Source organism: Eutrigla gurnardus, assembly GCF_963514095.1.
Source record: "Eutrigla gurnardus genome assembly, chromosome: 18".
In the NCBI taxonomy this organism is placed as follows: domain Eukaryota; kingdom Metazoa; phylum Chordata; class Actinopteri; order Perciformes; family Triglidae; genus Eutrigla; species Eutrigla gurnardus.
Genome location: NC_139929.1, coordinates 10,290,842 through 10,395,207, shown reverse-complemented (window position 1 = coordinate 10,395,207; position 104,366 = coordinate 10,290,842). Strand labels below are relative to the sequence as shown.

General features: G+C 42.9%; 6 protein-coding genes across 6 annotated transcripts; all 6 read right to left on the bottom strand.

Moving 5' to 3' along the window:
• Window positions 1–6,849: 6,849 nt before the first annotated feature.
• Window positions 6,850–10,937, bottom strand: LOC311028864 (uncharacterized protein; the record flags this gene model as incomplete). The annotated part of the gene is made up of 2 exons (XM_084033659.1): window positions 10,913–10,937; window positions 6,850–9,404 (listed from the first exon to the last, which is right to left on the bottom strand). Exon 2 carries the CDS (start codon window positions 9,160–9,162, stop codon window positions 6,850–6,852), a length of 2,313 nt encoding a protein of 770 aa, XP_083889785.1. The 5' UTR covers window positions 9,163–9,404; window positions 10,913–10,937.
• A 1,581-nt stretch (window positions 10,938–12,518) lies between these two features.
• Window positions 12,519–13,309, bottom strand: LOC311028829 (U6 snRNA-associated Sm-like protein LSm5). The gene is made up of 4 exons (XM_084033627.1): window positions 13,206–13,309; window positions 13,049–13,076; window positions 12,897–12,969; window positions 12,519–12,756 (listed from the first exon to the last, which is right to left on the bottom strand). Exons 1-4 carry the CDS (start codon window positions 13,258–13,260, stop codon window positions 12,724–12,726), a joined length of 189 nt encoding a protein of 62 aa, XP_083889753.1. The 5' UTR covers window positions 13,261–13,309; the 3' UTR covers window positions 12,519–12,723.
• Window positions 13,310–19,659: 6,350 nt separating this feature from the next.
• On the bottom strand, window positions 19,660–29,092 carry LOC311029289 (caspase recruitment domain-containing protein 8-like). Its single transcript, XM_084034365.1, has 2 exons — window positions 28,912–29,092; window positions 19,660–23,613 (listed from the first exon to the last, which is right to left on the bottom strand). Exon 2 carries the CDS (start codon window positions 23,080–23,082, stop codon window positions 21,109–21,111), a length of 1,974 nt encoding a protein of 657 aa, XP_083890491.1. The 5' UTR covers window positions 23,083–23,613; window positions 28,912–29,092; the 3' UTR covers window positions 19,660–21,108.
• An 8,280-nt stretch (window positions 29,093–37,372) lies between these two features.
• LOC311028651 (U6 snRNA-associated Sm-like protein LSm5) lies at window positions 37,373–38,304 on the bottom strand. Its single transcript, XM_084033342.1, has 4 exons — window positions 38,165–38,304; window positions 38,008–38,035; window positions 37,856–37,928; window positions 37,373–37,715 (listed from the first exon to the last, which is right to left on the bottom strand). The coding sequence occupies exons 1-4, from the start codon at window positions 38,217–38,219 to the stop codon at window positions 37,683–37,685; spliced, it is 189 nt and encodes a 62-aa protein (XP_083889468.1). The 5' UTR covers window positions 38,220–38,304; the 3' UTR covers window positions 37,373–37,682.
• A 1,307-nt stretch (window positions 38,305–39,611) lies between these two features.
• Window positions 39,612–81,309, bottom strand: LOC311029290 (caspase recruitment domain-containing protein 8-like). Its single transcript, XM_084034366.1, has 2 exons — window positions 81,271–81,309; window positions 39,612–49,814 (listed from the first exon to the last, which is right to left on the bottom strand). The coding sequence occupies exon 2, from the start codon at window positions 49,548–49,550 to the stop codon at window positions 48,027–48,029; it is 1,524 nt and encodes a 507-aa protein (XP_083890492.1). The 5' UTR covers window positions 49,551–49,814; window positions 81,271–81,309; the 3' UTR covers window positions 39,612–48,026.
• A 10,135-nt stretch (window positions 81,310–91,444) lies between these two features.
• LOC311028712 (U6 snRNA-associated Sm-like protein LSm5) lies at window positions 91,445–92,312 on the bottom strand. Its single transcript, XM_084033424.1, has 4 exons — window positions 92,208–92,312; window positions 92,054–92,081; window positions 91,902–91,974; window positions 91,445–91,761 (listed from the first exon to the last, which is right to left on the bottom strand). The coding sequence occupies exons 1-4, from the start codon at window positions 92,260–92,262 to the stop codon at window positions 91,729–91,731; spliced, it is 189 nt and encodes a 62-aa protein (XP_083889550.1). The 5' UTR covers window positions 92,263–92,312; the 3' UTR covers window positions 91,445–91,728.
• Between the last annotated feature and the right edge of the window lie 12,054 nt (window positions 92,313–104,366).

Genomic DNA, 104,366 nt, shown 5'->3' with positions numbered 1-104,366 from the left:
TTCATGTGTCTATTTACCGGAGGGAATCCCCGCAACGAGTCCGAAGGTTTACGGTTCTCCGGACGGAGCAGAGGTCTGGGTTCGTGGTGCGTAATTGTGGGTTTGCGTGGCCGTGGGCTGCACGGTGTTTGCGTGAGCTACAAGCGCTCTTCACCCAGGTCTGAGGGCATGAGTCCTGACAATTCATCCCGGTTCGATTGGCTATGTACGGCCAGTATTTCGGGCGGCGCGTCTTAGAGTTTTGAGTCCAACGGAGAGTCTGCATGTGTGGATTCGCGGAGCCGCCCGCTGCCCGGTGTTGGTCTGTGGTCCAAGGGCTTTTCACCCAGCTCTGAGGGCACGAGGCCCGACTATTCGGCGGTGTTCATGTGTCTATTTACCGGAGGGAATCCCCACAACGCGTCCGAGGGTTTATGGTTCTCCGGACGGAGCAGTGGTCTGGGTTCGTGGTGCGTAATTGTGGGTTCGCGTAGCCGTGGGCTGCCCGGTGTTTGAGTGAGCTCCGAGGGCTTTTCAGACAGCCTGGGGGGTATAAGTGCCGACAGTTTGGCCCAGTTCGATTGCCTATTTACGGGCAGTATTTTGGGTGGCGCGTCTTAGAGTTTTGAGTCTGACTGAGCAAAGTAAAGTTCCGCTGCTGCTGAGAAACTAGTTCCTCAAAAAATGGATGATTCATGCGATGCGAGGTTAGTTTTGTTTCAAATATTATTCTATCAACACAGATATGTACATCGCCAGTCTAGTGTTTTAATTGATTTGCCTCGGGTGCACTGTGGAGTGGGCAAGACTGTTTTTAATGCCTGTCTAGCTAAGAACCGTTGACTTGTGTTAGCCATAGCATAAGCAAACTCGGCAACTAGAAGAACTGAATGACATTTTTTGAAAACGTATCCAGACGTCTCAAACACACCGGCTCACTTGGAAAATAGGTCTTATGTCCAAAATTCCGAACTATCCCATTAAGGAAAGGCGATAGGAGAACTCAAAAGGATTTAGGAAATGTCGACCGCGGTACCCAGCGAATCCGACCGGACTTTCACTAAGCTACGTCAATAGGCGAATTCGACTTGATGTAGCCGCCTGCAGCGCGCTATCTAACGTGATTCATTGTGGGTTGAAAGCGATGCATGATGGCTAGAATTGTGTCCGACTTAGCAGCCGACTCCAAAGACGTCACAGGGTCGCGACCATATCACGGGACCCAAAACATCGCGGGAACAAGTTTTTAAGAGCCGCTTCTTGCAGCACTTGGCAGCGCGGTCTACGACGGCTGCAACCGGCTTGTCCACACCTCCGCACATTAAGTGAGACATAGGCTACACTATCTTACTTTATGAACTATAGTGTATGGAAAAACACTGTAAGCATATATATATATATATATACACACACACACACACATGCAAGGCAACATGTGGAAGGCATTCTTTTTTTTCCAGTATATTTGTATTATCATTCTATGTTTGTATTAACCAGACCTCACATATAATAGGCCTACTCACAGCACAATGAACAGAACTTTAAATCAAGCCATGAGACAAAGCGACCAAATCATTTCACCACAAGGTGGCCGCCGAGTGCGGACCTGAACACACGTCATTGAACTGTTAACCAATGAGAACCACTCCGCTGTAGCGGAGGTGTGGACAAGCCGGTTGCAGCCGTCGTAGACCACGCTGCCAAGCGCTGCAAGAAGCGGCTCTTAAAAACTTGTTCCCGCGATGTTTTGGGTCACGTGATATGGTCGCGACCCTCTGACGTCTTTGGAGTCGGCTGCTAAAGGTGCGTGTCCACAGGGGCGATTTTAAACGCGTGTGGACGCGCCGCTTCCCAGGATTGCACGCTTGGTGGGCTGCCACTAGAGGATGATTGACAGGCGCTCTCCTTTAAACAACACATTTTTGCGAGCGTTCGCGAGCGTTCCCGAGGCGGCGAGTCGAGCCCGGCGCCTCTGATTAGCATAAAGTAGATTCGACTTCAACTTTAGGCGAATGAGGAGCGGCCAACTCGCGCGCCGTCTCTCGACATTCGCCGCGACGCTACCAGAATGCATTGCACAGCTTTTCACATAGACAATGAATGGGACGCGGGGAAACACCACTGCCTGTGGACACGCACCTTCAGTCGGACACAATTCTAGCCATCATGCATCGCTTTCAACCCACAATGAATCACGTTAGGTAGCACGCTGCATTTACTGTGGTCATGCTGAAGTGTCAATACCATGCGCGCCCGTGGGGGGGCATTATATTTTTTAATAAAAAATATAATATGGCTAGTGGAAACAGCTTGTAGTGATCACGTTGGTCCAGAGTACATTTGATCACTATAAGCGGTTGATTACTAAAACCGAATTGTTATTACAGTATTTCACTTATTTTTTTTATGGAGAACATCATCTAAATGCCAGTTGTATAGTTTTTCAATGAGAAAAATGTAACGAAGCGGTCGTCAGCGCGATCCTCTCGTCAGCTCCAAACTCACCCGTCTGCACCTCAATCACAGACCCCAGCTGGTTTTCCGCACAGCATTTACAGTAACTCACTGACACGTCTCAGATCAGTAGGCGCTGCTGCCGGTGTGTTTTTTAAAACGAACTAGGCTAGTAGCGCCGCAGATTTCTCATTCCCCACCTTGTTTGACTGAGAGTGTTTCGAGATGGTTTTCATGAATGAACAGGCAATATGTCGCTGTCAGACCGGATCGTTTGACGGGAGTGGGGTCGGCTAGCTAGCCATTTATGTTTCTCATACGCGCTAGCTTGAGAGTGACGGACGGAATTCTTTGCAGTCTTTGTGATATTTACTTCAGGAGTAGGCCGACCACTTGAAATTATAGCTTTCTTTTCCTCAAAAGGTCTCCGCGAAAACGGCACTGAACGCAAAGCCTGAATATAATTAATATTTTCAGCCATTTTGACCAGGCTACACAATGAATGAACCACTGACAGTTTCCCGCTGAACAATTCAAACAAGTCATTTTTGCGCATGCGCGTTGGCAGATAAGCTGCTTCACTGACAGCTTTTTGGCCATTCAAAACGCTCATCTACAGTAAGCACAGCCTTTAGCAGTAACTGTACTAGTCGGTGTCACAGTGCGCATGCGCGAAACAAGCTGTCAGTTTTCCAGCTTTTCGCAAGCAAAACGGGACAGATTAGGCACGGATTTAAGACCAAAACAGTAAAACTAAGGCATTGTATATTTGAACACACTGCCAGATTAATATTTTCAATTATTTTTATTGAAGGGCTTGGGCATGCACTGCATTTATAGCTTATTATGACCGCTCGCCCATGACACACACACATGCAAGGCAACATGTGGAAGGCATTTTTTCCAGTATATTTGTATTATCATTCTATGTTTGTATTAACCAGACCTCACATATAATAGGCCTACTCACAGGACAATGCACAGAACTTTAGATCAAGCCATGACATCAAAGCGACCAAAATAAAAAGTATAATTTCACCACAAGGTGGCCGCCGAGTGCGGACCTGAACACACGTCATTGAACTTTTAACCAATGAGAACCATTCCGCTGTAGCGGAGGTGTGGACAAGCCGGTTGCAGCCGGCGTAGACCGCGCTGCCAAGCGCTGCAAGAAGCGGCTCTTAAAAACTTGTTCCCGCGATGTTTTGGGTCACGTGATATGGTCGCGACCCTGTGACGTCTTTGCAGTCGGCTGCTAAGTCGGACACAATTCTAGCCATCATGCATCACTTTCAACCCACAGTCCATCACGTTAGGTAGCGCGCTGCAGGCGGCTACATCAAGTTGAATTCGCCTAATGAGAATGGGATCCGTTGACTTGACGTCCTTTGCCGGAGTTGGTGGGTGCAGTCGAATAGTCAAAAAATAAGGTCCTAACTCCTATTCCTAACTCCTATTCCTTCTCCTCTGGGGAAAACGTCACAGGGTTAAAGGGATAGTTCGGAATTTTGGACATAAGACCTATTTTCCAAGTGAGCCGGTGTGTTCGAGACGTAAGGAGACATTTTCAAGAAATTTCATTCAGTTCTTCTAGTTGCCGAGTTCGCTTATGCTATGGCTGGGTAACGCAAGTCAACGGTTCTTAGCTAGACAGGCATTAAAAACAGTCTTGCCCACTCCACAGTGCACCCGAGGCAAATCCATTGTAACGGCAGACTAGCGATGTACATATGTGTTGATAGAATGTTTGAAATAAAACCAACCATTTTATAAGGATTTATGTCTCAGCAGCAGCAGCAGCGTGTCATACTTCCTAGTAGGCTATGGCAGCGGCGGAGTAATATCACCTAGCGCTTATAAGTTACCGGTTCTATAATAGTTTGTTTACCTGCTGTCGTTGCTACAGACGCAGAGTAGCCTGCAGTGCTAGTTTCTTCAATCTCACAGAAATGGACACTTTTGGAGAATATACTGAAACTTTTGAAGACTCTGATGTGGAGACCGAGATGGCTGGAGCTGAGAACCGGGACCAAACAAACGGAGACTGGTGGTGCCAGGAGGGAATCCCCCGCAACGCGTCCGAGGGTTTACGGGTCTACGGACGGAGCAGAGGTCTGGGTTCGCGGTGCGTAATTGTGGGTTCGCGTGGGTTGTTTGAGTGAGCTCCGAGGGCTTTTCAGACAGCCTGGGGGGTATAAGTGCCGACAGTTTGGCCCGGTTCGATTGCTTATTTACGGGCAGTATTTTGGGGCGGCGCGTCTTAGAGTTTTGATTCTGACGGAGCAAAGTAAAGTTCCGCTGCTGCTGAGAAACTAGTTCCTCAAAAAATGGATGATTCATGCAATGCGAGGTTAGTTTTGTTTCAAATATTATTCTATCAACACAGATATGTACATCGCCAGTCTAGTGTTTTAATTGATTTGCCTCAGGTGCACTCTGGAGTGGGCAAGACTGTTTTTAATGCCTGTCTAGCTAAGAACCGTTGACTTGCGTTAGCCATAGCATAAGCAAACTCGGCAACTAGAAGAACTGAATGAAATTTTTTGAAAACGTATCCAGACGTCTCAAACACACCGGCTCACTTGGAAAATAGGTCTTATGTCCAAAATTCCGAACTATCCCTTTAAGGAAAGGCGAGAGAACTCAAAAGGATTTAGGAAATGTCGACCGCGGTACTCAGAGAATCCGACCGGACTTTCACTAAGCTACGTCAATAGGTAATTCATTGTGGGTTGAAAGCGATGCATGATGGCTAGAATTGTGTCCAACTTAGCAGCCGACTCCAAAGACGTCACAGGGTCGCGACCACATCACGTGACCCAAAACATCGCGGGAACAAGTTTTTAAGAGCCGCTTCTTGCAGCGCTTGGCAGTGCGGTCTACGACGGCTGCAACCGGCTTGTCCACACCTGTGTTTATAAAATCATGATATGGTCGCGACCCTGTGACGTCCTTGCAGTCGGCTGCTTCTAGCCATCATGCATCGCTTTCAACCCACAATACATCACGTTAGGTAGCGCGCTGCAGGCGGCTACATCAAGTAGAATTCGCCCATTGGCTGTCCCCACCACGTCAAGTCGAACACAGGTGCACTTCACGGACTTTTTTAAATTATTTTTTTAAATTTAACTTTATTAATAATTATATACATAACAAAAACTATCGCACCAGGGGAAACTTCAGGGACTTTGCACAAAGAATATGGTCTACCCAGTGGGGCTGGCTTTCTTCGTCGCTGATGAATTCGAGCCGAGGCATTTGAACTCCCCTTGTTGACGGAGGCTGAGGAATTTTCTCACGTGGGAAATACCACGTGATAATTCTAACCAACTAGGGCAACGTTGAGGGGAGTGTCTTATGTCCGCACTTAAGCCCTGATTATGCTTCCGCGTAGTGATCACGCGACGGCCACGCAACGGCCACGCAGTTGCTTGGAGACCGTGATGGTTCTGCGTTCAGGCCCTTGCGTTGGACGTAAGGGGGGTCCGCAAGGACGTAAGGGGTCCGCAAGCCCCCTTGCATTGTGTCAACGCGGAAGCATAACTTGGGCATATAACAGGGCTAACATGTAGAGACAAACAACCATTCACAATCACATTCACACCTACGGGCAATTTAGAGTTACCAATTAACCTATCTCCATCATGCATGTCTTTGGACTGTGGGAGGAAGCCGGGGAACCCGGAGAGAACCCACGCTTACACATGCAAACTCCACACAGAAGGAACCCGGGACCCTCTTGCTGTGAGGCGAGAGTGCTACCCACTACACCACCGTGCAGCCCCCGACCGAGACTCTTGTGACTTATATCATCGTTATTTGTTTACCGTCTGGCTTTCACCCACTTATATTAATAATAAAAATTATAACAATAATAATAGTCATTATAAACTATTAGTAAAAAGGCTCAGCATTGTGTTTTAGTCATTTTTGTTCTCATCTTTTCTTGAATGCTTAAACTCCTCAAGCCCATTTAGTATGTCAACTAATTGGTCAATATTTGATATGTCATATTTTGGTTCTCAAAATTCACCAAATTGATGCATTAAAATTAAATTATTAGGAAACGGTTTGATACAAGCTGCAGAACAAAATCGCAACCAAATAGAAGTATTTAATCTCCTAAATATCACATTAAAAGAGGCATCATCAGTAAACAGAAACTCATGTCAGCCAGCAGATGGCTCTCAACCTCTTCAAAGTTTCCTGTCATGTTCTGTACAAACAGATCGGGGAGATTCCCAGAAGCACTTGAACTAGTTCACACACCATCATCAACAGGAAATCCAATGACATTAGCTCAACAGTACACTAAAAAGATAAACACACTTTTATGAATAAACTGGGCAACAGTGTGCAGGATCTCTTGCTTAAAAAACCCTGTATGAACTGCAAGCATCGCCTGTTTGTTTAGCTTCACATCAACTCAAGATGTTCACAGAGGAAGGGGTCGGCCTCACAGAGGAACTCAATCATCTCTGAACTAGCAGCTTCGCCTTTCTTCCTCACCGTGTCGATAACAAAACGTGCTTTGTCTCTTTTGCTTTGCATCTCGTCCGCCGACTCCCTCTCAGAATCCGACATCACCCCTTTCTCAAACAGTTTGTCCAGCAGACTTTTGAGAACAGGTCCTGATATCCCATCGACGAAGCTGCTCCGTATGCCAAACAGCCTCTCGTTAGGCGGGAGATTCAGAGCGCTCGCCACACGGCACCTCTTGACACCTGTGAATGAAAGACAAACTCTTCTTTCCCAGACACTGTGGGAGCTGTTGGTGTCTCTCAAAATCAGCTTAATATGTTTCAGCGTTGTTTCGCAAATCACCTGGAATGACGGGAAGAAGTTGTCATAGTCGTCACAGTCAAACTCTGCTTCTGTGGGTTGAACTAAAACCGAGTCGTCTTCAGGACAAGTGGACAGAGTGTATTCCTGCTTGGGGTGTAGTTTACAGTGTGGGGACGTCTCTATGTAGCGCTCATCTCCATCTAACTTCTTCCTGAATCGCACCACGTCCCGGAGCACCACGTTCCTCGGTAGCAGCAACACATTGAGGAGGGATTCAGGATCAGGACCATCTGTAGGCCTGTAGAACAGGAGAACCAGCGCTCGGACCGGGTCAGGTGGTGAGTCTTCATCCTTGACATTACCGAAACCAGAAAACCCATTGATGTTTATGACAACGTGAGATTCTGTTACCTTGTGAGGACTGATAAACTCAAGGCCGTCATCGGTCACATGAGCGACTGACAGGAAATCACATCCGCCGGTGGAGCTGATCTCACAGTGTGGGAGATGAAGCCAGCACACAGACTGCTGCACACATTTGATGTCAAACAGGGGTCCTGCAGGCTTCTTGTGATGCTGGTCCAGTAGTCTCCTGTCCCAAGGGACAGTCCTGTAGACCACGTCCCCTCCTCCTTCCATGTGAAACACCAAGCCTGTCACACTGCACAGGTACAGGCCTGGGCAGGAGCACTGGAACAGGTAGGTTTCATCGTTTTCATCAGCAGCCATATCAGGTGTAAACTCCTCATATGTGGTTTTTAACAGCATGTCAGGTAAGCTTTCAGTTGATCTAAAGGTCTTGCTCTCTTCAGAGGTTGTTCGACTAAGTGAAGGCATGCTGTGAGAACGAGGCGGGCAGCGGGAATCTCTCCTGGGTGGATCTCCCAGCAGGGTGTTTGTGACTAAGTAGTTCATAGCTTTAACAGGTACATCCACTTCCAACAGGACATCACTACACGCCCCTGGATCTCCGTCAGACTGCACAGAACAGAGCTCAAATCCATCTGGTGGTATGCTCCCTTCAGGGCAGACAGTTGAATCCTGGATGATCGTGGGTTTGCCTTGTGGACATGGAGGTCCAGCAACAGCTGGAATAATGAATTGAGAGCAGATGGGTGTAGCAGAGTCTGAACCACCACTAGTGGAGAGTTGAAGGGTGGGAGGACCAGCTGTTGCATTCAGCTCCATTTCCAGGGTTTTATCAGACTCTGCTGCAGAGGAGAGGCTTGTTACCATTGCTCTTTCTGTGAGTGCACCAGGTGGAGGTTGATCTAACATGTAGGCAGGGCAATCAGTGGTCAAAGCATCAAAGGAATATTTCTTATATTTTTTCAGTTTTGGGAAGATGGGGCTCCTGGTTCGCTTCCGAGCAAGTGCAGAAGACATCTGTATGTCGGAATGCTGACCCGGGTCAAAATATGCTATGTTAGATGAACCAAACTGATGATGCTTTGTCTCAGACGGAAGACTACTAGTCCACTCATCGTCTGTCTCAGACAGAGCACTACCACGTGGCTCATAGTCCCTCTTAGACAGAGGACCACCAAGCAGCTCATCGTATGTCTCGGACGGAGGACGACCAAGCTGCTCATAGTTCCCCTCAGACAGAGGACAACCAACCCACTCATCGTCTGTGTCAGACAGAGCACCATCACACGGCTCATCGTATATATCGGACTGAAGAAGAAAAAACTGCTCAAAGTGCTCCTTAGACAGAGCCCCTGCTGTACCGGAGTTAAGAAGACACATATTCACATAGTTCCCCTCAGACTGAGGACTTCCAAACTGAGGCTGGCGAATTCGAGTTGGACGGCTTCGAAGGACTGGGGAGCGGGGCGAACTATCTCTGCAGATCCTGGACAGAGCTCTCCTGATCGCTCTGGCTGCCCTGCTGAAACACGATTCTTCTCTTTCTTCTCCTGTATGTCTCACAGCTGACGTCATTATAACGCGTTCTCAAGTGTCACAATCAGAATATCTGGAGCTGAATATCACTTGTTAGTCTTTTTGAGATGACGATAATGATGTTTTCTCTTGTTTTTAAGCTTCCTCTTCAGCCCCGGGAAATATGAACTTCACATTGCTTTTTTCATGTCTCATCTTTTTCTTTTCACATGTATGATTATCTTTTAATCTCTTGATGTTTTTAAATGACGCCCATCCTGTTGTTTCTCCGGCTCTGCACCCTGAAATAAAATGACAAAAAATGTAAATCTCTAATCTTTCAGTTCATTTATTCAACAGAATTTTTACAGATGTTTAACCACAAATGATAACCAGAATACATAATGCTGCAGGTAAATACTTTTACTCAACTTCTGTACAATTTTGAGGTACTTATATTTGCATTTGATGCATCTTTCTACTTCTCTACATCTATTTGATGACTTAAGTTCGTTGTTAATAAATCAATTCATACATTTTAATTCAATTGTTAAAACGAGCTCCATCTTTACCTGCTGCAACATCAAAATACAAATAAATCTTACATAAATATATAAATATAAATCTGAAAGGCAAAATCTCAACGTACTTATTTTGTATTTTGCTGCCAATACTACTTTTCCTTAATTACCATTTTGAATGTAGGACTTTTACTGAAGTAAAAGATTTGAATACTTCTTCATCACCGTTTTCTTTTCACTTTGCCCAAGACTAATAAAGAAGATAAGTTATATATATAGGTCCATTTAAAAAACGAACAACGACAAATGTTTTTATTTAAGTATAAGTTGTACAACTATGAGATAAAAAACAAATAAAGAAAATCTTGTGTTTTCAATCTGTAATTGTCATTTATTTGTAAAATGAAAAGACATTTTTCGTCATGTGTGACTCATGATGGACTTCTAATTTAACCTTTTTTTGTATAACAAATCTTCAATTAGGAATCTTACAAAAATATTTTCCTCACTCAAGATTAAGAAAGTAAAAGATTTGAATACTTCTTCATCACCGTTTTCTTTTCACTTTGCCCAAGACTAATAAAGAAGATAAGTTATAGTTTAGTCCATTTAAAAAACGACAAAATAAATGATAAACACAAAGTCTAATAATAGCTCAGTTCTGTTAAAAGGAAAAAAGTGAGAGGAAGCTTCAAAACCAACGCAGCCATGACAGGAAATGAATCTGGGTCAGAGAAGGTTAAAGAAGAAAAAAAAAAACAATCGACAAGCAATTAAATGGTAAAAATATATATAAAAAAAATTCAATTAATGCAGAATTATTCAAATTTCCACCCAATTAACAGCATTAATATCAAATATTCTAAATAAAAGGTCAACGGCAGGTTAATTTTATTTTAAAGTATAAAAGTATTAGCATAAAAATGTACTTTAAGTTCTAAAAGTAAAAAGATTTGTCAGAATGGTCCATTTCAGAATTATATATATATTACATTTGAATTATTGATGCATTCATGTGTTAATTTAATGTTGCAGCCGGTAAAGGTGGAGCTCAGCATCAATACACGTAAATCGTAATCTATATTATTACATCCAAATGTATTTGTTGATACAATTTGATGTGTGATTAATCTGAATCTGCAAAGTAACAAAATAGAAAACAAATGTAGTGGAGTAGAAGTATGAAGTAGCAGAAAAGGGAAATACTCAAGTAAAGTACAAATACTTCAAATTGTACTTAAGTTCAGCACTACATATATTTAGAATAAAAAAATATTTTGTATACTTACCGGTGAGCTGCACAATGAGTTCAACCTTCAACATTAAAAGAAAAAAAATTCAAATGTCAGAGATGGTTGGTGAGTCTGCGTTTTCTTCCTCTTCCTGATTTGTTTTTAACTGTTAAGAGCAAGCAAAGGGGCGCACCCAAGTCACAACTCTCCCACAAAGGTCAACAGATATACATAAAAAAAAAAAAGTAGAAATGCACCATGGATCTATCAGAACGATTTATCCTCTCGAGTTATTAAATACATTATTCTACTGCATGAATAATAAATTGTCAATCAAATATTTTTAAAAGCAGTGTTTATTTCTATGGTATGTCCTTTATTTCTTCATGGACATTTGTTTTTTCTCTGCCATTCTGCATAAGTCATTTAATAAGAAACAATGATTGTGGACATTTCATCAGTTGTTGATATGACCTTTAAGGTAAATGTTTTACCTTTAAAACGTTTTCACTAAAAGATGTTTTAAAGGTCCAATATTGTAAATTTACACAGTCCATATTCAGAAACTGTTCCTTTAAATGAGCCGTGAGTACAGATGTGATGTTACAAATATATAATATGAAGACCATTTTACAGTTTTAAATGTAAACATTTGAAACATCTTCAACTGGCGAGAAGTAAGCAAGGACCCAAACCATTGCTTAGCAACAAAGTTCCGTTGAAATGCACAAAAGCAGACTGTTTCAGACAGATGGTGAATCGGTATTTGGACAGACTGTATCAGAAAAGAGTTTTCCGAGCATTAAAGCATGTAAAAAATCTCTAGTTGCAACACAACAAGAAATACAACCTGGAAATGATCATGATATACAGTATATGCTTTAAGTTTTTCTGTTATTTATCTTTATTGTTCAACTTTATTGTCCTCATTCCTATATGTGTTATTTCTGTATGGTGATGAAAATCTCAAAAAGTCAAATTTGGGTAGTACAGTACTTGACCAAAGGTGATTCTGATTGTTTTGGTAGATAAACAATCAACACTACTTTGATGCACGCTCTTTAGTATTTTGCTTGATATTAGTACAGGCTAAGGGCTACACTTCCTGTGACTTATTAAACTGTTTCTGTTGAATTATTTTGGTATTTCCAGAGGGAAGATGTTGTTGGAAAAGCTTGCCATCTGCTTATCTTAAGACTTATTCTGGTGATTTTCTCCATTTTTCTGTCAATAAATCCCATGAAAAGATAAAACCCAATACAGAACGTATAAACTGAAAAATGACTACTTTTTTTCACATGGCTGTTTTTTTAGAAACATATTTACATCTCCAGTGGGAACAATGGGCATGGATCTGAGAGGCACGCACACACACACTTTGATGAAATGAATGATTTAATTTAGCTCTCTACCTCCAGATGGACTATTGCTTTTCTGGTCAACGGGAAGGACGTGGCCATCCATTTTGAGATCAGAGCAATTTCCAAACACTTTCGTTCTTTCTTTCTACACACAATAACTCTTTCGTTTTGTACAAATGTTTTTATTTAAGTACAAGTTGTACAACTCTGCGATAAAACAAACAAACAAAGAAAATCTTGTGTTTTCAAACTGCAATTGTCATTTATTTGTAAAATGAAAAACCATTTTTTTTTTGTCATGTGTGATTCATGATGGACTTCTGATTTAACCTTTTTTTTCTATAACAAATCTTCAATTAGGAATCTTACAAAAATATTTTCCTCACTCAAGATCATGAAGGAATGATCCAAAAATAACAATAATGATATAGTCAACTAAGGAACGCAACATAGGGAAGGCATAAATCCACAACACAAAACTCTCAGTCTTCAAAGACGATTCTCATCTCATACTTCAGGACCTTCTCCTCCAGGTATGAGCTGCAAAAAAAGAGAAAATATATGGATATAAATCCTACTGTGACAGTGAAAACAGTAACAGATGCCTTGAAGGTGTAGGGCACACTTGTGAGTCAATAAGGTGGATTTAATGATGCCAAACATGCAGCATATTTACATACCATGGTGATGTTATTGCCATTGAGGAGGATCTGGTCCAGTTTGGTTATCCTCCGCCCCTCTGGTGTGATTTCACTGAAACATATATTGAGTTCATTCAGCAGTTTGGTTGAAAAGTGACTGGACTCAATGCAAAAACAAGAGGTGCACTTACAATTCTGTCACATCTTCCAGGACCATATCTAACACAATGAGTTAAGGACAAAAACTGGAACAATGTTCAGAGAAAACAGTCAAATAATGCAGTTTGTCAAATACGAGAAAATACGTGGGTTTTTTCAGTCACATTGTAATTGATCTGGAAAGGATACTGACAAAGTCGTCAAAACCCAGCAGAGTCCCGACGATTTCTTTATCGGTTTTCATGACGATGTGAATTCGGGACCCGATACATTTGTCGACAAGCTCTAAAAGATGAAACACAAATTGAAATCCAGTGTTTTTTTTTTTTTTATTATTTTCTCTTTGCTCAATTGCACAGGAGTCCCTAATCATATGAAGTGATTAGTAGTCAGACAGAAAATACAACAGTCATTTTTTTAAATAATTGATTCTCATTTCATTTATTTTTCAGTCACATCCTGTCACGCCCCGTCGTGGTGTATAGTGGTTTGTCTGTCCTCCCAGTGTTTCTAGTCTCGTACTTCCTGTTTTATTTTGGTTACTCATTTGTTGTCTCGTTTCAGGTCCCTTAACTTCCTGCCCTCCTGTGTGATTGCCTACCCTGCCCTAATGTGCTGCACGATGGGTCTCGTTATCTCCCTTCCCCCCCCAGAGTATTTAGTCTGTGTGTGCTTTTCCTCTTGTTGCCAGTTCGTCTTGTCCCTTGTGTCAGCGTTCCAGCGATTTCTGTAGAGTTTTTTCTTGTGAGCCTTCCCAGTGTGACCGGTTTTTGCCTTTTTGACTTTGCCTTAGCCTGTTGGATTTTGTACCTTTGCCTTTGTGGACTGAACACCCGTGTACCGACCTCTGCTGTAATTAAAACCATTTTTCGGATTCATCTCGAGTCGAGCCTGCCTTCTTGGGTCCTACCTGTGTTCGTTACAGTACGAACTGGCCAAGAATGGACCCAGCGGGCTCAGGGACCCTGGTTGATGTTTTGCAAGCCCAGGCGAGCAAGATCCAAGACCAGGACCAGCAAATTTCTACCCTTCGGCATGAACTGAAGGAGATGACGAGCCATCAGGAGTTCCTGTTGGCCGGTTTTGGTAACCAGCTCAACAGCCTTATGGATCAGATGAGGGGGCTGCACAGTCCTGTGGCTCTCTCCACAGAGGCTGCTTCTTCTTCGGGGTCTGCCGCTGAACCTGCCGCTCCGGTTGTGTTGTCCACTCCCGCTCCTCTGCCTCTTCACCTCTCCCGGCCTGAACGCTTCTCCGGGGATTCAGGTGACTGCAAAGCCTTTCTCACCCAGTGTGATTTGCATTTTGAACTGCAGGCTGCAGCGTTCCCTACAGACCGCTCCAAGATCTCATACATCATCTCCCATCTTACGGGGAGAGCGGAGACCTGGGCCACTGCAGAATGGAGCAGAGGCTCTCCGGTGTGTAGTTCCTTGTCCGCCTTTACCACTTCACTGACTCAGATTTTCCAGAACATTGTTCCTGGGAGGGAGGCTGCTCGAGCTTTGGTGCGTCTCCGGCAAGGCAAAAGGCAGGTGTCAGACTACGCCATCGAGTTTCGCATTCTCGTGGCAGAGAGTGACTGGAATGAGGCCGCATTGTATGACGCCTTTTTGGGCGGTCTTTCAGACCCATAAAAAGGACTACCTGGTGCCTGTGGATTTACCAGCCGATTTGGATTCTCTCATTGCCCTGGCGGTGAAGATCGACAAGAGACTGTGTGAGAGACGGAAAGGCTACTATTCTGCCCCCACTTCGCCTCCGCTTCACTGGGGGCAGCGTTCCAGCCGTTCCTCGTCGTCCTCGGTCCCTTGGCGTGCTCTTTCTCCTGAGGGTCCGCCACCGGCTCCCCCTTCTGTTCACGAGGAGCCCATGCAGTTGGGTCGCACCCAGCTGACTCCTGCGGAGCGACAACGCCGGATGGTGGGGGGGCGATGTTTATACTGTGGACAAGCTGGCCATTTCATCGCTGCCTGCTCCCTGAGGAATGCTGGCCCTCCTGACAAGGTGAGACGAACTTCAGTTCCTTTAAAAACATCCAGACTGCTGCCTTCTGTGTGTCTCCAGTCTTCTGTGTCCTCCGTTAAGGTTCCGGCTCTGGTTGACTCAGGGTCGGATGCTAATTTAATGGATATTGGTCTCGTTAGTAGTCTTGGTCTGAGGATGCTGCCACTCGATCTGGCGCTCGAGGCCAGCGCCCTGGATGGACGGATCATATGTAAAGTTACTCACCGCACTCAACCTCTGAGACTCTTTTTCCCTGACTCCCACGCTGAGATGATCTGTTTGCATGTTTCCCAAGCCCCACAGCATCCCCTCATCCTGGGCTATCCTTGGCTCACCACGCACAATCCCCACATTAATTGGGCCTCTGGTCAAATTCTCTCCTGGGGAAAGGACTGCCGTCGTCATCGCCTTCCCCCGGCTCGGGTTCCAGTGAACGTCCTACCGGAGTCCTCCTCATCTGGTGATTCTCCAGAGGTTTCGATCTCCATGGTTTCCCAGGATCCCTCCACTACGGACCCGGAGTTTCCGGACTTCTCCAAGGTTCCATCTTGCTACCACGATCTCAAGGAGGTTTTTAGCAAGACCCGAGCCACCTCCTTACCTCCTCATCGGCCCTCTGATTGCCCCATCGACCTGCTGCCCGGATCCTCGCCCTCCAGGGGGGGTCTGTACTCCCTGTCTGCACCAGAAAAGGAGGCTATGAGGAAGTACATTGAGGAGTCCCTGGCTGCAGGAATCATCCGGCCTTCTCCTCGCCGGCAGGAGCTGGGTTTTTCTTCGTCGCCAAAAAAGACAAGACCCTGCGGCCCTGCATTGACTACAGGGCACTCAATGCCGTCACGATTCGCAACAGGTACCCCCTCCCCTTAATCTCAAGTGCATTTGAACTATTGCATAATGCTAAGGTTTTCTCAAAACTGGACTTAAGAAATGCTTACCATTTGGTTCGTATTAGGGAGGGGGACGAGTGGAAGACTGCATTTAATACTCCTAGTGGACATTACGAATATCTCGTCATGCCTTTTGGGTTGACCAATGCTCCAGCTGTGTTTCAGGGCCTAGTGAACGATGTCCTCCGTGACATGTTGAATGTGTTCGTGTTTGTCTACCTTGACGATATCCTGATCTTCTCTCCAGATGAGCAGTCCCATGTTGGTCATGTCAGGAGAGTGCTTCAGCGTCTTCTGGAGAATCAACTATTCGTAAAAGCAGAAAAGTGTGTGTTTCATGTACCTTCTTTGTCATTCCTGGGCTTCATTGTGGGACAGAACAAGGTGGAGATGGACCCTGAGAAGGTTAGTGGGGTGAGTGGATGGCCTACTCCTAACTCCCGGAAGGAGTTGCAACGGTTTTTGGGGTTTGCCAACTTTTATCGCAAGTTTATCAGAAATTTCAGTACTGTTGCTTCTCCCCTACATGTCCTAACCTCTCCCAAGCCAACTTTCCGGTGGAACCCCCAGGCCAAGGCGGTGTTTCAACACCTGAAGAGGAGCTTCACATCTGCCCCAGTGCTCACCATCCCTGATCCCAGTCTCCAGTTTGTGGTGGAGGTTGACGCTTCCGATGTGGGAATCGGCGCGGTGCTCTCCCAGCGTTCTCCCAAGGATAACAGGTTACACCCGTGTGCTTTTCTCTCCCGAAAACTATCCCCAGCAGAGAGGAACTATGATGTGGGGAACCGGGAGTTGCTGGCTGTCAAGGTTGCTCTGGAGGAATGGAGACACTGGCTAGAGGGGGCCAGCCTGCCGTTTCTTATCTGGACCGATCATAAGAACTTGGAGTATCTTAGGACGGCAAAGCGGCTCAACCCCAGGCAAGCAAGGTGGGCTCTCTTTTTCAACCGTTTTAATTTCACGCTGTCTTACCGGCCTGGTTCCAAGAACGTCAAGCCTGATGCGCTGTCCCGAGTATTCTCCCCGGAGATAGAAGAGTCTGATCCTGTCACTATTCTGCCCCCCTCTTGCGTCGTCGGTGCCTTTACATGGGCCATAGAGACGCAAGTGAGGGAGGCGCTCCGAGGTTGTGCCATCCCAGATGGTGTTCCCCCAAACCGCTTGTTTGTGCCAGTGTCTCTCCGCTCCCAGGTCATCCACTGGGGACATTCTTTCTCCTTCGCCTGCCACCCAGGGGTGAGAAGAACCCTTTCTGTGCTCCGTCAACGGTTCTGGTGGCCTTCTATGGAGAGGGAAGTAGCGGAGTATGTGGCTGCCTGTCCGGTATGTGCTCGCTGTAAGTCCTCCCGTCGTCCAGCCCCCGGTCTGCTCCATCCTCTTCCCGTGCCGCATCGACCCTGGTCAGACATCTCTGTGGATTTTGTCACGGGGCTGCCACCCTCTGAAGGTAACACCACTGTCCTCACAGTGGTGGATCGTTTTTCTAAGATGGCTCATTTTATTCCTATGTCTAAATTACCCTCGGCCAAGGAGACAGCCGAGGCCATGCTACATCACGTGTTCCGGATCCATGGTTTCCCCAGAGATGTGGTGTCTGATCGGGGCCCCCAATTCACAGCGCAGTTCTGGCAGCTTTCTGCACCCTTATTGGAGCATCTGTCAGCCTGTCATCGGGACATCATCCACAGTCTAATGGACAGACTGAGCGGCTGAACCAGGAGTTGGAGACAAGTCTTTGTTGTTTGGCTTCCCACAATCCTTCCTCATGGAGCAAACAACTAACCTGGGTTGAGTATGCTCATAACTCCTTGCCATGCTCCTCCTCGGGTCTCTCGCCTTTTCAGTGCACCTATGGCTACCAACCACCACTGTTCCCTGCACTGGAGAAGGAGGTCAACGTGCCTTCGGCCCAGGCTCTGGTTCGCCGGTGCCGTCGTACCTGGGCTCGGGCCAGGAACACACTGCTTCGCAGCTCCAACCGGTACAAGAAGGCAGCAGACCGTCGCAGGATGCCAGCCCCAGCCTACGGTGTCGGCCAGAAGGTGTAGTTATCAACCAAGGACCTCCCTCTCCGGGTGACCTCCAGGAAGTTGGCTCCCAGATTCGTCGGCCCCTTTTCCATTTCCAAGGTCCTCAATCCTGTGGCAGTGAAGCTCAAGTTGCCCAGCACCATGCGAGCCCACCCAGCCTTCCACGTAAGCCAGGTGAAACCGGTGAAGGAGAGCGCCTTGGTCCCTGCCGTCCGGCCCCCGCCTCCCCCCCGTCTCATCAATGGTGGCCAAGTTTACACGGTTCGGAAGCTCCTGGCAGTGCGCCCTCGTGGCCGGGGGTTTCAGTACCTGGTGGACTGGGAGGGGTACGGTCCCGAGGAGCGCTCCTGGGTACCTGCGAGGAATATCGTGGATCACACCCTCCTTGAGGACTTCCACCAAGCCCATCCTGATGATCCTGGGCCGTCTGGAGCCGGCCGTAGAGGGGGGGGGGGGGGTACTGTCACGCCCCGTCGTGGTGTATAGTGGTTTGTCTGTCCTCCCAGTGTTTCTAGTCTCGTACTTCCTGTTTTATTTTGGTTACTCATTTGTTGTCTCGTTTCAGGTCCCTTAACTTCCTGCCCTCCTGTGTGATTGCCTACCCTGCCCTGATGTGCTGCACCTGGGTCTCATTATCTCCCTCCCCCCCCCCAGAGTATTTAGTCTGTGTGTGCTTTTCCTCTTGTTGCCAGTTCGTCTTGTCCCTTGTGTCAGCGTTCCAGCGATTTCTGTAGAGTTTTTTTCTTGTGAGCCTTCCCAGTGTGACCGGTTTTTGCCTTTTTGACTTTGCCTTAGCCTGTTGGATTTTGTACCTTTGCCTTTGTGGACTGAACACCCGTGTACCGACCTCTGCTGTAATTAAAACCATTTTTCGGATTCATCTCGAGTCGAGCCTGCCTTCTTGGGTCCTACCTGTGTTCGTTACACATCCTACAAATGTGAGGATTTCATGTCTCCTTGTCATACATGATAGTAGACTTTTACTATATTTGGGTCACTGCAAGTTATACTTATTTTCATTTTAAATGAATCTGATGGATCTTCTTCAATGTAATCGACTAATTCTGTCTATAAAAGTTGGTCAGTTTATCTGACCAACAGCCCAAAATATAAGGATATTTAATCAGTTAACAAATATTGAGTGTTCCTTCAAACAAAGCCGTGGTGAAAAACGTACTTAAAGTATTAAAAGTAGAACCTGTGACTGTACTCGAGGTGGAGCTCATTTTTTACCAGTTCATTAATTTTTCATTATGGATCTATTTGCTGATTATACCGTCCATTAATTATTTTTCCTTATAACAAGACATTTGAGTAACGTTAAGGAAATTAACCTGTATGTAACTTATACAACAAAATAAAACTGCCAATCTGGTACGTTATGCTAATAGCACTCGTAAGACGGCTAACGTTAGTAACTAGCGGCTCTAATAATAGGCCTAAACAGGAGGACAGCAGCACTTAATTAAGGGGGAATCCTCGCGGCTCGTTTGGCTCATCAACGTTCTGTTTTCCCTAGTGATGGGCAAAGGGAAGCTTCGAAACAGTTTGAAGCGTTGTTTCAGTCTGTGTTGAAGCCTTGAAACGAATATGAAACCTGACTCTACAGTGGCATCTAGTGGGCACTTCTGTGAACTACATGCTCTGGCCAAAGAAAACTCCTAAATATGTGCCACTATGAAATGAGCCGGTCTTAGGTTTCCTTAAGTTAAGTAGAATACAGGTTGAATACAAATAAATGACACATTGTTATATGCAATACAATAATCAAAGATTTTTATTCAAAAATAATATTTGTTCAGCTCTTTTTGAGCTGAGTCCGTGTCTTTTTTTGGATGACACTTCCCCTGCTTTTGAAAAAATCCTTTCACAGGGTACACTTGTTGCAGGGACACTTAAAAATGTCTTAGTCAGTTGGTACAAATTAGGGAAGACAGCACGTCGCTCTTGCCAGTATTTCGAAGGATCTGCCCGTCTTGGAATAGCCGTTCCGAAACAGAGGCGTTCCTTCAATCACTGAACTACAGTCACGTGACATGGGCGTTTCAGAACCGCTTTTCGGCACAACATTTCGAAACGTTTCGATCCGGGACTTCAGAGACGCGCCGACACGCCCGTTTCGGAAGTTACATCACTAGTTTTCCCCCGTCGCCATGGCAAAGCGTCCCCTCGACAGTGCGTAGGCGTATAGCCCCGTTCACATACGTCGCTACTCGCCCGTCACTCGCTTTCTCGCTGAATTCTACTCGCTGGCAAAAAAAATTAATTGCCGCCGCCGGCTAGTTCAAGCGGCAACTCTCTGTGGAACTTTCTGTTGACGTCAACTGTCAATCATCTCTATTCTACATTCTGATTGGTACTCGCTTCACTCGCATCGCAGAAAGTTAAAGTTATTTTCTCTCCGTCCCCGCCCACATCACATCGCCTGTCCTGGACACATTCCTCTAGAACACATTCACATTCATTGACAGTTGTCGCTCAGAGATGGATGAGTGGAGACGTAGATAGATAGATAAGCTTTAGTCAAAACCAAAACACCAAGGAAGGCTGAGGAATAGTCACTTATATTAATAATAAAAATAACAATAATAATAGTCATAATAAACTAATAATAGTATAAAGACTCAGCACTGTGGTTTAGTCATTTTTGTTTTCATCTTTTCTTGAATGCTTAAACTCCTCAACCCCATTTAGTATGTCAACATTTGTATCAGTACCAGCAGTTTGTAAGAAATTGGTCAGTATTTGATATGTCATATTTTGGTTCTCAAAATTCACCAAATTGATGCATTAAAATGAAATTATTAGGAAACGGTTTGATACAAGCTGCAGAACAAAATCGCAACCAAATAGAAGTATTTAATCTTCTAAATGTCACATTAAAAGAGGCATCATCAGTAAACAGAAACTCATGTCAGCCAGCAGATGGCTCTCAACCTCTTCTAAGTTTCCTGTCATGTTCTGTACAAACAGATCAGGGAGATTCCCAGAAGCACTTGAACTAGTTCACACACCATCATCAACAGGAAATCCAATGACATTAGCTCAACAGTACACTAAAAAGATAAACACACTTTTATGAATAAACTGGGCAACAGTGTGCAGGATCTCTTGCTTAAAAAAACCCTGTATGAACTGCAAGCATCGCCTGTTTGTTTAGCTTCACATCAACTCAAGATGTTCACAGAGGAAGGGGTCGGCCTCACAGAGGAACTCAATCATCTCTGAACTAGCAGCTTCGCCTTTCTTCCTCACCGTGTCGATAACAAAACGTGCTTTGTCTCTTTTGCTTTGCATCTCGTCCGCCGACTCCCTCTCAGAATCCGACATCACCGCTTTCTCAAACAGTTTGTCCAGCAGACTTTTGAGAACAGGTCCTGATATCCCATCGACGAAGCTGCTCCGTATGCCAAACAGCCTCTCGTTAGGCGGGAGATTCAGAGCGCTCGCCACACGGCACCTCTTGACACCTGTGGATGAAAGACAAACTCTTCTTTCCCAGACACTGTGGGAGCTGTTGGTGTCTCTCAAAATCAGCTTAATATGTTTCAGCGTTGTTTCCCAAATCACCTGGAATGACGGGAAGAAGTTGTCATAGTCGTCACAGTCAAACTCTGCTTCTGTGGGTTGAACTAAAACCGAGTCGTCTTCAGGACAAGTGGACAGAGTGTATTCCTGCTTGGGGTGTAGTTTACAGTGTGGGGACGTCTCTATGTAGCGCTCATCTCCATCTAACTTCTTTCTGAATCGCAGCACGTCCCGGAGCACCACGTTCCTCGGTAGCAACAACACATTGAGGAGGGATTCAGGATCAGGACCATCTGGAGGCCTGTAGAACAGCAGAACCAGCGCTCGGACCGGGTCAGGTGGCGAGTCTTCATCCTTGACATTACCGAAACCAGAAAACCCATTGATGTTTATGACAACGTGAGATTCTGTTACCTTGTGAGGACTGATAAACTCAACGCCGTCATCGGTCACATGAGCGACTGACAGGAAATTACATCCGCCGGTGGAGCTGATCTCACAGTGTGGGAGATGAAGCCAGCACACAGACTGCTGCACACATTTGATGTCAAACAGGGGTCCTGCAGGCTTCTTGTGATGCTGGTCCAGTAGTCTCCTGTCCCAAGGGACAGTCCTGTAGACCACGTCCCCTCCTCCTTCCATGTGAAACACCAAGCCTGTCACACTGCACAGGTACAGGCCTGGGCAGGAGCACTGGAACAGGTAGGTTTCATCATTTTCATCAGCAGCCATATCAGGTGTAAACTCCTCATATGTGGTTTTTAACAGCATGTCAGGTAAGCTTTCAGTTGATCTAAAGGTCTTGCTCTCTTCAGAGGTTGTTCGACTCAGTGAAGGCATGCTGTGAGAACGAGGCGGGCAGCGGGAATCTCTCCTGGGTGGATCTCCCAGCAGGGTGTTTGTGACTAAGTAGTTCATAGCTTTAACAGGTACATCCACTTCCAACAGGACATCACTACACGCCCCTGGATCTCCGTCAGACTGCACAGAACAGAGCTCAAATCCATCTGGTGGTATGCTCCCTTCAGGGCAGACAGTTGAATCCTGGATGATCGTGGGTTTGCCTTGTGGACATGGAGGTCCAGCAACAGCTGGAATAATGAATTGAGAGCAGATGGGTGTAGCAGAGTCTGAATCACCACTAGTGGAGAGTTGAAGGGTGGGAGGACCAGCTGTTGCATTCAGCTCCATTTCCAGGGTTTTATCAGACTCTGCTGCAGAGGAGAGGCTTGTTACCATTGCTCTTTCTGTGAGTGCACCAGGTGGAGGTTGATCTAACATGTAGGCAGGGGAATCAGTGGTCAAAGCATTAAAGGAATATTTCTTATATTTTGGGAAGATGGGGCTCCTGACTCGCTTCCGAGCAAGTGCAGAAGACATCTGTATGTCGGGAGGCTGACCCGGGTGAAAATATGCTATGTTAGATGAACCAAACTGATGATGCTTTGTCTCAGACGGAAGACTACTAGTCCCTGTCTCAGACAGAGCACCACCACGCGGCTCATAGTCCCTCTTAGACAGAGGACCACCAAGCAGCTCATCGTATGTCTCAGACGGAGGATGACCAAGCTGCTCATCGTCTGTCCCAGACAGGCCACAACCACTCATTGTATTTCTGGGACTGAAGAAGACAAAACTGCTGAAAGTGCTCCTTAGGCAGAGCCCCTGCTGTACCGGACTTGACTGGTACCGGAAGACACAAATTCACATAGTTCTCCTCAGACTGAGGACTTCCAAGCTGAGGCTGGCGAAATCGAGTTGAACGGCTTCGAAGGACTGGGGGGCTGGGCGACCTATCTCTGCAGATCCTGGACAGAGCTCTCCTGATCGCTCTGGCTGCCCTGCTGAAACACGATTCTTCTCTTTCTTCTCCTGTATGTCTCACAGCTGACGTCATTATAACGCGTTCTCAAGTGTCACAATCAGAATATCTGGAGCTGAATATCACTTGTTAGTCTTTTTGAGATGACGATAATTATGTTTTCCCTTGTTTTTAAGCTTCCTCTTCAGCCCCGGGAAAAATGCACTTCACATTGCTTTTTTCATGTCTCATCTTTTTCTTTTCACATGTATGATTATCTTTTAATCTCTTGATGTTTTTAAATGACGCCCATCCTGTTGTTTCTCCGGCTCTGCACCCTGAAATAAAATGACAAAAAATTTAAATCTCAAATTTTTCAGTTCATTTATTCAGCAGAATTTTTACAGATGTTTAACCACAAATGATAACCAGAATACATAATGCTGCAGGTAAATACTTTTACTCAACTTCTGTACAGTTTTGAGGTACTTTCTACTTCTCTACATCTATTTGATAACTTAAGTTTGTTGTTAATAAATCAATTCATACATTTTAATTCAATTGTTAAAACGAGCTCCATCTTTACCTGCTGCAACATCAAAATACAAATAAATCTTACATAAATCTATAAATATATATCTGAAAGGCAAAATCTCAATGTACTTATTTTGTATTTTGCTGCCAATACTACTTTTCCTTAAATACCATTTTGAATGCAGGACTTTTACCTAAGTAAAAGATTTGAATACTTCTTCCACCAGACATAACATTTTTAGTTAATATTAAGTCAAACCATTTTTAAAAAGTCGTACAGTGCGCTCAGAAGACCAACTGCTGTGGATGAGTTTTGCACTTGGAGACTTTTGATCGATTGCATGAAGCCTGGGCTGATGGTGTGTGGTGAGGCCTAGTCAGGCCTAGTCCTGAACAAAGACCTGTGAATACTCCTTGCTGTGACAAGCTGGATTCAACAGAAACAACAGAATCCCTTGAGCAATTTATTGCGGAAAGATATCAACTTGCCCGGATGGAAACTCCAGAAGCAAGCTTACCAAGTAATCCTACTGGAGTGAGGAAGAAGAAGGCTAAGAAAAAGTGGCAAGCTGTTGCAGCTGATGCCACCAAGCTGAAGCATGAAGCTGATGGGGTCATGGAGGTTGAGATCGGCCTCCTGAAGTCAATTAATGATAGACTTGCTAAACTGAATGTGTTGGAGGTTATGATGAAAGACTTAAATCAACTTAAAGCTAGCCTTGAATACAGTCAGTGGCAAATTGATGAACTGCTGAGTGACAACAGGAACCTAAAGAAATCTGTGCAGGATATGGAGAGCAGGGTGAATGTGCTTGAAAAGGAGAACAAGCGCCTGTCTATGAGGAACAACTTGGTTTTCTCAGGAATTGCAGAGGAGGACAGTGTTGATTGTGAAACTGTTGCGAAGACCTTCATGACTGAACAGCTGAAACTGCCAAGTGATGTGGTAAAAGATGTCACTTTTTAAACATAAGGAGCTTGTGAAAAGCCGAGGAAAACAACTTAAAGGCACAAAGCTTGGAGTAAATGACCAATTTCCCCATGAAATCATCAACAGGAGGAAGGTACTATACCCCATAATGAAAGAACACAGACTTAGAAATGATCGCGTCACTTTAGTGACAGACAAATTGTACATAAATAACCAACTGTATCGTGACCCCAAAACAACTCCCTGGTTATTCTGAGTTGGATGGATATCTGATGCAGGTCTTTAAACTATGGCAATTTCGACGATTCAAATTGGTTCTGTGAATTTAAAACTACCTAAGAAGGGATTACATATTGCACACATAAATGTTTGTAGTTTACCAAATAAAATGAACGAGATCTGTAACATGTTGAAAATCAATGATATGCATGTTCTAGCTATCACTGAGTCACATTTAGATAGCTCTATCACTGATGGGCAAGTCCATGTGGATGGGTATAATTTTATAAGAAAGGATAGGAATCGGAATGGTGGAGGTGTGGCAATGTATATTCAAAATCATCTGCCTTTTAAAAAGAGAGATGATCTAACAATTAATCACCTGGAGGCTGTATGGGTACAGATACATCTACCTTATCAAAAACCTCTAATAATTGGATGTGCATATCGACCCCCTTGCTCAAATGTGATCTATTTAGATGACTTATGTTCTAGTCTAGATAATGCAACTAATGATAATAAGGAAGTGTTTTTTTATGGGGGATCTGAATATAAATTGGTGTGATAACAAGAATAGCAATAAAACTAAATTATTGAGATTTACAGAGGGGTGTAATATGAAACAGATGGTTAGAAATGCAACAAGGTGTTCTATAAGGAATGGCATACGTACTGAGACATGCATTGATCTGATTTTTACCAGTGTACCACAACAGTGTTCAAGTGCGTGTGTGTTTCCTGTTGGTTGGTCTGACCACAATATTGTATCCATAACCAGAATATCTAAGATTCCAAAGAGACCACCTAGAATAATAGTAAAGAGGAGTTTTAAAAGATTTAATAGTGAGGAATTTAAGAGGGATTTGGCTGCATGTCCCTGGGAATTAATATTTTTAGAGGACAACTTAGATCATGCCTCTGAATGTTTTACTGAACACTTAACTGAAGTGATGAATCAGCATGCTCCAATTAGGAAACGGACTGTTAAAGCTTGTTCTGCTCCATGGATAGATGACGAACTTAACAAAGTTTTTATGGAAAGAAATGAGGCAAAAGCTACATTTTTAAAATCAAACTTAGAATCTGACCAACGGAAATTAAATTGTGGTAAAAAGGCCTCTTTTTATAGAAAAGCATTCATGAAGTGTGGAAATGATTAAAAAAAACATGGAATACAGTCAGAGGATTGTTTGGAACAAAGGTTGCACAGTATCCATCATTTGTTGAGGAGAATGGAAGAGTGATCACAAAGCCTGTTGATGTTGCCAATCATTATACTGTTTATTTTGAAAACAAAATCAACAGGCTAAGAAAAATGACAGATTTTTCCAGTTCTAAAGATAATCTCAATGATCTGATTGACAACAACATCATGCTAAGTAAAATGTGCTCTTTCTCCCTTTCCTTTGTACTGAAGAGGTTATCAAATTGCTGGAGTCACTTCCTGATGAGAAAGCTGCAGGCTATGATTTAATGGACAACAGGTTATTGAGGTATGCTGCACCGCAGATCGCTGCCCCCTTGAGGTATTTGTTTAATTGGTTAATTGACACTGGTCACTATCCTAGAGTATGGAAGAAAGCTAAGCTATGTCCAATTCCAAAAAATAGTAAAGAACCTGTCTCACCTGAGAACAGTCGGCCCATTAGTCTTTTACCTGCACTGAGTAAAATACTGGAAAGCATAATCAGTGGTCAGATCTGGTCATATATGGAAACTAATGATTTACTCTCTGCCAATCAACATGCAACTGCGACTGCTCTCATTGAGATGACAGATCAATGGCTAGAACAAATTGATTTGGGAAAATATGTTGGCGTACTATTTTTGGATTTTAGTGCAGCATTTGATTTGGTAGATCATAGTATATTATTGAAAAAGCTCCTTCATTATGGGTTCCAACAAACCGCTCTTGACTAGATTCATACTTATTTATCTGAAAGAACACAATCGTTTTTTATAAATGGATCATATTCTACTCCTCTGAATATACAGTGTGGCGTGCCTCAAGGTAGTTGTCTTGGGCCTCTCCTCTATCTGTTATATACAAATGATATTTCATATGCTCTAGTACGATCAAAAATGACAATTTTTGCGGATGATACTACTGTGTATGTACCGGGGTATTCATGTGTAGACATACAGACATCACTACAGCAAGACCTTGAAACAATTAAGGATTGGGCTGATATTAACAAACTCGTATTGAATGTAAAGAAAACAAAAGTAATGCTTATTGGTTCTGTGAGGAAGAAGCAAACTCTGCCCTGTTTACAGCTCATGACAAACGGTACAATGATGGAACAAATAGATGAGACTAGACTGTTAGGTGTTCAACTCGACAGTCATCTGTCTTGGACACCACACATATCTAATCTATGTAAGAAGCTGGTTCAGACTGCTGTTATGGTTGGTAGAATAGCCAAATATTTACCCACAAAAATATTAAGACAAGTGACCCAGGCTTTAATTGTCAGTCAGGTGAATTATTGTGCTGCCGTTTGGGGTAATGCTGGAGTGGGAGAAATAAGTAGAACCCAGGCTGCACAAAATAAGGCTGCAAGAATTATTCTTAGATGTCCAAATGATACCCCTATTGAAGAGCGATACAAAAAACTAGAGTGGTCATATATCAGGGATATAATAGCTAGAAATGTTCTTAAATTATTTTATAACTTACATGTTAAAAAGATGCCAAAACCGTTGATAAGCAGATTCCAGCAGGTAAAAGACAGACATTTAGTTAGCACAAGAGCAGCTAGCACAAGTGATTATGTTTCACCCAGGACTAGGCTTGTAACTGGTAAAAGGATGTTTTGTTTTCGGGCTGTAAAGCTATGGAATTGTTTACCTGATCTCACTAGGAATTTACCAGAAAAACATTTTAAACAAAACATTAGGGGTATTTTCTAAGAAGTATTTGAACTCTTTTATTGTAATTGCATGACTGTGATTGAGGGTATAGTTTTTATGTAATATTATCTGTATAAGTTTTGTTTTGTGTGTATAATGCCATTCATGTGTTGTAATGTATGTTTTTTGGTTTGTGTCTGTTCTATATTGTGTTTCAGTTATACTGTATTGTGTTTGTATTGTATTCTGTAATGTTTTTATGCTATGGACTATTGGAAGAATAGCCCAATTGGGCTAAAAGAGATCCAAATAAAAAAAAAAAAAAAAAAAATCTGGGTCAGAGAAGGTTAAAGAAGAAAAAAAAAACAATCAACAAGCAATTAAATGGTAAAAATATATATAAAAAATTCAATTAATGCAGAATTATTCAAATTTCCACCCAATTAACAGCATTAATAAAAAATACTCAAAATAAAAGGTCAACGGCAGGTTAATTTCATTTTAAAGTATAAAATTATTAGCATAAAAATGTACTTTAAGTTCTTAAAGTAAAAAGATTTGTCAGAATGGTCCATTTCAGAATTATATATATATATATATATATATATATATATATATATATATATATATATATATATATATATATATATATATATATATACATATATATATATATATATATATATATATATATATATATATACATATATATATATATATTACATTTGAATTATTGATGCATTCATGTGTTAATTTAATGTTGCAGCCGGTAAAGGTGGAGCTCAGCATCAATACACGTAAATCGTAATTTATATTATTACATCCAAATGTATTTGTTGATACAATTTGATGTATGATTAATCTGAATCTGCAAAGTAACAAAATAGAAAACAAATGTAGTGGAGTAGAAGTATGAAGTAGCAGAAAAGGGAAATACTCAAGTAAAGTACATATACTTCAAATTGTACTTAAGTTCAGCACTACATATATTTAGAATAAACCAAACATCCTCATAAATGCACTTCATAAAAACGTTATTTCTCACAATGGCTAATGATAAGTTTGAGCTATTAATGCAGATAGTTTGTCTCAGACTTACCGGTGAGCTGCACAATGAGTTCAACCTTCAACATTAAAAGAAAAAAAATAAATTAAAATGTCAGAGATGGTTGGTGAGTCTGCGTTTTCTTCCTCTTCCTGATTTGTTCTCAACTGTTAAGAGGGGCACACCCAAGTCACAACTCTCCCACAAAGGTCATCAGATATACATAAAAAAAAGTAGAAATGCACCATGGATCTATCAGAACGATTTATTAGTGATGGGCAAAGGGAAGCTTCGAAACAGTTCGAAGCGATGTTTCAGTATGTGTTGAAGCCTTGAAACGAATATGAAACCTGACTCTACAGTGGCATCTAGTGGCCACTTATGTGAACTACATGCCCTGGCCAAAGAAAACTCCTAAATATGTGCCACTATGAAATGAGCCGGTCTTAGGTTTCCTCAATTTAAGTAGAATACAGGTTGAATTAAAGAAACATTATTAAAAATAAATAAATAAATGACACATTGTAATATGCAATACAATAAAAGATTTGTATTCAAAAATAATATTTGTTCAGCTCTTTTTGAGCTGAGTCCGTTTCTTTTTTTGGATGACACTTCCCCTGCTTTTGAAAAAATCCTTTCACAGGGTACACTTGTTGCAGGGACACTTAAACATTTCTTAGTCAGTTGGTACAAATTAGGGAAGACAGCACGTCGCTCTTGCCAGTATTTCAAAGGATCTGCCCGTCTTGGAATAGCCGTTTTGAAACAGAGGCGTTCCTTCAATCGCTGAACTACAGTCACGTGACATGGGCGTTTCAGAACCGCTTTTCGGCACAACATTTCAAACGTTTCGATCCGGGACTTCAGAGACGCGCCGACACGCCCGTTTCGGAAGTCACATCACTAGTTTTCCCCGTCGCCATGGCAAAGCGTCCCCTCGACAGTGCGTAGGCGTATAGCCCCGTTCACATACGTCGCTACTCGCCCGTCACTCGCTTTCTCGCTGAATTCTACTCGCTGGCAAAAAAAAATGAATTGCCGCCGCCGGCTAGTTCAAGCGGCAACTCTCTGTGGAACTTACTGTTGACGTCAACTGTCAATCATCTCTATTCTACATTCTGATTGGTACTCGCTTCACTCGCATCGCAGAAAGTTAAAGTTATTAGGCTCGTTCGGGATGGTCTTGGCTTGACTTGACTTGACTTATCACGCCGACGAGAGCTGCAGGTGTCTGAGGGGGCGGGCTCTAAAAGAGACGGCAGGCAAACGCCGTCAAGTCGGACAACAAAGTCAACGTGACTATGTTGCTCAAGCGATAGAATACAGCAGCAAACCAAAGAGGATATGTTTTATATATATATAAAACATATATATTACACACACACACACACACACATACATATATACATAAATACATACACACACACACACACACACACACACACACACACACACGCAAGGCAACATGTGGAAGGCATTATTTTTTCCAGTATATTTGTATTATCATTCTATGTTAGTATTAACCAGACCTCACATATAATAGGCCTACTCACAACACAATGCACGGAACTTTAGATCAAGCCATGAGATCAATGCGACCAAAATAAAAAGTATCATTTCACCACAAGGTGGCCGCCGAGTGCGGACCTGAACACACGTCATTGAACTTTTAACCAATGAGAACCATTCCGCTGTAGCGGAGGTGTGGACAAGCCAGTTGCAGCCACCGTTCACCGCGCTGCCAAGCGCCGCAAGAAGCGGCTCTTAAAAACTTGTTCTCGCGATGTTTTGGGTCACGTGATATGGTCGCGACCCTGTGACGTCTATGCAGTCGGCTGCTAAGTCGGACACAAATTCTAGCCATCATGCATCGCTTTCAACCCACAATACATCACGTTAGGTGGCGCGCTGCAGGCGGCTACATCAAGTCGAACGAGCCTACTTTCTCTCCGTCCCCGCCCACATCACATCGCCTGTCCTGGACACATTCCGCTAGAACACATTCACATTCATTGACAGTTGTCGCTCAGAGATGGGCGAGTGGAGACGTATGTGAACGAGGCTTTAGTCAAAACCAAAACACCAAGGAAGGCTGAGGAATAGTCACTTATATTAATAATAAAAATAACAATAATAATAGTCATAATAAACTAATAGTATAAAGGCTCAGCACTGTGTTTTAGTCATTTTTGTTTTCATCTTTTCTTGAATGCTTAAACTCCTCAACCCCATTTAGTATGTCAACATTTGTATCAGTACCAGCAGTTTGTAAGAAATTGGTCAGTATTTGATATGTCATATTTTGGTTCTCAAAATTCACCAAATTGATGCATTAAAATGAAATTATTAGGAAACGGTTTGATACAAGCTGCAGAACAAAATCGCAACCAAATAGAAGTATTTAATCTCCTAAATGTCACATTAAAAGAGGCATCATCAGTAAACAGAAACTCAAGTCAGCCAGCAGATGGCTCTCAACCTCTTCTAAGTTTCCTGTCATGTTCTGTACAAACAGATCAGGGAGATTCCCAGAAGCACTTGAACTAGTTCACACACCATCATCAACAGGAAATCCAATGACATTAGCTCAACAGTACACTAAAAAGATAAACACACTTTTATGAATAAACGGGGCAACAGTGTGCAGGATCTCTTGCTTAAAAAAACCCCTGTATGAACTGCAAGCATCGCCTGTTTGTTTAGCTTCACATCAACTCAAGATGTTCACAGAGGAAGGGGTCGGCCTCACAGAGGAACTCAATCATCTCTGAACTAGCAGCTTCGCCTTTCTTCCTCACCGTGTCGATAATAAAGCGTGCTTTGTCTCTTTTGCTTTGCATCTCGTCCGCCGACTCCCTCTCAGAATCCGACATCACCGCTTTCTCAAACAGTTTGTCCAGCAGACTTTTGAGAACAGGTCCTGATATCCCATCGACGAAGCTGCTCCGTATGCCAAACAGCCTCTCGTTAGGCGGGAGATTCAGAGCGCTCGCCACACGGCACCTCTTGACACCTGTGAATGAAAGACAAACTCTTCTTTCCCAGACACTGTGGGAGCTGTTGGTGTCTCTCAAAATCAGCTTAATATGTTTCAGCGTTGTTTCCCAAATCACCTGGAATGACGGGAAGAAGTTGTCATAGTCGTCACAGTCAAACTCTGCTTCTGTGGGTTGAACTAAAACCGAGTCGTCTTCGGGACAAGTGGACAGAGTGTATTCCTGCTTGGGGTGTAGTTTACAGTGTGGGGACGTCTCTATGTAGCGCTCATCTCCATCTAACTTCTTCCTGAATCGCAGCACGTCCCGGAGCACCACGTTCCTCGGTAGCAACAACACATTGAGGAGGGATTCAGGATCAGGACCATCTGGAGGCCTGTAGAACAGCAGAACCAGCGCTCGGACCGGGTCAGGTGGTGAGTCTTCATCCTTGACATTACCGAAACCAGAAAACCCATTGATGTTTATGACAACGTGAGATTCTGTTACCTTGTGAGGACTGACAAACTCAACGCCGTCATCGGTCACATGAGCGACTGACAGGAAATCACATCCGCCGGTGGAGCTGATCTCACAGTGTGGGAGATGAAGCCAGCACACAGACTGCTGCACACATTTGAGGTCAAAAAGGGGTCCTGCAGGCTTCTTGTGATGCTGGTCCAGTAGTCTCCTGTCCCAAGGGACAGTCCTGTAGACCACGTCCCCTCCTCCTTCCATGTGAAACACCAAGCCTGTCACACTGCACAGGTACAGGCCTGGGCAGGAGCACTGGAACAGGTAGGTTTCATCGTTTTCATCAGCAGCCATATCAGGTGTAAACTCCTCATATGCGGTTTTTAACAGCATGTCAGGTAAGCTTTCAGTTGATCTAAAGGTCTTGCTCTCTTCAGAGGTTGTTCGACTCAGTGAAGGCATGCTGTGAGAACGAGGCGGGCAGCGGGAATTTCTCCTGGGTGGATCTCCCGGCAGGGTGTTTGTGACTAAGTAGTTCATAGCTTTTACAGGTACGTCCACTTCCAACAGGGCATCACTACACGCCCCTGGATCTCCGTCAGACTGCACAGAACAGAGCTCAAATCCATCTGGTGGTATGCTCCCTTCAGGGCAGACAGTTGAATCCTGGATGATCGTGGGTTTGCCTTGTGGACATGGAGGTCCAGCAACAGCTGGAATAATGAATTGAGAGCAGATGGGTGTAGCAGAGTCTGAATCACCACTAGTGGAGAGTTGAAGGGTGGGAGGACCAGCTGTTGCATTCAGCTCCATTTCCAGGGTTTTATCAGACTCTGCTGCAGAGGAGAGGCTTGTTACCGTTGCTCTTTCTGTGAGCGCACCAGGTGGAGGTTGATCTAACATGTAGGCAAGGGAATCAGTGGTCAAAGCATTAAAGGAATATTTCTTATATTTTTTCAGTTTTGGGAAGAAGGGGCTCCTGGTTCGCTTCCCAGCAAGTGCAGAAGACATCTGTATGTCGGAATGCTGACCCGGGTCAAAATATGCTGTGTTAGATGAACCAAACTGATGATGCTTTGTCTCAGACGGAAGACTACTAGTCCACTCATCGTCTGTCTCAAACAGAGCACCACCACGTGGCTCATAGTCCCTCTTAGACAGAGGACCACCAAGCAGCTCATCGTATGTCTCGCACGGAGAACGACCAAGCTCCTCACAGTTCTCCTTAGACAGAGGACAACCAACCCACTCATCGTCTGTGTCAGACAGAGCATCATCACACGGCTCATCGTATTTCTGGGGCTGAAGAAGAAAAAACTGCTTATAGTGCTCCACAGACAGGCCACCACCACGCATCTCACTGTATTTCTGGGGCTGAAGAAGACACATATTCACATAGTTCCCCTCAGACTGAGGACTTCCAAGCTCAGGCTGACGACTTCGAGTTGGAAGGATTCCAAGGACTGGGGAGCGGGGCGAACTATCTCTGCAGATCCTGGACAGAGCTCTCCTGATCGCTCTGGCTGCCCTGCTGAAACACGATTCTTCTCTTTCTTCTCCTGTATGTCTCACAGCTGACGTCATTATAACGCGTTCTCAAGTGTCACAATCAGAATATCTGGAGCTGAATATCACTTGTTAGTCTTTTTGAGATGACGATAATGATGTTTTCTCTTGTTTTTAAGCTTCCTCTTCAGCCCCGGGAAATATGAACTTCACATTGCTTTTTTCATGTCTCATCTTTTTCTTTTCACATGTATGATTATCTTTTAATCTCTTGATGTTTTTAAATGACGCCCATCCTGTTGTTTCTCCGGCTCTGCACCCTGAAATAAAATGACAAAAAATGTAAATCTCTAATCTTTCAGTTCATTTATTCAACAGAATTTTTACAGATGTTTAACCACAAATGATAACCAATATTCTAGAATACACAATGCTGCAGGTAAATACTTTTACTCAACTTCTGTACAGGCAGTGAGGTTGAGGTACTTATATTTGCATTTGATGCAGCTTTCTACTTCTCTACATCTATTTAATAACTTAAGTTCGTTGTTAATAAATCAATTCATACATTTTAATTCAATTGTTAAAACGAGCTCCATCTTTACCTGCTGCGACATCAAAATACAAATAAATCTTACATAAATCTATAAATATATATCTGAAAGGCAAAATCTCAACGTACTTATTTTGTATTTTGCTGCCAATACTTTTCCTTAAATACCATTTTGAATGCAGGACTTTTACTGAAGTAAAAGATTTGAATACTTCTTCATCACCGTTTTCTTTTCACTTTGCCCAAGACTAATAAAGAAAATAAGTTATATATATAGGTCCATTTAAAAAACGAACAACGACAAATGTTTTTATTTAAGTATAAGTTGTACAACTATGAGATAAAAAACAAAAAAAGAAAATCTTGTGTTTTCAATCTGTAATTGTCATTTATTTGTAAAATGAAAAAAACATTTTTGTCATGTGTGATTCATGATGGACTTCTAATTTAACCTTTTTTTGTATAACAAATCTTCAATTAGGAATCTTACAAAAATATTTTCCTCTCTCAAGATTAAGAAAGTAAAAGATTTGAATACTTCTTCCACCAGACATAACTCTTCAGCTCAGTTCTGTTAAAAGGAAAAAAGCGAGAGGAAGCTTCAAAACCAACGCAGCCATGACAGGAAATTAATCTGGGTCAGAGAAGGTTAAAGAAGCAAAAAAAACCCAATCAACAAGCAATTAAATGGTAAAAATATATTAAAAAAATAAAAATAAATTAATGCAGAATTATTCAAATGTCCACCCAATTAACAGCATTAATAACCAATATTCTAAAAGGTCAACGGCAGGTTAATTTTATTTTAAAGTATAAAAGTATTAGCATAAAAATGTACTTTAAGTTCTAAAAGTTAAAAGATTTGTCAGAATGGTCCATTTCAGAATTATACATATATATTACATTTGAATTATTGATGCATTCATGTGTTAATTTAATGTTGCAGCCGGTAAAGGTGGAGCTCAGCATCAATACACGTAAATCGTAATTTATATTATTACATCCAAATGTATTTGTTGATACAATTTGATGTATGATTAATCTGAATCTGCAAAGTAACAAAATAGAAAACAAATGTAGTGGAGTAGAAGTATGAAGTAGCAGAAAAGGGAAATACTCAAGTAAAGTACAAATACTTCAAATTGTACTTAAGTTGAGCACTACATATATTTAGAATAAACCAAACATCCTCATAAATGCACTTCATAAAAACGTTATTTCTCACAATGGCTAATTATAAGTGTGAGCTATTAATGCAGATATTTTGTCTCAGACTTACCAGTGAGCTGCACAATGAGTTCAACCTTCAACATTAAAAGAAAAAAAAAATGAAAATGTCAGAGATGGTTGGTGAGTCTGCGTTTTCTTCCTCTTCCTGATTTGTTTTTAACTGTTAAGAGCAAGCAAAGGGGCGCACCCAAGTCACAACTCTCCCACAAAGGTCATCAGATATACATAAAAAAAAAAGTAGAAATGCACCATGGATCTATCAGAACGATTTATCCTCTCGAGTTATTAAATAAATTATTCTACTGCATGAATAATAAATTGTCAATCAAATAATTTTAAAAGCAGTGTTTATTTCTATGTTATGTTCTTTATATCTTCATGGACATTTGTTTTTTTAGTTATTAAATAAAAAACAATGATTGTGGACATTTCATCAGCAGTTGATATGACCTTTAAGGTAAATGTTTTACCTTTAAAACGTTTTCACTATAAAAGATGTTTTAAAGGTCAAATATTGTAAAAAGTGAGATATTTATGTCTTAAATTATATTATAAAGCATACTGTGAACATATTGAGACAGTCAAGTGAAGAAATTTACACAGTCCGTATTCAGAAACTGTTCCTTTAAATGAGCCGTTAGTACAGATGTGATGTTACAAATATATAATATAAAGACCATTTTACAGTTTTAAATGTAAATATTCAAAACGTCTTCAACGACATACAAATATCTGGGGCTGCAGCTGGACGACAGATTGGACTGGACAGCAAACATGGAATCTGTCCACAGGAAAGGACAGAGCCGTCTGTACTTCCTGAGAAGGCTGGGGTCCTTTAACATCTGTAAAAAACTGCTGCGGATGTTCTACCAGTCTGTGGTGGCCAGCGTCCTCTTCTACGCTGTGGTTTGCTGGGGAGGAAGCAGCAAGAAGAGGGACGCTGCCCGACGCTGGAAAGCAGACTGTTTCAGACCGATGGTGAATCGGTATTTGGACAGACAGTATCAGAAAAGACTTTCCGAGCATTAAAGTATGTAAAAAATCTCTAGTTGCAACACAACAAGAAATACAACCTGGAAATGATCATGATATACAGTATATACTTTAAACCTGTTTTTTATCTTTATTGTTAAACTTTATTGTCCTCATTCCTATATGTGTTATTTCTGTATGGTGATGAAAATCTCAAAAAGTCAAATTTGGGTAGTACAGTACTTGACCAAAGGTGATTCTGATTGTTTTGGTAGATAAACAATCAACAGTACTTTGATGCACGCTCTTTAGTATTTTGCTTGATATTAATACTGGCTAAGGGCTACATTTCCTGTGACTTATAAAACTGTTTCTGTTGAATTATCTTGGTATTTTCAGAGGGAAGATGTTGTTGGAACAGCTTGCCTTCTGCTTATCTTAAGACTTATTCTGGTGATTTTCTCCATTTTTTTGTCAATAAATCCCATGAAAAGATAAAACCCAATACAGAACGTATAAACTGAAAAATTACTACTTTTTTTCACATGGCTGTTTTTTTAGAAACATATTTACATCTCCAGTGGGAACAATGGGCATGGATCTGACAGGCACGCACACACACACTTTGATGAAATGAATGATTTAATGTAGCTCTCTACCTCCAGATGGACTATTGCTTTTCTGGTCAACGGGAAGGACGTGGCCATCCACTTTGAGATCAGAGCAATTTCCAAACACTTTCGTTCTTTCTTTCTACACACAATAACTCTTTCGTTTTGTACAAATGTTTTTATTTAAGTACAAGTTGTACAACTATGCGATAAAAAAACAAATAAAGAAAATCTTGTGTTTTCAAACTGCAATTGTCATTTATTTGTAAAATGAAAAAACATTTTTTAGTCATGTGTGATTCATGATGGACTTCTGATTTAACCTTTTTTTTTGTATAACAAATCTTCAATTAGGAATCTTACAAAAATATTTTCCTCACTCAAGATCAAGAAGGAATGATCCAAAAATAACAATAATGATATAGTCAACTAAGGAACGCAACATAGGGAAGGCATAAATCCACAACACAAAACTCTCAGTCTTCAAAGACGATTCTCATCTCATACTTCAGGACCTTCTCCTCCAGGTATGAGCTGCAAAAAAAGAGAAAATATATGGATATAAATCCTACTGTGACAGTGAAAACAGTAACAGATGCTTTGAAGGTGTAGGGCACACTTGTGAGTCAATAAGGTGGATGTAATGATGCCAAACATGCAGCATATTTACATACCATGGTGATGTTATTGCCATTGAGGAGGATCTGGTCCAGTTTGGTTATCCTCCGCCCCTCTGGTGTGATTTCACTGAAACATATATAGAGTTTATTCAGCAGTTTGGTTGAAAAGTGACTGGACTCAATGCAAAAACAAGAGGTGCACTTACAATTCTGTCACATCTTCCAGGACCATATCTAACACAATGAGTTAAGGACAAAAACTGGAACAATGTTCAGAGAAAACAGTCAAATAATACAGTTTGTCAAATACGAGAAAATACGTGGGTTTTTTCAGTCACATTGTAATTGATCTGGAAAGGATACTGACAAAGTCGTCGAAACCCAGCAGAGTCCCGACGATTTCTTTATCGGTTTTCATGACGATGTGAATTCGGGATCCGATACATTTGTCGACAAGCTCTAAAAGATGAAACACAAATTGAAATCCAGTGGTTTTTTTTATTATTTTCTCTTTGCTCAATTGCACAGGAGTCCCTAATCATATGAAGTGATTAGTAGTCAGACAGAAAATACAACAGTCATTTTTTTTTAAATAATTGATTCCTCATTTCAGTTATTTTTCAGTCACATCCTACAAATGTGAGGATTTCATGTCTCCTTGTCATACATGATAGTAGACTTTTACTATATTTGGGTCACTGCAAGTTATACTTATTTTCATTTTAAATGAATGTGATGGATCTTCTTCAATGTAATCGACTAATTCTGTCTATAAAAGGTGGTCATTTTATCTGACCAACAGCCCAAAATATAAGGATATTTAATGAGTTAACAAATATTGAGTGATCCTTCAAACAAAGCCGCGGTGAAAAACGTAGGCCTACTTAAAGTATTACAAGTAGAACCTGTGACTGTACTCGTTGAGGTGGAGCTCATTTTTTACCAGTTCATTAATTTTTCATTATGGATCTATTTGCTGATTATACCGTCCATTAATTATTTTTCCTTATAACAAGACATTTGAGTAACGTTAAGGAAATCAACCTGTATGTAACTTATACAACAAAATAAAACTGCCAATCGGGTACGTTATGCTAATAGCACTCGTAAGACGGCTAACGTTAGTAACTAGCGGCTCTAATAATAGGCCTAAACAGGAGGACAGCAGCGCTTATTTAAGGGGGAATCCTCGCGGCTCGTTCGGCTCATCAACGTTCTGTTTTCCCTAGTGATGGGCAAAGGGAAGCTTCGAAACAGTTTGAAGCGATGTTTCAGTATGTGTTGAAGCCTGGAAACGAATATGAAACATGACTCTACAGTGGCATCTAGTGGCCACTTATGTGAACTACATGCTCTGGCCAAAGAAAATATGTGCCACTATGAAATGAGCCGGTCTTAGGTTTCCTTAAGTTAAGTAGAATACAGGTTGAATTAAAGAAACATTAAAAATAAATAAATGACACATTGTTATATGCAATACAATAATCAAAGATTTTTTTTCAAAAATAATATTTGTTCAGCTCTTTTTGAGCTGAGTCCGTTTCTTTTTTTGGATGACACTTCCCCTGCTTTTGAAAAAATCCTTTCACGGGGTACACTTGTTGCAGGGACACTTAAACATTTCTTAGTCAGTTGGTACAAATTAGGGAAGACAGCACGTCACTCTTGCCAGTATTTCAAAGGATCTGCCCGTCTTGGAATAGCCGTTTCGAAACAGAGAGAGAGACAGACAGAGAGAGAGAGAGAGAGAGAGAGAGAGAGAGAGAGAGAGAGAGAGAGAGAGAGAGAGAGAGAGGAGAGAGAGAGCGAGAGCGAGAGAGAGAGTGTCTTGGAATAAAGATATCACAACTTAGATACTCACTCTTGAATTCCTCTGTCTAGTCCTCTCCATCCAGAGAGGGTGACCGGTTTTATTTTTCCATTTCTGCTCCCTGTACATAAATAACGGCGGAGGTAAATAATGGCCGTGTTGAGTTATGGTATATTAACTGTTGCAGCTTAACGTTGCATTCGGATTAAAAGAGTCAGCGGGTTTTCTTCAGCCTTTCTTGGCATATTTATTTGCGAACTGTAGACACATCAGTCTCACGGTCATACAGCTTCGTCTCAAACTACGGCAGATCAACTGGAACAAAAAAAACGAATGACGCCTTTGCGCCCTGCCTCTATAGCCTGCACATTAGCGCCTCCTTGTGGCATAAACATATACACAGTACAGAACACATAAGAACAATACAGCATCACATCACATACAACTGAGGACATAAACATATTTTAACACCCCCACTTGTACTCAGGTTGCTACACTCTTAAGCAAAAAGAAAACAAAGACAGAATGAATGTGGACCCCTGTCATACACACATCACTCCCCAAAAAGAGCACCTGCAAACCTCTCCAGTTTCAACTTATATTACAGGTTTGGTCATTACATCAGCAACCATGTTGTCAGTAGAACAATACATCAAAATCACTCTTCCCTCATTCACAGTAGACCTGATGAAGTGGTATTTATGTCGATATGTTTACACCTCCTTCTATTTACAGGGTTTTTGGCAAGAGCGATTGTTCCCTGATTGTCCTCATGTACTACAGTTTGTGTGTAGGCTACCTGTAGTTATCTATGCCTCCCAATAACTGCTCTAGGTATAGACACTCCTGTATGGTGGATGCCAGCGCCATGTATTCTGCCTCGCATGTGGATAGCGCAACGGTAGGTTGCTTTCTAGTCTTCCAGGAGACTAGGGAGCTGTTCTGACTAAGGCTCACACAGTAGCCTGTGGTACTGCGTCTGTCACTGGTATCAGCCGCCCAGTCGGCATCACTGTAGGCCTGTATACCTAGCTTCTCACTGTCGTCTCTCCTAAAACTTAACCCTTTCTCTGCAGTGCCTTTGAGGTATCTTAGTACGTGCTTCACAGTGACCCACTGCTCCTCTGTAGGCTCAGCAAAGTACTGTGATAACCTGCTCACTACAAAACTTAAATCTGGTCTGGTACAAGTAGTTAGGTATATACGACTTCCTACGGCCTCCCTGTACAGCCTGACGTCTTCCATCTTTACTGCATCCTCAGTATACTCTAGCTTTTGCTCACAGGGTGTCTCTCTGATCCTACAGTCTTGCATATTAAAACACTGTAGTATCTTATTAGTATACCTTTCCTGTGACATCTTTATACATCCATCTGACTGACTGAAATCGATTCCCAGAAAATGCTTGAGTTTGCCTAAATCTTTCATTTTAAACTGTTCTGCAAGCATCTCTTTCACCTTTTTCAGTTTCTCTTCATTGCTTGCCGCAATAATCAAGTCATCGACCCATATGATTATGATCACCTTCCCTTCTTTTGATTCTTGGGCATTAACACAGTGGTCGGCTGGGTTTTGCGTGAACCCATTCTCAGTTAGACAATCATGCAAAACCCTATTCCAATTTCGCCCGGATTGTTTAAGACCATATAGTGATTTCTCTAGTTTGTACACTATACCCTCTTTCTCTTGATAACCCTCTGGTGGATTGATGTAGATCTCATAGTCTATGAGAGCGTGCAAGTACGCCGTTTTCACGTCCATTTGGTGCAGGAGTAAATTCTCCTGTACCGCTTTCTGTAGCACTACCCTTACACTCGTCAGGTCTGCAGTGGGTGAAAACGTCTCCCCATAGTCTACTCCCATTTTCTGGCCGTAACCCTTGGCCACAAACCGTGCTTTGTATTTATCCTTTCCTTCTACATCAGTCTTAACAGCGTAAACCAACCTACCCCCCACTGTTTTCTTGCCTATTGGCAACGCTGTCGGGGTAAAGGTTTTGTTCTCGTTTAAAGACAGAATTTCCTCATCCATGGCTTTTGCCCATTCTTTTGAGTTAGCTGACCCCATTGCTTCCCCAAATGTCTGTGGGATGCCACACACCGCTCTGCAGCAGTAGTCTACTGTGATATGAACCCCATCACTATCACAGTCATCAGTTATGAAGTCACCTAAGTAACTCAGTGTTCTCCTTTCTCTAGCTGGATACCTTCTACTCTCGGGTTCATCACTCTGCTGTGTGTGATTATGGTCACTAGACCTAGGTACTGTACCTGGACTATCACTATGTGCACTTCTACTTCGTACACTTGGCTCTGGAGCATTTTCTGTACCCCTACTAACCCCTTGCGTGATCTCACTAGTCCTGGGTCTCACACTATCATCGCCATCGCTTGGATCTGGCTCACCTGTCTGTGTCTGTTTCTCCACAGCTGCCTTGCTCACAAACTTCACTAGCCTGTGTTTTTGTACTTTATTCGTATCTGGATGATACACCAAATACGCCGGGCTGTTCTTGTCGTAACCTACAAAACGCCCCTGATCACATCTGGAATCAAGTTTTCCCTTGTCCTGTTTGTAGGTGTAGCATGCAGACCCAAACTTTTGCATTTTAGACACATTGGGCTTCTTGTTGGTCAGCAGCTCATAAGGAGTCTGCCCTGTACGCCTGTTATAACACCTGTTGCGTACCATTGCTGCCGTTTGAACTGCATATTGCCACAACTGCTTTGGCAGTGCAATTTCAACTATCATGCACCTACCCATCTCAAAAAGAGTACGCCAACCCCTCTCTGCAGTTCCGTTTTGGTGTGGGGAATACGGAGCTGACGTTTCATGTCTTACATTGTTTTTCCTGAGCAGTGCTTGGAAATCACCGCATGTGAACTCTGTTCCGTTGTCGGATCTCATGCACCTCACTTTCCCGTAAGGGGATATATCTGCTAGGAACTTTTCCGTAGCCTGTACTGTGTCACTTTTCTTCTTCAGAAAATAAACAAACACTGCACTTGAGTAATCGTCAGTAAATGACTGCACATATTTGTACCCATCTATCGACTCTGTGGCTACAGGACCTGCAAGGTCTGTGTGTACCATCTGTAAGGGAGCCTGTGCTCTGGTATCAGGGTCCCTATTTTTGGTTTGGGCAAACTTCCCCTGAATACACACCTCACACTCTTGTTCAGGTCTACCCATTTTACCCTTGATCTGCATACCTTCAACAACATTTTGCAACTTAAGAACATCCTCATAGTTACAGTGGCCTAATATCTCATGCCATGCTTGTATGTCGTGACATGCATTACACTTATCATTAGGCTCAGCTTCAGTATGCAAATAATACATCCTGTCATAAACATGAATGTTAAATCTGGTACCGTCTCTGGTTATCAAGGCGTCTTTATCTTCTTTAAAGACAACCGTAGCCCCACTCGTAGTCGCCGCCTTCACCAAGAAGATGCTTTGGGGGTACGACGGTACGAGCAAAGCGTCTCTCAGCGTCGCCTTGCGTCGTTGTCCTCTGCTGTCGATGAGGGAAACCTCAGCGTTTCCCCTCCGCTGAGCGACCCCGCTGCACCGGGTCCCGTCTGTCAGCTCGACAGTGTGCGTTTCTGGCCTGAACGCACAGTCGAAACTCTTAAACATGGTGATGTCGGTGACGATATGAGAGGTAGCCCCCGTGTCCACCATCAGGCCCCTCTCCTGAATGCTGCGTGCCAGCTGCCGCTGGGTCCCTCCGTCTCTCACCTTGAACATGTAGTCATCCTCAGCATCTTCTGAGGCTTTACTCACACCATCCTTTTTGTCTTTACTGTCCTTGTCCTTACGCCTACACGTGGCGTCTTTGTGTGTGTCACTTCTGCAAAAACTACACCATGTCTTCTGACGACACGCTTTCGCTCTGTGGCCTTTGGTGCCACACTTGAAGCACACCATTTCTGTGTCGTCTTTGTTCCAGCCACGCACGCTCGTCTTGGCGGGCCGCCATCCGGTTTTCCCTTGAGTTTTCATCACACTGTCGCTGGAGTCGGCTGCTTTTATCTTCTCTGTCTCTTCAAAACTACGTAGTTTAGTCTTGAATTCTGCAAACGTGATGTTATCGTTTGTATGTGCCACATGTATTGCGAATGGCTAAAAACTCTCAGGCAATCCTTTTAAGGCCATAGCCACTAGCAGGCCGTCTCCTAATGTTTCACCCGCGTTCCGCAGTGCTGTGATGGCGGTTTCAGCTCTGATGATGTAGTCCATTACACTTTCATCGTTTGCCTTCTGAAGCGATGTCAACGTGGTGTACAAGTTGATTATACGGGGCTTTCCCCCCCCTGCATAATACTCTCTGAATATTTTCAGAGCTTGTCTTCCATTGTTGGGCGCATCCCTCATAACTAAAGAGAGGCTTTTGTCATCTAACAGCAAAATCAACTCCGCATAAGCGTCAGCATTTTTCTTTGGATCTGCTGCTATCTCTGCTTCTGTCCGCGGTTCTCTTAACACTGTATTCTTTAGCTCTGACAAATGAAAATGTCCCAACATTTTGGTCTCCCAAAGCTCATACTTAGTCTCATCTCCGTCGAACGTCAGTCGAGGCAATCTCCTTCGTTGTTCCGCCATGTTAGCTTGCTCTTTTTCTAGTTAGCAATCCCGTCAGCACGCGGTCCGTTGCGACTTTCTAATCGGTGATAGCAAACTTATCATCCGAACGACTCCTGGGCCCATAACCTGTTGAGTTATGGTATATTAACTGTTGCAGCTTAACGTTGCATTCGGATGAAAAGAGTCAGCGGGTTTTCTTCAGCCTTTCTTGGCATATTTATTTGCGAACTGTAGACACATCAGTCTCACGGTCATACAGCTTCGTCTCAAACTACGGCAGATCAACTGGAACAAAAAAAACTAATGACGCCTTTGCGCCCTGCCTCTATAGCCTGCACATTAGCGCCTCCTTGTGGCATAAAAATATACACAGTACAGAACACGAACAATAGCCTACAGCATCACATCACATACAACTGAGGACATAAACATATTTTAACAGGCCGGTCTCTAATGGAGGCCGGGGCAAGTGTCGACAGGCAGCGTTATTTCCACGCTTCCCATTCATTGTCAGGTTCGCGTTGCGAAGATTTTGGCTGAGGCTATATTAGAGGATTTACGGTATGCCCTGAAATGCATTCGACTGACGGCAAGTGTGGACAGACAGTGCGCCGCAGCTTCCCGCAAGCTCTCGAAAATCTTTTAAACTGAATCTTGTCGATCTAAAATGAAGACAGAGTCATCAACTGCATAGCTTATTATAGGTATCCACAACATCATAAAATAACTACAATATGCGTACCTAGATGCGTCATGAGGTGGCGGTACGCTGTAAGAAGTAACGGTACGCAGATGGGTAAAAATCTGAAGTCCCGGTACTGCGTACTGATGAGTACCGGCCCAATTCGAGCACTGGTCACTGACAGTTAACCTTCATGTAGAACTAGACATCATGACTACCAGGCCTCTGATAACATTTAGGTCAGCCATGGGGATACTAAAGTAATAAACAGTTCAACACATAAAGCTGTAACCTGAACAAAGAAAATTTTAAGACATGAGGTTATACAAAATATAACATTCCCTCCTGTTTATGCTTATCTCAAGCATAATCATTAGTTAATTTTGTGGAGTGTGAGAGCGAAAACCCTGTCAGGCAGCTTCTTAGCATCTTCAGTACCATCTTTACATTCAGGCAGGGAAATTCTCTCACGGCCCCTCTGCCTACAGGCGACCGCCCTGTGGTACTCCAGTCCAATTGGGAAAATACAGTGATTCAAAACAGAGTTATACATAGCACATCTAGTAAAACTAACCTCTAATACCTTTAAAGTTTAATATGGAAGGAGGAATAGAAATCAAACAAAATGTCCAACGCAGGCTGGTCAACCCATCGATCCCGTTAGTTGAACCTGACCCTGCCTAGGAAATCTCACCCTGGACTCGTGGAAAACAATAAAACATTAAACACTTCCTTCCATCATGTGATTAACATATAGTGGAGATAACATCCTTCTCTTAGGCTACACTCGTAATGCTTATCAGTTTTTACATCTTCTTTTAGGGATTTTCTGTAAATACATCATTGTGCTGTGGAATTGATGTTTTTATTTTTGTTTAAACTACTAATCATAGAAATCCTCCAAGTCCTCGCACATGTCCTCAGCTTCCAGATCACCTGGAACTTTCTGCTCACCTAGGAATCGGGAAGCACACTTCACAGGGGTTATTTCATCGTCACTGTAATCTGATAGATATGATGTTGCATCACCTTTATCCTCATCATCCGGCACTCTGGTGTACAGTAACATCTTGTTCATGGCAACGTCAATCAGCCTCTGAACTAAGTCTCTCGGGAATGGAACACAACAACAACACAACGTAGTCATAATTATGGTCATTATATTTATGGTTATCAAAACTGATTGTATGAGCCCTGACCACCTCCCGAACATGTTCTCCATCCATGAAAAGTAAGGGTGATCGTCAATACCTGAGTTTTCTGCGAACTCCTCAGATAGCGATGTCAAACCTGCCAGCGCCCTAGTCCCACTGCCGTCAGGGGGGGTGTTATCGGGAATGAAAGTGCAACACATATCCCCAAACATCTTACACACGCCTCCCTTCTCGGCCAGCAGCATGTCCAGCGCCAGCCGGTTCTGCCATGCCAAGAGACTAGTCCTATCTAATTGTATAGATAACCCCTGATGCCAGCTCTGGTGTAATTGATGAACCTTTGTTGGTTATAATACATATAGTTAATCCAATCAATTGTTAATGTTGGTCTAAGTGTCTTACCACCACAGAACCACCAGATGTCCGCCCTGGTCACAAGTTGTCTTCTCACCCACGCATCCTGCACACCCCAGTCTCCTGCTGATAACTTCAGGGTTAGATTACAGGGAGCCAAAGTTCCTACACTAACCGTACCTTCTTCTCTAGACAGACAGGTGTAGTTGCCGTCATATGGCTCAAACCAGGGTGGCCGCGTGTGAGTATGCACAGGGGGGAAACAAGTGGTGTACAGTGGTGCAGTTCCTGTCAGCGGGTAGAGACACAAAGTTATACAATTTGCGGTCCGATTTCTCTTTTAGCTCTTAATTTGGCTGGTGTTGAATTAGCTAGCGTTGTATTGGCTAGTGTCGAATTTACAATCAGTGATTCAGCTGCGGTGCGATTGTTGTTGCCATTCGATTGTTGAGACTGAAGTTCGTGTACCCAGAGTATCGCAATTACCACTATTACTGCTACCAGACTGATTAGACACAATGCTCCTCTCATACCGCATCCCGTCCTTCGAAACAGATGCCACGGTCTATCTGCCATGGTGTGGTGTTTTTACTTATCTGTCTCCCCTGGAGTGCTGTATGCTCTCTTACAGTGTGTCAGATGAACCCAGGTTCCTCTCTCAGCGATGTGGACTGCTGTCGGTGTAGATAGCAGAACCTGATATGGACCTTCCCAGCGAGGAGATGACCAGTGATACCAATGATAACTGCAATGAAACTTTTAGTTGGATGTTACACATTTCTGATAATTTAGCCACGACTTGGTTTCTGAAATGTGGACCGTTATCGCAATAAATTGTTTCCGGGAATCTGAATCGTAGTGCAATAATAGTAGCAAGGATTTTTGCTACCACTATAGCGTCGTTTGTTGCTGTTGGTGTGATTTCAACCCATTTTGAAAACATATCTCCTATTACCAGACAGTATTTCTTCCCCTCTGATTTGTTTAGTTCGATGAAGTCCATGCATATTGTTTGGAAAGGATATTCAGCTTTCGGGAACGCTCCTCTTTTAGGTCTCATTCTTCCTTGTGAGTTGTGCTTGGAGCAAATCAAACAGGATGCACAAACATTTTGGAATCCATATGTTGTAAAACATTAACCTATCATTGCCACCATCCATCCTGTTGAGACATGGGTAATTCCATGGCTCAAAATAGCCGCAATTCTATCGAGTTTTTTTAGGATGGATGGGCTATCAGCTACAAAAATCTAATCTGAACCCTGTCCCTCTGTTGCTGCGCGTTTAGCTTCTTCGGCTGCTTTGCGATTTCCTCGTGAAACTGGATCAGTCCCGGTAGTGTGCGCTGGGCATTTACAGACTGCAACTGCTTTTGGTAGGAGAATAGCATCCAATAAATTTAGTATCAAATCTTTGTGTTGAATAGATTTGCCTGTAGATGTTACCATGCCTCTGTTTTTCCACTGTTGTGCGAAAACATGCAGTGTTGAGAATGCATACTGGCTATCTATCTTCCTCCTCCTGCCTCGCCTGTTCTAATTTTTCTTTCTATCTACCTCCTTTTGCTTTTCCTGTTCGACTTTCTTATTTAAAAAAAACCCTGTATGAACTGCAAGCATCGCCTGTTTGTTTAGCTTCACATCAACTCAAGATGTTCACAGAGGAAGGGGTCGGCCTCACAGAGGAACTCAATCATCTCTGAACTAGCAGCTTCGCCTTTCTTCCTCACTGTGTCGATAACAAAACGTGCTTTGTCTCTTTTGCTTTGCATCTCGTCCGCCGACTCCCTCTCAGAATCCGACATCACCCCTTTCTCAAACAGTTTGTCCAGCAGACTTTTGAGAACAGGTCCTGATATCCCATTGACGAAGCTGCTCCGTATGCCAAACAGCCTCTCGTTAGGCGGGAGATTCAGAGCGCTCGCCACACGGCACCTCTTGACACCTGTAGATGAAAGACAAACTCTTCTTTCCCAGACACTGTGGGAGCTGTTGGTGTCTCTCAAAATCAGCTTAATATGTTTCAGCGTTGTTTCCCAATTCACCTGGAATGACGGGAAGAAGTTGTCATAGTCGTCACAGTCAAACTCTGCTTCTGTGGGTTGAACTAAAAACGAGTCGTCTTCGGGACAAGTGGACAGAGTGTATTCCTGCTTGGGGTGTAGTTTACAGTTTGGGGACATCTCTATGTAGCACTCATCTCCATTTAACTTCTTCCTGAATCGCAGCACGTCCGGGAGCACCGCGTTCTTCGGTAGCAACAACACATTGAGGAGGGATTCAGGATCGGGACCATCTGGAGGCCTGTAGAACAGCAGAACCAGCGCTCGGACCGGGTCAGGTGGCGAGTCTTCATCCTTGACATTACCGAAACCAGAAAACCCATTGATGTTTATGACAACGTGAGATTCTGTTACCTTGTGAGGACTGATAAACTCAACGCCGTCATCGGTCACATGAGCGACTGACAGGAAATCACATCCGCCGGTGGAGCTGATCTCACAGTGTGGGAGATGAAGCCAGCACACAGACTGCTGCGCACATTTGATGTCAAACAGGGGTCCTGCAGGCTTCTTGTGATGCTGGTCCAGTAGTCTCCTGTCCCAAGGGACAGTCCTGTAGACCACGTCCCCTCCTCCTTCCATGTGAAACACCAAGCCTGTCACACTGCACAGGTACAGGCCTGGGCAGGAGCACTGGAACAGGTAGGTTTCATCGTTTTCATCAACAGCCATATCAGGTGTAAACTCCTCATATGTGGTTTTTAACAGCATGTCAGGTAAGCTTTCAGTTGATCTAAAGGTCTTGCTCTCTTCAGAGGTTGTTCGACTCAGTGAAGGCATGCTGTGAGAACGAGCTGGAATAATGCACTGAGAGCGGGTTTGTGTAATGTCAGTTCCAAATTTGAAGCTTGGGTCACCATCATCTGTGTCTTTTCTGTTTGGAAGATGTATGTAAGGGCCTGATAAAGGAGGAGACAGCACACCCACCGAGGAGGAGTCTTCACCCTCAAACCAGATGCCTCCACACAACACCATCTCGTGGAGATGAGATGGAGAAGAGGCTAAAGTCTCTCTGCAGGACAGAGCTCTCCTGATCGCTCTGGCTGCCCTGCTGAAACACGAGCATTTTCCTTCTGCTTTTGTATGAGCTGACCTCATTATGATGCGTTCTCAAGTGTCACAATCAGAATAACTGGAGCTGAATGAGCAACAGAATCAAAGTACTCTTGTTTGTCTTTTTGAGATGACGATAATGATGTTTTCCCTTGTTTTTAAGCTTCCTCTTCAGCCCCGGGAAATATGAACTTCACATTGCTTTTTTCATGTCTAATCCTTTTCTTTTAATATATATGATTATCTTTTAATCTCTTGACGTTTTTAAATGTTTTAACGCCCATCCAGTTGTTTCTCCGGCTCTGCACCCTGAAATAAAATGACAAAAAATGTAAATCTCTAATCTTTCAGTTCATTTATTCAACAGAATTTGTACAGATGTTTAACCACAAATGATAACCAATATACTAGAATACACAATGCTGCAGGTAAATACTTTTCTCAACTTCTGTACAGTTTTGAGGTATTTATATTTGCATTTGATGCATCTTTCTACTTCTCTACATCTATTTGATAACTTAAGTTCATTGTTAATAAATCAATTCATACATTTAATTAATTTAGTATATATCTGAAAGGGAAAATCTCAATGTACTTATTATGTATTTTGATGCCAATACTACTTTTCCTTAAATACCATTTGGAATGCAGGACTTTTACTGAATTAAAAGATTTGAATACTTCCACCAGACATAACACTGCCCTTCATCACCATTTTCTTTTTCACTTTGCCCAAGACTAATAAAGAAGATAAATTATATTTTAGTCCATTAAAAAAACGAACAACGACTAAATAAACGATAAACACAAACACAAAAGCCTAATAATCGCTCAGTTCTGGTAAAAGGAAAAAAGCGAGAGGAAGCTTCAAAACCAAAGCAGCCATGATAGGAAATGAATCTGGGTCAGAGAAGGTTAAAAGGAAGAAAAAAAAACAATCAACAAGCAATTAAATGCTAAAATATATATATATATATATATATATATATATATATATATATATATATACACTCAACAAAAATATAAACGCAACACTTTTGTTTTTGCTCCCATTTTTCATGAGATGGACTTAAAGATCTAAAATTCATTCCAGATACACAATATTACCATTTCTCTCAAACATTGTTCACAAATCAGTCTAAATGTGTGATAGTGAGCACTTCTGCTTTGCTGAGATAATCCATCCCACCTCACAGGTGTGCCACATCAAGATGCTGATCTGACATCATGATTAGTGCACAGGTGTGCCTTAGACTGTCCACAATAAAAGGCCACCCTGAAATGTGCATTTTTTTTGCTTTATTGGGGGTCTGGGGACTCAGAACCAGTCAGTATCTGGTGTGACCATTTGCCTCATGCAGTGCAACACATCTTCTTTGCATAGAGTTTATCAGATTGTCAATTGTGGCCTGTGGAATGTTGGTCCACTCCTCTTCAATGGCTGTGCGAAGTTGCTGGATATTATTGGGAACTGGTACACGCTGTCGTATACGCCGGTCAAGCACATCCCTCAATGGGTGACATGTCCGGTGAGTATGCTGGCCATGCAAGAACTGGGACATTTTCAGCTTCCAAGAATTGTGTACAGATCCTTGCAACATGGGGCCGTGCATTATCTTGCTGAAACATGAGGTGATGTTCATGGATGTATGGCACAACAATGGGCCTCAGGATCTCATCACGGTATCTCTGCATTCAAAATGCCATCAATAAAATGCACCTGTGTTCTTCGTCCATAACAGATGCCTGCCCATACCATAACCCCACCACCACCATGGGCCACTCGATCCACAACATTGACATCAGCAAAGCGCTCACCCACACGACGCCACACACGCTGTCTGCCATCTGCCCTGAACAATGTAAACCGAGATTCATCCGTGAAGAGAACACCTCTCCAACGTGCCAGATGCCATCGAATGTGAGCATTTGCCCACTCAAGTCTGTTACGGCGACGAGCTGGAGTCAGGTCAAGACCCCGATGAGGACGACGAGCATGCAGTTGAGCTTCCCTGAGACGGTTTCTGACAGTTTGTGCAGAAATTGTTTGGTTATGCAAACCAATTGTTTCAGCAGCTGTCTGAGTGGCTGGTCCCAGACGATCTTGGAGGTGAACCTGCTGGATGTGGAGGTCCTGGGCTGGTGTGGTTACACGTGGTCTGCGGTTGTGAGGCCGGTTGGATGTACTGCCATATTCTCTGAAACGCCTTTGGAGACGGCTTATGGTGGAGAAATGAACATTCAATGCCCGAGCAACAGATCTGGTTGACATTCCTGCTGTCAGCATGCCAATTGCACGCTCCCTCAATGCTTGTGGCATCTGTGGCATTTTGCTGTGAGACAAAACTGCACATTTCAGAGTGGCCTTTTATTGTGGGCAGTATAAGGTACACCTGTGCACTAATCATGATGTCAGATCAGCATCTTGATGTGGCACACCTGTGAGGTGGGATGGATCATCTCAGCAAAGCAGAAGTGCTCACTATCACACATTTGTGAACAATGTTTGAGAGCAATGGTAATATTGTGTATCTGGAATGAATTTTAGATCTTTAAGTCCATCTCATGAAAAATGGGAGCAAAAACAAAAGTGTTGCGTTTATATTTTTGTTGAGTGTATATATATATTAAAAAAATCAATTAATGCAGAATTATCAACGGCAGGTTAATTTAATTTTAAAGTATAAACGTATTAGCATCAACATGTACTTTAAATTCTAAAAGTAAAAAGTAGTGGTGGGCATAGATTAATTTTTTTAATCAAGATTAATCTCACTGTAATCTTGGAATTAATCTAGATTAAAATGGCTCATTTGAATTCTGCCGAAGGCATTCATAATATGTGTGCTACCTAAATAATGACTTACTAATTCCGCATTGCAAAAGGTGCAAACAACCTTAGTCTTGTCGAGGTTTCCATTGGGAAGCTTCTTAAAAATATTTTTTTCCTGAAGCAAACCAGGTGTTGTGCCAGTGTAGGTATCCCCGACAGAAATTGTTTCCCCTGGCTGCGGGAGCGCGCATTCATTCAGGCGGAAGCCTGAAGGCGGAGCAACGTTATGATTTTATTCTTTTGTACGTCGTAACGTCGTACTAGTACTGAACGGCAAAACGAAGGTAATCATTTCCTCATGTGATTTGACATATAACACGCTGTTATTCAAGTCCTGGTATGGAATTTGTCGAACTAAATATACGTCAATATCCAAAATCAAGACCACTGTTATTGTTTTCTGGCTTCAATTACGTCTATTTAAGCTACTTCACTCGAAATGTACTATAGTAGACAGAGGAAGTCTGAGGATCAAATGATTTATTTTGTGTGTTCTTTAGATACTACTCTATAACCTCTGTGATTATGAGCACGTTTCTTCTCTTATACACAAAGTTATGGGGGGAAACAGATTATTTCAGACGTTTACCTGTCTGCCAGAATTTGTATCCCCCCCTCAAAATAGACAGAGGAAGTAGCTCCCGCAGCCAGGGGAAACAATTTCTGTCGGGGATACCTACACTGGCACAACACCCCTACAGTGCAATTCGGCCAGGTATACATCCGCGCTGAAATGAAAGTGACAGTCATCATAGCAGTGGCGAGCGGTGACCATTTACTGTGGTCATGCTGAAGTGTCAATACCATGCGCGCCCGTGGGGGGGCATTATATTTTTTAATAAAAAATATAATATGGTTAGTGGAAACAGCTTGTAGTGATCACGTTGGTCCAGAGTACATTTGATCACTATAAGCGGTTGATTACTAAAACCGAATTGTTATTACAGTATTTCACTTATTTTTTTTATGGAGAACATCATCTAAATGCCAGTTGTATAGTTTTTCAATGAGAAAAATGTAACGAAGCGGTCGTCAGCGCGATCCTCTCGTCAGCTCCAAACTCACCCGTCTGCACCTCAATCACAGACCACAGCTGGTTTTCCGCACAGCATTTACAGTAACTCACTGACATGTCTCAGATCAGTAGGCGCTGCTGCCGGTGTGTTTTTAAAACGAACTAGGCTAGTAGCGCCGCAGATTTCTCATTCCCCACCTTGTTTGACTGAGAGTGTTTCGAGATGGTTTTCATGAATGAACAGGCAATATGTCGCTGTCAGACCGGATCGTTTGACGGGAGGGGGGTCGGCTAGCTAGCCATTTATGTTTCTCATACGCGCTAGCTTGAGAGTGACGGACGGAATTCTTTGCAGTCTTTGTGATATTTACTTCAGGAGTAGGCCGACCACTTGAAATTATAGCTTTCTTTTCCTCAAAAGGTCTCCGCGAAAACGGCACTGAACGCAAAGCCTGAATATAATTAATATTTTCAGCCATTTTGACCAGGCTACACAATGAATGAACCACTGACAGTTTCCCGCTGAACAATTCAAACAAGTCATTTTTGCGCAACTTTTATGTCAGGCTGCTTCACTGACAGCTTTTTAGCCATTCAAAACGCTCATCTACAGTAAACACAGCCTTTAGCAGTAACTGTACTAGTCGGTGTCACAGTGCGCATGCGCGAAACAAGCTGTCAGTTTTCCAGCTTTTCGCAAGCAAAACGGGACAGATTAGGCACGGATTTAAGACCAAAACAGTAAAACTAAGGTATTGTATAGTTGAACACACTGCCAGATTAATATTTTCAATTATTTTTATTGAAGGGCTTGGGCATGCACTGCATTTATAGCTTATTATGACCGCTCGCCCATGGTATATATATACACACACACACACACACACACACACACACACACACACATGCAAGGCAACATGTGGAAGGCATTCTTTTTTTTCCAGTATATTTGTATTATCATTCTATGTTTGTATTAACCAGACCTCACATATAATAGGCCTACTCACAGCACAATGCACAGAACTTTAAATCAAGCCATGAGACAAAGCGACCAAATCATTTCACCACAAGGTGGCCGCCGAGTGCGGACCTGAACACACGTCATTGAACTTTTAACCAATGAGAACCACTCCGCTGTAGCGGAGGTGTGGACAAGCCGGTTGCAGCCGTCGTAGACCACGCTGCCAAGCGCTGCAAGAAGCGGCTCTTAAAAACTTGTTCCCGCGATGTTTTGGGTCAAGTGATATGGTCGCGATCCTGTGACGTCTTTGGAGTCGGCTGCTAAGTCGGACACAATTCTAGCCAAAAAAAAACAAAAAAAAAACACAATTCTAGCCATCATGCATCGCTTTCAACCCACAATGAATCACGTTAGGTAGCACGCTGCATTTACTGTGGTCATGCTGAAGTGTCAATACCATGCGCGCCCGTGGGGGGGCATTATATTTTTTAATAAAAAATATAATATGGTTAGTGGAAACAGCTTGTAGTGATCACGTTGGTCCACAGTACATTTGATCACTATAAGCGGTTGATTACTAAAACCGAATTGTTATTACAGCATTTCACTTATTTTTTTTATGGAGAACATCATCTAAATGCCAGTTGTATAGTTTTTCAATGAGAAAAATGTAACGAAGCGGTCGTCAGCGCGATCCTCTCGTCAGCTCCAAACTCACCCGTCTGCACCTCAATCACAGACCACAGCTGGTTTTCCGCACAGCATTTACAGTAACTCACTGACACGTCTCAGATCAGTAGGCGCTGCTGCCGGCGTGTTTTTTAAAACGAACTAGGCTAGTAGCGCCGCAGATTTCTCATTCCCCACCTTGTTTGACTGAGAGTGTTTCGAGATGGTTTTCATGAATGAACAGGCAATATGTCGCTGTCAGACCGGATCGTTTGATGGGAGGGGGGTCGGCTAGCTAGCTATTTATGTTTCTCATACGCGCTAGCTTGAGAGTGACGGACGGAATTCTTTGCAGTCTTTGTGATATTTACTTCAGGAGTAGGCCGACCACTTGAAATTATAGCTTTCTTTTCCTCAAAAGGTCTCCGCGAAAACGGCACTGAACGCAAAGCCTGAATATAATTAATATTTTCAGCCATTTTGACCAGGCTACACAATGAATGAACCACTGACAGTTTCCCGCTGAACAATTCAAACAAGTCATTTTTGCGCATGCGCGTTGGCAGATAAACTGCTTCACTGACAGCTTTTTTGCCATTCAAAACGCTCATCTACAGTAAACACAGCCTTTAGCAGTAACTGTACTAGTCGGTGTCACAGTGCGCATGCGCGAAACAAGCTGTCAGTTTTCCAGCTTTTCGCAAGCAAAACGGGACAGATTAGGCACGGATTTAAGACCAAAACAGTAAAACTAAGGTATTGTATAATTGAACACACTGCCAGATTAATATTTTCAATTATTTTTATTGAAGGGCTTGGGCATGCACTGCATTTATAGCTTATTATGACCGCTCGCCCATGACACACACACATGCAAGGCAACATGTGGAAGGCATTTTTTCCAGTATATTTGTATTATCATTCTATGTTTGTATTAACCAGACCTCACATATAATAGGCCTACTCACAGGACAATGCACAGAACTTTAGATCAAGCCATGACATCAAAGCGACCAAAATAAAAAGTATAATTTCACCACAAGGTGGCCGCCGAGTGCGGACCTGAACACACGTCATTGAACTTTTAACCAATGACAACCATTCCGCTGTAGCGGATGTAACTGCCACACATTCAGTTATACAGTTGCTTCTGTTTGGGGCATGTTTTTTGTTGTGGTTCTGGATGGTGTCACTAGGAGGCGCTGTAGCGGTGGTCGGACTTGTGCGCAGTTGCAGGTTGAGTAGCAGAGAAGAAGCGATCTCAGCAGAGAGAAAAAGACAGCATGATTAAGAGAAAAGTGTGTAAATCATAGAAAGACAGAAATAAGAAGAAACTCAAGCTAATCCCTCACTCGGTATCCAGCCAACGAGGTTAGTTTTGTGTATTTTATTTTCTAAAAGTAATTGTAATTGTCAAATGTATTTGTTTTATGCTAAGCTAATTGTCGTTTTATATGTCTGTTTTTCTTTAGTTTTCACGGTGTGATTTATATGGCTCTATGCAAGATGGACGCTAATAAATTCATCAGTTGAGGAAACCGCTTGTGTCTGTGGTACCTGAGGGAATTATAGTGAAAACTCGGACTGAAATCAGCGCGAGTGGAGAGAAAACGGCGTCGCGCATGGACGGAGGAGCAGCGTATATGTTGGGGCGTGGTCGAGGCGCATACGGAGCGGAGCTGCGACCAAGGGACTGTTGAACCAGGGACAGTACAGGACGCAGCAGCTCGCAGTTTGAGAAGCAACACCACAAGATAACGCCATAAGAACTTGATCTTTCACATGTAAAGAGTTCAAGCATCAGAGGCAAAGTAAAGGTTGGTTAATCAAACTGAAGAAAGAAGGGAACAGCCCTGACCCTGCTATTCAAAAGTTCCCTGTCAATTAAGTTAAAGCTGCTATAGGTTTATGAGGTAAAGCCCACATAAGTTGATCTATCTACATATTTGATTTCATTTTGTACATGTGAAACAGTTGTGTGAATGCTGTATTTTATTTGAAGTTAAGGACTCTGAGAGCATATTTGGTAACATTTGGGTAATATTTGAGCTTCTATTTAAGTCACGTTTATTACTGTACTACAGTTAAAGGAGCACATTTTATTTTACAAACTAAAACCCTTACTGGGGCTCCACGGTGGTGTAGTGGGTAGCACTCTCGCCTCACAGCGAGAGGGTCGCGGGTTCGACTCCCGGGCCGGGCCCTTCTGTGTGGAGTTTGCATGTTCTCCCCGTGTGAGCGTGGGTTCTCACCGGGTTCTCCGGCTTCCTCCCACAGTCCAAAGACATGCAGGATGGGGATAGGTTCATTGATCACTCTAAATTGCCCGTAGGTGTGAATGTGAGCGTGAATGGTTGTTTGTCTCTACATGTCGGCCCTGTGATAGACTGGCGTCCTGTCCAGGGTGTACCCTGCCTTCGCCCAATGATAGCTGGGATCGGCTCCAGCCCCCCCGTGACCCTGAGTGCAGGATAAGCGGTAGACGATGGATGGATGGATGGAAAACCCTTACTTTCAAATGGTTTAAACTCATACTAAGAGGCATTTAAGTTAATACTTAAGACATTTTACACTATTCAGTGCCACTTTAAGTTTGTTTACTAAGACATCACAATGAGTGAGCCAAGTGAGTCTCAAGCTCAAGTTGAGGTTAGTGCAGAACCCCATGAGCCAGAAACCAGTGATGAAGAAATAGAAGAAGTTCAACCAAGAAGAAGTAAAAGAGTGAGAGGGCTCACGGAGAAGGGCAAAGAAATGCAGGATGAGAGAATTAAGTCACTCCAACAAAGATTCAGCTACACTTATGATAAATGGAGAACACATGCAAGATCATCCAAGAAACCCCTCTCACAATCAGAACCGCTGAGTGAAGAAGTGCTTAATGATATTATTCAGGATGTTTTAGGACTCTCTGCAGATGTCAGAAAGATTTATACAGAGCTGCGCACGCTCACCCCACCAGATCAAGAGACACGTCGCAGAGTGGACCTTTGTGTGGAGATCTCAAAGTTCATCGTTAATAAAGCTTCATCTCGTTTGAAAGGAAGTTTGGTGGAAGAGGAACAAGACTGGCCAGAGGCAGGCTCTCTCTTTCAAACTACAATAACCAGTAAGTCAAACTCTGCAACAACCAAGAGTACTTCACAGTCAAGTAGGTCTTCTGTCAAGCACCAAGAAGCTGCAGCAGAAGCAGCTGCAAGTCAAGCCGTTCTCCAAGTGTTACAAGAACAAGAAAGAGAACAACAAGAGATTGACAGACTTGAAACTGAAGTCAAGAGAAAGGCTGCAGAGCAAGAAGTTTTGGTCAGAAATCTGCGTTTAGAAAGAGAGGCAGAAGAAATCAAACTAAGAATGCTAAGAGAAGCAGATGAAGCTAAAATGAAAGCGCAACAAGAAGAAGAATATGCAGCTTTGCAAAGAACGCTTGATGAAAAGAAAAGAAAGTTACAGCAATTGGAAAAAATCAAAGATCTCAAGGCAGCACAAGCAAGAATGAAGGTGTACGACCAGGCAAGCATGAAGGAGGGGCAGAAAGTTGATGTAACTAAGTTTCACACTGAAGACAAAGACAACGCACATGTAAGTTTTCCTCCTCCTCGTGAACAAGTGGTGCCACAAGCAGTCAACACCATGTCAACAAGTGACAGTGTAGCAGACCTTGTTAAAGTGCTAGCAAGTGCGCTAAGTGCAAGCCGCATTCCTGTTCCTGAACCAGCAGTGTTTAGCGGGGATCCGATAAGATACAGTGACTGGAAACTTTCATTTCAAACACTCATCGACCAAAAGAACATTCCTGAGAATGAGAAAATATTCTACCTTCGGAGATATGTGACTGGTCAGGTGAAAAGTGCGCTTGATGGATACTTCATGCTTGGAACTGAGTCTGCATATGTTGCTGCTTGGCAAGTTCTTGAAGAAAGATACGGAAATCCATTTACTATTGCAAAGGCCTACAGAGACAAGCTACAAGCCTGGCCCAAGATGACGTCAAAGGACAATTTGGAGCTCAGAGACTTTGCAGATTTCTTGCGCAGTTGTGAAGCAGCTATGGTTCACATCAAGTCATTGGAGATTCTCAACGACTGCATTGAAAACAGAAAGATTCTCTCCAAGTTACCAGATTGGCTGACCGCTAGCTGGAACCGCAAAGTGATGGAAATAGAAGAGCAAACAAATCAGTTTCCCACATTCAGCCAGTTTGTCGCGTTTCTAACAAGAGAAGCCAAAATAGCCTGTAATCCGGTTACATCATTACAGTCACTAAAGCAAAGTGAGTCAGATAAATCTGAGAGGTTCAAGACTACAAGACAGAGACAAGTTGGTGCTAAAACACTGGCCACAAGTTCTCAAGAAAAATCACAAGAACTGACTTGTAGTTTCTGCAAAAGGCCTAAGCATTCGCTACACAAGTGCAGAAGTTTTCTGGAGATTGCTGTACAAGACAGAGTCAAGTTCATTCAGTCAGAAAAGCTATGTTTCGGCTGTTTACCTGGCCATCTCTCAAAGAAGTGTACAAACAGAAGCAGTTGTGAGAAGTGCAACAAAAGGCACCCTACCTGTCTACACGAAGATAGAGTTAAAGGAGAACTAAGACGACAACCAGATAAGTTGCACACTAGCGACGAAAGACTAAGTACAAACAGTCAATCTCAAGAACCACAAGCGACAGCCACAGCTACAACAAACAGAGTTGTGCGTGAAGAATGTAACACACAAACAGCCGCGATTGTTCCTGTTTGGCTTTCAACGTCTACACAGCCTACAAGAGAAATCCTTGTTTATGCCTTACTGGACTCGCAAAGTGACACAACATTCATTCTCAGTGAGGTTGCTGATTCACTAAAAGGTGACAAAGAACCAGTGAAACTAGAGTTGTCTACTATGTCTTCCAAGACCACAGTTGTGCAGTCTCACAGGCTACAAGACTTGCAAGTTCGTGAATTTAACTCAAGCAAGAGAATCACTCTACCTCCAACATTCACGCGAGAGTTTATTCCAGCCAACAAAACCCACATTCCTACCAATGAGACCGCTAAAGCTTGGCCTCATTTGGAGCACCTTCAAACAGAGTTGCCTCCTCTGCAAGACTGTGAAGTAGGTCTGTTGGTCGGATACAACTGCTCACAAGCTCTCCTTCCACGAGAAATAGTGTCAGGTAATGAAGATGAGCCATACGCACAACGCACTGACCTGGGTTGGAGTATTGTTGGACAAAGTAACCCCTGTTTGAACTATGGAGATGCTATCGGAATCAGTCATCGCATCTTTGTAAAGAAAGTCATTCCCGAGCTTGAACCCTCTGTGAATCTTCAAAACACAGTTCATTACGTGAACAGGACAAAGGTAAGAGAGGTCACACCTGCAGACATTGTCAAGGCGCTGGAGTCTGATTTCTCTGAAAGGACTCTGGATGAGAACCCAGTGTCTCAAGAAGATTTCCAGTTTCTCTCTAAACTCAGAGACAACATCAAACAAAACAGTAGTGGTCACTTTGAAATGCCTTTACCATTTCGTGTTGAAAGACCCAAGCTACCAGACAACAAAGTGTGTGCAATGCATCGTCTGAAGTGTCTGGAGAAAAGACTAAGAAAAGACAAAACATACTACAAGGACTACACAAACTTCATGGATGATATTATTTCCAGAGGTGACGCAGAAAGGGTCCCTGATGAAGAGTTGGACAACCTGCCTTCGTGGTATATCCCACACCATGGGGTCTATCACCCACACAAACCAGGAAAAATCAGGGTAGTGTTTGATGCCTCCGCCAAGTACCAAGATACCTCTCTCAACGACCATCTGTTAACCGGTCCTGACCTGACGAACATATTGGTGGGTGTTCTTTGTCGGTTTCGAAAAGGTTCTGTCGCATTCATCTGTGATATAGAACGAATGTTTCATCAGTTCCACGTTTCAAGGGAGGATCAGGATTACTTGAGGTTTCTTTGGTGGGAGAAGGGAGATTTGGAAGCTGCACCTTTAGTCTACCGGATGAAGGTCCACCTTTTTGGAGCAGCGTCTTCACCAGGCTGCGCCAACTTTGGCCTGAAACACCTGGCAGCTCAAGGGCAAGGAGAGTTCGAAGATAATGCCATTCGTTTCATACAAAGAAACTTCTATGTTGATGATGGCTTGGCAAGTGTCTCAACAGAAAAGGAAGCCATTCAGCTCATCAAGGACTCAAGAGAACTGTGTTCTACAGGAAAGTTAAGGCTTCACAAGTTTGTGTGCAACAGAGAAAGCGTAATGTCAACTATTCCTGAAGAGGAGTGTGCAGTAGTCAAGGATCTCAATATGTCGCTAAGTTTACCACGCATGGAGAGAGCTCTTGGAGTAGAATGGTGCATTACATCAGATGCGTTCAAGTTCAGAGTTCAAGTCAAGAAGAGGTGTTCTTTCCACCGTAGCTTCTGTTTATGATCCTTTAGGCTTCATTGCACCGTTCATCCTCATAGGGAAACAGATTCTCCAGCAAATGTGTAGAGAGAAAGTTGATTGGGATCAAGAACTTCCAGAACATTTGAAACCCCAGTGGGAGTCTTGGATCAAAGATCTTCCAAGTTTGGCTGACGTCGAGATTCAAAGATGTTTCGTTCCTTCAGACTTTGGACCCGTCAAGAGATACGAGCTACATCACTTCGCAGATGCCAGCGTTAGCGGATATGGAGTGTGTTCGTACCTGCGTGTTGTTAATGAGTCATATCAAGTCCATTGTTGCTTGGTAATGGCCAAGTCAAGAGTAACACCTACTAGTATCACGACAATCCCTCGTCTTGAACTCTCAGCAGCAGTTGTTGCAGTCAGAGTCAGCGATCTTCTCAGAGCAGAGCTTGAAATCCCAAACATTCAAGAGTTCTTCTGGACAGACTCCACAGTCGTTCTCGGCTACATCAGCAATGATGCCAGAAGGTTTCAAGTCTTCGTAGCAAACCGCATTCAAAGAATCAAGTCCAGTACAACACCAGAACAATGGGCATATGTTGCTTCAGAGCAAAACCCTGCAGACTACGCTTCTCGAGGTTTGACAGCAGAGCAACTTAAGTCTTCAGATTGGTTCACAGGGCCATCGTTTCTCTGGGAAAAGAACTTACCAGATAGAGACGTCAAGGTGGGAGAGATCAAAGAAAGTGATCCAGAGCTTCGCAAAGCCTTTGTTCGCACCACAAACTCAAAGGAAGAGCCATCTTTGCTCAGCAGATTTGAGAAATTCTCAGAATGGTCCAGACTGATAAAAGCGCTTGCAATCCTGAGAAAGAAAGTAAAAGAGCACAAGGGTGAAATACAAAAGACAACAGGAAGCACAAGTCTGGAAGAAAGAAAGGACACAGGAATGTTTGTCATCAAACTTGTTCAACAGAAAGCCTTCACAGAAGAAATAAAAGGTCTGAAAGCAAAGAAAGCTATTCACAAAACCAGCCAACTATACAAACTCAGTCCGTTTTTGGATGAAGAAGGTATCCTCAGAGTCGGCGCACGTTTGAGTCAAGCTGTACTACACACAAATGTGAAGCATCCAGCGATACTTCCCAAAGACAGCCACATTTCAACTTTACTCATCAGACATTTTCATTCGAAATCTCAACATCAAGGTCGTGGAATGGCAATAAATGAACTGCGTGCTAACGGCTGGTGGATCCTTGGATGCAGTCGTGCAGTTTCATCTTACATTTACAAATGTGTGAAATGTCGCAAGTATAGAAGGAAAACAGAGATCCAGAGTATGGGAGATTTACCACTTGACCGAACAGAACCAACTCCACCGTTCACGTATGTCGGGATGGATTGTTTTGGACCGATTTATGTCAAGGATGGACGCAAGGAGCTCAAGAAATATGGTCTCATACTAACATGTTTATGTTCGCGAGCCATTCATATTGAGGTTGTTGATGACCTAAGTACAGACGCGTTCATCAATGCTTTACGGGCATTCATTGCAATAAGAGGAAATGTTCGTCAGCTAAGATGTGACAGAGGAACCAACTTTGTTGGTGCACAGAGAGAGTTTGCAAGTCTCGTTACGGAAATGGATCAGGAAAGGGTGAAAGATCTTGGATGTGAATTTCTCATGAATCCCCCTTCAGCAAGCCACATGGGCGGAGTGTGGGAAAGACAGATAAGGACCATCCGGAGTGTTCTTTCAGCTATCCTGGACCAATCGGGAAAGAGACTTGACAGTACATCCCTGAGAACGTTTTTGTACGAAGTTATGGCGATTATCAATAGTAGGCCACTCTCTGTTGAATATTTGAATGATCCAACAGGCCCTGAACCATTGACACCCAACCACATTCTAATTATGAAGTCCACCATTGTTCAACCTCCACCAGGACAGTTCATGAGAGAAGATCTGTACCTTCTAAAGAGATGGAGAAGAGTACAGTATTTGTCTAACGAGTTTTGGATCCGTTGGAGAAAGGAATACTTGCTCAACTTACAAACAAGACAGAAGTGGAATACACATAAAAGAGACGTGAAAATAAATGACATTGTTCTTCTCAAAGAAGATCTCGCACCACGGAATGAATGGAAATTAGCCAGAGTCACAGATGTCTATCCTGGAGCAGATAACAAAGTGAGAAAGATTAGACTTTTGATTAGTGACAGCACTTACGATAAAAGGGGTAAACTTACTACCAAGACAACTTCCCTAGAAAGACCAATACATAAGGTTATTGTGTTGTTGGAGGCAGACTAGACACATTGTTTGTTTAATTGTGTCAGTTTGTTTGAGATTTGAAATCCCACATTGTGTATAGTGAGATTTGGTGGGAATGTAACTGCCACACATTCAGTTATACAGTTGCTTCTGTTTGGGGCATGTTTTTTGCTGTGGTTCTGGATGGTGTCACTAGGAGGCGCTGTAGCGGTGGTCGGACTTGTGCGCAGTTGCAGGTTGAGTAGCAGAGAAGAAGCGATCTCAGCAGAGAGAAAAAGACAGCATGATTAAGAGAAAAGTGTGTAAATCATAGAAAGACAGAAATAAGAAGAAACTCAAGCTAATCCCTCACTCGGTATCCAGCCAACGAGGTTAGTTTTGTGTATTTTATTTTCTAAAAGTAATTGTAATTGTCAAATGTATTTGTTTTATGCTAAGCTAATTGTCGTTTTATATGTCTGTTTTTCTTTAGTTTTCACGGTGTGATTTATATGGCTCTATGCAAGATGGACGCTAATAAATTCATCAGTTGAGGAAACCGCTTGTGTCTGTGGTACCTGAGGGAATTATAGCGGAGGTGTGGACAAGCCGGTTGCAGCCGGCGTAGACCGCGCTGCCAAGCGCTGCAAGAAGCGGCTCTTAAAAACTTGTTCCCGCGATGTTTTGGGTCACGTGATATGGTCGCGACCCTGTGACGTCTTTGCAGTCGGCTGCTAAGTCGGACACAATTCTAGCCATCATGCATCACTTTCAACCCACAATCCATCACGTTAGGTAGCGCGCTGCAGGCGGCTACATCAAGTTGAATTCGCCTAATGAGAATGGGATCCGTTGACTTGACGTCCTTTGCCGGAGTTGGTGGGTGCAGTCGAATAGTCAAAAAATAAGGTCCTAACTCCTATTCCTAACTCCTATTCCTTCTCCTCTGGGGAAAACGTCACAGGGTTAAAGGGATAGTTCGGAATTTTGGACATAAGACCTATTTTCCAAGTGAGCCGGTGTGTTCGAGACGTAAGGAGACATTTTCAAGAAATTTCATTCAGTTCTTCTAGTTGCCGAGTTCGCTTATGCTATGGCTGGGTAACGCAAGTCAACGGTTCTTAGCTAGACAGGCATTAAAAACAGTCTTGCCCACTCCACAGTGCACCCGAGGCAAATCCATTGTAACGGCAGACTAGCGATGTACATATGTGTTGATAGAATGTTTGAAATAAAACCAACCATTTTATAAGGATTTATGTCTCAGCAGCAGCAGCAGCGTGTCATACTTCCTAGTAGGCTATGGCAGCGGCGGAGTGATATCACCTAGCGCTTATAAGTTACCGGTTCTATAATAGTTTGTTTACCTGCTGTCATTGCTACAGACGCAGAGTAGCCTGCAGTGCTAGTTTCTTCAATCTCACAGAAATGGACACTTTTGGAGAATATACTGAAACTTTTGAAGACTCTGATGTGGAGACCGAGATGGCTGGAGCTGAGAACCGGGACCAAACAAACGGAGACTGGTGGTGCCAGGAGGGAATCCCCCGCAACGCGTCCGAGGGTTTACGGGTCTACGGACGGAGCAGAGGTCTGGGTTCGCAGTGCGTAATTGTGGGTTCGCGTGGGTTGTTTGAGTGAGCTCCGAGGGCTTTTCAGACAGCCTGGGGGGTATAAGTGCCGACAGTTTGGCCCGGTTCGATTGCTTATTTACGGGCAGTATTTTGGGGCGGCGCGTCTTAGAGTTTTGATTCTGACGCAGCAAAGTAAAGTTCCGCTGCTGCTGAGAAACTAGTTCCTCAAAAAATGGATGATTCATGCAATGCGAGGTTAGTTTTGTTTCAAATATTATTCTATCAACACAGATATGTACATCGCCAGTCTAGTGTTTTAATTGATTTGCCTCAGGTGCACTCTGGAGTGGGCAAGACTGTTTTTAATGCCTGTCTAGCTAAGAACCGTTGACTTGCGTTAGCCATAGCATAAGCAAACTCGGCAACTAGAAGAACTGAATGAAATTTTTTTAAAACGTATCCAGACGTCTCAAACACACCGGCTCACTTGGAAAATAGGTCTTATGTCCAAAATTCCGAACTATCCCTTTAAGGAAAGGCGATAGGAGAACTCAAAAGGATTTAGGAAATGTCGACCGCGGTACTCAGAGAATCCGACCGGACTTTCACTAAGCTACGTCAATAGGCAAATTCGACTTGATGTAGCCGCCTGCAGCGCGCTACCTAACTTAATTCATTGTGGGTTGAAAGCGATGCATGATAACTAGAATTGTGTCCAACTTAGCAGCCGACTCCAAAGACGTCACAGGGTCGCGACCATATCACGTGACCCAAAACATCGCGGGAACAAGTTTTTAAGAGCCGCTTCTTGCAGCGCTTGGCAGCGCGGTCTACGACGGCTGCAACCGGCTTGTCCACACCTCCGCTACAGCGGAGTGGTTCTCATTGGTTAAAAGTTCAATGACGTGTGTTTGGTGTGTTTACAAAATCATGATACGGTCGCGACCCTGTGACGTCTTTGCAGTCGGCTGCTAAGTCGGACACAATTCTAACCATCATGCATCGCTTTCAACCCACAATACATCACGTTAGGTAGCGCGCTGCAGGCGGCTACATCAAGTCGAATTCGCCCATTGGCTGTCCCCACCACGTCAAGTCGAACACAGGTGCACTTCACGGACTTTTTTAAATTCTTTTTTTTAATTTAACTTTATTAATAATTATATACATAACAAAAACTATCGCACCAGGGGAAACTTCAGGGACTTTGCACAAAGAATATGGTCTACCCAGTGGGGCTGGCTTTCTTCGTCGCTGATGAATTCGAGCCGAGGCATTTGAACTCCCCTTGTTGACGGAGGCTGAGGAATTTTCTCACGTGGGAAATACCGCGTGATAATTCTAACCAACTAGGGCAACGTTGAGGGGAGTGTCTTATGTCCGCACTTAAGCCCTGATTATGCTTCCGCGTAGTGATCACGCAACGGCCACGCAACGGCCATGCAGTTGCTTGGAGACCGTGATGGTTCTGCGTTCAGGCCCTTGCGTTGGACGTAAGGGCCTGAACTTTGAATTTTGAGAACAGGTCCTGATATCCCATCGACGAAGCTGCTCCGTATGCCAAACAGCCTCTCGTTAGGCGGGAGATTCAGAGCGCTCGCCACACGGCACCTCTTGACACCTGTGGATGAAAGACAAACTCTTCTTTCCCAGACACTGTGGGAGCTGTTGGTGTCTCTCAAAATCAGCTTAATATGTTTCAGCGTTGTTTCCCAAATCACCTGGAATGACGGGAAGAAGTTGTCATAGTCGTCACAGTCAAACTCTGCTTCTGTGGGTTGAACTTAAACCGAGTCGTCTTCGGGACAAGTGGACAGAGTGTATTCCTGCTTGGGGTGTAGTTTACAGTGTGGGGACGTCTCTATGTAGCTCTCATCTCCATCTAACTTCTTCCTGAATCGCAGCACGTCCCGGAGCACCACGTTCCTCGGTAGCAACAACACATTGAGGAGGGATTCAGGATCAGGACCATCTGGAGGCCTGTAGAACAGCAGAACCAGCGCTCGGACCGAGTCAGGTGGCGAGTCTTCATCCTTGACATTACCGAAACCAGAAAACCCTGTGATGTTTATGACAACGTGAGATTCTGTTACCTTGTGAGGACTGATAAACTCAACACCGTCATTGGTCACATGAGCGACTGACAGGAAATCACATCCGCCGGTGGAGCTGATCTCACAGTGTGGGAGATGAAGCCAGCACACAGACTGCTGCACACATTTGATGTCAAACAGGGGTCCTGCAGGCTTCTTGTGATGCTGGTCCAGTAGTCTCCTGTCCCAAGGGACAGTCCTGTAGACCACGTCCCCTCCTCCTTCCATGTGAAACACCAAGCCTGTCACACTGCACAGGTACAGGCCTGGGCAGGAGCACTGGAACAGGTAGGTTTCATCGTTTTCATCAGCAGCCATATCAGGTGTAAACTCCTCATATGTGGTTTTTAACAGCATGTCAGGTAAGCTTTCAGTTGATCTAAAGGTCTTGCTCTCTTCAGAGGTTGTTCGACTCAGTAAAGGCATGCTGTGAGAACGAGGCGGGCAGTGGGAATCTCTCCTGGGTGGATCTCCTGGCAGGGTGTTTGTGACTAAGTAGTTCATAGCTTTAACAGGTACATCCACTTCCAACAGGGCATCACTACACGCCCCTGGATCTCCGTCAGACTGCACAGACCAGAGCTCAAATCCATCTGGTGGTATGCTTCCTTCAGGGCAGACAGTTGAATCCTGGATGATCGTGGGTTTGCCTTGTGGACATGGAGGTCCAGCAACAGCTGGAATAATGAATTGAGAGCAGATGGGTGTAGCAGAGTCTGAACCACCACTAGTGGAGAGTTGAAGGGTGGGAGGACCAGCTGTTGCATTCAGCTCCATTTCCAGGGTTTTATCAGACTCTGCTGCAGAGGAGAGGCTTGTTACCATTGCTCTTTCTGTGAGTGCACCAGGTGGAGGTTGATCTAACATGTAGGCAAGGGAATCAGTGGTCAAAGCATTAAAGGAATATTTCTTATATTTTGGGAAGATGGGGCTCCTGACTCGCTTCCGAGCAAGTGCAGAAGACATCTGTATGTCGGGAGGCTGACCCGGGTGAAAATATGCTATGTTAGATGAACCAAACTGATGATGCTTTGTCTCAGACGGAAGACTACTAGTCCCTGTCTCAGACAGAGCACCACCACGCGGCTCATAGTCCCTCTAAGACAGAGGACCACCAAGCAGCTCATCGTATGTCTCGGACGAAGGACGACCAAGGTGCTCATAGTTCCCCTCAGACAGAGGACAACCAACCCACTCATCGTCTGTCTCAGACAGGCCACAACCACTCATTGTATTTCTGGGACTGAAGAAGACAAAACTGCTCAAAGTGCTCCTTAGACAGAGCCCCTGCTGTACCGGACTTAACTGGTACCGGAAGACACAAATTCACATAGTTCTCCTCAGACTGAGGACTTCCAAACTGAGGCTGGCGAATTCGAGTTGGACGGCTTCGAAGGACTGGGGAGCGGGGCGAACTATCTCTGCAGATCCTGGACAGAGCTCTCCTGATCGCTCTGGCTGCCCTGATGAAACACGATTCTTCTCTTTCTTCTCCTGTATGTAGCCCTTGCTAAAGTAATGGGTGTATTTGCATTTTGATAACAATATAATGTACAGATTCATAATTCATGTGAAGTTCATTGTTTATTGATGTGTTTAAAAATGCATAAATATGGTTAAAATACAAAGGTTAAAAAAGTAAAAAATCTACAAGAAGTATGTGTTAAAAGTATAAGTTCATGTCATCTCATGTCGTGTCCTAAAAGAAAAAAGAGTAAGTTCATCTGAGACAGTGTTTAAGTGTAATTACGTTATTTACACAATATTATTTGTTTTAAGAGGTGTCGATCACAAAAGTCTTTGCTGTGATTGGCTTGTGCAGAGCTCGGAGACTCCGGCCAATGGCGGGAGCAGTCTGACGTGACAATATAACACAGACTTTTGTGCCCTGTCAAGAGGATCTGCGCCCTCCGGTGTGGACGAGAGCTGTCGGACGGAATCGTTACGAGCGGACTGTGAGTTTCGGCTGTCGGGAGCGCATGGACTGTTGTCGGGAGCCGTGAGTAACTGTTGATTTGCACGTGCCTTTTATTTTGCTTTCCGAGAGCGAAGCGGCCAGTGTGTTTTGGGCCTCAACGCACACGAGCAACGAAACAGGCCTGCAACAGGGTTTTGGGGTAGCTTTTCCCAGACTGTAACTGCAACAGAAAGTGAAGTCCAGCAGTTAACGCAGCAAGTGCAACAGTTACAACACCAGTTAACTGTCATGCCTGTATCACATGGTGCAACCTCAGCAGATACAAAAAGGAAAGATGGGGGAGCTAGATACGGCAAAGCTTCGAAACCATACACTGTAAAAGATCCTGAAAGTTTTTTCTGTTACCGGTGTGGCGAGAACGGCCATATCGCCACGCACTGCATAGCCCCAGAGAACACAGCCAAAGTAATCCAGAGACTGCTCGGAGCGCTGCGCAAGAGTAAGGAGGAGAAGGGGGCTTCAAAAGGCTCTGCTGAGTCTAAAGGGGTTGGTTCAGTCAGGAAAAGCTCAGTGCACACACCTTCACTCAGTGGTTTGCCAGAAGGGCTGGTCGGTCCATCCATGATGGCCAATGTGACCATTGAAGGGCAGCCATGTAGAGCTCTTTTAGACAGTGGTTCTCGAGTCACCATCATTTTTGAGAGCTGGTACTCCCGTCACCTCCCCGATGTGCCCATCCTTCCGCTTACAGACCTCGCCATATGGGGCCTGAGTGACTCTACTTACCCATACAAGGGGTATGTGGCCGTTGAGTTGGGGTTTCCCCCTAACTCCGAGGGAGCAGTCTCTATCTTGGCTCTAGTGTGCCCCGACCCAAAGAGTCCAGACCCAGTTCCCGCCATTATTGGCACCAACTCAAAGAAACTGCATTCTTTGCTCACCCACTGTGGAGAGTTTGAAGGTAACGGTGAGGTTCATTCACTGAGGATAGATACTCTCACACCAGAACCCCTCTCATCACCTAGCGTCTTACCACTGGGCGTGGTTGGTCAGGTGAAGTGGCAAGGCCCCGGGTCTCTCACCATTCCCCCAGGGGGAGAGCGTTATGCTGTCTGTAAAGTGGAGCAGCAGCAGCCCTTGGGTAAAAGTATCCTGATGGTCGAGGTAGATGAAACAGCAAACCTTCCAGCTGGTGTACTGGTTCCACCTGTTGTACTGCCAGCGTCTGCGATGGATACCAATGGTTTCAAACTTCTGCTAAGAAATGAGTCCCAAAAGGAGACCGCTGTCCCTACTGGCACAGTGCTGGCCCAAGTGTACCTGGTAGACACGGTCACTGAGTTAAAGAAGACCTCAGTCCAAGAGAAGTCTATTGACCCTGAGCTGTTTGACTTTGGGGATTCTCCCATACCTGAGGCGTGGAAAGCCAGGTTAGCCACAAAGCTAGCAGAGAGAGCCAATGTCTTCTCATTGGAGGAGTGGGACGTCGGTCTAGCAAAAGGTGTGACTCACCACATAAGGCTGCGAGACACTAGGCCGTTCAGGGAGAGATCCCGCAGGATCGCCCCAGCTCACATTGAAGATGTTCGCCGCCATCTTCAGGAACTTTTGGCGGCGGGAATAATCAAAGAGTCGCGGAGTCCGTATGCATCTCCGATTGTCATAGTAAGAAAAAAGAGTGGCAAAGTGCGAATGTGCATTGATTATCGGCTGCTGAACTCCAGAACTGTTCCCGATCAGTATACTATGCCGCGCATAGATGATGTACTGGATTGTTTGACAGGGAGCAAATGGTTCTCTGTATTGGATTTGAGAAGTGGATATTACCAAGTGGAGATGTCAGAGGCAGATAAAGAAAAAACAGCGTTTATCTGTCCTCTTGGCTTCTTTCAGTTTGAGAGAACGCCTCAAGGTATCACTGGCGCTCCTGCAACCTTCCAAAGGTTAATGGAGAAAGCCGTCGGAGACATGAACCTGATACAAGTTCTCGTGTACCTTGATGATCTCATTGTTTTTGGTAGGACCCTAGAGGAGCACGAGGAGCGACTATTAAAGGTTCTGGATAGGCTAGAGGAATGTGGCCTCAAACTTTCCATTGACAAGTTTCAATTTTGCCAGCCCCAGGTGAAGTTTCTAGGGCACATTGTATCGGCCTCTGGAGTCGCCACTGACCCCGAGAAAGTGAGGGCTGTGACCCACTGGAAGAAACCCACCGACTTGAAGTCCCTGAGAACCCTTTCTAGGATTTTGTGGGTACTATCGGCGGTTCATTGAGAGCTATTCCTCCATCATCCGCCCACTCACCGAACTGACCAAAGGTTATCCTCCTGCACAGAGGAGCAGGAAGGATGTCGTCAAAGGAAAGAAAGAGACTTACTTCCAAGTCTCTGAGCCTTTTGGTAGTCGTTGGACTCCAGCTTGCGATGAAGCCTTTCAGAACATTGTCTACAAACTCACACATGCACCGGTCTTGGCCTTTGCCGACCCGGCTAAACATTACATCTTGCATGTGGACGCAAGTCTAAACGGGCTGGGAGCTGTGCTTAATCAAGAGTATCCAGAGGGGATCCGCCCAGTCGCTTTTGCCAGTCGCAAGTTGAGTCAAGCCGAACGGAACTATCCAGTCCATCAGCTAGAATTTCTAGCTCTAAAATGGGCAGTCGTTGATAAGTTCCATGACTATTTGTATGGTGCAAAGTTTACGGTAAGAACAGACAATAATCCCCTTACCTACGTCTTGACGATGGCCAGGTTGAATGCGACAGGCCACCGGTGGTTAGCGGCGCTCTCCACCTACGACTTCAGCATCCGCTACAAGCCCGGCCGAGAAAATATTGATGCTGACTTATTGTCCAGGAGTCTGCAGGTGATAGGAGATGGGTGGGTGGATATACCTCCCTCTGGCATCAAAGCCCTGTGTCGTAGGATCACTACAGCTGGTTCCTACCAAGACACCACCAGATTTGTTGACCAGCTAGGTGTTTCGCCTGACGCCATTCCTGCTGTGTATGCTGGTCTTACTCAGATTGAAATGAGCCCACTGGAGCAGTTGAGCTTAAAGGAGCTCTCAGAAGCTCAAGACTCTGATCCGGTCATAGGTGTAGTGAAGCTTCAAGTTGAGCGGGGACAAGGTGCTCTAGCTCCTAAGCATCCTAACCCAGACGTGACCTTGCTGCAGAGAGAAAGTTCCAAACTTAAAGTAAAGCGTGGCCTTCTGTTCAGAGTCACCAAACGACCCTCTGGGAGAGAAGTGAGTCAGTTTGTCTTACCTGATAAATATCGGCTGATGGTGTTGAAATCAGTGCACGATGATGCTGGTCATCTCGGTACAGACCGAACCACAGAGCTCATTAAGGACCAGTTTTACTGGCCCAAAATGGCCTCTGAAATTGCGACATACATCCAGAACTGTGGAAGGTGCGTAGCTAGGAAAACTATCCCACAGAAAGCTGCCCCTTTACAGCAGATCACAAGTAGTGGCCCTCCAGATCTGGTCTGCATAGATTTTCTTTCCATTGAGCCAGACTCAAAAGGCATAGCTAACGTGCTAGTTGTCACTGATTACACCAGATATGCTCAAGCATTTCCCACAAAAGATCAGAAAGCACTTACTGTAGCCAAAGTCCTCTTTGAAAATTTCTTCGTGCATTATGGGTTGCCTGCCCGCATCCACAGTGACCAGGGCCGAGATTTTGAGAGCAGACTCATAAAAGAGCTTTTGACCCTACTCGGCGTACGCAAGTCCAGAACATCACCTTACCATCCTCAGGGTGATCCTCAGCCTGAGCGGTTTAACCGCACTCTTCTGGCAATGCTTGGCACGCTTGATCCAGCTCAGAAGCCAAAATGGAGCCAACATATCAGTCAGCTAGTGCATGCTTACAACAGCACAAGAAATGATGCCACTGGGTACTCGCCCTACTTCCTTATGTTTGGAAGAGAGGCGCGGCTACCAGTTGATTTGTGTTTTGGCATTGGATCCGAGGAAGAGAATGATTTGAAACATCATCAGTATGTGGCCAACATGAGAAAGGAGCTACGTAACGCTTACCAGCTAGCCGCTGATGCAGCTTCCAAGAACCATGAGCGGAACAAAAAACGGTATGATACAAGAGTTCGGAATCAGACCTTGGAGGAAGGAGACCGGGTATTGGTTCGCAATCTTGGCATCACAGGAAAACACAAACTACAAGATCGCTGGAACTCCCTACCCTATGTAGTGGTCGCCAAGTTACCCAATCTTCCTGTGTATCGTGTAAAACCGGAGAGAGGAACTGGTGTAGTGAAAACATTACACAGAGACCACCTGCTACCCATTGGTTACCTGGTGAGAATGTCTGCTCCATCAGATCGGACAGTACAGCCCAAGAGACCGGTGACCAGGGCACAGCAAACTAGGTGTGAAAACGAAGATCAGACACAAAACACAAGACATGTAAGCCGAGATGATTATGACTCAGAGTCTGAAGAGGAACATGTCTACTTCTTACCTCCACTGACACTTCGTGCCCGTGTAGACTCTCAGAGCAATGAGGCTGGAAAAAGGGATGCTCCGGTCCTGCACGACAGACCCGTGAGAGATCATCTTGTTGTCAATGACTTACCTGAAGCGGAGGAACCAGCGGATGAACTTCCAGCAGCAGAGGAGCAAATGGAAGAAAGTCCACAGACACGCCGAGACTCTGTGGTGGACACAGAGCTAGACGAGGGAGACGTCCCTATCCCTAGCACCTCGGTTGTGGATGCTGACTCTCGCCGTGAACCTACTGCAAAAAGGAAAGTGAAACCTGTCCTACGCCTCAGTTATGATGAACCTGGACAACCGACTGACAGACCTGTGACTATTAGTTTTCGAGGTATGATAATCCAGATTAGCTATGACCCAGACGCCATACAGATACATTAGGCAGAGTATTGAACTATTGATTTGGGTCTGATGAGGACATCCAGACACTTAGATGGGGGAGGATGTAGCCCTTGCTAAAGTAATGGGTGTATTTGCATTTTGATAACAATATAATGTACAGATTTAAATTCATGTGAAGTTCATTGTTTATTGATGTGTTTAAAAATGCATAAATATGGTTAAAATACAAAGGTTAAAAAAGTAAAAAATCTACAAGAAGTATGTGTTAAAAGTATAAGTTCATGTCATCTCATGTCGTGTCCTAAAAGAAAAAAGAGTAAGTTCATCTGAGACAGTGTTTAAGTGTAATTACGTTATTTACACAATATTATTTGTTTTAAGAGGTGTCGATCACAAAAGTCTTTGCTGTGATTGGCTTGTGCAGAGCTCGGAGACTCCGGCCAATGGCGGGAGCAGTCTGACGTGAGGGGAAGGGACTTAGACTGTGTTGTGATTCCGGGAAGAAAGCAGGGAGAAAGAAAAAAAAAGAAAAGAGGGAGAGACACGAGTTAGCCCAACCGCGTCGAAGTTTTGAGACTTTTTTAGAGGCTGAAAGTTCTTGTTTTAAGGTGAACGGACTGTTACCGGATAACACAGACTTTTGTGCCCTGTCAAGAGGATCTGCGCCCTCCGGTGTGGACGAGAGCTGTCGGACGGAATCGTTACGAGCGGACTGTGAGTTTCGGCATTTCCCCCTCATCCCCCCGTTTCCCCACGGACTGTCGGGAGCGCATGGACTGTTGTCGGGAGCGCATGGACTGTTGTCGGGAGCCGTGAGTAACTGTTGATTTGCACGTGCCTTTTATTTTGCTTTCCGAGAGCGAAGCGGCCAGTGTGTTTTGGGCCTCAACGCACACGAGCAACGAAACAGGCCTGCAACGGGGTTTTGGGGTAGCTTTTCCTAGACTGTTGTGGACGGTGGTGTGTGCGTGTGGGTGTGTGTGTGTGGGTTCATTGCATTATTCGCTCGCTTTATGTTTCATGATATTTGGTGTGAAGAACCAGTGATTGCCAGCATTTAAAGTGATTTAAAACGGGTATCATTTCTGTTGAATATTAATTTTATTGTCACTGAGCCCAAGTGGTTATTTCAAATTTTTTATTTTTCTATTTTGAACTAAAAAATCCTCTAACTAAAAAAGTATTTACATTTAAAGTGCTATGGTGTGTGGTTTTCATTTACTCAATTCATATTTTATTTATTAAGCATAACAAAAAGGGGAATATCATAAGTTTAACCCAGGCCCGCCCCATAGGTACATGAGACGGGTGTTACATGTATGTCTCACAGCTGACGTCATTATAACGTGTTCTCAAGTGTCACAATCAGAATATCTGGAGCTGAATGAGCAACAGAATCAAAGTGCTCTTGTTAGTCTTTTTGAGATGACGATAATGATGTTTTCTCTTGTTTTTAAGCTTCCTCTTCAGCCCCGGGAAATATGCAATTCACATTGCTTTTTTCATGTCTCATCTTTTTCTTTTCACATGTATGATTATCTTTTAATCTCTTGATGTTTTTAAATGACGCCCATCCAGTTGTTTCTCCTGCTCTGCACCCTGAAATAAAATGACAAAAAATGTAAATCTCTAATCTTTCAGTTCATTTATTCAACAGAATTTGTACAGATGTTTAACCACAAATGATAACCAGAATACATAATGCTGCAGGTAAATACTTTTACTCAACTTCTGTACAGTTTTGAGGTACTTATATTTGCATTTGATGCAGCTTTCTACTTCTCTACATCTATTTGATAACTTAAGTTTGTTGTTAATAAATCAATTCATACATTTTAATTCAATTGTTAAAACGAGCTCCATCTTTACCTGCTGCAACATCAAAATACAAATAAATCTTACATAAATCTATAAATATATATCTGAAAGGCAAAATCTCAACGTATTTATTTTGTATTTTGCTGCCAATACTACTTTTCCCTAAATACCATTTTGAATGCAGGACTTTTACTGAAGTAAAAGATTTGAATACTTCTTCCACCAGACATAACATTTTTAGTTAATATTAAGTCAAACCATTTTTAAAAAGTCGTACAGTGCGCTCAGAAGACCAACTGCTGTGGATGAGTTTTGCACTTGGAGACTTTTGATCGATTGCATGAAGCCTGGGCTGATGGTGTGTGGTGAGGCCTAGTCAGGCCTAGTCCTGAACAAAGACCTGTGAATACTCCTTGCTGTGACAAGCTGGTTTCAACAGAAACAACAGAATCCCTTGAGCAATTTATTGCGGAAAGATATCAACTTGCCCGGATGGAAACTCCAGAAGCAAGCTTACCAAGTAATCCTACTGGAGTGAGAAAAAGTGGCAAGCTGTTGCAGCTGATGCCACCAAATCAACTCCTGAAAGATCAGGGCGTAAAAGATTACGCTCTGAAGAAGTAAGTGATGAGGATGAAGCTGATGGGGTCATGGAGGTTGAGATCGGCCTCCTGAAGTCAATTAATGATAGACTTGCTAAACTGAATGTGTTGGAGGTTATGATGAAAGACTTGAATCAACTTAAAGCTAGCCTTGAATACAGTCAGTGGCAAATTGATGAACTGCTGAGTGACAACAGGAACCGAAAGAAATCTGTGCAGGATATGGAGAGCAGGGTGAATGTGCTTGAAAAGGAGAACAAGCGCCTGTCTATGAGGAACAACTTGGTTTTCTCAGGAATTGCAGAGGAGGACAGTGTTGATTGTGAAACGGTTGTGAAGACCTTCATGACTGAACAGCTGAAACTGCCAAGTGATGTGGTAAAAGATGTCACTTTTTAAACATAAGGAGCTTGTGAAAAGCCGAGGAAAACAACTTAAAGGCACAAAGCTTGGAGTAAATGACCAATTTCCCCATGAACTCATCAACAGGAGGAAGGTACTCTACCCCATAATGAAAGAACACAGACTTAGAAATGATCGCGTCACTTTAGTGACAGACAAATTGTACATAAATAACCAACTGTATCGTGACCCCAAAACAACTCCCTGGTTATTCTGAGTTGGATGGATATCTGATGCAGGTCTTTAAACTATGGCAATTTCGACGATTCAAATTGGTTCTGTGAATTTAAAACTACCTAAGAAGGGATTACATATTGCACACATAAATGTTTGTAGTTTACCAAATAAAATGAACGAGATCTGTAACATGTTGAAAATCAATGATATGCATGTTCTAGCTATCACTGAGTCACATTTAGATAGCTCTATCACTGATGGGCAAGTCCATGTGGATGGGTATAATTTTATAAGAAAGGATAGGAATCGGAATGGTGGAGGTGTGGCAATGTATATTCAAAATCATCTGCCTTTTAAAAAGAGAGATGATCTAACAATTAATCACCTGGAGGCTGTATGGGTACAGATACATCTACCTTATCAAAAACCTCTAATAATTGGATGTGCATATCGACCCCCTTGCTCAAATGTGAACTATTTAGATGACTTATGTTCTAGTCTAGATAATGCAACTAATGATAATAAGGAAGTGTTTTTTTATGGGGGATCTGAATATAAATTGGTGTGATAACAAGAATAGCAATAAAACTAAATTATTGAGATTTACAGAGGGGTGTAATATGAAACAGATGGTTAGAAATGCAACAAGGTGTTCTATAAGGAATGGCATACGTACTGAGACATGCATTGATCTGATTTTTACCAGTGTACCACAACAGTGTTCAAGTGCGTGTGTGTTTCCTGTTGGTTGGTCTGACCACTATATTGTATCCATAACCAGAATATCTAAGATTCCAAAGAGACCACCTAGAATAATAGTAAAGAGGAGTTTTAAAAGATTTAATAGTGAGGAATTTAAGAGGGATTTGGCTGCATGTCCCTGGGAATTAATATTTTTAGAGGACAACTTAGATCATGCCTCTGAATGTTTTACTGAACACTTAACTGAAGTGATGAATCAGCATGCTCCAATTAGGAAACGGACTGTTAAAGCTTGTTCTGCTCCATGGATAGATGACGAACTTAACAAAGTTTTTATGGAAAGAAATGAGGCAAAAGCTACATTTTTAAAATCAAACTTAGAATCTGACCAACGGAAATTAAATTGTGGTAAAAAGGCCTCTTTTTATAGAAAAGCATTCATGAAGTGTGGAAATGATTAAAAAAAACATTGAATACAGTCAGAGGATTGTTTGGAACAAAGGTTGCACAGTATCCATCATTTGTTGAGGAGAATGGAAGAGTGATCACAAAGCCTGTTGATGTTGCCAATCATTATGCTGTTTATTTTGAAAACAAAATCAACAGGCTAAGAAAAATGACAGATTTTTCCAGTTCTAAAGATAATCTCAATGATCTGATTGACAACAACATCATGCTAAGTAAAATGTGCTCTTTCTCCCTTTCCTTTGTACTGAAGAGGTTATCAAATTGCTGGAGTCACTTCCTGATGAGAAAGCTGCAGGCTATGATTTAATGGACAACAGGTTATTGAGGTATGCTGCACCGCAGATCGCTGCCCCCTTCAGGTATTTGTTTAATTGGTTAATTGCAGAGGTGGGTAGTAACGCGCTACATTTACTCCGTTACATTTACTTGAGTAACTTTTTGGAAAAATTGTACTTCTATGAGTAGTTTCAAAGCAGCATACTTTTTACTTTTACTTAAGTAAATTTGTGAAGAAGGAGCGGTACTTTTACTCCGTTACATTGGGCTGATTCTGCTCGCTACTTTTTTTTTTTATCGATCCGTCTGCTGCATGGTCTGTTTTGTTTATGTGGGGACCAGAGCCAGTGGCGCCGCCAGCCGGAATCCTGTACGCACTGTGCATACTTTTCTTGAAGGTGGACTAGATATTTAAATTTCAGCGGGTGACACCAAACCACGTCTGCCCAAGCAAGTCAGAGCTTTTCTTTCGCTCACACAGTGACCTGGAGAGATGCAGCCGCATTTGAGAGGACGATCGCGCGTGTGTGCGCAATTACGCATAGCGTGTGTTGGCCCCTCTCCACTACACAATACAGCTCGGCTCTAGTCTCGTCACCTCTCTGCTGCTGAGCACTGTGGGCCGAGCCGATGCACGTCTCTCTCCCCGGGCCGGCAGAGTTATCATACCGTACTGTGCGTGTGTGTCCAAGCGTGTGTGTGCGTGCGTGCGTGCGTGGAGTGCTCACAAGCGTGCGCTTGTGTTTAGGGCAGGGATGGAGGGCACAAAAAGAATATTTGCACCGGGGCCTATCACCATGATATACGCTACTGTTTCACTGATACTGAAAACATTCGATTTTGTCTTAAAAAAGTATTTTTCCATTTGTTGTTGTATTTTGCCGTTTCTGTGCGTACATTGAAATTGAATCCTGGCGGCGCCACTGACCAGAGCAATGATTTAAGATCGGGACTTCCCCTTTTCCACCAACGCGAACCATAGTTCAAGAGCCGGGCCGGTGCCGTGCTGGTTCGCAGTTGGTTCAACTTGCGAACCGTCCGAGAACCTGTTTGCGTTTCCACCGGCTAGAGAGCCCAGAGAACCACGTCATTACGTCACTGTATACGTCTGAGGTTTCCCCGCAGCGCTAATTTCAAGCATAGCAGACATGTCTCTTCAGAAAAAGTGTTTATTTTGGTAAATAATACAATAACAATAAAATACACAAAACACTAAAATCACAACATTTTTTAAAGTGTAGAACAGTGTGTGATCAATAGATCGGAGTGTTTAGTCATCTGCAGGTTGGACCTCCGTTCAATATCGCCGATGTCCGACAGCTCTACAAACACAAACCAGAGAACAGTGGTTTAATCACAAACGTGTCCACGACGCTGTAAACACAGATGTTAAGTCACGTTGGTAGTTGGTAACGTTTAGTGAGCCAACGGCAGTCAGAAAGTGGCATGCTAACGTTGTTGTTAGCAATATCACACTAGCTGGCTAGCTAGCCGGTCAGCTTACATTACCCGAGGAAGCAAAGCCACTAGTTGCTGCTGTTACGAACGTAATCACTAGCTTGGTAAACTAAACAGAAATGTGTCGTTGGTTTGCAACGAGGTGAAACATTTTAAAAGTGAAACTTACCGGGAACAGTAACGTTAGTAAAACTCCGCAGCGGCGTATTTTCCCCCGTTGCCTCGAGCGTTAACCCCGCCCCCAGCCCCTAACGTAAGCCGGGCCCAGTTCCAGCCCAGCAAGGAGTTGGGGCCGCTCGGGAACCAGTTTTCCAGGCCGAGAGCCGGCTCTTTGTCTGTGGAAACAGGAAGAACTGGTTCGCGATTGGGCACCGGCTCCGAACCGGCCCTCAAAATGCCATACCCCTTTTCCACCGAGGCATTTTGCCAGAGGCTCTGTGACTATCACATGACTGCACATGACTGCATCTCACCAATCAAATGTAGCCACTAGCGACGTCTAACTCCGTTTCACCAATCAGGCAAAGCCTAAGCCATCACATGACCGCACACACATTCCCCGCGGCAAACAGGCGGAAAAGAGCGCAGAAACAAAACGATGGAGACGGCATGCAATTCCGAAGAAGCCGAAGAGGAGGAGGCACAACACCCCTGGCCCCACATAAAAGAAATGTTCACACTCCAGGCAAAAAAAAAGAACAGCTACATTATGCGTTGCCATTTGTGTCTCCCGAAACAAGTGGAGTTATTTATTTATTATTGTTTATTATAAACTGTTTCAGTTGTCTAAGGGAATTCTCCGTGCATTATTTGACATTATTTGACCTGATTAATAAAGGAGGTTACTCGGCAGTTACTCTGTACTTGAGTAGTTTTTTCACCCATTACTTTTTACTCTTACCCAAGTAACACTGGGTGACAATACTTTTTACTTTTACTTGGGTCATATTATTCTAAAGTAACAGTACTCTTACTTGAGTACAATTTTTGGCTACTCTACCCACCTCTGATATTATTACATCCAAATGTATTTGTTGATACAATTTGATGTATGATTAATCTGAATCTGCAAAGTAACAAAATAGAAAACAAATGTAGTGGAGTAGAAGTATGAAGTAGCAGAAAAGGGAAATACTCAAGTAAAGTACATATACTTCAAATTGTACTTAAGTTCAGCACTACATATATTTAGAATAAACCAAACATCCTCATAAATGCACTTCATAAAAACGTTATTTCTCTCAATGGCTAATTATAAATTTGAGCTATTAATGCAGATAGTTTGTCTCAGACTTACCGGTGAGCTGCACAATGAGTTCAACCTTCAACATTAAAAGAAAAAAAATGGGAGATGGTTGATGAGTCTACGTTTTCTTCCTCTTCCTGATTTGTTCTCAACTGTTAAGAGGGGCACACCCAAGTCACAACTCTCCCACAAAGGTCATCAGATATACATAAAAAAAAGTAGAAATGCACCATGGATCTATCAGAACGATTTATTAGTGATGGGCAAAGGGAAGCTTCGAAACAGTTCGAAGCGATGTTTCAGTATGTGTTGAAGCCTTGAAACGAATATGAAACCTCACTCTACAGTGGCATCTAATCCACTTATGTGAACTACATGCTCTGGCCAAAGAAAACTCCTAAATATGTGCCACTATGAAATGAGCCGGTCTTAGGTTTCCTCAATTTAAGTAGAATACAGGTTGAATTAAAGAAACATTATTAAAAATAAATAAATAAATGACACATTGTAATATGCAATACAATAAAAGATTTGTATTCAAAAATAATATTTGTTCAGCTCTTTTTGAGCTGAGTCCGTTTCTTTTTTTGGATGACACTTCCCCTGCTTTTGAAAAAATCCTTTCACGGGGGACACTTAAAAATGTCTTAGTCAGTTGGTACAAATTAGGGAAGACAGCACGTCGCTCTTGCCAGTATTTCAAAGGATCTGCCCGTCTTGGAATAGTCGTTTCGAAACAGAGGCGTTCCTTCAATCACTGAACTACAGTCACGTGACATGGGCGTTTCAGAACCGCTTTTCGGCACAACATTTCGAAACGTTTCGATCCGGGGGTGCAGTCGAATAGTCTTTTTTGCTTAGGAAGGTTCCTAACTGAAGAAGTGACCCGGAAGTAAACAAGTGGCCGCCATGATAAGAGCCGTTCGGATTCTCTAAATGCAAAGGAAAGGAGCTCCAATGCTTCCTTTCAGAGCTACTTTAGCATAGGATGCAACGGACCTTCCTATGCGATAGGAAAGGAGATTACGCCGACCCACAATTCTTTGCGAGAGCAACATTTAAAGTGCCGCACACCTCGGCCATTAATTGATGATGAATTTCAAAATAAAAGCCCACTTAATAGTCAAATATGATCAATATTTCCCTCAAGTACAGATCCACGTTAAGAGGAAACTCCCTGTTTCTTTAATTTTGAAAATCCACATCAGATCTTCCTGAAATTATCTGAGTGCAGCTCTGAGGTTGAGTACTATCAGTCTGAAGTGAAATTAGTCTGTGGAAACAGGGAGTTTTCGTTCAAAGTAAATCTGAAATCAAAGGGAAATGTCATCAAAAATGTCACATTTTAAAGGGCTTTAATTTTGAAAATCCACATCAGATCTTCCTGAAATTATCTGAGTGCAGCTCTGAGATTGAGTACTATCAGTCTGAAGTGAAATGAGTCTGTGGAAATAGGGAGTTTTCTTTTAAAGTAAATCTGAAATCAAACGAAATGTCATCAAAAATGTCACATTTCAGAGGGCTTTCATTTTGAAAATCCACATCAGATCTGAGTGCAGCTCTGAGGTTGAGTACTATCAGTCTGAAGTGAAATTAGTCTGTGGAAACAGGGAGTTTCCTCTTAACGTGAATCTGAATTTGAGGGAAATATTGAAAATATTTTGAATTTCAGAGGGCTTTAATTTTGAAAATCCACATCAGATCTTCCTGAAATTATCTGAGTGCAGCTCTGAGGTTGAGTACTATCAGTCTGAAGTGAAATTAGTCTGTGGAAACAGGGAGTTTTCTTTCAAAGTAAATCTGAAATCAAAGGGAAATGTCATCAAAAATGTCACATTTCAGAGGGCTTTAATTTTGAAAATCCACATCAGATCTTCCTGAAATTATCTGAGTGCAGCTCTGAGGTTGAGTACTATCAGTCTGAAGTGAAATTAGTCTGTGGAAACAGGCAGTTTCCCTCCAATAGCAATCTGAACTTGAGGGAAATATGGATGATATTTGACATTTCAGAGGGCTTTAATTTTGAAAATCCACATCAGATCTGCCTGAAATGATCTGAGTGCAGCTCTGAGGTTGAGTACTATCAGTCTGAAGTGAAATTAGTCTGTGGAAACAGGGAGTTTTCGTTCAAAGTAAATCTGAAATCAAAGGGAAATGTCATCAAAAATGTCACATTTTAAAGGGCTTTAATTTTGAAAATCCACATCAGATCTTCCTGAAATTATCTGAGTGCAGCTCTGAGATTGAGTACTATCAGTCTGAAGTGAAATGAGTCTGTGGAAATAGGGAGTTTTCTTTTAAAGTAAATCTGAAATCAAAGGGAAATGTCATCAAAAATGTCACATTTCAGAGGGCTTTCATTTTGAAAATCCACATCAGATCTGACTGAAATTATCTGAGTGCAGCTCTGAGGTTGAGTACTATCAGTCTGAAGTGAAATTAGTCTGTGGAAACAGGGAGTTTCCTCTTAACGTGAATCTGAATTTGAGGGAAATATTGAAAATATTTTGAATTTCAGAGGGCTTTAATTTTGAAAATCCACATCAGATCTTCCTGAAATTATCTGAGTGCAGCTCTGAGGTTGAGTACTATCAGTCTGAAGTGAAATTAGTCTGTGGAAACAGGGAGTTTTCTTTCAAAGTAAATCTGAAATCAAAGGGAAATGTCATCAAAAATGTCACATTTCAGAGGGCTTTAATTTTGAAAATCCACATCAGATCTTCCTGAAATTATCTGAGTGCAGCTCTGAGGTTGAGTACTATCAGTCTGAAGTGAAATTAGTCTGTGGAAACAGGCAGTTTCCCTCCAATAGCAATCTGAACTTGAGGGAAATATGGATGATATTTGACATTTCAGAGGGCTTTAATTTTGAAAATCCACATCAGATCTGCCTGAAATGATCTGAGTGCAGCTCTGAGGTTGAGTACTATCAGTCTGAAGTGAAATTAGTCTGTGGAAACAGGGAGTTTCCTCTTAACGTGGATCTGTACTTGAGGGAAATATTGATCATATTTGACTATTAAGTGGGCTTTTATTTTGAAATTCATCATCAGAAACTCCAGCTATTGTGTTAATTTTTACGTTGGACTATTTATTCACACAGATGAAATGTCATGGCCTCATGAATTAGGATGGTAAAATGAATTAAGTAAATAATCAATGAATTAACTCCTTAAATGTTCAATTAATTAATTAACTAATCGACTGAATGAATGAAATCATGTTAACTTGTAAAGTGTGTTCATAGGTCGGTGCTTTTATTTTGAATTCCGTTCATGGACTGCATTACCGTATTAGCTAACGTATACAAGCACCACAAATCAACTGGCGGCTAGGTTGACTGGGGATTTTGGAGTGGAGGCGGGCTTGACCGCAGTGAATTCTACTCGCTGGCAAAAAAAAATTCAATGCCGCCGCCGGCTAGTTCAAGCGGCAACTCTCTGTGGAACTTTCTGTTGACGTCAACTGTCAATCATCTCTATTCTACATTCTGATTGGTACTCGCTTCACTCGCATCGCAGAAAGTTAAAGTTATTTTCTCTCCGTCCCCGCCCACACATCACATCGCCTGTCCTGGACACATTCCGCTAGAACACATTCACATTCATTGACTGTTGTCGCTCAGAGATGGGCGAGTGGAGACGTATATGAACGAGGCTTTAGTCAAAACCAAAACACCAAGGAAGGCTGAGGAATAGTCACTTATATTAATAATAAAAATAACAATAATAATAGTCATAATAAACTAATAGTATAAAGGCTCAGCACTGTGTTTTAGTCATTTTTGTTTTCATCTTTTCTTGAATGCTTAAACTCCTCAACCCCATTTAGTATGTCAACATTTGTATCAGTACCAGCAGTTTGTAAGAAATTGGTCAGTATTTGATATGTCATATTTTGGTTCTCAAAATTCACCAAATTGATGCATTAAAATGAAATTATTAGGAAACGGTTTGATACAAGCTGCAGAACAAAATCGCAACCAAATGTCACATTAAAAGAGGCATCATCAGTAAACAGAAACTCAAGTCAGCCAGCAGATGGCTCTCAACCTCTTCTAAGTTTCCTGTCACGTTCTGTACAAACAGATCAGGGAAATTCCCAGAAGCACTTGAACTAGTTCACACACCATCATCAACAGGAAATCCAATGACATTAGCTCAACAGTACACTAAAAAGATAAACACACTTTTATGAATAAACTGGGCAACAGTGTGCAGGATCTCTTGCTTAAAAAACCCCTGCATGAACTGCAAGCATCGCCTGTTTGTTTAGCTTCACATCAACTCAAGATGTTCACAGAGGAAGGGGTCGGCCTCACAGAGGAACTCAATCATCTCTGAACTAGCAGCTTCGCCTTTCTTCCTCACCGTGTCGATAACAAAACGTGCTTTGTCTCTTTTGCTTTGCATCTCGTCCGCCGACTCCCTCTCAGAATCCGACATCACCGCTTTCTCAAACAGTTTGTCCAGCAGACTTTTGAGAACAGGTCCTGATATCCCATCGACGAAGCTGCTCCGTATGCCAAACAGCCTCTCGTTAGGCTGGAGATTCAGAGCGCTCGCCACACGGCACCTCTTGACACCTGTGGATGAAAGACAAACTCTTCTTTCCCAGACACTGTGGGAGCTGTTGGTGTCTCTCAAAATCAGCTTAATATGTTTCAGCGTTGTTTCCCAATTCACCTGGAATGATGGGAAGAAGTTGTCATAGTCGTCACAGTCAAACTCTGCTTCTGTGGGTTGAACTAAAACCGAGTCGTCTTCGGGACAAGTGGACAGAGTGTATTCCTGCTTGGGGTGTAGTTTACAGTGTGGGGACGTCTCTATGTAGCGCTCATCTCCATCTAACTTCTTCCTGAATCGCAGCACGTCCCGGAGCACCACGTTCCTCGGTAGCAACAACACATTGAGGAGGGATTCAGGATCAGGACCATCCGGAGGCCTGTAGAACAGGAGAACCAGCGCTCGGACCGGGTCAGGTGGTGAGTCTTCATCCTTGACATTACCAAAACCAGAAAACCCATTGATTTTTATGACAACGTGAGATTCTGTTACCTTGTGAGGGCTGATAAACTCAACGCCGTCATCGGTCACATGAGTGACTGACAGGAAATCACATCCGCCGGTGGAGCTGATCTCACAGTGTGGGAGATGAAGCCAGCACACAGACTGCTGCACACATTTGATGTCAAACAGGGGTCCTGCAGGCTTCTTGTGATGCTGGTCCAGTAGTCTCCTGTCCCAAGGGACAGTCCTGTAGACCACGTCCCCTCCTCCTTCCATGTGAAACACCAAGCCTGTCACACTGCACAGGTACAGGCCTGGGCAGGAGCACTGGAACAGGTAGGTTTCATCGTTTTCATCAGCAGCCATATCAGGTGTAAACTCCTCATATGTGGTTTTTAGCAGCATGTCAGGTAAGCTTTCAGTTGATCTAAAGGTCTTGCTCTCTTCAGAGGTTGTTCGACTAAGTGAAGGCATGCTGTGAGAACGAGGCGGGCAGCGGGAATCTCTCCTGGGTGGATCTCCCGGCAGGGTGTTTGTGACTAAGTAGTTCACAGCTTTAACAGGTACGTCCACTTCCAACAGGGCATCACTACACGCCCCTGGATCTCCGTCAGACTGCACAGAACAGAGCTCAAATCCATCTGGTGGTATGCCTCCTTCAGGGCAGACAGTTGAATCCTGGATGATCGTGGGTTTGCCTTGTGGACATGGAGGTCCAGCAACAGCTGGAATAATGAATTGAGAGCAGATGGGTGTAGCAGAGTCTGAACCACCACTAGTGGAGAGTTGAAGGGTGGGAGGACCAGCTGTTGCATTCAGCTCCATTTCCAGGGTTTTATCAGACTCTGCTGCAGAGGAGAGGCTTGTTACCATTGCTCTTTCTGTGAGTGCACCAGGTGGAGGTTGATCTAACATGTAGGCAGGGCAATCAGTGGTCAAAGCATTAAAGCAATATTTCTTATATTTTTTCAGTTTTGGGAAGATGGGGCTCCTGGTTCGCTTCCGAGCAAGTGCAGAAGACATCTGTATGTCGGAATGCTGACCCGGGTCAAAATATGCTATGTTAGATGAACCAAACTGATGATGCTTTGTCTCAGACAGAAGACTACTAGTCCACTCATCGTCTGTCTCAGACAGAGCAGCACCACGTGGCTCATAGTCCCTCTTAGACAGAGGACCACCAAGCAGCTCATCGTATGTCTCGGATGGAGGACGACCAAGCTGCTCATAGTTCCCCTCAGACAGAGGACAACCAACCCACTCATCGTCTGTGTCAGACAGAGCACCATCACATGGCTCATCGTATATATCGGACTGAAGAAGAAAAAACTGCTCAAAGTGCTCCTTAGACAGAGCCCCTGCTCTTCTGGAGTTAAGAAGACACATATTCACATTGTTCCCCTCAGACTGAGGACTTCCAAACTGAGGCTGGCGAATTCGAGTTGGACGGCTTCGAAGGACTGGGGAGCGGGGCGAACTATCTCTGCAGATCCTGGACAGAGCTCTCCTGATCGCTCTGGCTGCCCTGCTGAAACACGATTCTTCTCTTTCTTCTCCTGTATGTCTCACAGCTGACGTCATTATAACGCGTTCTCAAGTGTCACAATCAGAATATCTGGAGCTGAATATCACTTGTTAGTCTTTTTGAGATGACGATAATGATGTTTTCTCTTGCTTTTAAGCTTCCTCTTCAGCCCCGGAAAAATGCACTTCACATTGCTTTTTTCATGTCTCATCTTTTTCTTTTCACATGTATGATTATCTTTTAATCTCTTGATGTTTTTAAATGACGCCCATCCAGTTGTTTCTCCGGCTCTGCACCCTGAAATAAAATGACAAAAAATGTAAATCTCTAATCTTTCAGTTCATTTATTCAACAGAATTTTTACAGATGTTTAACCACAAATGATAACCAATATACTAGAATACACAATGCTGCAGGTAAATACTTTTACTCAACTTCTGTACAGTTTTGAGGTACTTATATTTGCATTTGATGCATCTTTCTACTTCTCTACATCTATTTGATAACTTAAGTTTGTTGTTAATAAATCAATTCATACATTTTAATTCAATTGTTAAAACGAGCTCCATCTTTACCTGCTGCAACATCAAAATACAAATAAATCTTACATAAATCTATAAATATATATCTGAAAGGCAAAATCTTAACGTACTTATTTTGTATTTTGCTGCCAATACTACTTTTCCTTAAATACCATTTTGAATGCAGGACTTTTACTGAAGTAAACGATTTGAATACTTCTTCCACCAGACATAACTCTTCATCACCGTTTTCTTTTCACTTTGCCCAAGACTAATAAAGAAGATAAGTTATATTTTAACGAACAACGACAAATGTTTTTGATTAAGTATAAGTTGTACAACTATGAGATAAAAAACAAATAAAGAAAATCTTGTGTTTTCAAACTGTAATTGTCATTTATTTGTAAAATGAAAAGACATTTTTTGTCATGTGTGATTCATGACGGACTTCTAATTTAACCTTTTTTTGTATAACAAATCTTCAATTAGGAATCTTACAAAAATATTTTCCTCACTCAAGATTAAGAAAGTAAAAGATTTGAATACTTCATCACTGTTTTCTTTTCACTTTGCCCAAGACTAATAAAGAAGATAAGTTATAGTTTAGTCCATTTAAAAAATGAACAACAACAAAATAAATGATAAACACAAAGTCTAATAATAGCTCAGTTCTGTTAAAAGGAAAAAAGCGAGAGGAAGCTTCAAAACCAACTCAGCCATGACAGGAAATGAATCTGGGTCAGAGAAGGTTAAAGAAGAAAAAAAACCCCAATCAACAAGCAATTAAATGGTAAAAATATATTTAAAATAAAAAATCAATTAATGCAGAATTATTCAAATGTCCACCCAATTAACAGCATTAATAACAAATATTCTAAATAAAAGGTCAATGGCAGGTTAATTTCATTTTAAAGTATAAAAGTATTAGCATAAAAATGTACTTTAAGTTCTAAAGTAAAAAGATTTGTCAGAATGGTCCATTTCAGAATTATACATACATTACATTTGAATTATTGATGCATTCATGTGTTAATTTAATGTTGCAGCCGGTAAAGGTGGAGCTCAGCATCAATACACGTAAATCGTAATCTATATTATTACATCCAAATGTATTTGTTGATAAAATTTGATGTGTGATTAATCTGAATCTGCAAAGTAACAAAATAGAAAACAAATGTAGTGGAGAAGTATGAAGTAGCAGAAGAGGGAAATACTCAAGTAAAGTACAAATACTTCAAATTGTACTTAAGTTCAGCACTACATATATTTAGAATAAACCAAAAATCCTCATAAATGCACTTCATAAAAACGTTATTTCTCACAATGGCTAATTATAAGTGTGAGCTATTAATGCAGATATTTTGTCTCAGACTTACCGGTGAGCTGCACAATGAGTTCAACCTTCAACATTAAAAGAAAAAAAATTAAAATGTCAGAGATGGTTGGTGAGTCTGCGTTTTCTTCCTCTTCCTGATTTGTTTTTAACTGTTAAGAGCAAGCAATGGGGCGCACCCAAGTCACAACTCTCCCACAAAGGTCATCAGATATACATAAAAAAAAAAGTAGAAATGCACCATGGATCTATCAGAACGATTTATCCTCTCGAGTTATTAAATAAATTATTCTACTGCATGAATAATAAATTGTCAATCAAATATTTTTAAAAGCAGTGTTTATTTCTATGTTATGTTCTTTATATCTTCATGGACATTTGTTTTTTCTCTGCCATTCTGCATAAGTTATTAAATAAAAAACAATGATTGTGGACATTTCATCAGCAGTTGATATGACCTTTAAGGTAAATGTTTTACCTTTAAAACGTTTTCACTATAAAAGATGTTTTAAAGGTCAAATATTGTAAAAAGTGAGATATTTATGTCTTAAATTATATTATAAAGCATACTGTGAACATATTGAGACAGTCAAGTGAAGAAATTTACACAGTTCGTATTCAGAAACTGTTCCTTTAAATGAGCCGTTAGTACACATGTGATGTTACAAATATATAATATAAAGACCATTTTACACTTTTAAATGTAAATATTGTAAACGTCTTCAACGACAATATTGTAAACGTCTTCAACGACATACAAATATCTGGGGCTGCAGCTGGACGACAGATTGGACTGGACAGCAAACATGGAATCTGTCCACAGGAAAGGACAGAGCCGTCTGTACTTCCTGAGAAGGCTGGGGTCCTTTAACATCTGTAAAAAACTGCTGCGGATGTTCTACCAGTCTGTGGTGGCCAGCATCCTCTTCTACGCTGTGGTTTGCTGGGGAGGAAGCAGCAAGAAGAGGGACGCTGCCCGACGCTGGAAAGCAGACTGTTTCAGACCGATGGTGAATCGGTATTTGGACAGACAGTATCAGAAAAGACTTTCCGAGCATTAAAGCATGTAAAAAATCTCTAGTTGCAACACAACAAGAAATACAACCTGGAAATGATCATGATATACAGTATATGCTTTAAACCTGTTTTTTTTATCTTTATTGTTAAACTTTATTGTCCTCATTCCTATATGTTATTTCTGTATGGTGATGAAAATCTCAAAAAGTCAAATTTGGGTAGTACAGTACTTGACCAAAGGTGATTCTGATTGTTTTGGTAGATAAACAATCAACAGTACTTTGATGCACGCTCTTTAGTATTTTGCTTGATATTAATACAGGCTAAGGGCTACATTTCCTGTGACTTATAAAACTGTTTCTGTTGAATTATCTTGGTATTTTCAGAGGGAAGATGTTGTTGGAACAGCTTGCCATCTGCTTATCTTGAGACTTATTCTGGTGATTTTCTCCATTTTTCTGTCAATAAATCCCATGAAAAGATAAAACCCAATACAGAACGTATAAACTGAAAAATTACTACTTTTTTTCACATGGCTGTTTTTTTAGAAACATATTTACATCTCCAGTGGGAACAATGGGCATGGATCTGAGAGGCACGCACACACACACTTTGATGAAATGAATGATTTAATGTAGCTCTCTACCTCCAGGTGGACTATTGCTTTTCTGGTCAACGGGAAGGACGTGGCCATCCACTTTGAGATCAGAGCAATTTCAAAACACTTTCGTTCTTTCTTTCTACACACAATAACTCTTTCGTTTTGTACAAATGTTTTTATTTAAGTACAAGTTGCTATGCGCAACTATGCGATAAAAAAACAAATAAAGAAAATCTTGTGTTTTCAAACTGCAATTGTCATTTATTTGTAAAATGAAAAAACATTTTTTTGTCATGTGTGATTCATGATGGACTTCTGATTTAACCTTTTTTTTTCTATAACAAATCTTCAATTAGGAATCTTACAAAAATATTTTCCTCACTCAAGATCAAGAAGGAATGATCCAAAAATAACAATAATGATATAGTCAACTAAGGAACGCAACATAGGGAAGGCATAAATCCACAACACAAAACTCTCAGTCTTCAAAGACGATTCTCATCTCATACTTCAGGACCTTCTCCTCCAGGTATGAGCTGCAAAAAAAGAGAAAATCTATGGATATAAATCCTACTGTGACAGTGAAAACAGTAACAGATGCTTTGAAGGTGTAAGGCACACTTGTGAGTCAATAAGGTGGATGTAATGATGCCAAACATGCAGCATATTAACATACCATGGTGCTGTTATTGCCATTGAGGAGGATCTGGTCCAGTTTGGTTATCCTCCGCCCCTCTGGTGTGATTTCACTGAAACATATATTGAGTTCATTCAGCAGTTTGGTTGAAAAGTGACTGGACTCAATGCAAAAACAAGAGGTGCACTTACAATTCTGTCACATCTTCCAGGACCATATCTAACACAATGAGTTAAGGACAAAAACTGGAACAATATTCAGAGACAGTCAAATAATGCAGTTTGTCAAATATGAGAAAATACGTGGGTTTTTTCAGTCACATTGTAATTAATCTGGAAAGGATACTGACAAAGTCGTCGAAACCCAGCAGAGTCCCGACGATTTCTTTATCGGTTTTCATGACGATGTGAATTCGGGACCCAATACATTTGTCGACAAGCTCTAAAAGATGAAACACAAATTGAAATCCAGTGTTTTTTTTATTATTTTCTCTTTGCTCAATTGCACAGGAGTCCCTAATCATATGAAGTGATTAGTAGTCAGAATTAAATAATTGATTCTCATTTCAGTTATTTTTCAGTCACATCCTACAAATGTGAGGATTTCATGTCTCCTTGTCATACATGATAGTAGACTTTTACTATATTTGGGTCACTGCAAGTTATACTTATTTTCATTTTAAATTAATTCTTCAATGCAATCGACTAATTCTGTCTATAAAAGGTGGTCAGTTTATCTGACTAACAGCCAAAAATATAAGGATATTTAATCAGTTAACAAATATTGAGCGATCCCTTCAAACAATGCCGCGGTGAAAATCGTACTTAAAGTATTACAAGTAGAACCTGTGACTGTACTCGTTGAGGTGGAGCTCATTTTTTACCAGTTCATTCATTTTTCATTATGGATCTATTTGCTGATTATACCGTCCATTAATTATTTTCCCTTATAACAAGACATTTGAGTAACGTTAAGGAAATTAACCTGTATGTAGCCTAACTTATACAACAAAATAAAACTGCCAATCTGGTACGTTATGCTAATAGCACTCGCAAAGACGGCTAACGTTAGTATCTAGCGGCTCTAATAATAGGCCTAAACAGGAGGGCAGCAGCGCTTATTTAAGGGGGAATCCTCGCGGCTCGTTTGGCTCATCAACGTTCTGTTTTCCCTAGTGATGGGCAAAGGGAAGCTTCGAAACAGTTTGAAGCGATGTTTCAGTATGTGTTGAAGCCTTGAAACGAATATGAAACCTGACTCTACAGTGGCATCTAGTGGCCACTTCTGTGAACTACTTGCTCTGGCCAAAGAAAACTCCTAAATATGTGCCACTATGAAATGAGCCGGTCTTAGGTTTCCTTAAGTTAAGTAGAATACAGGTTGAATTAAAGAAACATTAAAAATAAATAAATGACACATTGTTATATGCAATACAATAATCAAAGATTTTTATTCAAAAATAATATTTGTTCAGCTCTTTTTGAGCTGAGTCCGTTTCTTTTTTTGGATGACACTTCCCCTGCTTTTGAAAAAATCCTTTCACAGGGTACACTTGTTGCAGGGACACTTAAACATTTCTTAGTCAGTTGGTACAAATTAGGGAAGACAGCACGTCGCTCTTGCCAGTATTTCAAAGGATCTGCCCGTCTTGGAATAGCCGTTTCGAAACAGAGGCGTTCCTTCAATCACTGAACTACAGTCACGTGACATGGGCGTTTCAGAACCGCTTTTCGGCACAACATTTTGAAACGTTTCGATCCGGGGGTGCAGTCGAATAGTCAAAAAATAAGGGGTGCAGTCGAATAGTCTGTTTTGCTTAGGAAGGTTCCTAACTGAAGAAGTGACCCGGAAGTAAACAAGTGGCCGCCATGATAAGAGCTGTTCGAATTCTCTAAATGCATAGGAAAGGAGCTCCAATGCTTCCTTTCAGAGCTCCTTTAGCATAGGATGCAACGGACCTTCCTATATGAAAGGAAAGGAGATTATGCCGACCCACAATTCTTTGCGAGAGCAACATTTAAAGGCCCCTACACACCGCCCAGACGTCCAACTGCCTTATCCGACCACTCTCCGCCCACTCTGTTGCCTCTCGTCTGACCCGTTCGGTAGAAAAGTTGCGTTGTACACACAGCTTCGACGTGCTTCCGACACCACAGCAGCGTGTACGTTCTGCGCTTGCGCGAGATGCAATAAGCCTCCTTAACAGCGGGTGGCGCTAGTCTCGTGCCAGTACTCCAAAACAGGAAATGACGGAACGGAGTGCAGATAAAAACAATGCACACACAGTCTTGGTTCAGTATTCGTTCGACTCGAGAAGACCTTTGTGGACTAAATACTTGGCATTTCTGGAAAGATGACTCTGGCTAGGGTGACACTCGCGTTGTGTGCTCTCGGGCTCATTATTTTACGAAGACGTCGTCTCAGTAGGGAACGAGTAATACGGAGTTCACCATCGTCACTTCCGCCCCGCCCACACACCGCCATTGGATACTCTGATTCGCTAGCACACCGCCAATCAGAGTATCCAATGGCTCAGAAAGGAAGCATTGGAGCTCCTTTCCTTTGCATTTAGAGAATTCGAACAGCTCTTATCATGGCGGCCACTTGTTTACTTCCGGGTCACTTCTTCAGTTAGGAACCTTCCTAAGCAAAAAAGACTATTCGACTGAAAGGTTTTTTGTAGTCTGGGAGTGCTAATACTGATGTGCTCACTAAAACCTGTTTTAGTTGTTTGAAGGATTGTTCTGCCTCCTGCGTCCAAATAATATTATCCCCGGCTGCCATAGTTGATCATAGATTAGACCCTGCAGTGGTTGTGCTAATTCAGCGTAGTTAGCAATCCATTGCCTGCAAAAGCCTGTCATGTCTAAGAATGACATCATTTGCTTTTTTGTTTTTGTTTTTGGTTGTGGAGCTTGCAGAATAGCTTCTTTTCGTTTGTCATCGAGATGTTTTCCTTCCTGAGATATGTTAAAACCCAAATACTTCACCGTTTGTTTCCATAACTGGAGTTTGTTTCTACTTGCCTTGTGACCTTGTTCAGCTAAAAACTTCAGCAGCGCCAGAGTGTCTGTTTTACAGTCAGCTTGAGTTTTTGAAGCTATCAAAATATCATCGACATAGAGAATTTGACTTTGTTTTGGTGGGTTAAATTTGGCTAGATTAGAAGACATTGCCTGCGAGAAAATGTTAGGACTTTCACAATATCCCTGAGGGATCCTTGTGTAAGTGTACTTCTTTCCTCTGTATTGAAATGCAAACCAAAACTGTGAGTCTGGGTGCACTGGAATAGAGAAGAAAGCATTCGCTAGATCAATGACTGAGAAGAATTTGGCCTGTGGACTTAACTCATTTAGCAGCGTATGTGGATCTGGCACTAGGGGCGCCCTTGGTATCACAGCTCTGTTGACAGCCTGTAAGTCTTGAACCATGCGCCATCCGGTAGATGGTGCTTCTTTTTGACTGGAAACAGAGGTGTGTTTCAGGGTGACTCAGGACATTCTATGATGATTCCTGCTTTAGCCAGATCTTTTATGATTGGTTCTATGCCTGCTTCGGCCTCTGGTTTTAGTGGATCCTGACGTTGATATGGTCTGAATGATCCTTTTGGTGTAATTTTTATCGGTTCTATATCTTTTATTTTGCCCACATCTGCAGACCCAGTTGACCATAATATTAGTGGAACACCTGTTAACTGATGTTCTTCTTCTTCAGTTAATTGGTATCATTCCGCCACGTTTTGTTTGTTCCCCCCTTTTAAATGAACAGCCTTTGTACCGTTTTGTTACCCAATTTAGCTGCATGATATAAATCTCCAATTTGGGTAAAAAGCTAACTCCCCAATAAGTTAACTGGGCATAGTTTTGAGATGGCCATCGATGTGTGTACTTTTCTTTTGGTGATAGGATCCTCGATCCACACTGGGTCGCACATTGGTTCGATCATCACATGCCCTGTGGCTGACTTAACTCTGAGTCCGTCTGACCTTGATTTAATTAGACCCCCAGCATCTTCCTCCCGCACAACTGATTTGTATGCTCCGATATCGCACAGGAATTTTATTTTGCGATTGTTTACTTTTAATGTAACAAACGGCTTCTCTCCGAGGCTTAACAAGGCGTCTATTGTTACCACTGAAAGGACTTTAGCTGCCTCTGTGTCTGCTCCCTGTGTGTGTGTGTGTGTGTGTGTGTGCGGAGATCCTGTGTGCTGTGTGTGTGTGTGTGTGTGTGCCAGTACGACCTGTCTGCTGAGATAGTCATGCAGGTGGTGATTCTCGGCACCGGGGAGATGCCGTCTGAGTCCTCTGCCTCTGCCTCCTCCTCGTCCTCCTCCGGACCTGCAGTCTCTCACCCAATGTCCAGTTTTAGCAAACATCGTTCTCTCGATCTGCTCCCCTCCGCGCCCCCTCCTCTCCCTCCTTCTCCTCCTCCTCTCTGCCATCCACCCCGCTTTCTCGGTGCACCCTCTCGGTAAAACACATTGCAATCACTCCTCCAATCATCATCATCAAAACAAAGTAGTCACTTATCTTCTCCTTTCCCTTGTTTCTGTGTATGTGATGAAATAAGAGGATTGAATGTCTTACCGCTACGGGTTTTACCCCCTTGTTCTGCGTCCCATGGGTGGCCTGGTATTTGCGGAGCGGAGGCTTCTGGCGGTTCGGAGGAGGCCGGAACATGTGCCGGCCTGGGGTGGAGTGGAGGTGGCCGCAGATGAGGCTGATCTGGGTAGGGGGAGGGACAGGCGTCGGACCCAGAGGGACTCCGTCATCATCTCTCCGTTGTTCTAGAGAATAAAGAACAGGATAAAGATTAGAACTTGTCTGTTTGTGTGCTTCTTTTTCTTTTCTCTCCTGCTCTAGTTTTTTATTCCTGTCTTCCTTTTCCTGCTTTTCCTGTTCTAATTTTCTCTTTCTATCTTCTTCCTCTTGCTTTTCCTGTTCGACTTTCTTAATCCTATCTTCCTCCTCCTGCCTCGCCTGTTCTAATTTTTCTTTCTATCTACCTCCTCTTGCTTTTCCTGTTCGACTTTCTTATTTCTTTCTACTCAGCTTCCGTGTTCCGGCCGCAACACGAATGGCTGTTACCCATCATATTTTATTTATATCTAGTTCACTCTATTCTATTTTATTCTGTATAGATTGTATATATATATATATATATATATATATATATATATATATATATATATATATATATATATACGAACAACTTTTAACAAACAATAAAAAAAAATACACATAAAAAACTTAAGTTTGTCTTACCTGAGTGACTGCGCGGTTTTGATAACTCAGGCGGCCTGGGGGATCAAAGTAGTTCACGTCGTTCCAAAGACGTATTTACTGGCCTCAAGACCCAGTACTTTGAGGCAGGGATCAAAGTAGGTCTCGTCGTTCCAAAGACGTACCTTATACTGTTCTTAGACCCAGTACTCTTAGGTGCTTGACCTTGTATTTTTACTGACTTAGCAAGACTCCCTCCTAATCAAAACTAGTCAGATAGGAGTATCCTATTTTTTTTTATTTTTTGTAACTGGTCGACTTTCGTCAACACAGTTCTCTGTGTCTTGCTAAATGAGTAGAAACCTTTCCTTCCTATTTGTTAAAACCCTATTCTCGGCAAGTTGAGAATCCTGGATTCTACTATACGGTGCTTTTTGGGCCTCAAACCCACGGACTTTAAACCTAGGAATCCTTGGCAGCTCCACAGTGCTTTTCGGGCATCAAACCCCCAGACTTTGAACCTAGCTGCACTACCGGTTACAAACACAGTCTTCGAGATCCTAGATCTCGGATGTTTTACCGAAATGGTGGAAATACCCTCACTCAGGAATTTTTCTTCTTCTTTTTTTTTTTTTTTTCAAACACAATGAGTAAACCCTTTTTTTCTGATTGGTTAATACTCTACCTAATTTCTTTTTGATGCCTCAGATTCCTCCTTCGTTCGGACCCCGTCACCGCTCTCCTCTCCAGCCGGGCCCGCCTTGCAAGGTGTTCAGGTCCGGTAGTTGGAGAGGAGAAACAGATATTGGGCCCCACGTTGGGCGCCAAATGTTAAAAGAAATTTTCCGTAAACGAATAAATTCACCAAAGGAGGAGATCGGAGACAAAAGTAAAGTCGACGTCTGACTTTAATCTTGATCAAGAGGAGCAGTTACAATGCAACAACGCATGAGGATGCTACAGAGGAAGTGCTCAAATCATTGTTGTGACTTGAGTCTTTTAAAGGCACAGGAGATAATGCGTCACTGACAGTTAACCTTCATGTAGAACAAGACATCATGACTACCAGGCCTCTGATAACATTTAGGTCAGCCATGGGGATTCTAAAGTAATAAACAGTTCAACACATAAAGCTGTAACCTGAACAAAGAAAACTTTAAGACATGAGGTTATACAAAATTCTTATAACACATTTAGTATGTCAACATTTGTATCAGTACCAGCAGTTTGTAAGAAATTGGTCAGTATTTGATATGTCATATTTTGGTTCTCAAAATTCACCAAATTGATGCATTAAAATTAAATTATTAGGAAATGGTTTGATACAAGCTGCAGAACAAAATCGCAACCAAAAAGAAGTATTTAATCTCCTAAATGTCACATTAAAAGAGGCATCATCAGTAAACAGAAACTCATGTCAGCCAGCAGATGGCTCTCAACCTCTTCAAAGTTTCCTGTCACGTTCTGTACAAACAGATCAGGGAGATACCCAGAAGCACTTGAACTAGTTCACACACCATCATCAACAGGAAATCCAATGACATTAGCTCAACAGTACACTAAAAAGATAAACACACTTTTATGAATAAACTGGGCAACAGTGTGCAGGATCTCTTGCTTAAAAAAACCCTGTATGAACTGCAAGCATCGCCTGTTTGTTTAGCTTCACATCAACTCAAGATGTTCACAGAGGAAGGGGTCGGCCTCACAGAGGAACTCAATCATCTCTGAACTAGCAGCTTCGCCTTTCTTTCTCACCGTGTCGATAACAAAGCGTGCTTTGTCTCTTTTGCTTTGCATCTCGTCCGCCGACTCCCTCTCAGAATCCGACATCACCGCTTTCTCAAACAGTTTGTCCAGCAGACTTTTGAGAACAGGTCCTGATATCCCATCGACGAAGCTGCTCCGTATGCCAAACAGCCTCTCGTTAGGCGGGAGATTCAGAGCGCTCGCCACACGGCACCTCTTGACACCTGTGGATGAAAGACAAACTCTTCTTTCCCAGACACTGAAGCTGTTGGTGTCTCTCAAAATCAGCTTAATATGTTTCAGCGTTGTTTCCCAAATCACCTGGAATGACGGGAAGAAGTTTTCATAGTCGTCACAGTCAAACTCTGCTTCTGTGGGTTGAACTAAAACCGAGTCGTCTTCGGAACAAGTAGACAGAGTGTATTCCTGCTTGGGGTGTAGTTTACAGTGTGGGGACGTCTCTATGTAGCTCTCATCTCCATCTAACTTCTTCCTGAATCTCAGCATGTCCCGGAGCACCACGTTCCTCGGTAGCAACAACACATTGAGGAGGGATTCAGGATCAGGACCATCTGGAGGCCTGTAGAACAGTAGAACCAGCGCTCGGACCGGGTCAGGTGGTGAGTCTTCATCCTTGACATTACCAAAACCAGAAAACCCTGTGATGTTTATGACAACGTGAGATTCTGTTACCTTGTGAGGACTGATAAACTCAACGCCGTCATCGGTCACATGAGCGACTGACAGGAAATCACATCCGCCGGTGGAGCTGATCTCACAGTGTGGGAGATGAAGCCAGCACACAGACTGCTGCGCACATTTGATGTCAAACAGGGGTCCTGCAGGCTTCTTGTGATGCTGGTCCAGTAGTCTCCTGTCCCAAGGGACAGTCCTGTAGACCACGTCCCCTCCTCCTTCCATGTGAAACACCAAGCCTGTCACACTGCACAGGTACAGGCCTGGGCAGGAGCACTGGAACAGGTAGGTTTCATCGTTTTCATCAGCAGCCATATCAGGTGTAAACTCCTCATATGTGGTTTTTAACAGCATGTCAGGTAAGCTTTCAGTTGATCTAAAGGTCTTGCTCTCTTCAGAGGTTGTTCGACTCAGTGAAGGCATGCTGTGAGAACGAGGCGGGCAGCAGGAATCTCTCCTGGGTGGATCTCCCGGCAGGGTGTTTGTGACTAAGTAGTTCACAGCTTTAAGAGGTACGTCCATTTCCAACAGGGCATCACTACACGCCCCTGGATCTCCGTCAGACTGCACAGAACAGAGCTCAAATCCATCTGGTGGTATGCTTCCTTCAGGGCAGACAGTTGAATCCTGGATGATCGTGGGTTTGCCTTGTGGACATGGAGGTCCAGTAACAGCTGGAATAATGAATTGAGAGAAGATGGGTGTAGCAGAGTCTGAATCACCACTAGTGGAGAGTTGAAGGGTGAGAGGACCAGCTGTTGCATTCAGCTCCATTTCCAGGGTTTTATCAGACTCTGCTGCAGAGGAGAGGCTTGTTACCATTGCTCTTTCTGTGAGCGCACCAGGTGGAGGTTGATCTAACATGTAGGCAGGAGAATCAGTGGTCAAAGCATTAAAGGAATATTTCTTATATTTTTTCAGTTTTGGGGAGATGGGGCTCCTGACTCGCTTCTCAGCAAGTCCAAGAGACTGTCTCTTGGGACGGTGATGCGACGCCAATGCTCTGTTAGATGAACCAAACTGATGATGCTTTGTCTCAGATGGAAGACTACTAGTCCACTCATCGTCTGTCTCAGACAGAGCATCATCACACGGCTCATCGTATTTATCGGACTGAAGACAACACACATACACATAGTTCTGCGCAAACCTAGGCCGGCGACTTCGAGTTGGACGGCTTCGAAGGACTGGGGAGCGGGGCGAACTATCTCTGCAGATCCTGGACAGAGCTCTCCTGATCGCTCTGGCTGCCTTGCTGAAACACAATTCTTCTCTTTCTTCTCCTGTATGTCTCACAGCTGACGTCATTATAACGCGTTCTCAAGTGTCACAATCAGAATATCTGGAGCTGAATATCACTTGTTAGTCTTTTTGAGATGACGATAATGATGTTTTCCCTTGTTTTTAAGCTTCCTCTTCAGCCCCGGGAAATATGAACTTCACATTGCTTTTTTCATGTCTAATCCTTTTCTTTTAATATATATGATTATCTTTTAATCTCTTGACGTTTTTAAATGTTTTAACGCCCATCCAGTTGTTTCTCCGGCTCTGCACCCTGAAATAAAATGACAAAAAATGTAAATCTCTAATCTTTCAGTTCATTTATTCAACAGAATTTGTACAGATGTTTAACCACAAATGATAACCAATATACTAGAATACACAATGCTGCAGGTAAATACTTTTACTCAACTTCTGTACAGTTTTGAGGTATTTATATTTGCATTTGATGCATCTTTCTACTTCTCTACATCTATTTGATAACTTAAGTTCATTGTTAATAAATCAATTCATACATTTAATTAATTTAATATATATCTGAAAGGGAAAATCTCAATGTACTTATTATGTATTTTGATGCCAATACTACTTTTCCTTAAATACCCTTTGGAATGCAGGACTTTTACTGAATTAAAAGATTTTAATACTTCCACCAGACATAACACTGCCCTTCATCACCATTTTCTTTTTCACTTTGCCCAAGACTAATAAAGAAGATAAATTATATTTTAGTCCATTAAAAAAACGAACAACGACTAAATAAACGATAAACACAAACACAAAAGCCTAATAATCGCTCAGTTCTGGTAAAAGGAAAAAAGCGAGAGGAAGCTTCAAAACCAAAGCAGCCATGATAGGAAATTAATCTGGGTCAGAGAAGGTTAAAAGGAAGAAAAAAAAACAATCAACAAGCAATTAAATGCTAAAATATATATATATATATATATATATATATATACACTCAACAAAAATATAAACGCAACACTTTTGTTTTTGCTCCCATTTTTCATGAGATGGACTTAAAGATCTAAAATTCATTCCAGATACACAATATTACCATTTCTCTCAAACATTGTTCACAAATCAGTCTAAATGTGTGATAGTGAGCACTTCTGCTTTGCTGAGATAATCCATCCCACCTCACAGGTGTGCCACATCAAGATGCTGATCTGACATCATGATTAGTGCACAGGTGTGCCTTAGACTGTCCACAATAAAAGGCCACCCTGAAATGTGCATTTTTTTTGCTTTATTGGGGGTCTGGGGACTCAGAACCAGTCAGTATCTGGTGTGACCATTTGCCTCATGCAGTGCAACACATCTTCTTTGCATAGAGTTTATCAGATTGTCAATTGTGGCCTGTGGAATGTTGGTCCACTCCTCTTCAATGGCTGTACGAAGTTGCTGGATATTAGTGGGAACTGGTACACGCTGTCGTATACGCCGGTCAAGCACATCCCTCAATGGGTGACATGTCCGGTGAGTATGCTGGCCATGCAAGAACTGGGACATTTTCAGCTTCCAAGAATTGTGTACAGATCCTTGCAACATGGGGCCGTGCATTATCTTGCTGAAACATGAGGTGATGTTCATGGATGTATGGCACAACAATGGGCCTCAGGATCTCATCACGGTATCTCTGTGCATTCAAAATGCCATCAATAAAATGCACCTGTGTTCTTCGTCCATAACAGATGCCTGCCCATACCATAACCCCACCACCACCATGGGCCACTCGATCCACAACATTGACATCAGCAAAGCGCTCACCCACACGACGCCACACACGCTGTCTGCCATCTACCCTGAACAATGTAAACCGAGATTCATCCGTGAAGAGAACACCTCTCCAACGTGCCAGATGCCATCGAATGTGAGCATTTGCCCACTCAAGTCTGTTACGGCGACGAGCTGGAGTCAGGTCAAGACCCCGATGAGGACGACGAGCATGCAGTTGAGCTTCCCTGAGACGGTTTCTGACAGTTTGTGCAGAAATTGTTTGGTTATGCAAACCAATTGTTTCAGCAGCTGTCTGAGTGGCTGGTCTCAGACGATCTTGGAGGTGAACCTGCTGGATGTGGAGGTCCTGGGCTGGTGTGGTTACACGTGGTCTGCGGTTGTGAGGCCGGTTGGATGTACTGCCATATTCTCTGAAACGCCTTTGGAGACGGCTTGTGGTGGAGAAATGAACATTCAATGCCCGAGCAACAGATCTGGTTGACATTCCTGCTGTCAGCTTGCCAATTGCACGCTCCCTCAATGCTTGTGGCATCTGTGGCATTTTGCTGTGAGACAAAACTGCACATTTCAGAGTGGCCTTTTATTGTGGGCAGTATAAGGCACACCTGTGCACTAATCATGATGTCAGATCAGCATCTTGATGTGGCACACCTGTGAGGTGGGATGGATCATCTCAGCAAAGCAGAAGTGCTCACTATCACACATTTGTGAACAATGTTTGAGAGCAATGGTAATATTGTGTATCTGGAATGAATTTTAGATCTTTAAGTCCATCTCATGAAAAATGGGAGCAAAAACAAAAGTGTTGCGTTTATATTTTTGTTGAGTGTATATATATATATAAAAAAAAATCAATTAATGCAGAATTATCAACGGCAGGTTAATTTAATTTTAAAGTATAAACGTATTAGCATCAACATGTACTTTAAATTCTAAAAGTAAAAAGTAGTGGTGGGCATAGATTAATTTTTTTAATCAAGATTAATCTCACTGTAATCTTGGAATTAATCTTGATTAAAATGGCTCATTTGAATTCTGCCGAAGGCATTCATAATATGTGTGCTACCTAAATAATGACTTACTAATTCCGCATTGCAAAAGGTGCAAACAACCTTAGTCTTGTCGAGGTTTCCATTGGGAAGCTTCTTAAAAATATTTTTTTCCTGAAGCAAACCAGGTGTTGTGCCAGTGTAGGTATCCCCGACAGATATTGTTTCCCCTGGCTGCGGGAGCGCGCATTCATTCAGGCGGAAGCCTGAAGGCGGAGCAACGTTATGATTTTATTCTTTTGTACGTCGTAACTTCGTACTAGTACTGAACGGCAAAACGAAGGTAATCATTTCCTCATGTGATTTGACATATAACACGCTGTAATTCAAGTCCTGGTATGGAATTTGTCGAACTAAATATACGTCAATATCCAAAATCAAGACCACTGTGATTGTTTTCTGGCTTCAATTACGTCTATTTAAGCTACTTCACTCGAAATGTACTATAGTAGACAGATGAAGTCTGAGGATCAAATGATTTATTTTGTGTGTTCTTTAGATACTACTCTATAACCTCTGTGATTATGAGCACGTTTCTTCTCTTATACACAAAGTTATGGGGGGAAACAGATTATTTCAGACGTTTACCTGTCTGCCAGAATTTGTATCCCCCCCTCAAAATAGACAGAGGAAGTAGCTCCCGCAGCCAGGGGAAACAATTTCTGTCGGGGATACCTACACTGGCACAACACCCCTACAGTGCAATTCGGCCAGGTATACATCCGCGCTGAAATGAAAGTGACAGTCATCATAGCAGTGGCGAGC

Excerpts from the sequence above, each read along its gene's own strand:
- LOC311028829 (XM_084033627.1), bottom strand. The coding sequence starts at position 13,260 with ATGAAAACCGATAAAGAAATCGTCGGGACTCTGCTGGGTTTTGACGAC. Across the intron at positions 13,077-13,205 it reads GGGTTTTGACGACTTTGTCA|ATATGGTCCTGGAAGATGTG; the intron begins GTATCCTTTCCA and ends TCATTGTGTTAG. Across the intron at positions 12,757-12,896 it reads ATGGCAATAACATCACCATG|CTCATACCTGGAGGAGAAGG; the intron begins GTATGTAAATAT and ends CTTTTTTTGCAG.
- LOC311029289 (XM_084034365.1), bottom strand. The coding sequence starts at position 23,082 with ATGAGTGGTTGTGGCCTGTCTGGGACAGACGATGAGCAGCTTGGTCAT.
- LOC311028651 (XM_084033342.1), bottom strand. The coding sequence starts at position 38,219 with ATGAAAACCGATAAAGAAATCGTCGGGACTCTGCTGGGTTTCGACGAC. Across the intron at positions 38,036-38,164 it reads GGGTTTCGACGACTTTGTCA|ATATGGTCCTGGAAGATGTG; the intron begins GTATCCTTTCCA and ends TCATTGTGTTAG. Across the intron at positions 37,929-38,007 it reads CTGGAAGATGTGACAGAATT|TGAAATCACACCAGAGGGGC; the intron begins GTAAGTGCACCT and ends TATATGTTTCAG.
- LOC311029290 (XM_084034366.1), bottom strand. The coding sequence starts at position 49,550 with ATGAGGTCAGCTCATACAAAAGCAGAAGGAAAATGCTCGTGTTTCAGC.
- LOC311028712 (XM_084033424.1), bottom strand. The coding sequence starts at position 92,262 with ATGAAAACCGATAAAGAAATCGTCGGGACTCTGCTGGGTTTCGACGAC. Across the intron at positions 91,975-92,053 it reads CTGGAAGATGTGACAGAATT|TGAAATCACACCAGAGGGGC; the intron begins GTAAGTGCACCT and ends TATATGTTTCAG. Across the intron at positions 91,762-91,901 it reads ATGGCAATAACAGCACCATG|CTCATACCTGGAGGAGAAGG; the intron begins GTATGTTAATAT and ends CTTTTTTTGCAG.